The 144,179-nt window shown below is 40.6% G+C and overlaps 3 protein-coding genes across 3 annotated transcripts; 1 reads left to right on the top strand and 2 right to left on the bottom strand.

Moving 5' to 3' along the window:
* Nucleotides 1-38,795: 38,795 nt before the first annotated feature.
* On the top strand, nt 38,796-94,839 carry DNAI7 (dynein axonemal intermediate chain 7). Its single transcript, XM_082480818.1, has 18 exons — nt 38,796-38,871; nt 40,031-40,153; nt 46,411-46,589; nt 49,002-49,161; nt 73,793-73,874; nt 75,408-75,499; nt 76,727-76,828; nt 80,294-80,431; nt 82,339-82,485; nt 83,581-83,684; nt 85,165-85,444; nt 87,220-87,322; nt 89,679-89,845; nt 90,795-90,939; nt 91,749-91,963; nt 92,655-92,822; nt 93,058-93,171; nt 94,088-94,839. Exons 2-18 carry the CDS (start codon nt 40,043-40,045, stop codon nt 94,361-94,363), a joined length of 2,583 nt encoding a protein of 860 aa, XP_082336944.1. The 5' UTR covers nt 38,796-38,871; nt 40,031-40,042; the 3' UTR covers nt 94,364-94,839.
* ETFRF1 (electron transfer flavoprotein regulatory factor 1) lies at nt 67,662-69,064 on the bottom strand. The gene is made up of 3 exons (XM_082480806.1): nt 69,039-69,064; nt 68,499-68,598; nt 67,662-68,399 (listed from the first exon to the last, which is right to left on the bottom strand). The coding sequence occupies exons 2-3, from the start codon at nt 68,541-68,543 to the stop codon at nt 68,184-68,186; spliced, it is 261 nt and encodes an 86-aa protein (XP_082336932.1). The 5' UTR covers nt 68,544-68,598; nt 69,039-69,064; the 3' UTR covers nt 67,662-68,183.
* Nucleotides 94,840-94,842: 3 nt separating the features above from the next.
* On the bottom strand, nt 94,843-134,541 carry IRAG2 (inositol 1,4,5-triphosphate receptor associated 2; the record flags this gene model as incomplete). Its single annotated transcript, XM_082480830.1, has 39 exons — nt 94,843-95,086; nt 96,019-96,123; nt 96,294-96,395; nt 96,895-96,959; nt 97,064-97,141; nt 97,815-97,858; nt 98,780-98,927; nt 99,754-99,888; nt 100,334-100,474; nt 101,017-101,044; nt 101,129-101,183; nt 102,273-102,345; nt 102,497-102,579; nt 104,741-104,857; nt 104,984-105,048; nt 105,131-105,177; nt 108,613-108,694; nt 109,500-109,647; nt 110,799-110,904; nt 111,928-111,993; nt 113,039-113,100; nt 115,555-115,717; nt 116,160-116,274; nt 117,833-117,996; nt 121,484-121,585; nt 121,903-122,034; nt 123,680-123,779; nt 123,871-123,935; nt 124,044-124,103; nt 126,206-126,262; nt 126,835-126,912; nt 128,082-128,132; nt 129,569-129,686; nt 130,859-131,017; nt 132,004-132,082; nt 132,162-132,238; nt 132,459-132,639; nt 133,285-133,395; nt 133,947-134,541. 39 exons carry the CDS (start codon nt 134,539-134,541, stop codon nt 94,843-94,845), a joined length of 4,401 nt encoding a protein of 1,466 aa, XP_082336956.1.
* Between the last annotated feature and the right edge of the window lie 9,638 nt (nt 134,542-144,179).

Here is a 144,179-nt window from a genome sequence, read left to right as displayed (position 1 = left end):
AATCAAGCCGGGCGGCGGCGGCCAATGGAGAGGCGCTCTCCACCGTTGTATTTATAGACCCTATTTAAAGAGCCCCTGGGAGTCTCTGTGCGCGGCGCTGGGTGGCGGCGGCGGTGGGGCGTGAGGGCACGTGCGCCCGGAGGGGTGCGTGGGGGGTGGGGGGGAAACACACCAAGGCGTGGCGGGGCCGCGCCGCGCGGCCCGGCCCGGCCCGGCCCGGCCCGGCCGTTGGCGCGCGAGCCCAACCGCCGCCTCAGGCGGAGGGCCGGCGGAGTCGAGGGGGCGGCCGGGGCCGCGCTGTCTCGGCCGCAGCGCGCCTCCGGTCCTACGGCCGCCGTGCGGCGGGGAAGGAACGGCCTTCGGTTTCAGCCCGGCTTGAGCGCCTGGTGAACGTTGGGCTGTGTCTTCTCTGCACGTACGCAGCTAAAGTTACAATGCAGGGCTCGTCAAAGGTAGTTTTTAGTCAAAAAGGGAGCGATTTTTGTTTCCAAGCGGTTCGGGTGTTCTTGCTTTCAGGTCATCTTCGTTGGCCGAGAAATTGGAATGTGGAAATCCTTTTGGCTGCTCCCCTCCCTACCCCCTTAAAAAAAAAAAAAAGTCTATTTACTGGAGCTTGTTGTGTGGTGAGAGTTAGAAGGGAGACATAACGCTTTAGAGCTGATGGAGGTTTCCCGGCATCTGCAGCTGTGCCGGGCTGTAAGGCGTTAACGGAGCGGCAGCATTTTGTAATCATTCTGCGCTGAAATAAAGCACTAAGGTAAGCGTGCGGCAGTGGTGATCTGAACCCGATCTTGCAAGCTCCCTCTTACACAAGTCATCTCTCAGGAATTGGCACGGGAGGAATTTTCTGTCAAAACTTCGATGTGAAAATAACAGCAGCTTATCTCCATAAGGAATGCTTCCCCTCCGCCCCTTATGCAGCATTTGATACATAGCTTGCAGTCCCACTGAAATCAACAGCATTTTCCCCTTCACTTGGAGACAGCCTTCTTTTTCTAAGTGTATGTGTATTCCTACGAAACCTCACATCCAGCTGATATGTGCGCCCCCCCTCTCCTTCCCATAGTACTGTTGAGCACTGACTCTGTAATAAGACTTGTAAACACCTCTACTCCCATTTTGAAGAAAACCTCCAAGACAGTTTGGTTACTCTGCTGAGAGAAGGATGGGGATGGGGACAGGAAACTGCTCCAGCTCTTATTGTTTGGCCCACCAGAGGTGGACTGATGGGTTTCCCTCTGGCTTTTCTTTTGTTAGGATTTGCCTCAAACAAGGAAAGGAAGAAAAAAATCCAAAAGTTTAAAAAAAACCCACAACAGCCCAAAGCCTACCCCTGTGTTGGGTTTTGACTGACTTCAAGGGCTTCAAATAGGCTCAGATACGTGCTGCTAGTTTCTAGCAAGTGGTTTACTTAGATGGTACTGTAAGTGCACAAATTGACTTGCCCCCTGTTTCATTAGACCATGGCAGTAGTTTCCCGGATAAAACCTAAATGGATCTGGGAAAGGGAGAGACGCTGCAAATAAATCAGTAAAAAGGACAACAGATTACTCATTCTTGTTGTGCATTTAAAACTGTAACCAATGCCAGTTCAATCAGTGCAGAGACTTGGTGGTTGTAGTAAGATTTGCGTCAGGCCCTTGAAGAACCTGTGTGCTTAAACATTGTGATGGGTAAGTGCATTTCACGAGGACTTTTTGAAATGCTTAAGCTGCCCAATTTTCTTTCTTGTTAAAGATCTCATCACTGCTACAGTGGGAGAGAGGAAGAAAAGTATTTCATAGATGGAATGTGCTTCAAGTGAGCTGGTTTTGTTTGGTTAGGGTTTTTCTCTGCTTTTTCTAACTGCACTTTTGTTGCCATATACTTGAAAAACTACTGCAATGTTTACATTCAGTTTTAAAGCTGTAGGTTTTAATACCCTCTGCAGCTTAATCAAGTGAATATAGGGAAATTTACATAGCGAACTGCTTGACCACTTTAGTGTATGAAGTTGACTAGGCCAGTAATTCTGCACCTTCTTCATGCTCTGAAATATATTTCCTAATAAATGAAAGCACAAAACGAACGGATCAAAAAAGAGTGGAGTTAAACTGGTTGTGAAGCATCACAGGCAAATACCATCTGCATAGTCATATTGGTTAGTAATATAAAGGATTCCCAATTCCCCACCCCTCTACTCGGCATGCACAAAGAAATGAGCTGCTTTCAAATTTGAAATGACCAGATATCAGTGGGGAGGAAGGAAGGAGGAAGGCTTTTGCATATCCCAGTTTAAATGTGATGGAGCTGGGCAGCAAGGAACAGACATGCATACCAGTCCCCTGTGGCTGCTGAGCAGAAGGCTTTTGTTCTGCAGGGCAAGATCAGGTGGAGAGGAGGGCCTGTGCTGGCAGAGGGGAGGAAAGCAAGCTCCATCTGTGACAGCGCAGCCTGTGAGGGTAAGCAGCTTTCTGAAAGGCTTGTGCTGAAATTTAACAGCCCATGGTGTGTTCTGGCAGGGACTTGTACTTGTTGGTGAGCCACCTGAATTGGGGAGTGATGCTGAAATCCCTCTGTCCCTCTCTCCCAGGTACCCACCTGTGTGTGTCATTACTTGTTGTTCAACTAAAGACTCGTTCTACTAAAGACTCATTCTGCTCATAAGCTCTGATACAGTTGTGGGTTTATTTAATCACTGCCCCTGAAAAGCCTAGAGGATGCCGTAGGCTGTCAGTGTCTTGTCAGCAGGCATGCAGTTCCACTGGTATAAAGTCCTCAATAGCTTTGGGAACAGCACACACTCGCTTACTGTAATTGTGTCCATACTGAGACTTGTGCCAATAAAGGTCTTATTAAAAGATACTGAATACTAATCAATGTAGTTATACCTATCTATATATAGGTATATATATAGCGGTGTGTGTATATAAATATATATGTATGTGTGCATATATATAAAGGGAAAAAATCTGGGTTTGCTTCTTTGCAAATGTTTCACAAAGGTGTAAGTTTGGGATTCTCTAAATATGGAAGTTGTCTGGTTTGAACTGCGTTGGTAGAATTGAAGCACTATGGGGCCTGTGACAGGGATTGTGCTACACCGGTGTTTCCTATTAATAGTCTCTTAGATTGAAAAAAATAAATGCAACTCTTCGGAGTTTGTAGCTATGTGGTGGGGACTGTGCAGATCTAATGGCCTGTTGGCACCAGAAGGGAGGTGACCCGATCCCACCTGTCCCTATGAGGCTCCAGGGTGGGTGATATTGGTCTGTCCCATACATCCACTGTCTCTGTTGCTTGTCTGCCCCCAGGTAAATCTGGCTCAATTCATTCATGCAGCAGAAGACTACTAGTACTAAGGCTAATGACAGAAAAATGTGATTATTTCTTTGCCAGATTAATGAGCTGAATTATTTCCTATGTGTTTCAATAAGCAATAGAGGCAGTGCAAGGGGCCAGACAGGGCAGCCTGAAGAGGGGAAAAGGCAACGTGCTACCTGTTTTGGAAGCCACAAGCTAGACTCAGGATGAGGCTGGGCAGCACAACAAAGACATTTGTGAACCAAAATTGCCACATTTGCTTTCCCAGTATGGTTATTTCAGGAAGGCTACAGGAGGATGTCATTTTTCACATAAAGCTTTCTGGCTGAAGACTGCTGTTCCCATCGAGCTGCCGGTCTGTGGGAGCACATCCTAATTCTTTTCAGGCAAAAGTCAGGCAGGCAGGCTGGTTTGAATACTTGCAATAGTCATTCTGAGCTCATCTGAAGTGAAAGGAGGAGTGCTAGCTGGAACTGCTCCATAGGCAGTTGGATGAGGCCAACATCCAGCAGAGGGGCTTGGGGTGGTAACAGATTTTACCGGCATAGCCAGATTCAGAAGATGACATAAGTTCACAGCCAAAAAAAAAAATCACCTCTAGATCCAAAATACAGCATAGCCTTACAAAAAGCAGTATTCAAGCCTTTTTTACACTAGCACTCAGACTAATGTATTTTTTGTTGAATTTTTCCGCCTGTAAGTTGCACTAGTCATTGGATCCTTATACCAACTTGAATCATGTCAATCAGTAGTGAGTCTGAGGGCATTTGAGCATGTGAAAAGGAGTCAGGGTACAAAAATTGGACTTTGAGTTGTGGAGTTCAGCTCACCATCTGCCTGACAGTGTCAAGAAAACGCAGTAGTAAGGGCATGCTGAGTAGGATCCTCTGGGAAACATAAACCCAGTGGAGTTGTTGCATTTTTCTGTTATGCTAGAAACCCGAACAGGGTTTTTTTTTTTTAGCTGAAAGACATATACTTCAAAGGAACATTGCGAGAGTGAATTTTGGCCTGCTGGAGAGAGCCCTAAGTGTGGCTCTCAATGCTGTCTTTCTTTTCTCTTCTTTTTTTCTGCCCTTCTGTCTGTCTTGTTAATTATTAATCCTATGTTTTGAGAGCTACATTCTTCTAAGTGACTCCTCCCATGTTTCCAACCTGGGCAACTTGTCTTGCATTATTAGTCTGTGGACTAAAATTGCTCCTTCATAAAATCTTGTACTCTGGAAAGAAACCCAGGTGGCAGAGTGTACAGAAGGTGTGTCATCCAGACCTTGTGGCATGTTACGAGAACTGCCTTGCTTATGCATTATGCTGCTTGCTTAAATGACCTCTGCAGCATTCAGTAAAATGGCCTCAGGTTGTTGTGGACTTTGCGGTCTTTTTAGCACATGCAATTAATCAGGAGGGAAAAATAAATCTAGCATCAGAATGAGTATTTTACTGGAACTGAATTGCAATTTCTGTGCATAATTTAACACTTTGGGGAGTGAACGTTCTCTGCTTGCTTGAAATAATTTAGAGGCGGTTTTGAAATAGAACACATTTGTGTAAACACGTCTGGGGATTAAAGATCTCATATTTAGTTTTCTCCAACATTACGTCTCTGTCTATAGGATGTGCCATGCAGTAATCTCTAAGCTCTGTTCTGCAAACTGTTCCTCTTACGAATAGACTCAAAATAGTCCTCCTGGCATATTTTCATTTTTTTCCCCCAAATAAGGGACTGTAGGATAAAACCCAATTTGGGGTAATTCTGTGCCTGTTTTGCAAAGAGGGGAAAACGGGAGAAGTTTGGCTGAAAGTGGCCTCAAGCTAGTGGTTCTCATTTTTCAGTACTTAGCAAGGAAAGCAGTTGTTTTAACACTTGGGTTTCCCCAAAATTGCAATAGTTACAGATCGCTTTTGAAAGCTGTCCCAAAGTTACCTGATTAATCTGTGGCAGACCCAAGTGTATCGTTCAAAGGCTAAGTATGTAGTTCATTCTGTATCCTCTCCGGCATTAGTAATACAGCCCAACTTATGGGCCCTTAGTGAGAGATCCCACACTGACAAGGTTAATAATACTTTTTGGTATGAAATTTGCATTAAATGTAGTGTGAAATTTGCAAATATGTTCAGGCCCATTGACATGAGCTATTTACCAACAGCTTTGTATTGCCCTTCTTTCTCCTTTCTTCTGAGACTAGGGAGCTTATTTGGGATCAGATGTTGTTAACCTGACCCTTTGAAAAGCTCACCGTTTGTGTTCAAGGGCTAAAGGATCTCTTGGCGTGCATCACCGCAGCAGGATCTGAATCTTGGGCAACAAGCATTCGTGATGGCATTTAGAGAATCGCTTTTTGCTGTGATGATGTTGTGACGTTTACTTAGATAAGAATAGGCTGTTGTAATAAGTTTTCTATATATGCTTTCAATATCAGTAAACAAAAGCTCTCTCAAGTACATGAGCAGCAGTGGTTTTGGTTAATGCATTTTTAAAGCTAGGGCTCATTTATTTTACAGTTAAATAAAACCTGTTGGGTAGGTTAGGGTGTAGGTTGCCACACTTCAAACTACAGTAATTTACACTCTTTTGCCAGCAGCCTCAGCATTTACCTTCATGTGTGTTATCTGTAAGAGAGCAGAAGTTTTGAATTCTCTGTGATGAGGAACCTCCTTGGTCAGTACAAAAATGCATTTTCAGATTTCTGGGTCAAGCATATTTTCTGCAGTGTCAGGTGGCACCCTGGTTGTACCCATTGTATGATGGGAGCAGTGCTGCCTTACCCCGGTGGTCCTTTTGTGTTGGCAACTTGGAGCTTTGCGAAGCGCAGAAAGAAAGAACCGGTGAGTTCATTCACTGGCTGAGACTGAGGGTTATACCTGATAAATGGTTTAGGGGCCAAATTAGTGTTTAAGTGGAACTGAAGGGGCCAATCTAAGACTGTCACCTAGAAGTGCCTTGTTCAGCTGCCACTGAACTGCAGAGCTGTCTGCACTCACGTCCCACTGCCCTGTTTGACTGTGCTGTTTCTGGCACCTGGGGTTCTGCCTTGCGCACTGCCGTGGCTGTCCCAGTCTGAGCCATCCTGCACCTGCCCCTGGCAGGGCATAGCTGAGCGTGATGTCCGCACCAGGCAGCCCTTCGCCTGGCTGGCTCTGGGGCTGCTTGGGAGGCAGCCTCAACTCACGGCCAGCACTTGTTGAGAGGGTCAGGGTGTGTTAGTCACCTCCATCAACTCTGCAAGAGGGGATATAATACGCAGTGATTAGATCACCTGCACAGAGATGAGACATAAGGAGGTGTTATGCCCTCTCAGCCAAAGGAGGTTCAAAACTGTATCTCCCCTTCCCAGGAATGTGCTCTTACCACTATAATATCAGATATTCTGAATAAGGGCCCTCTTCTCCTCCTTTTCTGAAGACCCCGTGAGTTTGACTCTTTTACTCCAACTTTCCTAATGTTCCTTTTGCAGATAGGTAAGCAGCCTAGCTGCCAGGCTTAGCTTGCCAGGCAAAATGGCATCTCTTGTCCCATTCCAGGGAACAGGCCCCTGAAGATAAGGCATGTGAGACTTCTGTTGGATCTAACTCTGTGCATTTTCATTTGATGCCTTGAAGCTGAATCACTGTTGCTCAGTGGAAACCTGCCGCTCTGAAACCTGAACCAGATAGCTTGCTTGTGGGGCTCTGCAGTCAGGTTCCTGGTTCATCAGATGATAAGGCTAACCTTATTTTCCTATTGATCAGCTTAGCAAGAGCTTTCAGTCAGCTGTGTCCAGGGTACAGGATGTTCAGGACTGCAGCAAGGCATGTTGCTGTCTGGGGCAGGACAGTGATTCAGCACTCCCCTGCCTGCCCCCTTGCTCCATGGAGGCTCCCTGCAGGGTCTCCCACTGATCTCCAAATTCATGAGGAGCTGCTGTGTTTTGTTCTTTGTCACATTTTGTGCTTCTGTTGGAGGAACAGCCAGAGCTGGCTTGCTTTCTGCCCTACCCTTGGTACGGCCCTGAATATACTAGTGGCCCATGGTTCCTGGGGAGCCCCAGGATGGAAGCACAGGATTGATTTTGGCTGTAAGGGATCAAACCCGGGACTTTTTTAAACTGGTATCACAACTGCTACTAGTAATAGTTGTTTTAGGGGGGTGATTGCTTGGTTGTAAACCACGTTAGAATTTTGCCAAGAATTAATTTGGCCACGTGTTCTCACTAAACCTCACGACTGACAGAAAAACACCACAAGTACAAACTCTAGTTTAGTCTGGCAAGCTGTTGTTAATAGTCAGGGGAAAGGCACTTCTGCAAAGCAGACAAAAGCTGCATTAAGCTACCTGCATGGAGTGGCACACTGAGAAAGCAGAGCATGTTTTACAAAGAGGGAAGTCAGTAACAGTGGCTAAATTGTGAGATTGAATACCTTGAGCCCTGTTCTGTAGCCTAGCTGGGTTGTGTGCGCACTTGGCGCATGAATTCTTGCACTGTCAGGTCTGTAATTAATTTTCTGCAAATGCTTACTTGTACAACTGAGGAAGTGTACAAGTGAACGTTTTTGTCCAGGCACCTCAGCTGCTTGCAGAAACCTACCACAAACAAGCTGTAAAGACTGACAAAAAGATTAACTGAACAAACTGAATATATGACAATATTTGTATTTTCCCCGCAGCCTCCACTACAGCAATACCTTGTAGCTGGTATTTGCATGAAAAATGCACAGGCAAGGAATACAGAAACAAAACCACAGCAGTTACTGACTGCTTCAGTAAACAGTTCACACATACAAAAAGTTAAGGCTAACAATTTCACATGGACAGCTGCTGTTCTGTAATGTGTTATCCCTCATCAAACTGTGAAGTAATGAGAAAATGATATGCTGACAGTTCCTATCATTATCTCCTAACTCTTGGGCTTTATTGCTGCACTGTTACAGGTTTACTGTGTCATCTTGGGCAAGGGATTTGAGCCCGTGTTTCCCCTGCTGCAAACTGGAGGTGACGCCTACTGCACAGGGGTGATTTGGCTTGGGGAAGCAGCTTGCAAAAGCAACTTGAGTCTTTGTTGAAACAGCCCACCTGTAAGATTGCAAAATGTTATTCCACAGATTGTTTCTAAAAAGATCATAATGAAAAATCAGCCTCGTTTCTTTGAGTCTAGACATGAGCACAAGGTCCTGGCCAATACCCATTCTCTGTAAAATGTACAATGTGGTATGCGAGGTGTTGCTGAAAACCTGTCTGCTGCCACACTTTCTGTACAGCCATGTCCATTAACAGCTAGTTCATTAGCACAAAGGCTGTCACATCTGTAGTATAAAACACAGTGTACTTCTAGTGTGTCTTTTACTTGGTTCACTATGTATCGCAGGATATGTGGAACTGACTTTTCCTTCCTTCTTTTCTTCCTTCCTTCCTCCCTTCCGTCCATCCATCTATCCAATGAATGTAGTTTTGGTGGGGGCAGGGACCTGTTTCTGAGTTCATTGGATACTTTCATTCAACATATGTAAAAAGTGTTGGAAATGTTAAATGTTTCAGTTAATTTTGAAATACTGTTTTTTGGTTTTGGGAATTACCAAAATAAAATAATAGCAAGATTTAGGACTCTGGAAGTGAAAACTGTCCTTTTTGAGATTCTTTTTTAAGGTTTCTTTGATCTAAATTGAAAGTGTTGTTTTTTTTTTTTTCTATATCCATGCAGAAGAATAATGAAAAAATCAAAAAGGCATGCTAATCATTGTGAGGCATTATAAAGTAAAAATGTACTTATGCTGATGGTAAGGGAAAACAGAGTCTGAAAATAAGAGCTAATTCAAACCAGAATCTGAGACTCAAAGACTGAATGCTTTTGAGGACTTTTGAAATCCAAACATTGGTACTGCTGACTTTTAAAAAATAAGGCAGAACCATGTGAAATATCAGAAATTGAGGTTGTTTTTTAACATTTGGCTCTCTGTTCTTCAACCTTTTATCCTTTGTTGTCTTTATTATTTTTCAGTAGCTATAGGGGCCACTTAGGCAGTCTCTTCCTTTCAAAGAGATTCTATGGAAGTTAGAAAAAATGGGGGGCCTATCCTGTCGGTAGAAAATGTCCACTGAGTCTCTCTCACATGGTGATAGTGCTACTTCACTCAGCGATACTGTCTTCTGCTATGTCATGGGTGGTCAGTCTGCTTGGAGTGGGTGTATTGGATGGCAATACGATAGGCTTTGATGTGGCCTGCACTAGGACATGTTACCACCCTGGGTTTGGGAAATGCCTGTGGAAGGAGCTTTTGATTAGTTGCTATTATTTATGCAGTTGTTATTGCAGAGTATCTACCAAAATACTGAAAAAAAAACCCACTGCTTTGACCAAATTGTGAAAAACCTGCTGTATTACTGAGGTTCTGGAGAATTGCAGGGATGATTTCTCTTTTATTAAATGCTCTTTTACTTACCATATTATCTTGTGATTTTATAGATAGCCTAGTCTCTACTTTTATTTATGCCAGACCTTTTCATGTGTTTCAGTTTTAAATGGAGACAGTAGCAAATGGAAGGTATGGCCTATCTTTTTGTTGCTGTCTTTTTAAAAGCATAATTTAGGCATGATAAGAGAGAGAACATCACAGAAAAGTTCTCTCACTGGGACTTCAAAGTCTTTCTAGCACCCTGTGGCATTCTCTTGTGTGGTTTATTTGGGGGTGAACATTGGGAAAATGCCTTTGGAGACTATTACAGTTTTGATTGCTAAAAAGAGAATGGATGTTTGACTCCAGGGTGGAAATGAGGAACAAAGAGACCAGTTCACGCTTCCCCAACACTGTGACCCTTTAATGCCTCTGAAGCTGTTCAAAGGGGACATCACATGGTAGAACTGGTTTTCTTGGGAGTTCCATACTGCAAGAGAAAGTAAAGCAGGCATTGGCTGCCTGTGGTCCTGTCTTGCTCCCAACATGGGTACATGCCAAGCATGGAGAGGGTGAATGGAGCAGAGGTTATATTGAGAGTGTTGGCCTACTACTTTAGATATAGTCCTCCAGCTGTTTTAATTTATGCTGAACACAGGGCTGGTCCTGTGAAAAGCCAAACATTAGAGGCCACCGTGGTGGTCTAGAATACGGGAGGTGCCTTGATGTAGAGTCTGATACAAGCCTGGAACAAATCATATGAAATCCTTTCAGTTCTTTGAGCTTAACATGAAGGTATTAAGGATGAAACTGATGGCATTAAACCCCTTTCTGCTTGCTTAGTTGCAGAGCAGGCTGTTTACAGCAAAGATTATATACCGTGGAAAATTGATTCAGGGAGCACTGACCTTGAATCACACTGCATTACTCCATCAAAATCATTGTAGGAACATTAGAACTGAGTACCGAGTGTGCATGTTTTCAGTGCCTTACAGGACATAAAGAGAATTTGGCTACCCAAAGGGAATTGTCAGGATAGATGCATTATGGAGCTAAATTTCCCAGTTAATGCAGAACCAGATTGTAGTCACACACATATTTTTGACGGCTTATATTATGCAACTTGGAAGCACTAAGATATATCAGATGATGGGCTCTCCTTTGGTGAGGTAGCTGAAAATGGCTTTTCCAGGGAGAGCTGTGCTGGAAAGAAGTGGTTTGTTCCCACATATCCACACAGAAACTCCGGCTCTCCTGTAACTATACTGGCTTCATTTTTAATTGCAGACCAGAACAAAGACTTGGCACTTTCACAATTAGCAGTTGTAAATAGACATGATGTAAGGACTAACTTTTACTCATGTAAAGTTCTATTTTATGCCTAATTTACATGTGTAATTGCCTGTGTAATTGCATGTACGGGCTGAGAAAGTAAATGAGCATATGCTTCTTAAAACCCATTCAATAAATTTTCTTCCCCCTCTTCCTTTGGAATGAGAGTCTGAGCCTCTTCACTGGGACTTCAACAGGATGTGCCTGGGCCTTCAGAGGTTAGCATCAGAGCTGCTAATGTTTCCCAGATAGCCTGATGCAGTTAGAGTGGATGGTTATAAAGCTCAGGGATGCTCTGGTCTGTGTTGACTCTCCTGTCCTAGAAAGGAGTTGCTAAAACTGCAAAGGTTATGCTGTCATGCAGGTGGTGAAGTAGGTGAGCTTTGTAACCTGGACTTTGAGGCAAACTCTTTGCCAATTCTTTGGATGTCAGCAATGTTGGATATGTCTGTTAAATCTAATTGTTTTTTAGTTCTTGCTGCTGCTGTTATTGTTGCTTTATAGAGAGGACATCAGCTGCAGTTCTAGATTCAACTTCCCTGTTTTTTTTTAGTTCAGATTAAAGTGCTTTGTTCATCCATGATGGGTGGAAGAGTAGACAACAAAATGGGACTATGTTTAAACATAGGAGATGAAATACTGGATTCTTTGTCTGTGTGATATTCCATGGTGGGAGAAATACTGTTTTTTGGTATGAAAGATGATACTAATGAAGGTGAGGATGATGCTGCAGGGCAGGAGACTGATGTAGTCTCCAGATATTTGGCAGTACTGTGGAAAGAGAAATACATGCAGGAGGGTACTGTATGAAAGCTAGTAAGGAGGAGTTTCTCTGAGACCGTTAGATGAATGTACAAAACTTAGGAGAGTAAAGAAAAGGAAATGGGAAGAGTCATTCTTGAGGAAGACCTCATTAGGAGATACAAGAAAGCTGCCTTCTGTTCTGCCAAGAGAAAATACAATTTAGGTGGAGCTGCATGACAACTGGAATACATGTGCATGGTGTGAATGTTGCCTCTGTAGCCTTTTTGTTTCCTTGTGAATCTGCCCCTAGCTAGGAGGTGCAGTCTTTGGCTCAGCATAATAAATGGGAACACGTGGCCAAGAAGTGTAGTCAGTGCAAAGTTTCACTGAAGTCACTGATGGCTTGTAGGTGTAAGAGGTTGCTCACCTACTTTTGATTGCAGGATCTGGGCCTTATCTGGCAAAATTCTTCTGAATTGCTACTCCTGGAATCTGTTATTTCTCAGTCTTTCAAACATGCCAGAACTTGGTTGGCAATATACTATTCTTGCTGGACAGGAACATATAAAACTTTAATAGAAACCTCTTTGATCAAACTGATCATTTGATTAGATTGTCTCCCAGGGAACTGATCTGGTGTAATAATCATAGCGAATGGAAGTGGCTCTTGCTTCACTGAAACAGGATCTGCTCGCTGGTGGGACTCTTTGATCAATGTTCAAGGGTTACAGTAATGGAAGTTAGCTAGTCTGTAAGCAGGTGTTGAGTAGATATTACACTCTCAAGTACATTTTTGATGAGGGAATGAAGAAATTAAGATGAAATCTGAGTCTGTATTTTTGCACTTTTCTTTTGAGTAATCATGGTGTTCTCCTGCAACTTTTAGAGAGTCTAATCTCCGAAAATGCTTGCCTTTGAAATATCTGAAGTAATACACCCAGCAGAGATAAACAGGGAGTATGGGAGGCAGTGGGAAGTTAGAGTAGGTGACCTGGGTTCTGTTTGCAGCTCAGATACTCATTTTTTTGTGCATTTAAGAAGTTTACATACAACTTCCTGTGCCTTATATTTCTATACAATAGGGATAATAGTATTTCCTTTATTTAAAAATAGTGATCTGTAATCTGCAGGCAATGTGCTATTGCAGTTAAAAGCACTGTGCATGCACGCTAATCTGTATAGCTCCCTTGTGATAGGACATACACCCTTTACTGTATTTTGGATGGGCTAAGTCATCTGGTACTCCTTCACCAAGGTACAGTCAGACCTCCCCAGTCCAGGCTCCTCTTGGTCTGAAGGGTAAGAAACCAGTCCAACAGGAGTTAATGTCGTGATGACCTTTGCAGCTGGTCTCCAGCTGCTGGTCCCAGCTGCCAGCTGCAAAGAAGGGAAGGGGGTGGAGAGAAGTACTGCTAGTCCAAAGGTAGGAAAGGCTCTGTGTTGCAGAAATTAAAGGTCTCTATGCTTATTTGCCTCCTGAGAAGCCCATTGTACTTCATTTTCCTCCTTGCTCCTTAGGGGAAGAAGAGTTCTTCCTAAACTCAAAGGTATCCCGGAAGAGATAGAGACCATCCTCTGTAATGAGAGCAAACAAAGCACAGACTGTGCAGAAGGAGAGCCTGAGTATGAACTAACTTTCCCATATTGAAGGCTCACCTATGCCTGACATAACCTTGGATCAGCTCTGATTTCAGTCTAAGCTAAAATGGGTGGTCTTCTTCCCAGTTTAACTTCCATTCACTGAAATGGAAGCTTTTACTTGGGAACAACAGAGAGACTTCTTCCATAAATCTGTATTTTTTCAAATATATTTCTGTAGGTGGTGCAGAGAGAAGCTTAATTGATTTGTGTAAAGTCTAGGAGTCATAAACTCTAAAAAGTGTTCCAGAAATAATATCATTACCCATTTTTACTGTCAAGCTTTGTTTCCTTAGAGACCTAGAGGGCTGACAGCCTCTCTTTTATGTGACATTTGGTTTTTACATCTCTACCCAAAGATCTGAAAACAGACTATATGTTCATTGTAATTATGAGTCAGCCTTTACTGATGGTGACTCAAATATGCAACTCTGTCACCTGTTTCATGTCTGTCTGGGTTTCAGGTAGCACTGGTGGTGGCACATAGAGCAAAGGTAAACATGAATGTGTTCCTTCCCAGAAGCTATTTGCTCAATGCATTGGATGATAAAGAACAAAAGCTGCTATAAAAAGGTGCTTACAAAATTGCAGCTGTAATAGTGGGGCATTGTAGGGGGTGTCTCATAACACTTGCTTCATAGAGGGAGTGGCCTTAGGACTGGATTCCAGTGACTCTAACACTTCCTTTGGCATCTTATTTCGCCTGTTCTACGCACATTCAGGGGGAAAGAGGAGGGAGAATTTAGTTAGCTAATTGTATTAACACTAGTGAGGCACCTTGTGGATGAAAAGTGCTATTTAAGTGTTCAATATTATTATTATCAAGGGAAAAAAATTACTCAAGAGAGGAAACTGTTCTGCATCAACTGTTCTGTCATGCAACTGCAAACATGTGAAGGTGTTGAAAATTGAGGCACCACTTTACGCTTGTAAACAAGGAGGTACCAAGTGTTAAATTTAGGTACATAATGCTGGTTTTAATTTACTCTGGCAAATTTATGATGTACACCTGCAAATAACACCCCTAAACCCAGAATTGGTTGCTCAGCTTTCCCATGTATATTAATTACAGTTGTGTGAAATCTTGGTCAGGAGCCAGCACTTCATGAAATAGGCCTGCATAGGTATCTGTCTTAAGTGTGGTTGCCAATGTGCATATTCATGTGAAAAATAAGTTTGACTGTAGGGAAATGCTCCTCACTGAGTATTGCACTTGGTCCTGTCAGGTGAGAAAAGGCATTTTACACCTCCTCAGGGATGGTTGTGACACATCAGGCCTGGCAAAGGGATTAGTATGTCCAAAAAAGGTACAGTTTCAGGAGGTGAGACTTGAAACCAGTTCTTTAAGAAGAGGTCTATAATGATTGGAAGCAGAGCCAAGATGGGAGAAGTGTGAGATATGAATCTGAGCAAGTCCCAAGACAAACCCCAAACAAAGGTAAAACTACAGAGCTGGTGTGGTTCTATCACCTGAAAATATCTTGCGCACACTCCCGAGGGCAAGAGCATGCACAAGGATGAATCCCAACCCTGTGGGTTAAGAGGGGATCTACAGTTTATCAGCTTATGGGGGAAGGGGGAGAGGAGGATGATTTAAGGATTTGATCATGGGATAAATGGTTTTCTTTCTGTCGTCTTTGTCATCTCTGCCTTCATAAATCTTTACAACACGTCATGGGGTTTGGATTTTATACATAAGTGCTCTTATTTGCTTTTAGCTTGCTATGGTTTATGTTAAAGGCAATTGCAAGGTAAGGGTCTACTACCATCAAGATACACCCTGCCTGCATGAGCGGCAATCTTAAAATCATGATACTAGAGTACTGTCACTGCACCCAACAGCTCAAAACCTTTCTGCAGGATATCCAAAAGCTCCCTGGTGTATCTCCAGTGATCCATATGGGCCTGTTTATGTCTCATAATTCAGGAGTCCATGTACAAGTGTCTTCTGGTGGCTGGCATTAATCGTCATAGTCAGAACAATGCCAGAAGCCCAGAGCTATGGAGGGGATTTTATGATTGTGGTAGAATTGCGTAGGACTTGTGTTTCTTTGCCAGTTACACTGAATCACAGTCTAGTCCTGGTAAGTCCAGTGATAGCTGTAGTGTTTCAGTGCCAGAGAGGGAAAATTACAGTAGTTTTGTTTTTCCTGTTTATTTTGGGTGTACGCCTTTGCTAGCAGAAAATACAGTTTCAGTAAGAAGCATTTTTCCATGGAGGTGGGCCACAGTCACAGAGGAAACCTTTGGGAGAGAAAGGTACGCTTCTGCTTATCCTAAGAGGTGCTTGTTTTGTTTTCTTGGGGAACAGAAGATACCAGAACACAAAGAGTACTGTAATTGGGGAGGAATGCCCCCGTGCACCAGTACAGGTTGGGGGCCAACCAGCTGGAAAGTAGCTTTGCAAAAAAAGGACTTGGGGCTGGTGGACAAGTTGACTATTAGTCAGCAATATGTCCTAGGGACAAAGAAGGCAAGAGCCTCCCTGAATGCATTAGGAAAAGCGTTACCAGGAGGTTGAAGAAGATGATCCTTCCTCTCTGTTCAGCACTGGTGAGATACATCTGGAGTGCTTGGTCCAGTTCTGGGATCCCCAGCATAAGCGAGACATGGAAATACTACAGCAAGTCCAGCAAAGGGCCACTAATACGATTAAGGGATTGGAGTATCTGTCATACAAGGAGAAGCTGAGCATGTTGGGCTGAGGAGGCTTGGTGGATTTTATCAATATGTATAGATAACTAACAAGAGGATATAAAGAAAATGGAGCCAGTGGTGGTCAGGGACAGGACAAGAGGCAATGGGCACAAACTGAAATATAGGAAAATCCACCTTAAACATAGGAAAAAGCTTTTTTACTGTAAGAGTGATTAACCACTGGAACAAGTTGCTCAGAGAGGTTGTGGACTGTCTGTCCTTGGAGATATTCAAAACCTAAATGGGCATGGTCCTGAGTAACCTGCTCTAGGTAACCCTGCTTTGAGCAGAGGGTTGGACTAGATGATCTCCAGGGGTGCCTGGAGAAGTGATTAGCTTCCTGTAAGACCAGCTAAAAAAATCATGATGTACCATGTTGGAATATGTGTGGAGTCAATAAACCAGACTCTGAAACATTTAGAAATCTCTTCAGACAGAGAGGCATTGATGGCGTGAGGAAAAGCCATAATGAACTCAGAGTGTTGCTAATTGGATGTGACCATACAGAGGCTGTTGGGTCAGGTTTATAGTTGGTTGGTCAGCCACGATTTGGGATAGACAAAAGCATCTTTAGCTTACCTGTCTGGTTGTGTGGCAAAAGGGACTGAAATCAAAGCAGGCCACATGGGAAGCTTAAGCTATTCTAAGTCAGGTGTGGGAAAAGTAGACACCCACTAGGAAGCCTCAGAAGTGAGGTTTGGGGAGGTGAATAGAACTGCAGGAGCAGGGACAAGGAGCCAGACAGGCCAAGTAGGACACGTTGCAACAGAGGCAAATTAGCATCCAGCATCTCAGGAGCAGCTCACCTGTTGCATCATCTGTCTATAGGGGACTGCATTACCATGAAGACTCCTGTTGGGGTGATACCTTGCATCTTTCAAAAGGCTGTGTCATGGGTCAATATTACCTGCATTAACTCTCACAGTGAGAAGAAGCAAGTTTGGCTGTTTTCAGGCCTCTAAGTCCATAATAAGTATTACTTACACAGAAGCTCCTTTTGCCAAAGTTTTGCATTGTTCCCGGGACAGTTCACCAGAAAATCTAAAGCTTCAAGAAGCAAAAGGATACAAGTATCATGGGAGTATATGTTAAATTTCATATCTATGCTGAGAAATTAGTTAATAACAAGACAGCAGTAAGAAACAATGCATTTTGCCTAAACAGGACAGAAAGGAAATCTAAGGTTATCTACTCTCTTCAAGAACACATCCAGAGAGCAAAAGCCTCTTGCTCTTTCTCCCTTCCCTACATCTAGCTGGCAAGCTGTAGAAACTTCCTAATAAATACATTCAGACATTCAGTCCTAGGGTACATCCTATGTCTTTAGATTGTGTTCAGATAGGAAAATCTCAGTCTGGGAAGATATTTTAGCTTTCATATTTCTCCCTGCATTTATTTATGTACACTACATTTACCTCCAATTTACATTTAAGGCAGGCAACTGGATTGAATTCTTCCATTTATACACGTTCCCTTCCTTCCAAATGTTGATCAGAGAGCAATTTCATCATTTCCCATTGATTAGCCAGGCTCAGTCACCTTCTGGGCTTGATCCCTGATAACCCTTGAAGATTTAAACTGCTCTCTGCCTTTCTCAGCAATGTGCTGACCTCAGTCTGAGGTGTGTCCTCCCTAAATGTATAGATGTGTGAACTGATAGCTATACTTCACTCACATCTGGGATCCACACACTGAGCTCTTGATAAGAAACTACATCCCATGGCAGTCAGCCACTCTCGTTGACAAAGGGTGTGGGGTGAAGAACATTCTATGAGAGAGAGACCTCTACAAATAAACAATTGGTGTTTGTGCCTCATGAGAGGGCTGCTCGGGTGTTCTAAAAGGCTTTCCAGAGCACAGAAGTGTTTCAGAAGCAGTGGTGTGCTTTTCCCAGAAGCAGAAATGACAGGATAGAAAGTTCTTCATGTTGTGGAGACCCCAGTAGCTAATTAACAAGAACGAAGTGCTCCAGATTGTGGCCTTGACCACACCTTCACCCTCTGGGCAAAACCTAGGGAATCCAAGGGGACACAAGGCAGCTCATTGAGCTTGCAGTATACGTACATGGAAAACTGCCACTGAAGTCTAATTTTGGGCTAAAATCTTTTCAACTTACTGAGAGAAATTTAATTCTTCCCCTATACACATCAACAAACAACTTGATCCCACCCACGAATATGCAAACAAATGTTTAAGTTACGCCAAGTATTTCTCCTTCTAACTGCCAAGTAAGAAAGGGAGAGTGTTACTGTGACTTCTATTTTTAAATACTTGGGAGGTGCTCCAATACTGCAGCTAGGGGGACTATATAATACCTAGACTCAAGCTGAAAGAACTCCAACAGCAACTCAAAGGCTCGCTGGAATAGTTGAGCAGTGAGATTCTCCATCTAAATTATGTTAGCAGAACCATACCTTGTGCTTTAAGTGAATGCACTTATCAACCTCCTTGAATGTAGCTACCTTGCTAATTGTGAACAGGCTGCAAATACCCTAACAGCTGTCCCACAGCTTTGATGTGCATGAAACTCAGCCCATTCAAACATAGCCAAAACCTTGCCCAGTTGTCCCCCTCCTTACTCTATTCTATTTTGGGCTGTGGCTAGGTGTATGGACCAAGCTGTTTCATTGGACAGACGCTTGAAGAAAAGGCCTGTTGTTCTGAATGGGAGGTGAGTTATGTGACACACTGTACGAAGGATGTGTGCTTGGAAGGGCTGATGTGCAGAAATCATTAGTAGGGCGTGTACAGCACAGAGGGGGGAACCCAGCCACAGGAGGAAGGAGCCATGGAGGGGAGAGCAAGGGAGGATGAGGGTGGAAAGAGCAGGGGTGGAGGGACAGAGACTGAGACAGTAATTGGACCTACAAAAGTCACTGCTGGATGTAAAACACCTGAACATAAACTCAAAGGCCTCCTTTGGGGTGCCTAAGGGGTGAGAATTGCTCTTAAATGCTGATTTGATCACCTTAGAAGAGCTAGATCTTCAGGTCCAAATGAGCTGAACTGAATGCAGAAGCTGTGGTTAGAGTTAAATCTGTCAAAGTCATCTTTCTGTTCCCTTAAAAGTTTGCAGGGTGGGGACCAATTTGGTTCCAGGGTATTTAATCCCATATCTTCTTTAAAATGGTCTCCTCATATGGGTGGTTTCATTGCAGGGGGTGCCTTAGGTCTGGCCTGGTCAGTGTCCTAAAGAGTTTCCTGGTCTGGGTTGGGAGCAGGTGGCATGAACCATCTTTATACCAAATCTGGATTTCTCTTAATGGCAAGAAAATGTCAGCTACTCTTTTAGGACAGCCTTTAGCCTTGCTGGTATAACACAAAGAGGTTAGCACTAGCAGCCAGAGATTAATTCAGTCCACGATGTTAAAGGGATTCTAAATCACAGAAGGGAGATTGTGCAGCAGAAGCAAACAAGAGGGTGTAAGTTAAAGACCAGAAATGGACCTTCCTGTTTGCTCTGCCTGCTCCACACCTTTTCTGACCCACTGCTTAGCTACACCAGTGGCTTAGCTCCTAGTCTCCCTGGAACCACTAATTCAAATCCTGGCAGGATTGACTCAGCCCCTCTGTAATTTTGAGGTTGAGTGAAACTGTAAAACCAAAGATTTTGTGGCAAAGTGTTTGTCCCAGTATGCTTGACCAAAATTGTCCTAATGCTTTTTCTACGTGGCATGCTGAGCTGATTGGTGTCCTCTCATTGGTTCTTCATTTCTTCTAATGTATTAATTACTTTAATTGCTTTACTGCCTCAGTATTACTAAATTAGTCATGTTTTGGGGGAGGTAGCGTAGTATATGTTTACTATCCACGTCTTCAGCAGGTGTTAGTTGATGTAGTTCTATTGCCATTCCTAGAGTTATGATGACTTGTATGAGCTGAAGATTGACTTATTAAACATAACCATTAAAATTCACAACAGTGCCTTGATTTCAGTTTTTAAGGATTATTAGCTGAGATGGATTATTTACTCTGGAATATGAAACAGGCTTGTGGGCAATTTTAAAAGGATAAATCTGAAATATCTTTTATTGTCTGTCAAGCTGGAAGCAGGTTGGATAGGAATTTTGTTGCTCTTCTCTAAGGGGAAAAAAAACAAACATAGGTGTCAAAATATGACCCAACCCATGCTTTTTAAAACTCTCTCTTTAACTTTCTAAACTTAAAACCAACCTTCTATTTTTTTTTTATAAAATATTGCAAAAATATTCTCCTGACCTGAAAGCTTTGACTGCCAAGATTCAAGTATGCTTTTATAGCCAAGTTACAAATTCATGAAAAATAGATTTATCACCTAAGTAGAAATTAACTTGAACATCTGTAAGCCAAGATCCACACGATTCCTTTATGTTTCAGGATTAAATATCTGTTGTTCTCCCTTTTCCTTCCCAACTCATGTAAAGACTGTCTATAAAAGCTAGGTATAAAGACAAATGCTTTTTAAAAATACATCATAATTCAGATTGTTAAAAGATAAAGCTCTTTTAACATAAAACCAACTCAAAGCAACACATCAGTCAGTTCTCTCTCCAAAGGTCTTCCATGCTCTACACAAAATAATGAAAATTACCTTATGATGTTGCCAAATACGGTGGTAAGTGGACTCCTGAGCAATTGCGGCGGCGGCAGCAGCAGCATTTAACTTGTTGCTCAGGAGTCCATTTAGTTGTGTTTCTGCAAATAAAATTCCAGCCCAGGGGACAAAGATTTCACTCTCTAGGTCTGTGGGACTCCTGGTGAGAACATCTACATCACTCTTTTGATGTTCTCCTTGGGGGAGTCCTGGCTGTGTACCACAGTGTGAAACCCCTTGGATTACAGTGGTTTTCCAGCAAATAAAGCTATCTTTATGGTACTTCATATGCTCTGTGTTACAGTCCCGCTCATGTTCAACTCTGAATTCAAAAGTGAACAAAGTCATTAAGAAGTAGCTTTGTGCATGGATATGTGGCTCACACAGCTTCTGGGGAGGCCCAGCACCTCTGCAACCACTCCCCAGAGCCTGCTGCAGCAAGTCATTTCAAGTCTGTTGCTGAGGTCCTCAAAGTTCAAAAAGGCTCCACCACCACTAAGCACAGAGTTTTGAACAGAGCTACGGTATTTCTAACAGGAAAAATGAGGATGAGGAAGGTAAAGGTTAATGATAGGGTAGTAGCATTAAGTAATCCCAGTCACCCCCATTAGACCCCAGGTGTGACTGGGAATGCCTGGGAAGGAGTACGTCCCAGGCAAATCCAACTTTATCTGAGCCCCGGGCACCCCAGATATCCACCCATTTTGTCTCGGAGCCCTCCCACACTTCCCAGCCAGAGCTCCCGTCCACCAGTACTTCTGTTTTGGTTGCCTAACACTGCCTGCCACAGAGGTCTGCCCCTCCTCTACCACTGCAGAGCTCTTAAGCCCTTCCAGTTCCCCACTTCCCCCTCCTTCCTGCCAGGATTGTCCTTCCTCCCAAGCCCTTTTCCCACCAGTACACTCCACTCCTTCCTAAGCCTAAATCACTTCCTCTGAATATGCCCCAGAAGCTCCAACCTCTTAGTAATAATGCACTGCCGCTGTCATCTTGGCTTCTCCAGCTCTGCCTTCTGAAATGCTGTTGTCTCACACATTGGCTGTCCTTGCCTGCTACCTGCTGCTGTCACACTACTGCCTGTCAGGCTCAGCCATAAATGCCAAAACCACGGACCTGCTCTCGTGGGAACTGCAGAAGACTTGGCTCAGCTTGCACTTCCTACAAGCGTGCCCAGATGGGACGCTGGGAGAAGAAAAGGGCACATCAGAGGAAAAACTGGATCTGTGGTAGCTCTTTTCATGAGCCTTGTTTGTTGGTTTGGAGCAGCTTTTTGGAGTTGTAAAAGCTGTAAGTATTTGTCACTTTCCCCCATCACAATGGCTGCAGATTAAAGCTGTTTATATTTTTTCTATAGCAACATCTCATCAGCATGAATTTTGCTAGAAAGCTGTGTTTTATCTGTGGTATTACAGTAAAGTCTATAAAATATCACTCATTGAAGGCGTTTCAAAATGCCTGTGAAAAGGGGAGATCAGGGATGATCACATTTTATACAGCTGGATAAAGTTGCTGGCAGTTGGTAGCATAAAAGAGATAATAGAGACAAAATAGATTTTGTAAGTAAAACTCCCCAAGATTTAAGTAAGCAATTCCAGAGTGTAATTAGGGTGGGAATAACCATCTCCACATAGGAGGTAGTGAGGAATACAAGCTATTACAAGCTATTTTTTCCATGTGTATGTGTCCATGTGGCTTTAGCATAGGCCACTTTGGAAACGGATCAAATTAAACCACAAAAAAGGCACTTTTAGTACAGAATATGAGTGCCACATGGGCACTTAAACCACAATAACTAAATTCACACCCTGGCAAGTGTCACAATAGCTTCCCCAAACAGTAACGCCTATTTCTTGCAAGCTAACTGCAGCTGAGGACAGAGACTTGAAGGACTCCCATGATGGAGAGGTGGTTAGTGTCAGTTGAAGGTTAAAAGAGCTTGAAGCGACGGAAGAGGAAATGACTCAGGCTAAAAGAGGAAAATCATCCAATGGCACTGTTTATTAAAGGAGGTGGAGGAAAAATATCCATAACATCATCAGGTCTGTGCAAAATATTTTCAAGGTATCAAATTGCTGGTATGAATTACATATCAATAGATCAGAGGATCCTGTGTTTAGAACACAGATAGACAACAGCTGAAATGTTTTTTTCCCCCAGCCTCCCCTTCCTTTTCCTCTTCTCCCACCCACTCTTTTCTTTCTCTGTAAGCTTTGGTGGTTCAGATAAACTGAAACATAGATCTTCCCTCATCTCCCACAAAAGTTTGCAGAAGGAAATATCTGCAAGCAAGATGTTATAAAACCAGTACTTAGCCATGTGCATTCTTCTTCTATAGTGACTCCTCAGTTGTGGATTCAACCTTCACGTTACACATTCTCAGTGCCAGTAGAATATAAAATTTGAAAATGAATGTATAAACAGTTTAATTGTCATTTATTCATACCCCAATTTGTAAATGCACAACAGTGGCATAACTGCTTACGTTAGCCTGAGACAATAAACAACAAAAAGAAATGCCTTTAAATGAACAAAACTAGGTTTATACATCATTTATAGAAATTCCTTTACACGAAGAGATTTCAGAGCCATCAATGTATGCTATGCACTGAGCAATTTTTCACCCACTTTTGTGGCTGTGGCTGAAGTAGAACATATTTTGACAAAGACTCAGTACATTCATGTTGTACAAACTTTGTAAAACACAGCAATATAGAACCTGCAGCATAGTTTTTTTCTAACTGAAACTAATCAGGAAAGCTAGGTAGGCAGATTACATTTGTTTGCTGAAGTTTGGACAGGATTTTGGGACTAACATTACTCTGCTAGGCTAGGAAAGGCTAGGAAGTAGGATTTAGGTAAAAGGTACAGTGATTTTGATGTAGGAGCCAGCCTCCTACATAATGGGTTAAAGGGCAAATAGGCAGTAAGCATTCTCAAATAGAAGCTAAATCTAAGCACAAAATTCTATGTCTGGAAGTTTGCATTGACACAAGCACTTCACACTAGTTTTGGTCAATCTTTGTGTATGGGGTAGGGCACCAAACTTGGTTGAGCCTAAGTTTGAAAATTGCCCTCTATGCATTAGACTTTATAACACTGGCTTCTTTCCTCAAGTTATTGACCTACTTGTTTGCCACAAAACCAGAATGTTTAATTTATCCAAAGTTTTCTCTGTCTTTCATGCTTGTTTTTATCACAAGTTTACCAGTGAAGGAGTACACTTCGAAAAAGCATGTTTTGAAAAGACAATAGCATCTCTTAAGGGCTGAGGAGGGAGTCTTGATGTGACTTCATTAAATGCCACACGAAATATTTCAAAAATTTGTGAGAACTAGTTCTTGAAATGCTGCTAAAGAAAAGATACATTCTTACCCTGCCCCCACATTGCTAACACTCTGCTTTGCTAGGTTTAACCTTTGTAGCTCATGCATTCAGTGTGGGATTTGCGTACCTCAGCTTACACTAAAAAAGAGAAAATTCAAATAGTAAAATTCCTTCTCCTTTTCATAGAACAGCTTGTTTGAATGAAAGTACACGCTTGTTGTTCTCAACAAAATGATCTTATTTCTACAATCTATTCTGCTACTTCTGTTCAAGATAGATCTTCCCTCACTACGTGCTTCTGTCATAGTACAACTGTTAAGACACAAATGCATTTCAGGAGAGTGGCAGCAATTAAACAAAGTAGATATTGATTTCATTGCCAAGTGAAGCCTGGATTCTTTTTTTGGTATGATCACGTACACTGCTGTGCACATATAGTGTCACTCCAAGACTTGCACCTAAGTAAAATATGTGTATCTATCAACATAGATGGAACAAATTTCTGTGCATATGTGTGCGCACGTGTATGCGTATGGACACGTGATCTGAAATCAAGGGAAGTCAATGGAAAGACCAGCACTGACTTTACTATGCTTCACGTTAAGATCTGCTTCTGTTAAAATTGATTCATTCTCCATTTTGCCTTTACTGAGTTGCCAGGCAGGAACTGCGTTTGTCTTTGTACAGTGTCTTGCACAATAGGTCTTTTGAATAAGATTTTGCTATCTGATTACTGTATAATATATGTGATATAAGTTTATTACTCACCTAGCCAGCCTTTCTCTTGTTTCTCCTTGAAACAAAGAAACTGTAGAGCAGAATAGGCTTAAATAAAGTCAGCTGAATTAGATCTCTGTAATGAACTCTAATTGTACTGTTTGATCACATATATACACAACCTTTATTTTTTACTGTACTGTCAGATGATACTAATTCGTTCTCTGACTTCAGTGAGTATTTTACTAATTAACATTTAAAGGAATAGATGGGCATAGCTACAAAGTTCAGGTGCTAATATGAGTTTATATTTACAAAAAGTAATGTTAATTTTAACCTAACCAATTTTTCTTCCAAATTTTGAGAAAAAAAAAATCCCAGAAAAACATTGACTTGAGCATCATAGAAAAATGGAATTCCAGGCTGATTCCTCTCACAAAGCTCAGGGAAACTTAGATTTGAACTTCTTCTAAGGAGCATCTCTCTGTTAAAAGGAAAGCTTTGATAAAAATGTAAGAGTGATGTAAGATGATACTGGTCCATAAAGAGCAGGGGCTGGAGAAATATCTGTGAGACATGTGCAGACGAAAGAAGAAGAAAATCAAAAGGCTTGTGAAAGTAAGTCAGAAATTACTCTTTCATTTAGGACTGTATGTGGCAAGGAGGAATTTTCATCTCAAAGAGAGCTATTGAGAAAAATAGCAAGCTAAGCTCATTCCCTGCTGCCTTCTGTCAGTCTGACTACAGGCTCTCAAAAACTGCTTGAAAGTGTAAGATCTTCTAGCTTTAAGAAGATACAGCAAGAATGAAATGGAAGGGTAGAAGGCAAAAGGGAATGTAGGAAAGTAATCTTGCATAGCATGTGTTAACTCTCAAGAAAGCGTGAGTCAAGTGAACTAACTGGATAGGGGTGAGTTTCATTTGTTCCTATGATAGAAAATCTGAGAGAAAAAGCAAAAAGAGGAGAGAAATTATTTTACTGCCTTGATTATTGCCCACCCTCCAAAAATCTCTTTGTTCTATTTTTCACAACCACAAGCCCTAAATAAACACCAGCATCCTCACTAATTATGAATGTCAAGGTGCTCTGAGAACTGCCTGGAGGCCAAATATATTCCATGGTGTCCTAAATGCTGTGTTCCACAGTCAATCCCGCCCCATAATTATAGGGTGAGGACAGGGGTAAGTCTTCAGGGTCTTATTTTTGGTGAACTACACCATTTGTACAATGACATCTTGCAGTCCTATATCATCTTCATTTCCTGGGTCTTAAACAGATTTATAAGCTTTACCAGCAGTGATGCTTGATAGGAATCTTAGAGGAATTCTTCAAAAGTCAGTAAGTGCCATTATTTGTATATGAAGAATTGTTCACAAAAAGCAGAGCTATGCTTCTGTGTTCCTTTGTCTCGGTAGAAAACATACCTGTCAGTTCATATGCTTCCACTGATCTATTGCTATCCTTGCCTTTCACATCAACAGGCTTTCACTGGGCCTTTCCCTGGGCCCTTGGCCCATCCATGCTCCCTGGTGAAGCAGATTGCTCTCCACTCAGAGTTGTTCCTTGCATTGGCAGCTGTGGTAGCAGGTGAACCCTCCCTGGCAAGCGTGCTCGGGGAAAGAATGTAAGAAATAGGTCTCCTACTGAGATGTATTTGCCTCAGCAGCTTTATCCCTTTATACCACAAAGCTTAAATCAGTCCACGGCATGAAGAAAGATTTAGTAGCACTAGTAGGTGACTCCTTTACAGACGTGTAAAACCTCACAAACAAGCCAGAGCTTGCTGCAGAAATGCCTGGGTGAGCTTTGTTCTGTGTTGCGTGAGGGGTCACACTGGCCACCGTCTGCAAATGCAGAGAGTTCAAACCACGGGCTCATGCCTATCAACAGCTTACAGGATTACTGATTACAGAATGCCACTAACCCACACACAGGACCTACTGGGAACAGAGAGCATAAATGAATCATGATTGTCCCTTTCAGGCTGATCTGTGAATGTGTGTAGCCACTCCCTGCCCACAAAGACTCACAGGTGTAGAGTGCCACAGAAATTATCTTGCCCTGTTAAACAGATGTGGAAATTTTAAAGGAGGCTCTATAAAGTCACAGAGTCCCATGCTGCCAGTGTGCTCAGAAGTACTCATCTTTATGTCCTTTCTCAGCTGTCGTGAACAAGGCTTCCAAATGCTTACACAGTGCCAGCAATACATAGCTCATCCCAGTCAAGAATGAGGTGGTTCCAGTAAGAAAAAGAAAACATTTGAGGCCTTCACTAACTCTTTGGCTATGTCCTCTGTAAAACTGTACAGTCTCTGCTTCTCAAACACCAGTTAACATTTGTAATCAGAGACTGCATCTTCCAGTTGGGCCAAGCAAAAAGAAGGTCACGCAGCAAAGTCCATATCAGAAGCACATATGCTATGTCTACACAGACAGTTTAGCTCAACTCTCAGTTCTCCAGATTGTTTTAACACTGTTTGCGTCTGAATGGAAAAAAGCTCGAGACTGCATGTAAGTGGCATTCCCTAAGCGTGCCTGCGAGCCAGTCTTCTCTCTCCACGTCTGAGACACAGTAGGGCTATGTCCTCCCCTGTGGTCACAGCTGGGACTCAAGTCACCCATCAGCACCACTGATGATGCTGAGTTCCTGCAGGACCAGCAGGGAAGTGCTTTGCTGCTCCCAACTCCTGGTAAGGTCTCAATTCAGCCTTCCTGCAGGGGCAGGGTACAGACTGAAGTAGCTCACTTGATCAGGTATTGTCCCCTGGATGCCACTGCTCCTGTTCCTGGCACATGCTCTTGTCATCACGATTGCCTATACCTCCCTGTGGCTGCTTGGCTATTCCTCCTGATGGCTGCTGTGCTCAGTGGGAGTTGCGTGAGTCAGAAGCCCTGGCCTGTCACTGAAGTTAAGATCTTGCCTCTGTGAGGAGCAGGGATGCCTGCCATCTGGACAGACTTCAGACATGGCCAGAAGTATGGCTTGGCCACAGCTCGGTCATGCTCAATCTCAAGTCGAATGTGAGTGTGAATGCAGCAATTTAAGAGTTGACAGGGCAACAAACCCAGTGAGTCATGTTTCTTCATTAACCACAACACTTTTCTTCCTTCTACCTGTTCAGGGAAGGTCCACTGACAAGGAGCTGTTCTAGATACAGAAGTTCTCTCTGACATGAATTAAGTGAGATGTCAGCTGTTCACAAGGAGTTATTTAGATGTCTTTGGAAAGTGAGAATGTGAATCAACAATTCAAAGGGCAAATTTGTGATAGAGATGGGCCTTATGGCAGGAGGACAATGTAAGGAATTATTAACGATTGACAGGCTGAAGTGTGTGTTTGTAAAGCTGATTCCCTTAGACTAAGTCTTGCAAAAGCTTTAAGTGTGTGTGCATCCTCAGTAAATGTCCTGCAAAACTAAATTGGCTTGCTTATTGCATTTCCTCTAAAATATGTATTGCTATAAATGGCAGGTTTTTCAGGAAAGGCTAATCAAAATCTGACAAGTTATAAAGGAAAAATATGAGAAAAAATTCATTTCCCCCACTCATTCCGGTGTTAATGAAGTTTTACCAATATATTATTACAGTTAGTTCTGATCTCACTTAAGGTAGGGTCATTCCCAAGTGGCTTCATTGACTTCAATATCCTCACTTTAGCTTATGCAACCAGATTCTGATGTAAAATACTGTGTAAAAAATCTAGCATGTTAATCTCTGTCTTCTGTTTCTTGTTTATAATTGCAAAGTTTCTGACTGCACTGAGAGAGCAAAATGCAGTTTAATTGATGTGTATAATACTACAATTAGCAATGCCTTTTCAGTGACTTTTTTCCCCTTCTCTATTCTAAATGTGTATTTATATAATATTTTGGAAGTCACATTTCTCCAGACATCACCTGGTTATGAAGACCTCTTTAGAGATAAGTATTTCAGTGAAGCTCTTTTTAGAATTACTGTCCCAAGCACCATGTCAGTTTAAAAAAATATAGTACAGAACTTTCTTCTGTAGGCATTGAGAAAGGAGGAAGACTGTCTTGTCTGTTCTTCTGATCAGCTGCAACTCTATCCTCATTTTGCTTAACACACTCCCTGGTGGTTTGTCTTGTCTAGTTTTAAATGATTCATAGACTAAGACTAGAGTATCAGATAAAAGAGGAGTAATTTCCTGGGACAAATATTTGGAAATATATATTTCCATATTTAATAGCAATTAGTGAGAATAAATGAGCAATCTATAAACTAATCAATTACTCAATCATATCCTTCTTGCTTTACTTATGAAGCAGTTCTTTCAGGCCTGTTTTTTTTCTCACTGCTACTTGTGTAATTACGGAGCAACTTCTCTAAGTAACTGGAGTCACCCCAGAGTAAAACTGACATATGTGAGAGCTGCACCAAGCGTGATAGAGCTACCTCTCCAAGAAAAGCAAAAAGCAGCTAGGCCTTAGCTAAAATATTTCTGCCCCTTCGCCAAGCAGCAGCAAATTTTGATGCCTTGTAGGTCAGGTTTCCTCTCTAAGAGCAGGATACAGAGGTGCTGACTTGGGTATTTCCTTAGGGTAATGTGTCTATTTAAAGAACATACAGACACTTGCTGATTACCACAAGTGTGGTTATAAACAGCACACAGTCAATTCCCCTTTGCAGAAACACCATGGCCTTGTCCCAAGAAACAGATGCTTTGGTATTCTTTCTTTTCAGGGCGCTCACAAAACCGAGAGACAGCTGTTTAGGCCCATCCAGCACCCCTTTCTCTCCTCCTTCTCTGCCTTTGAATGGGGGAAACCTTTGCCCAAGGCTCTGACCCCGTGGTGTGGAAAAGTGGCTGGATCATTACGCCTGGCTTTTATATCTGTGCTGTTACACAAAGGACGCTCAGAAAGGTCTAAATGCTCAGACAAAGATGAGAGCTTCAACCCACAGAGTATCCTTAACAATTCAGTGTGCGTGGTTACTGCTTGGGATTTTTAACTTTTCAGTGAAGAATTTTACCATGGGTGTGATACATCATGTGCAAACCATTAACTTCATTCACCATAGCCATATATTTTCAAACACAATAGCGCTCTTTATTAAAACACTTAAAAACAGCATTCTAGTGCAAAAGGTTATCCAGTGCCTTTCTACTGTAGAGTATGTCAGTGACTCTTTGACAGTTTGCAGTGCGTGTCAGTGATTTATTTGTGAAATTCCTAGAGAGCAGGGGACGGCTGTGTAAAAGTCTTGATGCATCAAACTCAGTGATGTGTAATAAAAAATGTAACAGCTGAAAATGCAAACATATTGAGGAGGTTGCAAAGAATACACTTTCAGTCTGCAAAGCTGTTGAGAGTTGGAACCTAAGGACAAGCAAATGGGAATCATTGTTGCAAAGCTCAAATTTTATTTTGATGTGGTCAGGGAGGGATTTACCAGGGTGGTGGAAAGAGAGGAAGAGGCTGACGTTATTGACACATAACAAGGGACAGGGGCCACTACCTGGCCGCACAGCTCCGCTGCAGATGAGAGCTGAATCTGGTCTTACAACAAAGCCTTGGTCTTACCCTGATGCAGGAGTCTGGTAATGCTGACTCTCCTTTAGGGCTTCAAATGACCAGGTAATGTAAATCAACGTTGCTGTATTGCTTTCTGTTGATACAGGACATGAGCTGGTTCCAATAATTTTAACCTAGTCTGCAGATTTACACCAGCTGAAAACCTAGCTCCAAGCAGACTGTGAGGGAATTTCCTTGACTTTTCTCCCCCTTCCCTTTAGAAATAAATTACTGCTGCATGTTTTCCATTTTCCTATAAGTTTTCTATCCAATGATCCAAACACTCCAGAATAAACACGTACGTTTCCTTTCTTGGTACTCTATGTCAGGATCTATTTAACTGCCTTTGCAAGAGCAAGCAATACTAAAAATCCTGTCTTTGTGATTATACAGAAGTTTCTTTTCTTTTTAGAACCATCTCTGAGTGTACGTGTTACACCTCAGCAATAATTCCTACCATATTCACATCCTTGCAGTGCTTCTAGGTGCATTTCCAAGGGCTGTACACTGCTATTGGGCTTACTAACCACCATGAGACAAATTTTGCTATAACTTGTTCTAATTCAAGTCTGAAGTAAATGCAGCCATTCCCAAATAATTCTGAGTGTGTAAGCTGATAAACGTACAGTGGAATCTCCTGCAATGAAATGGCATAAAAACTGAATTGCAGTGCAGCAAAGTAGGACGTCTGATCTCAAGTACAGTGACCTTTTCTTAAAATGAAATTCTAGCATTAGACTGTGTGTATGTGCGAGGAAGCAGGTAACCAAACTGCTGCTGCAGATATTTATTACTTCTTCCTGTGTTTATTTATTTATTATTGCTTGTATCATAGTAACAACCAAAGGCCTAAACTGAGATCAAAGAATTGTTTTGTAGGTTGCTATAAAATACGTATATTAACATACATAATTTATTTGGGCTGGCTCTTGATGTAGAGCGAGGACAGCAGACCAGGACAGTAAGGGAAGAGGCAGGAACAGTGTGGCCCCACTGCCTTTTTTGCCCATGCCTGTGACAGCGTGTGGAAGCTGCTGTGCCAAGGCAGAGCTTGGTTATATGGGATAAAGATAACTAATATGGTTTGGGGCTGGCCGTACCCAGCAGTAGCAACCACTGCCCCGTTCCTGCCTGTGCCTTGCCAGCAATGGGAATGAACAGTTCAGCTCGCCAGAGGTTTTGTCCCAGTAACACCTCCGTGTCTCCCACCACAGAAGTGTCAAAGCCCTCTCTGCCTTAGGCCACTGTATCATTTGAGTTGCAAAACTCAGTTTCACCTATAGGCTTGGGAAGCCCACAAATGGCTGCAATGGGGTATACTGCTATTATTACACACACACCGTATTCCTTTATGCTGGTGGAGGGTCTGGTCACAGGGGTTGTCCCAGACCATTTACCATCTAACTTAATGCATTATGTAACCAAGAGGTGTGAGCACAAAATTTGGTATCTTCAAGCTTGGTTTTCGGTTTATGGGATAATCTGCTCAGGATCAGATGTGTTTTAAGCGCCCCATGACTGGGAATGTGGGTGCACACTTGCCCCTCTCCCTGTGTAAAATCCCACCACTTTGATTTAGTGGCCTTGTAAATGCACCCTGCTCGCACAAATTTTGGCACTGGTGTGCACGAATGCAGAAGTCACAGGGCACAGGGAGTCCAGTCCTGCATCATTTGGATGGGCCAAAAATACCATTGAATGGGCCATATTTTAGCCTTTGGGACAGCAGTGAATGAAAATCATTGACAGGTCATGAAGGTACCCCAACAAGATGTGCGTGCTTCTTCATAGAAGGGGCAGCACCACATCTTCCATGGGAGAGGCTATGTAAGACAAGGTCAGCATGCTCTTTGCCATCTGCGTTCGGGGTGTTCCAGCAGGAGTTAATGCAACCCTGTGCTGACCAAGCTTCAGCTGGCAAACAGCTGCATCCAGACTGTGGCCCCGATCAAGAAATGAGGATTTGCCAACCAGAACTTTCTGTGTGAGATTGGGGATTTCAATTTAAACTTCTTGCTTGCCTGTCCTTTGCCTTGCCAGGATCTTGGGCTCCAAACTTGTCAGGCTGTTCCCTGGACTGCAAGCCCAGGTGCCTAAGCTTTTCAAGCTCTTCTCTTGTCTCAGAGGTCTGTGGACCACTGAGATCAGGGGCTTCCAGCCTTCCCTAAATCTGCAAGTGGTCCGGCATCTCCAGTGGCTGGAGTCTCCTAGGCTGGTTCATATCCTCAAAATAGCTGACTCCCAAGCACAGCGGTTTGTGAGGAGGGCTGCCCTGGGATTCTGCTGCCAGTTTCCCAGGGGAGCTGGGGAAATACATCCTGTCCAAGAAAAATGTGAACTGCTACTACTGCTGGAATGGTTTTTACTTATTTGAAAAACGTTAGGTCTTCATGCGTTGTCCTTACAACGGCTTGGCTTAGAGGTCTAGGCAAAATAGGAAAAAGACTGTTGGGGCAAAAAAAGGGACATAGTTTCCAAAGTGCTGACAACATTTTGATTTTTTTTTTTCCTGAAGTAAAAAGTCTGCAGCAAAAGAGTAGCTGTCTTGGAAAGAAAATATTTCATTCTTTTTCACTTTATACACCATTTTAATATTTTTCCATGTGTTTCTGATCATGTCAGGGAGATGTATAATTTTACCAAACTCCAGAGAAATAAAACTCTCAGTGAGCTAGAAGTGAGCTAGATCTCAAAGATTTTAATAATACCAAGGGATATGAGCGGAGGCTAGTGATGCTGAAAGGTTGGCAATACTAACATGTAAACCCAAGCATAAGCAAGTCGCAGAACTTCACTGACAGCAGGATTGAACTCTCAGTCACGCCAAAAGGCAAAGTTAGCCCAGTGTTTTACTTCAGTATTGCTCCCAGCCTGGCTCAGCCGCACACGCAGATTCCTCTCACCCACAAACAGGGTGCTTTTAAGCAGGGTGGACTCAGCTGGAACCAAAGGTTTTGCTCAAGGCCTCTCAGCTTGACACTGAGAGCACAAGCTCTGCTAAGGCACTAGTTCTTCTGCACATTTCTCCCCAGTCAAAGAAAGAGAGACACAAAATTCATTAGGAGAGTGTCAGGGAGCAGCTGACCGTAACACCACGCAAAAAACATGGGATGTAGTTAAGTATGTCACCATGAAGCACTGCCATGTTTCCTCAGCTACCTGATTTCTCCCACCAGCTAGAGCCGAGGGGCAATGCGCAGAGCTGGTCACTGTGCTGTGCCTGACACACTGACTCAGGAGGATGAGGAGAGGAAAACACGCAGGAGACAGGTGGGAACTGCTTGTGAGGAGTGGGTCATGCCGAGGATGCACTTCTCTGTTCACCTTCTGCAAGGTTCTACTTGAGGAGCAGGTGTCTGGTGTGTCTCAGTGGTACGTTTTGCTGCAGCAGACCCAGTCACACTGCAAGTATGTAGTGTGGAGCCCCCCCACTGCTCTTCCATGCCGTCTCAGCTAGGAGAGATCTACTTAAGTCATTCTTCCTAGTGTTTCTTTTTGGCACCCTAAAGGCATGGGTGCAGCGGGATGGTGAACTTCCACTGTGTCTAATGCTGTCTTTTTCTCCCCATGAGGTAGTCTTGAGAGACCCGCTAGATCTGCAGTGTTGCATACCCAGTTGGTTTTGGGTGCTGAGCTGCGGGTGCCAATAATAAAAATTAGGCATCTAATCACTTGGTTTAGAGAGGCAGTTTGGACAACCCACTGATTTTTCCAAACATTTCTGGGCCTAATCGGAATGAAGCCCATTAACTTCAGTGGGTTTTGGATGACTTCCTATATACACAAAACTTGAAAAGTTATGCTTTAAAAGAAATACCAAAGTTAAATTGGGAAATTTTAACAATTCTCTTTGTATTTTAATTTAGTGGCTGTATGCTGACAATATAATTAGAGAGATGCTATGTTAATTAATGCCAGATGACATTAGTAGGATGGCAAAAACATCCAGTTTTCTAAAGAATAGTTCACAGTTGAACTGTTCCTCTCTCCTCACCCCATTTTTAGCACAGAACTATGTTCAAAAAGTCAGAGACAGCTGAATTAAACCAAAAGTCAAACCGTTTACAAATACCGGTAATGTGGTGTATCTTAACATGTTACTTTCAAGCCAAACCTAATGTTATTGCAGAAAAATACATTAACCATGTTTCCTTAGTGCCTACATATAAAGAAGAAGGAAGGTTTGCAGGACCTTGCACTATTCTTGTGTTTAAAGTGAGTAGTGGACTACCTAGCTGCCACAGAAGCCAAAGGAGCAGAACCTAGACTTGTGCTTTATACAGCTGAGCATTTGAAAGTTAATTTTTTATTTTGGGTTTGTGGATTTCTTGGGGTCCATCAGATAATTTGGAAAGGATTTGCAGTGACAAGGCAAAACACGTTCACACTCTGTGTCAGTCCATATATGCTGTGTTCATATACTCTGTGAATTCATCTGTGTTAAACTTCAATCTATACATGTAAAATTACTAGGAGGTCCACACCACCACAGGAAATTTGATAGGGCACAAAAATTAACACCACATGAGAAGCATAGCCTTTATTTTGATATAAACTCACACCTATTTAAAGTTGCATATATAGAGATATTGATCTACAGACATAAACATTTACATATTTAAGTTCACTGTATGATGTCCTATACATAGGATCATAGAATGGTTAAGAGTTGGAAGGGAACTTAAAGATCATCTAGTCCTGTCCCCCCTGCCCTGGGCAGGGACACCTTCCAAAAAGTCTTGGGGAATATAATCGTATCCTGCTGTGTCAGCAGACAAAAATTTGTAAGGGCATTGGTACTGCTCTAGATAGGACTTAAAAAGAAAAATCTTCTGTAGGTGGTCTTAACAACGGTAGGGCAGCATAACAAAGTGGGCAGGACTTCCTTAAAAGTCTTAATTTTCCTGGGAAGAGAAGAGGAAAAGGTAAAAACTAAAGGCCAGTACATCCCAAATGACAGGAGTGTCTCAAACTCTGCTCCTGGCTGACACATGGAATCTTACACCAGAGCAAAATAACGTGCCTGCATAAAACAAAACACACAGCCCATATAACTCACACAGCCAGGTCAAATGTCTTCAGAAACTTTGCAGTGGAAATAGTTCACATGTGCAGCCTGATCAGGTAGTGTCTGCCCTTGCGCAAAGTGCCACAATGGTGGACTAAAAGCATGAAACCGCCATTAACGCCGGTATTGTGGCCTCTGGCTAAACCAACTGAAGTACAACCGCGTGCTTACGCATGGCCGGGACTGAATCAATATTGGTGGTTATCTGACAACGTATGCATCACTACTGGCTGCACGGGCCAGGGCCCCTTGGTCTGTCTATGTGTGACAGAAGAATTCTCTTTACTTATATTCCTCATTCACAGCAGGCAAACTCGAAGTTGCAAAAACCCACTTATCTTCCTGTAGTAACTCTGCATTGGCTTTGCATCTGCTTTGCATAGAGTTCAATGCCAGGAAAAGCCACAGGAAAATTAACTCGTGTCTCATCTTGTCTGACACTCTCTGTCACAGGCAAAGCTCACTATTTATCTTGAGGCTGGAGCTGTATTTTACATTCGTCTCCCCCCCACCTCGCAACTGCTGATGGGTGCTGAAAGCTCATATATTCTCAAAGTTAAAATGTCATTGACTTAATTGTATAATGTTTAGGATTGGGCAAATCTGGGTAGCGTACATATGTAGCTGATGGGATTATACTTGCATTTGGGCCTAGTGCTTGATATCGTAAGGGAAGCATGTTGTCAGAGTAAGGAGCCGTGACCGGTGATTTGCCCTCAAAGATCCATATCCACTGAGGATCCAGAAGATTGGGACTGGAATATTTTAATGCAAATGCAAAGAAGCCTTTGAATTTATGAATAAGCTTTAACTTAACAAAAGTATTTAGCTCTAGCACACTGAAGTGTTTCGGCATTTGAGGACGAGCATCTGCTTTGCTGGTGTTCAGCATTCTCTGGGCAAATCGCACTGAAGAAACAATCACTAAAATGAAGTCGGTAACTCATATAACAGCACTGCTGCAAAATTTAGGAGGTTTTGCATCGCTTGTGCTGACTTTTCACCAGCTTTCATATCAATATCAATGCAGTGTATGGGTTGGCACTTAATATTTTTGATCAGCTCATTTATTTCAGCTTGTTTTCAAACCACTTTACACATAAGCCTGAGAAGATATTTCTAAATTAAATTTAATTAAAGCAAGCAGCAATTTCATAATAGACATTTATAAACAAATCTGTGCACAAAAAAATAAAAATAAAGCTTTGCATTCTGCTTTCTCCAGAATCCCAATGATTCATTTTCACTCCAACTATATGCAAAATGATTGTTTGCACATTTCATTGAGATCGTATGGAGATATGTCGATTCAAGCTGTCATCAGGACCTGAAGTTTTCACAGAGAAGGTTCCACCAAAGGCAGCTGCTCTCCGGATACTCTTCTGATCCCAGCTGGGACTGTGTGTGGGTTTAAAGATGAACAGCTTCTCCTGAAATAAAGCCCTGTAGATGAGAACAAACCATCCAAGCTGTTTGTGGAACACCAGCATTTTGTGGAGAACTGGGTAAGTTTTCCTGTTATGCAGGCATTTTCCCACTGCATTAGGAAGAGCCACAACACACAAATAGCTTTCCTGAGGGGGAGCAAAATACGAAAGTGAGATCCAGCTATCCTAAAATTGCTGATCAGGGCGTTTACCTCAGTTACCGAACATCTGCATTCAAATCCTTTCTTTGCCTCTTTCACACCACAGATGGGAATGTGGGTTTCCCACATCCCAAGCTTGTGGTTTTACTGCCAGGCTACTTGTTCTTTGAAAGCAGGTCTTTTGGTTTTTGCATCTGCTCATGTTGAGGTAGCTACTCAATAAGCAAACTGAACCACTCCATTTTAACTCTCATTTGCGAGATTATTTCATGTTACACCATCATATGTATTTTTGCAAGTCTTGTTTATTGAGGCTGTTGGGAAACAGTCTCATAAGAACATTTAACACAAAAATGCCCATGTTACTAATACCTAAATCACTGGTAGAGGAGAAATGGGGTTTATAGTTTCCCAGTTTCATTTTCCCCAGTTCATGACGATGTATATCCTCCCGCTGCATAGGAGTATCCTTACAGAAGTTCCTGTAGGAGTCCGTAAGACTTCTGTCACTGATTTCAGTGACAAAAAAAAAAGTATTCTTTCAAGAATACAAGAAAAGCTCATCTGACCCTTTGCGGTCTCTGCCTGAAGACAGACCATGTTTCACACAACAGCTCAAAGATGTATTTGTTTTCCACTTAGCACCTTAGCATCAGGGAGTCGAGCTGAATGACACCACGGGGGTCTTTGGCTCATTTCTGCAACTTAATCACAGGAACACACTTTCAAAATTAGCCAGCACAGCCCCAGAGGGTTAATGCCTTGGATGCTCAGCTGGGTCCGGCCCAAAAGCAGAGCCCCTCTGAATGAAAAGAAGCTGGAAGCGGTCGCACGCAGTTGCAGAGAACAAAGCTCCGGCCTCTTCCATTAAAACTCTTGCACGCCAGATGCGTAGACACACCATATTTATTTTTGACCTTCCAATTTCAAGAGGGAAAGCAGAACTGGCCAAATTAATCCCTCGTGTGAGCCAGCTGACATCTCTGGAGTTACCCTCAGGATAAGCTTCGTTAGGAATAAGGTTTGCCACCTTTGCCCGAGAACTGGTGAAGTGTTTCAAAAGAATCTCACTGCTTGGGATGTAATGCAGGCATATAAATGACATTATAGTATATTAACCAAGACATTAGAGCCTTGCAATTACAGGGAATTATGTTTTTGCCCTTTTAATAAGAAAACAGGCTTCACTATGCAATCGTTAACTTGCTCCCCCCCAAAAAAAATCCCACCCTGTGTTAATTAACTTTACATACAGAGCAATCCGGTAGCAAATAACAAAGCCTCACGATTTTATTTTGGAACGCGTGAAAACCGACCAACTTTAACAGGCGCCGAAGTTTCCCAGCAGTTCTGCAAGGCCTCTGCTGACATCTTCCTGAGCAGCTACGGATAAAAGCGCAATTTACGTTTCGCCTTACGCCTGCACCCCGGCCGGCCAACGCGCTCCCCTCAGGTAGAAAGCCCGACGGCGGCCGTTACGCCTCTTTCCCTCAGCCTCCTCCTCCCCCCCTTCACCCCCGCCGGCGATGAGGGGAGGGGGAAATAGCGAGGAAACGCTGGAATTGTACTTAATTTCCCTTCACCGCCCTCGAGCGCGCACTTCCCGGCCAGGCTTTCCCTCACGCAAAACGCCGCCTCCCTCCTCATCCCCATCCTCCCCCTCCCCTCCCGCCGCGCCGCCTCAACCGCCCGCGGCCGCGGGCGGTTGAGGCGGCGCGGCGGGAGGAGGCGTGGGGGAGGACGAGGAGGGAGGGGCCGGGCCTGCCGCAAGGGGGCGGGGGAGCGCAGAGCGCATCGATCGCGCCCGTCCATCCATCTATCCATCCACCCTCTCGGCGCTCGGCTCCCTCGGCAGCCCCAGCCCTCTCCGTCCCCCGCCATTTCAGACCGGGACGGAAAGGGACGCGGAGCGGAGACACCGCCGCGGCGGGGCGGGCAAAGGGAGGCGCCGGCGTGCTCCCGCGGCCCGCTGTCAGCGCCAGGCAGGTACTCGCTCATCCTCTACGTCGCTGAACTGGGAACCGGGACGAGCCGCTGCGCTTGCTTCCCCCCCCCCCTTTACCCTTCGAGGTGGGGCAGGGGGAAGCGGTGCGGCTTCCCGGAGCCGGGCACCTCCCCCAACCCCCCTTTCCCCTTCCCCCGTCGCCCCGCGGAGGGGGAGAAACGCCGGCAACCGAGCGGGGACCGCCCTGCCCCGCTTCCCTTCCGCCGGCATCCCCCGGAGCAGCCTCCTCCGCATGCCCCTCCGCCGTCCTTCCCCGGGGCGCGGGCGGTGGCTCTGTGGCCGCGGGGAGGGGGGGGTGGGCGGCGGCGGGACAGGTGGCCAACGCCCTCCGGGAGCCCGGCACCCGGCGGCTTGTGCCGGCTCAACTCCCCCCCCGCACCCCATTTTTCTTCATATATTTATTCCCCATCGCCCCGAAATCTTTAAAACCCCCGTGCGAGGAGCCGGGCCGGAAAGTTTGGTCCGCCCGGCCCCGTCGCTGGCTCCTGGCTGAGGAGAGGCGGGGCGGGGCGGGCAGCGGCACCCCGGGCCCCGGGGGAGGTGGGGGTGTCCCGCCGCTGGCTTGGCGGCCCCAGCGCGGGGGGCGGTCGGGCTGAGCTCGGGGAAAAAAAACACAACCAAACCTTGGTGGTAGTGGTGGTGGTGGTGGGGGGAGATGTGAAGGCGTCAGGTGAAGCTGTGCTCGTACCCGCCGCCGTCCCGGCTCGGCCCGTGGCAGGAGGCGGGTTTGCCGGGTTTGTGGATCAAGCCGAGGGGCGGCTCGGTTTGGCCCGGCTTTGGTAAAAACCCGGGAGGTTTCCCGCAGTCAGCGGGGCTCCGGGAGAAAACAGCGGAGAGCTACGCCTGTGCCTCGCAAGAAATAGTCTTTGACTTTTTTTTTTTTTTTCTCTTTCAGAATTTAGTGTATCCTTGGGGTTTTTTACCCCTTCGTAAGCGGTGCCTTTCAGCTTAGTGCCCTCGCTATGTGTAATTTTGTTTGAGAAATAGCATTCCCTCGTAGCTTTTTGTCTTGTCTTTCAGGGAGGGAGTTGCTTTCCGGTAATAGTAAAGGAACGTGATACTGAATGAAAACACACCAACAGCATCCTCATTAGTTGGAGCCTGACTCTTTCTGCTTAATGTTGGTTTCTTTGTCATTAGGTCTGCTAAAAAATGACAGAATATAAACTTGTTGTCGTTGGAGCTGGTGGTGTAGGCAAGAGCGCCTTGACAATACAGCTAATTCAGAATCACTTTGTGGATGAATATGACCCTACAATAGAGGTAAACAATTTCATCTTACACTTTTTGTGAAGAGATTATCAGTAATAATGGTAGTTGTTTACTTTTCGACAGTTAACCACAAAAACATAGAATAAGGCTTTATATTAAAAAAGGCTCAAAGGTAATGGTCAGCATTGCACCAGTGCTGGAGAGGAGATTGCTGTGCTTCTCGATTTGGCTATGGAACAACAGATGCAGTAAAAAAAACCCTAGCAATTTTGATCAATTGAAGTATGGTGTCAATTGCCATGTTTTGTTGGACAGTTTGGATGTGTGTTTATGGGATCTTGGTGGTAAAGTATTTGCCAAACTTACTTGAAAATGCTTGGCAAAATTCTTCATGGCTTTGCACGCAACCTCTTAGATGTGACTTTCCTTTTTGATATCAAGAAGGAAAATTTGTAGTTCTGAAACATATGTGTCAAGCTTTCTCAGCTCCTATCATTAGGATCTGTTTCACACAGTGAGAAATATGTTCTGGAATGCTATGGTGAATGCACAAAAATTTGGAGCCTTATTTTTATTTTTTTTTCCTGTTTGTTTTTTTTTTTTTTAAACAGACCAGTGTGTGTTTCTGTATCTAGAAAAAAAAACACTACAAGGTAGCTGCTGTAGTGGAGTCTTTGAAATACATGGCACAGTTCCTCGAAATCTGAAATTGTATTTAAGCTTTAAAAGTTGCGATATTTTAAAGGTTTTTAATGAGCAGGCGGGCTCTGCCTTTTAAATATAAGAAAAATACTAGTGTTGTCTAAAATCTCCTGTGGATCATTGGATTTAATAACCTCAGACTGTGTAAAAGGAGAAATGACACTATAATTTATCCAAGATTTTTATGTTCCCAGCACTGAAGCTCTGTAGCTTATGACTTCATTTATATGTTTATACAATGAGACGCTTCCAAGCTCACTTGAAGGAATTACAAGGGGTTTAAATCTAGGCTTAAAATGGTGACTTGGAAAATGGCTATGTAGTCATTTTTGGGTAGACATAAGTGAAAGGAGCCAGTGGCCTGACATGGTAGGAAGCTGTCTTACTTTAGTGAAGTACAGTTAATGTGCCCCAAAGAGAGATGTGTTGGTTTAAGGTAAACTTAAACTTAATGTGCCTTTTGTGTCGTCTTGTCTCTCTGTTGCATGGCCAAGTAACCTTATGTATGCTTGTAGAAGATCTTGTGAATAGACCTATGGAGAGAGGAAGACCATTTGACTTGCACTAGGAGAGCAGGTCTTTCAATTACTAAGATGTGAAATCTTAAAACACCAACAACCCAAAACACACTTAAGAAACAGAACATGCACAAAACTCATTGAGAGGAACATGCAAAATGGGATTTTACTTTTTCCTGCAAAAGGAGCTTTGGGGGATGTTGGTCTTTGTTACTTTGTCAGTTATTACTTGTTTGTAATCATCTGAGTTTCTCTTAGATTAGAGATGGGCTTATGCATTACAAAAAGTACCGTGGAGGTTCTATGTTACGAGTTGTCCTATGAAGCCAGAACGGTGTAAACAATTTAGGAACACAAAAACTTTAAATGCCAGTATTCCTAAATCACTTCAGACATTTTGCAATCAACAAGCTGAGTATTTTGAGGCATACCAAATACATTTTAATGTAAAACAATAAAATGAAAATACCATTGCTTATAAGAAGAACCTAAAATCCCAGAACTGTGACTTTTATTTGGTACTGTGCAGGGTGCCTGTAAGACTGTGGTGTGGTCCAGAATCAATATGTTCTTACGAAAGACAGACATATTGACTCCAAACTTTAACCTAATGGGTTTTAGCAGCATCAACAACTTGTCGCATTCAACAGTATTAATCTGCAACTCCTGCAAGTTCTTGTCTGAGCACTGATTACCATTTTTGTCTTGTAAATTCTGAGACCTTGAGGATGGAGACTGTATCTTCCTATTATGTAGTAAATCACCCTGTGTGCTCACAGTGCTATACAGCAATCACGTAGGTAAGCTTGTAGGGAAGAAGTAATTCAGTTATAATAAGAGTGGTCACGGGTTCCAAAGAATGGGCTTGTAATTGGGTTTAAATGCTTCCATCCTTGCCTGGGCAGAATCCCGTTCAGTTGAGAAGGGTTGCTTGGTTGTGCTTCCTGTGTAGGTGCCATTGTGGTGGTAGGGGCTGATCAAAGAACAATAGCTGTAGAGTGTGTTTTATGCAGTATGAGGAAATAAGGCTACAGTTGCTTTAACTGGTAAATGATAACAGTGAAGACGGTTCAGTAGTGTCACTGCTATTGTTTCTCAATTATTACTGTTTCTTCTTTGCTATACGGCTGTTGCCAAAATACTGATGTTTTTTTCCCTTGCAGATAAATAATCAAGCCAAATATTTTTGGGGTAGACAGAGGAAAGAGTTCAATGTTTGTTATCTATAGTGCATTCCATAAGTACACAGTTATTGAATAATTTTAAGTCTTCCTGTGATTAACAAAGTGAAACTCAACACTTCCAAATCCTCATGTTGTGAAGACATGATGCAGTTGAAGAGGAGGAAAAAATATACTAGTTACTTAATCACTGATGCATTTACAATGTTAATGTTGTTGCTGTCTTCAGACTTAAATGATTCAACAAATAACTTGTTTGGAAAATGTCAAGTTTCATCTCCTGCTTGAGTATTTTATTTACTTACATCTGAGCATAGCGGATGATGGGGGGTGGAGGGCAGGGGGAGAAATTAAACTGAGTGCATGTTTGGGTGACTACTGTTATTCGATTATACATACTTTATATGTGTTTCACAATTTCATATCTTAATTGAAGTAGATGTCCAAGCACAGATTTATAGCCAAGCAATTTCAAGTGTGTTTTTAACTGTATGTACACTAACCCTAAGTCTGGCCTAATACACAGAACAGTTGGGCTAGTGCCCTCTACTGGTCGAGGTTTGTTAAATCTTTACTTGCAATACCTTGTGGGATAACATAATTTTTAAAATGTTTATTTTATTTTTACTTTTTGTTTAAAGCTTCAGGATGTTTTAGTGTTAAATATATGTAATCTTTTAAATGTCCTAGAGAAAGAGCAGCCTCCCTAGTTGCTTGTCAGAGGTTTTTCAATAGGATTAGCAAAATCCCTTGACCGATTTAGGAATACTGATATTTAAGTCTGTGTTCTTAAATGACCTGTGCACCTGTGACACTTCCACCAATATTTAGTAATAGCTTAGTCTTAGTAGCTGTGATATTTTAATATTAAATCACTGGTATAGTGTATTTTTACAAAGTAATAGTTACTTGCTTAGATGGGATTTATTAAGCAGTGTTTTTTTTCTTTTAGATAAATTCCATATGTAGTGTATAGCTGAGACTTCCTATCATTTTCTTATCAGTGCTTGTGAACAGATGGAATTATTACTCCTTTTGCATAATTCATGTTGATTTTTATGGCATGTGAAAGGCCAGTAAAAGCAAGCTAAGTGATTAATGAAATTAAAAGTTTTGGAAATAGATATGCTGAGTCTGTATGCTGGGGAAAAATTGCAAAGTCATGTTTGGTGTCAGGTACTACTACAAAGTTACATTCTAGTTTGCATTTTGTTTTTACTTAATAACCTTGTACTGGATGTTTCTTCATTGCATTCATTACTGCAAATCTTCTGATGTGCAGTAAAGTTACTGGATTTTTATAAATTATGAAATTTAAAGATTAGAAGGTTGTTTTATTTCATTGCTGAAGAGGAGTTTGTCCATTTGGGTTCTGCAATTGCATTTTGAAGCAGGAGTGCCACAAGTACTATAATGGCATAGTGCTTCTTTTTGGTATAGCCTACATTCTGTTTTGCAGGACTTGATAATTTTTACAGTATGGTAACACTTAAATAAACAACTTTTATCTTGGGTACGTTTACCCTGGTATTCACCATGATGAGGTTGGGGGTCCCAGTAGCCTAAGCTTTTAATGTGGTGCTTGAGTTTTATTTCCTACAGTGACAAATGAGATTTCAGGTTTGATAATTTGGAGGGGGGTGGGGAAGAAAAAGGGGCATAAAAGAAAAGTATTTATGATTTCAGTAGCTTGGAAGGAAATCATAAGCTTGAATTTTCTCTCCCCTGTCTTTCTTTTCCTTTTGCCTCAAATCCCCTTTCCTAGTTAATGACAAAACTTTCTCTCCAGAAGTGGGCAAAACAAACATCATCTCAAAACGTTCCTCCTTCTTGTACCTGTGCTGTGCCTTATGCTGGTGCATCTTTGCTACTACTGCTAAGATGGGAGGTGTGCTAAAGCCAACCGTTCTTGAAAGTGATCTTCTTTTCTTTTAAAAATGATTTTCTTTGATGAAAATTACTTAACGCTTTTGTTTAGAGCTCAGTTGAGGGGAATTTCTTTTCCTTTGAAGTGCTAAGATGTAAAGGAATAATACAGGGTTTTCAAAAACTGTTTTTCATATTTTTAAAGTAGCAGTCAAATTGCAAGAAGAGAAAATTAAAGCTTTGTAAATATGCCTAGTATAATGCTAAAAGTTCTACTAGTACTTGTGATAAAGGTATCATAGGACATGGGGGATCTGCTATTGGATTTAAGTGAATCGGAATAACAATGTGTCCTTTGGGGTGATTTTGGTGTGGTGTTTTTTTCCTTTAAGTAATTAAATAGAATATTAACATTATTTTAAAACACGTTGGAGCTTCTTTATTTGTCTCAGCTGCATCAATATTTAAACATGGCTTATATATTTCTAAAGCAAGTTACTTACTTCTTACTTGTGTGTTGAATTTATACTTCTGTGAAATAAATATTTCCAAAATCATGTTGGAAGTAAACTTTTATCTTTAAGGTAAACATTCAATACTGTTTTACGTGATACTGTTAAATGTCATCCAGGCTCAAGATAAATGTGAGATTACAGATTTTGTTTAGTTTAAGATACTGATTCTATACAATTACCTCCTGCTTGTTTTTTAGCATGAGTAACAGGAAAGACCTTTTGTAAAAATACAAATAGATAGAAAGTGCACAGGAGTAGGTGTACTGTGCCTTAAAATGGGTATGAAGAAAGGTAATTCTGAATTCATCTTGAAGTTGGCTAGAATTGCAACTTTAATTCCCTTCCCAGGAGCTTAGGTTCACTTCTGTATAGTGTTAAAAAGAACAATAGCAATATTGTGTTAATCTCTAGCTAAAGGATCTGAAAGGTAACACCAAGATATTGTGTTTATACCTTTTATTTGTTACAAGCACTGTTTATTGAGAATAATTCATGGTACTGCTCAATGACCTATTTTTAAAGCTTGTTGACACGGTTTTATTTCAAATATATAGATTTTTGTAGAAAACAGAGTTATTGGGCAAGTAATGCTTATGTTCTTATTGCTAAAACTATGTACTCATATAAGCCTAGCACCAAAAAGAGACGTAAATAGGCGTTAATATCTAATTGCTTGGGACTTTGTACAGATTTTAGCCATTTGAATCAGTGACCTGAAAACTTTGAATTGATAGCACTGAAATAATTTGTTCCAACATCTCTGTGAAACCACCAGGGCTCTTATGTGACTCTGTGTTGGTCTGTCATGGCTAAAAAGCTTGAACTTCAAATATATCAACTCGACTTTGATAACTTAATAACAAATATAATTACATGCGTGTGCTTAGGCATACAAAAGAGATTTCCTGTCTCAAACACTGAAGGCTTTTTATACTTCATCTTCTTTTCAGTAGCATGGATTTTTAGAGTTGTCTTGCTTGTGAACACTTTATTTTATTATTTTGTACAGTGTTGTGGCACAGCGTGTTTCTAAATGTCCATTGAATGAAGGTCAAATTTTACTTAAAAAAAAAAAAAACCAAATGGTAAATTTGGGTAGTTTAAAGAAAGTCAAACCTTTTAAAATCAGGATTACAATTTTCTTCAATTCTTCTATTAACAGAGACAAAGGGGAGATGCTTTTGATCTGTATCCAATTTGTAATTTCTGTCTTTTTGAGCAAAATAAGAAGTGTGTCCTTTTACTCTTGTGTGTGTGCACGTGTACTGTTACTCACTGAAGATTCAGAATACAGATGAGAAGGTGTCCTTTCAGTGCTCTTTCCGCTTCTGGATTACTGTGTACATGTAAATAGGTGACACTGTTTTCCTGCTGTCATTTGCCCATATGTAAAGTTAGATTTTAACTCTTCAGTGTTTTCAGTCATGCTTGATTATTAGTAAACAACTTTAATATCTTCTGAGTTATAGGTGTTTTGAAATATTACTTGTTTCTGTTTAACCAAGGTTTATGTGTTTTCCTTCTAGGATTCCTACAGGAAGCAAGTAGTAATCGATGGAGAAACATGTCTCTTGGATATTCTTGATACAGCAGGTCAAGAAGAATACAGTGCAATGAGGGACCAATATATGAGAACAGGAGAAGGGTTCCTGTGTGTATTTGCTATAAACAATACAAAGTCTTTTGAAGATATTCACCATTATAGGTGTGTATATTGAAAGATAATTGACTAACTCTTGTGTTAGGTGGATAAGTTGCTTGCTCTTACACTAGATAATAGAATGATCTCTTCTGCAATAGCATCTAAGGTCAAACTTGAAAATTAGCAATATTGCAATTTACTTGTGCACTTGTAGGTCACTAATTTTGGGTAATCTGAAAATCTGCTGCCTCGTTCGCGAGTTAGGCAAAATGTCTGAAAGCTCTTCTGTTATAAACTAATGTGACTTAGTATTTCTGCCTGTTCATAGTGAAGACTTATCTAAAGGTAAACTCTGCCCATTCCATAAGTAAAATTGTGTGTTAAGATGGAAAAACGTATGCAATTTAAATTTTACAAACAATAATGTCAATTGTTAGCTTTTGTTCTGGGAGTGGAAGGAAATGCCTGTGGAATGTTAGAAGACTAACGTGTGAGATGTGTGAGCCCTGATGCCTAAGGAGGGGAGACATACACAAAATCTGAGCTCTAGGATAACTGCTAAAACCCAGCCTGTTATTAGTTTTCATGTTAATTTTTTTTTTAATAATTAATTAAAAATTGCCACTTGTGCTTTCTTTGTCAGCTACACTAATATAGAAATAGAAGCAGTGTTTGGCAATGACCATACCAGGTGGTTTATAATTTAGCAGCTTACTATTATATTGAATTCTCCTTAGGTATTCTGTCAGAAGGCAATGCAAATCCTACCGAAGATCACGGAGTTTAGCAGCATCAGTCTAAGATTAGTCTCAAACCCGTAATGTTAAGCTATTCATAGTTAGGCATTTATAATGCTGTCAGATCTATGTTGCTGTATGGTGGAGGAGTGTTTTGCTATCAGTATTGCCCACAAACTCAACACCTACTCATAAGCTGAAGTTGCACTTTTTCATTACGAATAGAAGTTGCAGTTCTTCATATAAGGTGGGATACCATGACAGTTCAGGTAATTGAAGTCAGGAGGTGTGACTACCCTGATCACACAGTTTCATTTTCTCCAGTATGCCAGAAAACCAGCTCATTTGATTGCATAGTGTGCTGATGTGAGTAGCTAAACAGGTAGATGCCTACCTACAGAAATAGTTTACTGCTGGCCTGTCTGCCTGGAGCAGTTGCAGAATCAGGGGAGTGCTGTTGCAAATGAGAGGGGCAAAATTGCTGCATACTAATCCAGGGAGAGATCAGTATTGAGAATGTGAACACTTTCTTTCAAGACTGTTTCTTTTTTATATTTAAATTGAGCTAGTGAGCCTTTGCATAAATTTTGTTATATATAAAACATAATTGAATGTATTGGTGCTGGTGACTCCTTAAAAAAAAAAAGTTAAGAGCACAGCAGGGATTACTAATTAAAAAAAACTTATCTATTGCTCTCATAAAAAATGTAAGCTTCTCTTCATTATCTAACCAGATTATTACAAATGGGTTGTCGAGGAAGAAGGGACAAAGGTAAGATAGGTGTTGACATAAGGGTGGAAAAAGGAGCGTAAGGATTTTTTATGTGGAATTTTTCTTTTTTGGAGAAAGAGTTGCAGATTTGCATAAGGTGGCCACCTCACTTTATTTCAAAGAATGTGAGTTGAATGCTGGAGTTTCTACTCTGCATTCGCACACCTGCGGATGACCTTACGGACTGAAGCGGAAGGCTTCTAAAGAAATAACAGAAAACAGTGACTATATTAATTAAGGAATATACAGCTAGATTATTTGGGAAGGCAAAAGTAATGAAAATAATGATTGTTTGAGATTCTCAATAAGTACATCTAACTAGTATTTCAGGATGCTTTCTAACTAGTATTTGAAAGGTCTCCCTTACCAAATAGCTCTTTGTAGAGTACCAGACCAGTGGTCTTCAAAGTTTAAAACTCCCTGTCTAAATGGAGAGTTTGTAATGCTGTCTTTAATCAAAAAACAAAACCAACCAAAAAAAACCCAACCCCAAACCAAACAACAAAACAACAAACCAAGACAACAAGCATAGCGCTTTTGACAGTGTTTTATCTTAACAAATGAATTGAGTTTTATGAGTGCTGAGTATGAGATATATGTAGGAAGATTTATACCGGAGCTTCTCAAGCTTGTCCTGGCATTAGCTGTTAAAAACTAAAAAAACCCCATAAACAAAACCAACCAACCAGCCAAAAAAAAAGACCAGAAAAAAAAATAGTGTAATGACAACAAATGACACCAAAATCTGTAGTAGTTTGCAAAATGTCAACTTTTTTTTTCAAATTAGATGATAAACTTGATGGTGACAGGATTGGTGAATTTAGTTTTTTGATGGCTTCTATATATGCAGTAAATGAACATAAAAAATGATGTTGGAATCTGTTAACTTTGTTTCATAGTTTATATGGTAGATTTTAAAACAATACCTGTTCAATAAAATGTCTCTTTTTTTCTTTTTCTTGTTAGGGAACAAATAAAGAGAGTTAAAGACTCTGAAGATGTCCCCATGGTGCTAGTAGGAAACAAATGTGATTTGCCTTCCAGAACAGTAGATACAAAACAAGCTCAGGATTTAGCAAGAAGTTATGGAATTCCTTTCATTGAAACATCAGCAAAGACAAGACAGGTAAAGCTCAAAACTTCACAGACACAAATAGAGAACTCTCATTTGAATTAACATAATGTTAATTCTAGGTGTTGACAATTGCTTGGTCATATCAATATATCTCTTTCTCCAGAGTAGAAATTCTCGTGGCATTTATTCTTTCTGTCAAGTCACTGACAACTGGTAATTGTTTATTAATGAGTGATTCGCTTCAGTTGCGCAAACTCAAAGAATGAGACCTGGCCTGCTATTATTCTCCACTGTCAGATGTTTGCAGCATTCTTAACATTGTGATAGGTTTTAATAGAATAAAAAGCACTTCTACTTAAAGGTGAAATGCTTTTTTTTCCTCAGCAGGAGGATTAAGTAGATAAATAGCTGATAAGTCTATTCTGTTTTAAGTCTTTGTTAATAACAAAAGGAATTTTTCTTTGAGGCATTGATTCAGTGTTAGTGGGACATGCTTGACGTACTTTTTTATAGCTAAGCAATTGACCATAAGTCTTTTTGAAATTACTGGATTAATTGCTTGTGTAAACTGATACTCTTCTAAGATTTTAGAGCTCGCTGTTGGTTTATTCTACCCCACTGGTATAGGTGAAAGAGGCAACCATTAGGGTCCTGTCAGTACCTCTCAGGGTTTGCTATGACAAAGGTGCACAGACTGGTACATCCACGTATTGAGGAGAAGATAAGCTGTATAGATAAAACTGGTTCTGTACTTCTGGAAGAAAGCATTCTTTTTGAAAAATGCTGATTTATGGCTTTTCATTTGAGAGTAAAGGCTTACTATGAGTACAAATGAGATCAGGCCTGAGTGGCTGAATAACTCGTACTCGCTGCATAATGTTACATGTAAGTTAAGAATCAGGAATTAGGTGTAGTAGAAGGAGGCAAATAAGAGCAGAATACTGCAATTTGAATAACTGCTCAGTGTAACTAGTAAATAGATTCAGCTGCATCCCTTGGCAGAATTTCCTTGTAGGCCGTATGTAAGCTATTTTTGGATAGAAGAAATGAATATTTTATTAGTGCAAATTTGCTACACCCACCCAAGTTTCTGACAAGTTGAAACCTGGACTAATTAGTAAAACTTCACTGAGAAGTCAAAGGAATGCTAACTTTGGGCAATAGAGAAAGTCTCTGTTAGATAGGATTAAAACCCCAGAACTACACAACTTTAACGGCTGATAATAAATTAGCCCACAAGAGTGTTCTGAAGAATGTGGCATATAAGTGGAATGAATAATTACAATGTTCTTGTTTGGAAAGTCCTGTATTAGTGGCTGTCATTGAGTTGTCAGGATAAAAAAAGAACAACTCTGAAATTATGTTTGAAGTAATAGGAGCTCTGTACCAGCATCTAGATTTTAGTTTGTTCAGCCTGTTTTATAGAGCATCACGCTTTGTTGAGGAAACCTTCCTTTTGCATAGCCACTTTTATTAAAAGTATCTTGATGTGATGGTGTTTCTTCAACGATTCCTTCTCCCCACCCTACCTGCAGTTTACTCCTACAAACAGCCCCACTATGCCTAGCCAATACAAAAATGCATGCTCAAAAATCACCACTCCTGTTCAATTTTATAATCTTTGTCTACGCAAAGTACTATCTGCTTTTTTATCTTGTGGACTTTTAAGAGGTCTGCCAGAGGTTTGTACTTGTTACAGAAGACAATAGATCAGTCATATATGAACTGTCATTCTATAATTTGACTGCTTTTATCTGTGACTTTATATTTCTGGAGATGCCAACTAAAACATTATGGAAGGGATCTGACTCTTGGCTTTTGTTTTTTCAAAGCTGAGCTTTACACCCCCTCCAGACAAGGACTCCCTAAAGGTATCTCATAGATTTTAAAACAAAGATGCCAAACAGACTCTGAGAATGGCTTCTAAAAGTTGGAATCGCTAGGTACAGTTGCTGATTCTTTAGCAGTGCTGTTCATAACGTGTGTTATGAAACTGCTTCATAAGATGCTGTGTTAATAAAATATTTTTGAGAAGACATAAGGGATCTAGAGGAAGAACCTGATCTTTAATTACAGCAAGATCATCTAAATATTCATGTATGTGCTTGTGTGTTTATATATGTGTATACATATGCATTTATATACGATTATTCAGTCACGCTGCCATATATAAAAAAAAGTCTGTATATATATGCACGCCCCTTCCAAAGTAACTTTTTTAATTAGGGGATCAAACCATTTTGCGAACTGTGTGTGGCCCAGGGACTATACTTTTATCAGGCAGAATTCAGTCCTTGGTTAAAAATAAATAAATAATCTGGTCCCCTCTGGTTACGTGCAGAACTTCCAAGTATGAACAGATGTAGCTGGTGGTCTGGTAACTTCTGGAGTCTATAGAAAGTCTGACATGAATATTTAGAAGTATGAACCTTATTTTCCTTTCCTGTATGTACTTCCCACCACACTGAAACGTTGGCACTAATGCCCTGGTGAAGGGGCCCTCACCATCTTCTTGCTTTGGCCCTTCCCCATGTCCCACTTCTGCTGGAGCTCAGAGAGAATCAGGAAGGTTTCTGGGGAAGGAAACAGGGGAGATGGAAATGGAAAGGAGTTGTCCGTGTAGTCTGTTTTGATTGCCAAGATACTTTTTTTTTTTAATGATGGCATTGTATAGTCATGCAGATTGATATCTCAGTTCTAATTAAGTCAGTTTTTAAGATTTTCAAAAATTCATAGACCGGTCAAAAATAGGAAAGAGAAGAAACACAGAAATAAAAGGCAGAAATAAGTTGTTCTAAAAGTTAGTGTATTGGGTTTTATTTGGTTCTGACTGTCAATAAAGATGTAAACTTAGTGCAAAAGTTGTGTGTTAAGTCAAATCCCTATGTGAATTTCCATACAAATCATTGAGTTAATCAGTGAAATAGTCACTTAGTGGACCTTACGACTTGGGTATATTTTTTAATTAGACCACTGACTGAAAATAATGTAATGTAATTTATGAAAAATAGTGGTAGTCCTATTTCTAAATGTAAACACGCGTCAATACTGGTGGTTTTGTAAGGCATGTTGCATCACTTATACTCACCCTTTCACAATCCTTATACAGAAGGGTATGAATTTCTTAGGTTTATTTTGGTAGCTGTTTTCACTTTTCTCTGTTTGACATAAGCTTAAATTCGAGTTCTTCCCTGTCCACATGAGCATATAGCTCCCAATATTAACAATAGTATCAATGAGAGATGAGGGGCAAACTTGATTTATTCCCACTAAGGCTGCGTCCTGTATTCTTTACTGGGCTTCTGTTTGCCTGTGAGTTACACAAGGAAAAGCTGCAAAGCTGTGCCCCAAATGTGTTTTGACTGTAGGACTTTGTTTTCCTTGGAACATTTCAACTGTCCTGCTAGTATTGAATTCAAAGGAAAAGCAGATATATATGGGCATTATTGTAAGCATAATAAAAGATTCCCCAAAGCATTAGGTCTCGTTGTTGAGAACATATACTTAAACACGCTTTTGAAGTGTTTAATGAAGAAGTTGACAAGGATGCTCTTGAAAAAGCATTATAGTTATTTCAACTGTCTGATGTACAATAGGTTAGGCCCCAAACTTGTGACAAACATAAGTTGGGAACCTGTGCCTGGTCTGATGAAGTAATTGGTGCGGTATTTACAGAACTTCATTTCTACATCTCAAGATTCATGAATAACTGATAATTTAGACAGTTTAATTGAACCAGCTTGCCATTTCTTTAGGGATTTATCATATCTTTGTAATGATATTGTATGCGTTTCACTCCAAGCCATTTTTAATGTAGTTCATGTGTACAGGTTCCATTTTAAAACTTTGTTTTCACTTCTCACTTTGTCAGATTTCACAGTGTCGGTTGAGTTTTTTCATGTCACTTTTCCAAAAAAGTTTAGTCCATCCCAAGAACGAGGCCCCAAGAAAAAAGAAAAGTTTGGATAATGTTAAAACAAACTCTGGCATACAACTTGTGTGCTGAATGATTTCCAGGATGCTGAGGAAACAGGTTTGTTCTTTACCTAATGTAAAGGTAAATAGGTGCAGCAAAAAGGCATACATGTGCACAATGGATAAAATTCAGGTAGGACAGACAGCTGTATTTCTGGTACTTCTTAACTTTGTAACTTTAATAACTTTGTGCAATATTTAATATGAATTTACTGATGTATGTCTGGTATTTAACCATCATAGGATAACATGATCAGCTTAACACTTTGTCCCTCCCAAAGCTAGTGGAGGTGCTGACTGTGGCTGAGTTGTAGTAACTGTTTCCAAACAGTTCTTTGAAGTATAGCTGTTTTAGACACAGCTAAATGTTACGCGAGCTAGTCAATTTTTGCAGGTTTTTGTATTCTCCAGTATTGGGTAAGATGACTTTACCACTACAAAGTTTTATGTTGGGAATGCTTTTATGCAAGTAAGCAGCATTCTTTTTGCTCGTGTCCTCATTAATAATTTTGATTTTATTTGTCTAACAGTTGGTTTTAGGAGACCAACTCTGATAAAGTGTGTAAAGGTGGACACAGCACTTTTGAGATGTCAAGGCTAATTTTCATTAGTTTCCTTTAAGTGCTATTTACAGAAGCAGAACATGTGAAAATTCCCATTTCTACTCTGGTATGTATTTGAAATAGTACTTCTTTGCACATAGTCGTATTTTAAATTGAATGTTTGGCTGTCTCCTAGGAGTCAAAAGCATCTTGAAAACATTGCCTCAGGGTTGTGGGTTCTTTGGGCTGTTAAAGTAAACATCAGTTTAGATTTTGAAGGTTTTAATATCTGCCAAAGAATACTTTTGCTTCCAGTTTTGACAGCTAACAGAACTGGTTAATCATATTTTAGATATGTGGTCCATGCTCATTTAAGATTCTTCAGTATTTTTTCCTTAAAAGAAATTGGTATTAAAATGACTTAAGTTTATAAGATCGGCACTTGGCTCTTTTAAAGGTCACCTTGTGCTAATGAAATTAGTAAATGCGTCTCTACAGATTTTCTTGCAGAATAATTTCCTTCAACAGGATTCATAAGACTATTCTTGGTGGTGGCAGTAGTAGCAATTTCTCACTCTGTCTGTGTCTCTCCCCCTCTCTGCATTGCTAAAGCAAATTACAGCTCATATTGGTGATGGGAAAGTTTGCAATAAATGTTAACTGAAGAATTGTTATCTAATTATTCATGTGAAAGCTCTATAATCAAATTACATATTTCTACTGCAAAACAGTAGATCTGCAAAAAATGTTGATTCTTGTACAGCCTGTGCTTTGGCACGTAGCAGCTGATCAATGTTTTACTGTTTCCTCTTCAGGAATAAACTTCCATTCCTTCCAGGAAAACATGAAAGTATGAGCTTTACTTGGTTTTTGGTGTTTTTTTTTTAATGGCTTTCTTTACATTTTGCAAACTCTCAGACCAGGAATGCAAGACTTGTCATCTCATCAGTACTTCACTACATCCTAACAGGGCAAGTTATATATATAAATGGAGAAATACAACCCAAGAAATAAGTCTAATTAATTTAATCTTTAAATTCAAGTGGCTCTAGTTCAGGAGAACCCTCAGATAAGCAGCAGTGTCTTAAAAATGAGTCTTCAATGTGATAACCTATGGCACAGTTCAGGCCAAATGACCTAATAACCATGGCAGTAAACGTTACCTATTTTTGTTATTAGGTGCATAATATGAAGATGGTTTGGAGAGATAATTTATGGAAAATCTGCCAAATAAAAGCCAAGATTGGACATTTGGGTAGTAATAAATTTCGGGTCTTAAATGCTGGTACTGTTTTCCATAATCATCAATCTGTTCTGGTTTTATTTTCAAATAAAGAGTTTGTATTAAATTAACAACCCTGTTGATCTGACTAAGGAGGCAAGTAATGAGATTGACAGTAAGGCAGAGAGATTTGCTCTCCCCTTTAAGAGCTGCAGCTAAACATTTTGCATCTTGTTATAACAAGAACATCCTCACAAATTAATATTTTTAAGTTTGTGCATAGATATACTCAGTTTAAAATGACAGATACTATAACTTTAAGCTGGTGCTGTACCTCTTTCTCTTGTATTTGCTTAAGGATACCTTCAGTCCTCGTAATTTCTTGTAAATGCTTATGATGCAATCATATCCAAGTGGCCTAAAGGCAGAGCTGCAGAAAGGTAGGATGTGAGACCAGAGAAGTAAAACAGACAGCTCTTTGTCATCCCTGGAATACTTGAGCTCTGCTCAACCAGAGGAAAATGTGAGCAGCTGAACTTCACAGGATGTTTGCCCTTAGGTAGCCTTAAAAACAATAGTGCTCCAAATTTAGTATTCTTAGATTTTATTTCTTTGTAACCTCTTAGGAAATTACCTGGTCAGACTTTTTCTACACTCCGTTAGTTTATTCCACAGATTTTTGCAAAGAAAGTATACCTTCTTATATAAAGAACAGATCATATATGTACTTACTTTTCTTTGCCTGCCTGAATGGTAACAGGTTCTCACTTTGGCTAGGAAGCGAAAATAGGTGGTTAACTGTGTTTGAGTACCCATCTAATACCAATCTAATCAATTAGATTACCAATCTAATAAGTTTTTGTGCCTGCTAAACACATCCATGCCCGCAAAACTGCGTGAAAAGATTCAGTAACACAAGCAGTGTTATTTTCAGTGTGGTATGCAGTGCAAGTAAACAATTCTTATTCTTTTTTGTCCAGTTGTTACCTTGCACAGAAAAAAAGAAGGGCTGGAAGCATAGAAATTCACAATAATTGGTAATCAATAAATTCTTAGAGCATGCCTATCATGCTTGCATTAAAAAGGATTTATTAGGCAGCAAATGTGCAAGCCCAGCATTTTAAATATATAAATGGAGATCCATATATTTCTCTCAAGTAAAGCTCATAATTTCAGTGGTTGTGTTGTGTTGGTTTTTTTTTTTTTCTCCCCTGCCGTGGGTGTCCCAATATGTCACGATTGTTAATGAAGCAGTTTTTAAGGAGTTGTGTTTTACAATGCAGAGAGTGGAGGATGCTTTTTATACATTGGTGCGAGAGATTCGACAGTACAGAGTGAAAAAAATCAGCAAAGAAGAAAAGACTCCAGGGTGCGTGAAAATTAAAAAATGCCTTGTAATGTAACAGGGTAAGTTTTGTAATGTAACAGGGTAAGTTTTACAAATCACTTGCCAAATAAAAATGATTGACAGTGTCTTACAAATCAGACATTATGGCTAATCGATGACATAATTTAAGATATAAAACCAATCAGATTTCAATATAGTAGTCCTGAATAATATTCCTGGCAAACACTCAAGTACTATGAATTTGCTTAGTTCCATGGGTTTTTTATAAATTATAGAATTATGGAATGGTTTAGGTTGGAAGGGACCTTAAAAGTCATCTAGTTCCACCCCCCCTGCTGTGGGCAGGGACACCTCCCACTAGACCAGGTTGCCCAAGGCCCCATCCAGCCTGGCCTTGAACACCTCCAGGGATGGGGCATCCACGACTTCTCTGGGCAACCTGTTCCAGTGCCTCACCACCCTCATAGTGAAAAATTTCTTCCTAATATCTATTCTAAACCTGCCCTCTTCCAGTTTAAAGCCATGCCTCCTCGTCCTATCGCTACATGCCCTTGTAAAAAGTCCCTCCCCATCTTTCCTGGAGGCCCCTTTTAGGTACTGGAATGCCACTATAAGACCTCCTCGTAGCCTTCTCTTCTCCAGGCTGAACAGCCCCAACTCTCTCAGCCTGTCCTCACAGGAGAGGTGCTCCAGCCCTCTGATCCAGCAGCTGGTATACAGGACTTCTTAACTCTCAAGCCCTTCCTTATGCTGTGCCATTTTCCCCTTGTGTTCCACCAGCTTAAAAAATTCACTGTTCTCATTTTGAAAAATAGGTGTTTTCTTTTTTTGTCAACTATAATGCCATGAGTTATTGAGATTTGGACAAAATGGTAGGGTTTCAGGTTTTTTTGAGGGGTTTTATAAAGGGGGCAGCGAGAAGCAACAGTGAAATAACACTGGAGAGAAAAAAAAAAAAAAAAAAAAAAAAAAAACCAACCAAACACAACAGAACCACCCCCCCAAAAGAAACAAGCAGACAATAGACAAACTGTCACAAAATTGTTGTGGGTTTTTTTGTACACTTTTTTTTTTTTGTAAGAAAAAAAGGGAGGAGAAGAGGGAAGAAGAAACTGCAATATTGAAGAAGTGCTAGGTCTAAACCATTTCCAGTGCTTTTTGAACAAACCATCAGAATAGCTCCTTGCATAGGTTACTGTCCCATTAATTCTTTACCTCTTACTGCACCACTGCAGAGTGGGCCGTTACTCCTTACATACTTATCCAACAGGAGGATGACCAGGAATTTTCCAGTGTGTAGAACAAAAACTGTTTGCTTTCCAAGGTGTTTCTTCATACTTCAGAACATCTTGCAGAGAGGTAGTAGAATTTGAATTGTGTCCTAAAGAGACTGTCACAACTGTAGAAATACTCCCTTCAATAAGGTAGTTCAATTCCTCTTCCAGGGGAGAGAGGAGAAGTCTTATTTCATATCAGGTTTTACTACAGCTGCTCAGGCTAACTATGTTCTCAGCTTTTAAGTGATGAATGATTGCTCTGAGGTAATTCTTTAGATCTTTCCTTAAAGATACAAACGGTATCACAAAGTGTATCAAAGGTTTACTTTGCAGGAAACTGGAAACTTCAGTTAGGAAGCTCCCCAGTCTTGCTTGCAAATATCAATAAAATTGATGCCATCAAAATACCTTGTTTTATTCCTTCCTAGTTATTAAAAAGCTCCAACTAACAGCAGCTTGGCAAGATTACTTTTGATGAGAGCACTATGAATTAAGTTGCTTAAGCAAAATTAAGCCTCGTTCACGTAGCCTTCTGAAAACCAACTTTGCCATTTCTTGCTGTCTTACTAACATACTTCAAAGTAGAATTTCTGTTTGGATACTAGGACTTTAAAGATCCTGAATTCTGTCTGCTTTTCCTCTCTGTGGCCTTCCTTGGGAGAAGGAGAATGGGATGGTGCGAATTGTGGGTTTCTTCCCCCACCCTCCCCCCCGCAGTGGAAGCATCTTTTCAGATTTCAAGATTCTTTTTGATAGCTCAGCAAACATGTGCTTTCTTTCTACCATCTTCCTACTTTCTCTCTGCCTATATTCAAGAGAAGGATAGTTTGGTTTTGTTGTTCGGTGGTGTTTTGTTTTGGTTTGGTTTTTTTTTTCCCCCAGATGGAGGAAATCTCTTTTGCCAACAATGGATATTGTTGGGGTTGTTTTTGTTTGTTTGTTTTTGCCATACTCTATTTAGAAAATAGTCTTTGTAAGACTAGAAAGTCAAGAGTGTCTGCTCAGGGGAGGAAACATTTGTGTTTACACTCAGGTGAATTCTACATAGTATTGAAGGTCACTTCAGCAACTTTGTGTTTAGGAGGTTAAGCTGGACAAAGCGTATTCCAAAATTATTGTAGTACAGCTGTAGTCCAGTAGTGATTCTAGTGGAATAAGAAATCTGGCATTTAAAAGAGTCTGGCTTGTATTACTTTCCACTCAGTAAGAAGATACACATCAGAATGAAATAATACATAGTAGATAAGCTAAGGAGAGCAGCACCTAATGATGTGAGTCTTTCAGCTGGGATTTGAGACTTCAGAAATATTTGTTACAACACAGTTTGCAATGATAGACAGTATTTTCCTTTTTTGTCTGTGGATAATCAAATTCAATGGTTCAGAGTGTTTTGCTACCTCTTGGAAAATTCAGTTTATCTTCCTGCTGTTTATGGGATGCTTTCTTAGTAATATTAATCTTGTACAAGGTAAGTGAAAACTTTGACTGCACAGATTACCTACTGTTAACTGCTGATGCTTTCCAAGAGGTTCATTCCTTTACCTGTTACACAGTAAAGCAGAAAGTACATAACACCTTTTGCTCAGTTAATAATTTCCGACTGGCAAGATGAAATTTCTGAAATGCAGTATAAAATCCCCAAAAGATCCTTCCTGAAAGTGTTGGAGTTTTTACATAAAAAGCATACTATAATGAAAAGTTTCTCTTAGGCATAAATTAGACATCTAGATAAGGCAATTCAGATTAAGCTGGGTTAATATTAAAATGTTTGAGTTACTAAAGTTCGTTAATTTCTAGAATCTGGATTAAAACTGTAGTTTCATGGGCTTTTTTACATAGTACTACTGAGGTATACAAACAATTTCTCCTCATGACTGATATGTGTGTGTGCATGTATGTGTTATATTTATAAAAAATATTAAATATATATTAAAAAGACTCTTATACAAATTAAAACTTGTTTAAAGGTCTACTCGGGCCTGGAATCTTTAGGAATTCCCAACCTTACGAATTTAGGGTTTCTTACTGGTAAGAGTAAGGTTAGTTGCCAACTCTCATACATACTTGTGACCATGTAACCACGTATGCAGCCGTCTATAGGGTCATGTGGTGCTCCAAAGAGAAGTTGTAGCCAGGAGCAGGCTGTATCTGTGGGAACAGTTCTGGTTTTTCTGTTCTGTTTGCATTTTGTACTTGCCCTTTGGAAAATCAGGTGCCAGGAGCAAGCTCTGCCAATGCACCTTTATTAAGGCAGAGTGGTATAGTCCTGAACATGAACAGTGAATTTTGAGTTTTTATTCCTGAGCCTGGATTTAAAGCACTCATTCAATGCATCTTACGCTTTCAGTAAAGCTTGTACACAGTAACCCCATTGTTAGAGGGAGGAAGGTCAGCTGCATGCAGTCCCTTCTTACTAAAAGAAGTAACTAGAAAGGTTTATTGCCTTTGATCTTACAGTATTGATGCCTATAGGGACCTTCTGTAAACAGTATCCACTACTTACATTTAAAATTTAATCCACAGACTGAAAAGTGAAGGACCTTGGTTTATCTTGAATTCTCCAGTTCTAGTGCACAAATACTCTAAACATAGTTTTGTACGTCATGTTATATTCATTACCTGAATTTATGACAAATTGTGGCAGGACCAAACTACTAAATACATAATAAATGTAAAGGCTTGATCTACAAAGGTGTAAATGCAAGGACAAAGCTAAGTCAATTCCATAGTATTTTGCAACATCCGCTGTATTTAAAAGATCATCACTTTATTAGGTAGAACAAAGATTTAAGCCTTAATTTTTAAGTCATGTGTTTAAAGGTCAATAATATGCAATAGTCTCTGGATATTACTGTACAAGTTACTTTCTCTGTATTTACTTTAAAACCAGTTAATTGGGGGGGGGATGCTCGTTTGAAGACTTAAATTGCAATTTTTGTTTAGTGTGTCTCACTTGAAGACACTGCAGAAAGCCAGTGACTGTCCTCGTAATGATTATTTTTCTAACACATTAATGATGAGTGTGAAATACTGAAAGGTAGTTTTGTAAGGAAATGTGAACAGTCTTGTAGAAGAGTATTGTGCGGAGGTTTTTCTTGTATCATTCTTGTGTTCTAAGAATGAAACTATTCTTCTGTCTGTTGTGATTGATTCTTAATGCTTTCCTCCTAGCTGGCTGTCTGGGATGAGAACTGCAGTAGATACACTTTGAGCCACCACTATTTTAGATCATTTTCCTACATGAACATTGCTAAATGTTTACTTTGTGCAGCAATGCTGAAGTTATAAGGAAAATACACTAGCTCTCTGTAAAACAATACTAAGCATTTCTAATTCTCAAAAGATCCATGGGGGACACGACCTTTTCCAGAACCAATGCTACCCTTCCATTAGGCACGCTACATCAGTTTTATATTGATCAAGAATATTTTAAAATTTAGGGTAAGTTATTTGCAAGTTTATTTTCTGTGTTACAAGACCTTGCAAAAGCGTGCAACTAATATTGGGAGATGGGTTGCCAAGGACTTTGATCAAACATCAGTTACTTGTAAATGTTTTATGAACCTGAATGTAAAGGTTTTAAATAAATTTAGGTTATACTGTGAGCATTGCTTTATACACGAAGCTATTTAACACCTCACTTTTGTTTGGGCTTTCCATATTAAGTTTCATCACCGTTTGGAGTTTGACTGAAACAGTAATGAATTAGGTGATTTTCGGCTTCTTGTGGTGTTTTGTTGTGTGTGGGGTTTTTTTGTTTTTTTTTCTTCAGAGTTCACTTTCAATTCTTTTACTGATGTAGGCATACAGGAGTAAGCAGACACTTGTATTTTTTCTGCCAGCTTGAAGGCAAATGCTGTAGCTGACAAGGTAGGAAGATGCCTGCCAGTTGCAGTGCTAAATTTCTACGCCCAGTTTTATAGCGGTGCAGTTGGCTGCTATGATACATTACCATTACACAACTATGTCTGATTTATCTAAAAGACAATATAAGGAGTAAGGCAGTGAAGAATCAAGATAAATTTTTATCATAATGATTTTTATAACTGTCAGTACTCAAGCTGTTAAATGTTAAGGCTGATTGAGAACATGGGTACTTGTTTGGAATTTAGAGCAACCTGAAAGCTAAGCAATTGAATAAACTCTTTCCTGTAAATAGGTTGTTGCAAAGTATACTGTATAACATTGTACATGAGAATGGTTCATATCAGGCTTTTAGATGCGCTGGTCTCTTGACCAGAGTCAATTTTTGTCAGCTATAATTACCCTCCAAATAATGAACAACTACTCAATGTGAAGAAACACTAGCTTTTGTCTGTAGCTTAACTATTGGAGCCATGGAGATTTTAAGTGACTGTACACGATACAGCAGCATAGTTAATGTGTTCCATATGTCTTTATATAATCTGAGTAGAATGATTTATCAAATAATAATTTATCATGGGAAGAGGGGATTGATTTTATTGATTTGCATATGTAAGGATTTATAAAACTATGGTGTGATTACTATATATGTGTGCCTGAGAAATGACCTGAATATGTAGAACAATCATAAGTATCTCTTTGGTATTGAATTCTTGCTACAAATATTTGTATTTACTTTTTAAAGCTATGTATAGCTTATTAAGGCATAAACAAAGCTAACTAATGCTTCAGAACTTTTCTAGTTTGAGGTGGGGCAACATGTGTCCTCTTCGAAATGGAGAAGAGTGTAGTGCACTAAATTACTTTCCTTACCACATTAGTAATGGGATTGGACCTGTGGGGTATCTGTGGTCAACCCCTGAGCAGCACGTCACCTGCAGGCTGCTGTAAGCCCAGTTTGGGGAACAGCTGAGAAAGAGAGCAGGCAGGTGTTAGCTGTTGCTGGTGTCATAGCAGTTCATTCAGGTTGTTGTTTCAGTGCTCCTCAGAACTCAGGAGAGGAGCAGCCTGTAGCCAGGAGTAATGGCAGCCTGTTCCCCAAAGCTGCTCTCCTGCTTGCCCCTCTGCCCCATGCACACTGATGCAGTCAGGCGTGTTCCTCTTATGACAGGAGACAACTGTAGTTCCCCTTCCATCTGAATACGTTTTTCCCAGCACGCCCCTTCCCAAGAAACAGGAATGCTCGAGAGAACTGTTGCCCCTGCAGTTCCTCCAACCCACAGTCTACTCAAGGGGACATTATAAAAACCTGAGAAAGGAGAGGACAGCGTAACCTCTCCTGGCAGGCAGCAAAACAGGCTGCTGATGGAACACACTTCACCTGAGCAAGTCGGATGAAAACAGGCTGTACCTAAGCAGGTGTCTAAGTCTGTTAATGTGACATTAATGCCTGTGTTATGTATCTTTTCAGGGTGTTGATGATGCCTTCTATACGTTAGTTCGAGAAATCAGAAAACACAAAGAGAAGATGAGCAAAGATGGTAAAAAGAAGAAAAAGAAGACAAAGACAAAGTGTATAATTATGTAAATACAGTTTATGCTTATTCTTAAGAAGTACTTAAGTAATTTTTGTACATTACACTAAATTATTAGCATTTGTTTTAGCATTACTTTACTTTCTGCTTCATGATCCTGTTAGCTTTACCTGAATGCTTGTTTTAAATGACAGTGGAAACTTCATTCCTCTTAAAGTGCCAGTATTCTTTGACTGTTGGTTCTTGAACTAGCAATGCCTGTGAAAAAACAACAAAAAAAAAAAAAAAAAACACACACAAAAACCTGAGAACTGTCTTAGGATTCTTTGGTGCATGCACAGTTGCTAACTTCCTATTTTTCTTACTGATTGTGAACTTCTGTGTGCAAACCAAACAATGAAATGATGCGCTACACATTCTAACATCCCCTTTAATTTTCTGCTTTTTAAACTTGGTTGGGAAAAAGGACTAGTTAGCAAAAGAGACTTTCATTTCAGCCTTTCTTTTTATTTTAGACTGACTGCAATATAGAAAGACCAGAAGCCTTTATAGTCTTCCTGTAGATTTTGCTTCTAGGCATCTAGTCTTGTAGCATTTCAGATCAACTTTAATGAATGTAAAGATAAAACTTTCACAAAAAATTTTTCACCGCAATTTGTCACGGTCACTCCTTAAATACTCTATTTTTTCTATAAAAAAAAAAAGAAAAATTAAAAAAAGACAACAATGCACATCTGGCAATGGAAAAAGTAAAAGTTCTAATTAGGTTGATTTGCTACTGTTAACGCATTGCTTAAAGACTTTCACTTTTTGTGTCTGAAGACCAAGGTGAAATCCTAGCTCTCCTGACCCCCAGTGGCAAATCTTTAAGTAGCTTTGTTCAGTAGGTACAGGATTTCACCCTTAGTGTCTCTAGGAAATACTAGAAAGCCTTAACAGATAAGTTGATTCAAATTCTTAGGTTAATTCATACATGGATCCAGAATTTACCATAAGAATTAAATCAGAATTAATCCTAAATTATAAAGTGAAGTTAAACCATTCTTTTTTTCCCCAAGAGTGGCATTAAAATTTTTCAGATGCCCATTTTGTGCAAAATAGGGGAGGAAATTTTAAATTCTAACAACATCAAATGAGTGAATGAATGAGTTGAATTTAGCTGCTTCATGCAAATAATTTGGAAATCTACTATGCCATAGAAATGGTATGGAATTTGCACAAACTGTCAGCATAGAACATGGTTTCCCGAGTCAATGTTGTTTGTGTAATGTTTGTGAAGTACTAGTTTTGTTGCACAGATTAAATGGTTGGTGAGCGGCATTCCAGTGTCTAGACTGTCATGAAGCTAGACAAAGATTTTAATGTTGTCTTTCTCTGTGATTAAGTTCTCCTGTGATATTCCCCTCCCCCCCCCCCCCCCCTTTTTTTTCCGGATTGGAATTAATGCAGAATTCTTGCAGAAGCTTTTCATTTTTTTTTTTTTTTGGTACTGCAGCAGTCTAGTTATTCCGCACTAAAGAGCGAGCCAGTAATTCCGGTGTTGCCAGTTCCTGTTGTCTTACTGTAAACGTTGCGCTGTTTGTTTCATTAGGGCCTGGGTTCCTGAAGGTACACTTCTTCATAGTACCTAACTGAGCTGCAGAGTAAAATTTGAAAATGGGACTCTGATGTACCCGTAAAAATAAAACACAAGACATTGAAGTAGGATAGTTCAGGACACTGGAAGGTTTGGAACAGGGAATAATAGCAGCATTGCCCTAACCTAAGGTATACCTAAATAATTACACGGAAGTTTTACACAGTGCAATTTTCATATACCTGTGTAACTCGGACCATTTATATGATATCAAAGGTGCAACTGCATGAGAAAAGTACTCTTTTGCTTCTACAAAAAAAGTAACCAACCCCACAGTGACTCTTGTAGGTGGAGAGCTGCAAAGCTGGCAGGGGACGTATACTGTCTGGATTGCTGCCTGTTCTTTGATTTCAGTGTGGCTGAGAGAAGGAATGCCTTTCCCTGTCTGTGCCCCCCATTCCCCGCCCTCCACCAAAAGCCAGCTCCCCCTGCCCTCCTTTCAGCTTTGATGTGAAATATACTTTAGATCATGAAATATTTTGAATAACAGTAATAGGAGAACCTAACACTATATGGTAAGGACCAATAAGGAATAAGAACAGATTCTTAACGTCACAAAACATTTTACAGCTTCCAAGGTTAAAACATTTTGGAGACAGTTACTTGCACGTTTTAGGCACTCGTGGTTATATATGAAGAACGCAGCAAAAGTGGATGGTATACCTTGAACAAATGGAAGTAATCTTAAGATTTTTGATAACTGAGTCACACTGCATGTAAAATTAGGGCTGGTCTAAAATTCTTATGTTGATTTAACTAAAAACCGTTAGGAGAAATTTTAGCTGAAATGTTGTAATCATCAAATGTGGATTTATATAGCTCTAGTATAAAGCTATATATAAAAAATAGGTTGGGTGGGTTTTTTTCCAGTAAACAGGATCTGTAGCTACCAATCTAATTCAGTTAGTACAAAAACTGTTTAGATTAGCCCTTATTCTTTTTTTTTTTTTTTTTTTTAAAGAGAAAAGTACACATCCTTGCCACTGTTGTGCAGTTTTGTCTTAATATTTGTTGAGATTTGGTGAAGCATGTTGGATTGCAGCTTGCACAAGTTGATCTCATAATTATTCTGTCTTTCCCTATTTGAAATGCTTTCAAAGAACATACCTGGATGCTATCTGTTCCGATAGCCACTACTAAATGAACATGTGAATCACTTACTGCGTTAATACATTAAATTGCCATGTGTCAGGGAGTAACACCTTCTTACAGTAGCTTTATGTAACTCTGGTAAACAACTTTTATCATTGGTTTTCCCAAAACTGAAGTTTAATTCTTTTGACCAGTCTTGTTGCCCTAAAATTTTTGCTAACTTTAAAAAGTTTCACTGTATAGATTTTTGTTACAGTAACAGGATCTCTGTAATGGGTAGATACTGACACACAATCTTCTGCTCTCGTCTATACTATGAAGCAATACAATTATTACCTTCAAAGACCATCAAACTGTAAAGAAATCATTTTGTCTCAAGTTTACATAAAGCTACATAGATGGTAAATCTTTCCTAACATTTCTTTATTCCACTGTCTTGTGTTTTCATGTTGAAAATACTTCTGCTTTTTCCTCTTGAGTGCCAACTTCTTACTAGAATGACTTCTTAATGTAATATGTTTACCTGGAATGTATTTTAACTATTTTTGTATAGTGTAAACTGAAACATGCACATTTTGTACATTGTGCTTTATTTGATGTGGAACATATGCAGTGTGATCCAGTTTTTCCATCATTTGATTGCGTGACCTAGGAATGTTGGTCATACCAGACATTAAGTTAAAAAAAAGAGGAGAAAAAAAAAAAAAAAAAAAAGACCACTGTTTGTTTTAAAATTTTTAATGTTTTTAGGAGTACGTGCTGTGAGGTGATCTGGAATTTGTCATTTTTTTGTCAAACTGTACTGCTCCTATTTATTGTAATGTAATAAAAAATAGTTATTGTGAATTTCTGTCCTGGTTTGCTTTTTCTCTCCAAGAATTTCAGTGCCTCATCTCTGTAACGGAGTGTCCCATGAATTGCATGTGTTTGGTGGTTGTTCTCAGTTTATTTCTTGTACTTCTCAGTGCGTGTCTTCTCACAGCTGTTGTCTTTGCCCATGGGTCTTCCCTTCCTCTGAGAAGGGGTGCTGCTGCTTGGACACAAAGTGTTACCGTACTGATCCACCTCTGGTCCATTCTGCTCTTGCATTCTGCGCTCTGCAAGGAGCGGAGCCTCTCCTCGGGTGAGGCCCGTGCTCCTCGCTCACGGCTGCATGCTGCTCGGGCTCTCCTACTTCCAGTCATGCCCCAGAGACCTTGTTTTCATCAGTCTTAATGGCAGACTTGATGTGACTTAGTCTACAAGTTTAAAATACTCTGAATAGCTATTCTGTGTTCATTCCCAGGTGCACACTTGTTTTCTTCTATCAAATGCCTTCCATAAACTTAGAGAAAATACAAAAGACTTTTTTTTTTTTTTTTTTTTTTTTAGTATCGAATGTGTCCTATGAGGGGGGGGAAAAACCAGCACGAACCTGCTGCTGTTCTATAAACTTACGCTTTGGCCCTCTGTTACCATGTCTGGATAACCTTTTATCAGTTAATGGCAGGTAGGTTAAGTTTTGTACATAGAGGCATTCATTCAGAAGAGGTTTAACTGCAACATGTTGTAGAGGAGTTAAGCTGAAGTGGAAGGACTGTTTCTCACATCAATGCAGTGCTACCGAAGCACATACATTTCATCACGAGGTAATATACTATCTAATTTGCTACTTTTTTTTTTTAAATTACTCTATTCTGGAATTTACATGTGTGAAGACTTACTATTGCCAACAGTTCTACTGCAGTGATCACTTACCTATATTTCAAAGATTATTTATGTTCTGTCTCCAGTGTCATTTAGTTCTTTGGGGGGAGTGGAGACACCAACCAACTAAGTATTGGTTCTGGCACAGGTTTGTGCTACTCCAGCCAAGGTCTAGAGAGAGCCATGGAGCAAACATCCACGGTCAAACTTCTCTTCCAGGGGAAACGATCAAGTTCTCTATTCCTGCTACAACAGTTACACAATATCAGAAGTCAGTAGTAGCAGGAATTGTCTTCAGGGTTTACCGCGTAAACCACTATTGTTCAAATTCGCCCCTTTTCCTGACCCTGCAGTCCTCTTTCTAACACAGGAAGACGGCGCCTCCGCCAGCCTGCCAAAGTGACTCTTGCATGTAAAGCGGGTGTAGTTAAAACTCTTTAAGAATTTGCTTTACTTCTGAGAAGGTGCTCGTTTAATGGTGGAAATGAATCATTAGATGCAGAAGACTTTCAAAATCAGGTTAATCTTCTAGGTAACAAGGGAAGTGTAGCACCTTGAATCAGCATTCAAACACAAAGCTCTCAGGTAAGAAGTGCTCTCTGTTCAACATGTGTATCCAAGTGAAACACAACAGAATTATATTACCACTATTTCCTGCAAAATTGTTTCATATGTGAAGCTTTAGTTTAAGAGGTCAAAAATAGTGAGAAAAAAAACATTACCGATATAATATGAACCCCAAATTCTTCAAGCAACTACTTCGGGGGAAGCAAAGTCCTGATTTGTACTTTAGATGGGTTGGAAGGATTTACGTTTCATTTCTTCAGAGGTTACAGCTCTTTTATTGTTTTATTTTTATAGATTTGTATCATTACATGCAGAGTCATTAATACCAGTTATTGATTGTCGTCACTGTAGTAGCGCTGTTTCAGAGCTCTGTATTTTCTGAGAAAGTACAAAGCCTCCAACTCTTTTATAACAAATTCTCCCCGTGCAATTAGCTGCTTAATTTTTTCAGGATCTTTCACATCTTTATTTTTTAGAAAAGCTGCTTTCAAACGGCTTCTAAAGTAGTCTGCTCCTTTGGGATACTCCCTTCCAAGGTACAGCAGCTTGAAGGAAAAAAAAAATATTTTTTTTTATAGATCAAGTGTGCAGTAAAAGGGTTTTGTTTGGTTAAGGAAAGTGCTTGTGGTGTTTAAGACACTTACATTTTTGTATAGATTCAACACTTCACCTCTTAAAGAATTGGCCATTCTCACATTTCAGCGAACTCTTTATTCTCCTCTGATTATTATTACTTTTTTTAACCTGAAGAATAATCAGTTTGACACGGGCGTCAGCAAACCTCGGCCTCATCCACCACAGCTCTCCAGCCACACTCCTTTCCCTCCCTGCGGCCCTGCTCCCGCCCTGACTCGGCTGCTTTTAATCTCTGTTTCTGCCTCGTTTCCCTTCTGCGTTACGCGTTGAGCGGGGCAAAACGTAAAAAACAAGCAACGCGTTAGCTAACCAAGTGAAACCCATTTTTATTTTTCCAAATAAAAGCGCCTGGCGCCCGGCCCGGCCTCCCCAGCTGGGGACCATCCCGTCCCCTCCGGCCGCCGCCTTCCCCCGGCTCTGCCCCGGACCCCCGACGCTCGGTCACACAGACACCCTCCCCTCCCGTCCCGTCCCGTCCCGTCCTCGGCCGGGGACCGCGGGGGGGGATTGGGGGGGTGGTGGTGAGAAGGGGAAGGTCAATCTCTCACCTGCTCTCGCCGCGCCGTAATCCGCCGCTGGCGCCGCTTTACGGCAAAGCCGTAACGCGAGGCACCGCTCTTCCGGCGGCGGGAGGAAGAACGCCATTGGCGGCGGGGAGCGCGCGGGAGGAGGAGGCTGGTCGCCTAGGCAACGCGGCGGCGGCGCCATGGTGAGAGCGGGCCGGGACGCCGGTGACGGGAGGCGTTGAGGCTTCTCCCCGTTAGGGCGATTTGTTCCGGGGTCCCGCACCGCGGTGGGTCGGGGCTGCTGCTGCTCGGCCCGGGTGACCGACCTGCCGGCGGTGAGAGCGTGGCCTGTTGGGGACGGCCGCGGAGCTGCACCTGCGCCCGGGTGGGCGGGCGGCAGCGGCCTGTGCGCCCGGGCGGTTTGTTAGTGCCGGTGTAGCCGCAGGGGGCTTTGAGGGAAGAGGCAAGAACGACCGTAATGGGCGCTGTGGGAGGCAGGTGGAGGTGGTGAAGTGGATTGGGGTTGGGCTGAAGCATTTCACTGAAGTACTGGTACGCGGAAAAATAGATTGAAGGCTCAGAAAGATCACCTGAAGGGCACGTTAGAGTTTTTGCATCCACCCCCCCCCCCGCCCGGTGTCAGTTCTTGCGCTACGGTTTGTTACGGTGGCTGCTTAGCGAGAAACCTGGCTTGGAGGTAACTAAAACTCTGCTGTCAGCATTGCTCTGCCGTAACAAACTTCTCTGCGTTCCCTGGCACAGCCTGTCTTATCCTTCCTCCCCCTTCTCCACCCTGCAGGGAAATATTCTCATGGGGGTAATTAATCGCACTGAAGTTGTATAAATTCAGGTGGCAATATTTAGCCATTGCACCGAAAAAGTAATTTTTTGGTAAATCAGGGGGATTCCCTGTTAGATGTTTGGCTTTTTAGAATGTCTTGTAGTCATTTGGAGAAGTCCCCCAATTACATTTTTTCACTTCATGTGCAGTTTCCCCATGAATAAGACAAGACTCTGGTGGTGTTTCTGTGTTCTGCTGGGTCATCACATGATGTAATTTAGTGTTATTAGGAGCACCACACAGAATCAGTTGATCAGAAAACATTTTTTGACTAAATTATATCTCAGAATATATTGCATATTTGTTGTACATTATTTTTTTAACAGTGGGAATAAGTACATATACTTCTATAACCATACGTGTAATCCAGCCTGATAAATTATGATGGTCTGGGGTCATGTGTTAGTGGCTAATTTTCTGCAATATTTAGATTATTGTCAGTGTAATTTTTCAGTAGTTAATCTCATCTAATTTTACAGAATGGTTGTATTTTCTAATTATTCCTTAATATTTGATACCCTCTTCTCTGATGCTCACTTTCCTGTTCTTTATTCTTTTCTCCCCCCGATCTTATAGGGTCCAAAAAAGAAAAAAAAGGTAGGTAGGCAGAAATATGCTCTAGTTCACATACGGCATTTTGACCCTTGTAGTGCTCATTTAGCTAGTGTGCCAGCACAATTCTGTTATTTTAGAATTTAAATAAGTAAAATTACAAAGCAATTCATACTCAAAGTAAGTGTCAGTTACTTCTGGACTTAATTTCTACAAAACATTCTTTTTAAGGAGTTCTGTCATAATAAAGGTGCTGTGACACCATAACTGTGTGCAAATGTGCTTTTAAAAAAGAAAAAAGTGGGGTTGTTTTTGTTTGTTTTTTAATTTGTATTTCTTCTGAGCCATTTGGTCAGGCTCAATCAGATTTGAAAGACGAACAGGTGTCTCCCGGACACTAAGTTTATGTGCCTTTTGCAAGGTGGCTGAGTTGTATTCCTGCAGAATTACTAGAGAGAGAGCAGCTGCTGTGTGTTTTGCTTGGCAGCGGGTGTCCAGGCAGAGAGCCAGTGTCCTGGCTTTGAGCCGCAGGCTGGACACAGAACATGATGGGGTGGGGGAACAACAGACAGAAGTCCACGGGAAATTGGATTGCATAAATTAATGCCTGTGGATTATTCTTAATTCAGTGAAAATAAAATTATCCACCCCTCCCCCCAAAAAGAATACATTCAAATGTATTCCTTGGAGAACTGTGCATCTTGGTTTTGTCAGTACTATGTTAAGTCATAAGAATGTGAAACAAAGTGGACTAAAAAGTGATTATAAGTAATTGAAGCAAGCAGATTTTCCATTTTCACTGGAAGAAAAGTAATCAAATATTTATATTTTTTTTTAACTGGAAGAAACTGATTCTTCCCTGAAATCTTAATGGGCAGAATTGTCATTTTTTATTGACTCTGTTCTAGGAGGATTTTGCAAATAAATGCTTTGGTAACAAATGTGACAAGATTCATGCTAACTTTGGTGGGTGTATATTTGTTGTTGGCACTAAATTTTCACCATTTTTTTTGTTCAAGCTTCATGATAACCTTTGAATACAAAGTTACACTTATTGCCATGCAAAGTAGTGTAAAGTGAATAACTTTCCAAGTCATTATTTATATCTGCAAATACATCAGTCAGAATCAGTATATGAAATAACAGTATTTGTAAAACACTTCTTGTATGATTAACGACAAAGGTTCTCCTTGATTATTTCTAAGTTCCCTGTCAATTGGATTGCTTGTGACAGTATTTACCAAATTATTAGGAATACTCAGGTCGAGTGGGTGGGAAGATTTCATAATACCATCGTGTTCATTTGCAACTGTCAGGACTTAAGTCCTCTTTCAGCTTTGTTGGACCTCTTTCTTTATTGCCTTATTTACACCTCTGCAATATGGGCACTGTGCTGGTTTGGTACCATTCTGTACCCATTTCTCTTTGGAAAAGGAGGATTGGATTCCCAACAGATGCCTTTGATCCTTAGTGTTTCTTTACATGGTGAAACCATCTGATTATATTCTCTTGCTGACACTGTGGATGAAACTCATACTGTTTTAGTCCTTTTACCTTACCTGATTGAATCCTTGTAGGCACTTGTCTCTCACCAGTGATGGTGTGGGGACTTGGGATTCAACTCTGATATGCAACATCCAGGTTAGATGCCTAGGTAGAGGATGTGTCTCCTATTTTTACATTGCCTTGCCCTCGACCAATTTACATTCCATATGTTCTATGATTTTAAAAAGTAAACATTTGATTTAATTTAATGCTCTTTTGTTTGTATGTGTCAGAGTACCGTTGTTCAGCCAGTGCACACATACACCACCAAATGCGAGTACTTTGATTTCCTTGACATCTTGTCTTTTGTCATTCATACTTTTGCTTTTAGCCTTACTTTAGACTGCTGTCCCTCCTTGTTTTCTCCATATGCTGGAGCCTAATGCAGAATATTGTGGTTTATTTTCTCATGTATAAAAAAAAAAAAAAATAGCCTTATCCGTCCCACTCATAAACAATAACATTGGCTGTGAATTTATTTTGCAGTTCAGTACTAAATCAGCCTCCTTGTTTTTACAAGCTCCACAGACTTGTTTTGATTTACTTCCTGGCCCATCTTTCCCTGCCCCCTGTTTTCTTTCTTTCTTTTTTTTTTTTTATCTGTTGTATTCAGGCCTTCTCTTTGCAGCATCCGCCTTCAGGAACAGCGCTCCTACCTGGTATCATTTCATCAACCTCAGATGGAGTCAAGGCACACTGACTGCAAGTTTATTATGTGTGCAATACAATGGCAGTGTTACTTGTGTAAACACTGAGTAAAACCCAATAAAGATAATTTAGTCCTTAGTAACCACGTGCTTGGTGAGGATTGCAGCCTTAGATTGCTTTAGCTACTGCATTAGCAGGAAATCAGTGTTTTCCTCGTGTGCGTGTTTACTTTAAATGCTGTTTTCTAGTGACAGTGCTGATCCTACACGTTTGATTAAACGTCCCTAGACTGTCAACACAAAAAAAAAAAAAAAACACAAAACCCCCACAAAATTATAATAAAAAATAAAAACATATCCAAGAATCTTCCTTTTTGCTAGTGAGGAAAAAATTGAGGAGCCAAATCCAAATCTTCAAATCCAAAGAGAATTATCCCAGCTATTCAAATCTCTTGAAGGAAACTGTCTCAGATGCACAGATCCAGTTATCAAATTTCTATGTGTATCATCAGTGAGGAATCTGTGAATGTTGTGAATTCCAGGACAAAAATAAGTGTTCTATTTTGGTTAATCTGTTACATGGTGGTAGATTTTGCATGTTACTTACCTTGTCTTTTGGGGTTTTTTTAAATGTTTACCCAGACTGCTAAAAATTGATCAGAAAGATAATTTCTGAGAAACCCGAATTTAAAATATAGTTATTATAGGATTAACCTAGAGGTTGAACGGTAAACTGTCTTGAGTCGTAGTTAGGATTTTATGACAGTAAAGACAACTCTTTGTTAGTTGTCATGTGAATTAGATGCTTCTACGTGCCAGACATGCCTGTTTCCCAAAATACATTTCCGAGTATTTCCCAAAACGTTTGAAATTGTAACATCCACTTCCTTAGCAGATCTACCTGTTATTCAATTGCCACATTAAAACAAGAGATTTTAATATTCCCCTGGTGTGGCTGTCTGTGTTCAGGAGAGTCTAGCATAGAGTAATATATTGATTGTAAGAGCATATAATGCATCATGAAAATGAGAAGAAAATTGAGTCCAGGATGTGGATTGCCATTCTGGAGGCTTCACTGACTGTGTAGGGAGTCTAAAATCTTAATTCAGGGATCAGATTAGAAGGGCAAAGTTAGAGAGGGCAAATACCTCACAAAATGTGTTAAAGTAATATTGACATTTGTTTTCTTTTAATTTATTGCAAACATTAAGTCCGGTGGCAAAAAGAAAGTTAACAAAGCTGAACAACTGAGATTACAGAAAGAAGAAGAAGAAAGGAGGCTGAAAGAGGAAGGTACTATGTGCTTTATCTATAGGGAATGCGATGGCACAAATCACTTATTTTAAATAAATGGGCAGAAAGTGATTTCCTAAGTTGTATGTGCATCGATATCTATCTCTATTTTCATAAACACAGGTGTATCCTCCCTCTTTTCTTGCGTAGGCAGAATTCTGTGCTACTTGTTACAGCTTCCCAAATCTCACTTTCCTATTAGAGCCATGCTCTTTTCTCTAGTTATTTCTGCTGCAATTAGGAACTTGGGAAGGAGGATGGCTGGAGGAGTTTTTTCTCTTTTACCGTTACCTTTTGAAATATTCTCAGCAAGTTACAAAACCACAAAACATTGCATTATTGCATTTCTCCCCCCCCCCCCCCCCCCTCCCCCCGCCTAGTTATCAGTAGTCAAGAGAAATTCTCTGAAAATTACTTTTTCCAGAGAAGGCCAACAGAATACTTTTGTTGGCAGGGTGTAGCTGGTGTTCTGAAGGGGTAGCAGTTAAGGTGACTACAAACTAGGATAGATCAAAGCGTAGTTTGCTTGGGCTGCTTCTGTCTCTATCGAGTGACTGATTCTCCACCCGCTTCTTCAAGATCTTTGCATTGTATATCACTGTATCCCTTAAAATGAAATCCCGGTTGCTTGACTTGAGCTGTCCTCCCCGTCTGAACGTGTCTGCTTCTGCAGTTTGGTATCACAACCCAATACCCCTGTCTGAACATCAGATCCATCTCCTCTACTTCCCTTTCTGCCATTAATCCAACCTGGTGGGGGTCTGGGCATGCTATGACTGGTAGTAATAGTAAGTGACTACTAATCCCTAGTAATCTTTGGGGGTGGGAATGGCAGCTCAGGTGAGTACAGGCAGATTTGGAACTGCCGTTGCGCTTGCCTCTGTGCAACACAGTTATACTTGAAGTGATTTACGTGTAGGCGGTGACATTCAAGCCACTGTCCGGGAACATCTGGATTGATGCATAGGCTGTGCTAGGTTTAGATGAAGTCTTAGAGGTTGAAATCAATTTTAGTTTTCACATCCTCTCTAATTTTCTAGTCCCTATGGCAGCAAAGAAAAGCTAAAACGGTGATCAGGAGTAACTGATCCTGAAGAGGATTTCAGTGAACAAATAGCTATAAGACTGAGGTACCCACTGAAGGTTGTAGGAAAGGAGAAGAGTAACTTGGGGCTGAACCACTCAGGCAGGTTTGCCGTAGGCATTGGATTAAGAACCTGGGCCTGTTCAAGCTGTAGGTAAAGGGAGAGGACGCTCCAGCTGCTATTTCTGAAGGGAAGGAGAGGGCTTGGTGATCCTCGTCTCCACTTGTATTGTCACAGGCATGACACAGGGATAGTGCCATAGGTAGTGTGTTTTAGTACTGATTTAAATTAATTTGGCTCCTTTGGAAGATTTCTGGGCAGTGTAAGATACAACTTTATGATGCTCATTGTTATGGTGGTTTTGTCATTACGGCTAACAACAAAATAATTTGTCTGGTTTTATTAAGCAAAATATAATTATGCTCTTGATATATTTCCCAATTTTCAGAGGAAGCTCGATTGCAGGCTCAACGAGAAGAAGCCGCAAGGCTTGAAAAGGAGAGAATTGAACAAGAGCAGATGGAAAACCTTAAGGCAAAAGTAAGTTCATACTCAATAGTCACTGAAAAGCTCTAATCCTATTTCTAAACTGGTGTCAAAGTCTCTAAAGCATTATTAATTTAATGTGAGAATGGAAAGGAATTTCCTTATGTCCCTAGCATTGGGAGCAATGTACAGAAATTTTTCTAGTGTGAAAAATCTAGCCAAGACACTGAAAGGTACTCTTGTATAAGATCCTACAAGTTGAGAAGGTAGTGAGCTGGATTAGTAATTGAGTAAAACACAATGCATGTAAAGTCAAGAGAAATAGTGCTGGGTTTTTTTCTGTAGTGTTCTTTTACTAAGCCAATATTTGGCATTGATTCAGAAAAATTCCCTGAGATGAGATAGTCTTCCCTAGTGTGATACCTTCCATAGTTTTGATACCTAAAGATGCTGTGGTTTAATACACTAACTTTTAGGATATGTGCTACTCCAGTTTGAATGAATGCTTTTTTTTTTTTTTTCCATATCCACTATACTTCCAACTGGATGTATTTTTTCTGTTCCCCATAGTTACATTTGGTACAGTTGTGGCAAGAAAATTTTGTTATAAATTCTAGAATTGGTTATGTGTTAGGGCAGATGGATTGATTTGTGTGTATGCATGTGTCTATATATGTGTGTGTGTGTATTTGAATATGTATGCTTATTTTTCTGAGAAGACTGGAATTCAGAACAAAAAAGATTGGTAATACCTAAATAATTTTGCGTTTCCAAAAAAAATAAAAGGACATTTACTATAATTTTTTTTCATTTTCTCCCCCCGAAAAAGTCACTCTTGCTCGGGCCTCTTGTCCTTCACAGAATATTTTTCCCCTAGGGAGGAGAGGAATTTAAAATAATAGAAACTATAAGGAAAAAAATAAAATAATCTTGCACATGTTTTTCAAACATATGCTTACATTTTTTAGCAGCTCTCATTAGAGCTAGTTCCAGGATGACGATATGGAAACTGTTCAAGTGAGAGGTTAACAATCATATGACACGTTAAGTTTATCATATGGCTCAGCAACTAATGTGATGACAATAACATATTGCAAACGGCTGCAGTCTTCTCAATTAAATGTTTCATAAAAAACCAAGTTATCAGTGTTTGGATTTGTTTAAATGATAAGTCATTCAAATTTCTCAATTTTTTTTTCTTTGATATAAAATAATTTTAAGTAAACCAAATATTTAACTTCTCTACTTGATATATATATATATATATATATATATAAACAGGATCAAGAACGAAGGGAGTCTGAACTAGCGGAACTTCATTCACTGGAACAGAAGTTTTTGTCTGCACAGCAGTGGAAAATGGATTACAGAGCATGTGCAAAGGTAAGCTTTCTTTCCAAAATCTGCCCAGTGTCATAAAGGTTAGAAAATGAAGAGACTTTAGGCTGTGTCACCATTGCAGGATCCAGGAATGCTTCCATTTAATTGAATTTAGGTGTGTGCTGTGACTGTACTTCAAGTTCCATCTCAAGGTAGTAACCAACCGTCCTCACTCTCTTCTATTTTCTATTACTTTTGTGTACACAGAACAGAAATGTGGCCAAAGAGGAGCCTGTGTGGCTGATAAAGTAGTAGGGCCCCACAGCTTACGCCAGTGGTCAAGAGGAATTGTAGTTTCGGATGTTCTGGTTATTTGTCCTTCCTTTTCTATTTATTTAATTCATTCTACTTTTAAACATTCCACAAAAAAAAAAATAAAAAAATCTCTACCAGGGCTTAAAAATATTTTTGTGGAATTTGAGACAATTGACAACATTTGTTCCAGGGGTTCCTGGAAATCTCAGGTCATCATTCAGAGAGAGGTTTGCCAAAACTTTTAAGGCCACAGCGCAAATCTAGGTCAGATGTCAGGGCTCAAAATATGTGAAAATGCAGGTAAGAGTTAATGTCTGCAGTTTAGGGTGACGTACACGGAGGTTGAATTGTCACCCAATTGTACCATATGCCTGTAAAGTTAAATTTTAAATAATAAGGTATGGAAATATACTAGTACAACATTTTGCTCTTGTAAATCCATCAAACATCATTTGGTAACTCTCTGAATGATATTTGGTCAGTTTGGTTCCAAGTAAGGTTAAATGGACTTGTAGACACAAGGATTTTTCTCTTTGTCTTGTGTATTACTTAATCCTTTTTAAAGCCTCACTGGAACAAATTTAGAATCATAGGATAAGTCATATTAGAAGGGACTTCTGAAACTCATATTCTTCAACCCCCTGCGCAAAGCAGGGCAAAGTCTGAAGTCAGATGAAGGCGCTTAGTTGGGTTTGGAAAATTTCTTAGGGTGGGGATACCACAGTATCTCCAGGCAGCCTAGTTGACTGTTTTGCCACTCTCATTGTAACAATTTTCCTTTAAACGCAATTGGCATTTCCCTTTTAACATCTTGTGATCTTTGCCATGACACATCATCCCTGTGCGCCTCTGAGAAAAGTTTGCTTTCTGTCTTCTCTATAGCCCCTCTGTAGGTACTGGTAGATTGCAATTAGCTCCTCTCTTAGCTTTCTTAGTCCTCTCCAGACTAACAAAGCTCGGCTTTACTTCATCTGTTGTTTCCTCCAGTACCCTAACCATCTTAATGTCCCTCCCCTGGTCTCTACCATTCACCACCTTTTCTCTTGTACTGAGAGACCCTAAACTGGATGCAGCACTGCGAATGTGGCCTCAGGAGCCCTGAAGAGGGAACAGTGCTGGGCTTACTGGTTACACTGGTAGCCTGCTGTGCCCTTGGCCCTGCACCCACAAGGATGCAGCATGATAAGTTCACAGTTATGTCACAGAATCACGGAGTTTTCAGAGTTGGAAGGGACCTCTAGAGATCATCTGGTCCTACTCCCCTTCCAAAGCAGGATTGCCCAGAGCACATTACTCAGGACTGCATCCAGGCGGGTCTTGAAAATCTCCAGAGAAGGGGACTCCACAACCTCCCTGGGCAGCCTGTGCCAGTGCTCTGTCACCCTCACCGTAAAGAAGTTTTTCTGTGTATTTGAACAGAACTTCCTGTGTTCCAACTTGTGCCCATTACCCCTCGTCCTGTCACTGGGAACCATTGAAAAGAGCCTGGCTCCATCCTCCTTCAACCCACCCTTTAGATACTTGTACGCCATAATAAGGTCTCCCCTCAGCCTTCTCTTCTCCAGGCTAAAGAGTCCCAGCTCTCTCAGCCTTTCCTCATAAGGCAGATGCTCCAATCCCTTAATCATCTTAGTTGCCCTTCGCTGGACTCGCTCCAGCAGTTCCCTGTCCCTCTTGAACTGGGGAGCCCAAAACTGGACATAGTATTCCAGTTGTGGCCTCGCCAGTGCAGAGTCTTGACACCTTCGGATGATTTTAATTACCTTTTTCAGTTGATGACAAGCTCTGACTTTATTCTCCTTGTGAACAAGAGAATCTGTCAGTCCTTTTGCAAGGGGACAGTTGTTGTTTATGGATGTTTCTGAAGAGTATTTCTCGGAAGGAGAAACATAAGGATTTTTTTGTTTTGAAAGTAGTGGCAAAATAGAACTATTATTTTAAAAATAAATCTTCAACTAAAATACTGGTAGATTATGGGAAATACCGGAGTTTGTATTAGTCTGTTGTTGAGAATATTTAGGGCAGAAGAAATGCATAATACCAAATGCTGAGTTTCCACGTCCATTTCTGAACAATTTCAGTTCAGATTAACAGATACGTTTACAAATTGTCATGAAATTGATCCTTTTTCTCAAAGAACAAGCACTGTTATTTCTAAGGATGTGTTTTCCTGATGATGAAACCGAAGCTCTCTTTTTAAGTGCAAGGACGTAAAAAAAAGAAATCGGGTCTTTTAAAGACTGTAAAGACTGGTCAATCCTTTTTACAGGAGTTTCCAGTGGACTGAGCACTCGCCTATTATTGCTTTTTTTGAAGTCAGTGGAAATGGTTCTGGAAGTGGTTGGGAATGCAATTATACAAGCACGTTTGCTTTAAAAGATCCATTTTACATTGTAATGCAACCTTCAGTGACATTGTGTTATTAATCTTCACAGTAAACAGGTTTCCTTAATATCTTACTATGTGGATGAAAAACATTACATTATTGGTGATAAATTGATCCCATGACCCAATGTTAGGCTCATTTGTAGAGTTAAGTGGGTTTAGCCTGTTGCTGATTTTTCTGTTGTTGTTGTTCCCCAACCTATAAGAATGACCAATAATTGGTTTGAAAATAATTTTTTTTAAAATAATAAAAGATCTAGGGTTTCATATTCCTATCAGAGGTTTCTCTAACAGCTGAATTGGTGCTGGTAAGGAGGAGGAAGTCTCCTTCAGAGGCAGAGAAAGGAGGAATAAACATGTTTGCGTGGAAGGCTCTTAAGCAGCTTTATTGCCGGTGTAGGAATTTTCAGTTTTGTTGGCAGTATCCGGTTTGAGAACCATCTGCCTCTTCCACCTGCACCGGTTCCTCATTTATGTTCTCAGTTGTTTTTTCTTTCAACCCCTCATTTGTGGCAGGTACTGAATTCATTGCTTTTGCAGCCGTGCAAGCTCTACCTAGCAGAACAGAGAGCACTCATAAACGAGTCAGCATAAACAGCAAATGTTAGGTGGGCAGAAGTATCTTAACGCATTAATATCAAAGTAAACCTTTTTTTTTTTTTTTTCTGGCATAGTGATAAGCCAGGTGGTGTTAGCGTCCTGTTTAGATGCAGGTGTGAATGTATCACTGTAATGTATTTGTCTTTTAGAATCCTCCTTTTTCTTGTAATAATGATAGTCCTTTGCACCACATGCCCATATCTGCTTTTCTTTGAATGTTTTCTGTAGTGGGAGCATTACCTCAGTTGTGATGGAAGTCCTGACCCAACTGTACTGCAGGAAATAAATACTTTCATGAGCTTATGGCGTGAAGATCAAAATGAGGACATTCAACTTGTGATGCAGAAGGGAGAACAGGTTCTAAATGTAAGTGTTAAAATGGTATTTTTCAGTTAAACTTACGAGAACATATCCTGAATATCCCCCTCCCCCTTCCTTTCCTTCCTTTTTTTTTTTTTTTTGTGGCCTAGTGACTGAAATTGTCTATAACCTTCAAAACCCAGAAGTTTTTCTTCAGTTTTTACTTTTTTTTAATTACAGGTTTATTGTTAAATCTAAGGAAGATGACTATTGACTTTAAATATGGAGTGCGTTTAAGGGATTTGTGTGTAACATTTCTATACTGACCTCTAGTATTCCAACGTCCATCTTCTCTGCTATATACACTTTAAACAGTTGAGCCAGAACATGTAAGCCCGTGTCATATATAGATGCTTCGGTGGACGGCAGCCTTATTGTGTAGCGCTTACAACCAGTGAAGTGTCATGGAAGAGCAGGAGTTCCCAAAATGCAAGCCACCAACCATTGATGGTTTGTAAGGCAATTTTAAGCGATTTGTGGCTGCTCTGTAAATGTAGGATTTTATTTTCATTTATGCTGACTTTATAGTGTTTTTTCAGAAAGTTAAATGGGGTCTTCCAGAAATTGGGGGTGAAAGTTGCACGTGTAATACAACTTTTATCGGGCTGGTTTGGTTCCGAGTGTTAGTTTCCTATCTTGCAATGCTCACTGGGATCTGCAATTTTCCCCTTCTGCATACTGGCTTTTTCTGAGCCCGTGGGGAATGCGCTGGTCCTTTCCAAGAATTTCAACAGAGAACTCCTCCTTTTCTCTTCTACACTGCAACCCAAGCAAAAAGCCTGGAAACCGCCCACTTCTGTTCCTTCTCTCCACTCTTCTCCTTGCTGCCGTGTCTTTCCCACAAACGCACTTCCTACTCCTGTTGTATGTTTTCCATCCAACACTGAAGCAGTTACAGCTGCGTCAGGTCCTGTAAACATATACTGCCTTGCACTGTATGCTCAATAGAGTATTACGTGATACTGGAAGACAGGCATTTGTGTTTCGCCTCTACTGGACGTGCAAGGTGATGTCAAAAAAGAGCATTTCTTTCCTGTTCCACATGTTTTTAGAGGAAACTATTAAACACACTGATCTGTGAGATCGTGGAGATCAGCGGTTCAGAGTTGACAGGGACCACCTTACTGTCGAGGTAGACCGTGTTAAGGGTGCAATATAACGAAGACAGCAGAAGTTGCAATTCTGCTGCTGCTTTGCCACACCTTTGATGAGCTGTAGCGCTGCGATTCCACAGACTAAAAGGAAGAAGAGTCTGGCAAGTCTGGAAGGGAGACATAATAATAATAATCTGATCCTCCTTTTGTCTCAGTGCTGTAGATCACTTTGGCCACCTAGGAATTTTCTGGTCCTATGGAAGTATTTACATGTTAAGATATTAGCATGCAGTGGAAGACAAAAATGCTATGACAGAATTCCAAACTTCACGCTAAGAATTGTTCTGAGAATTAAAATGTAATTGCTGTATATCTTTCTATTTTTATTTTTATTTTTTTAGGATGTCATAGTTGAGATTATTACTATAGAAAACGTGGTTCCAGAATAAAGCTGTAAGCTTTTCATTAAAACTAATTTTTGGACAAAACATTTCTTCGTATGGCCAGTCCGATTCAAAAAAGGAACTATTTCATAAGCTAAGATTTCACAGCCCACAGGTCAAGGAATGCAGGAATTGGACGAGAGGAATGAAGGCAGGCAGACTCGGCCTGGAATTTCCAGCACTTTGCTTGATTGACTGGCTATCTGATAGTGCTGGCTTAGCACAATTTCTAGAGATACAACAAAAAAAGATTGTTTCAGCAACCAAGATATTTTTAGGTAGCAAGGAAGCAAGTTTGCCTTGGTGTTTTATGACTTAACACGCAGTATATTAAGGGTGGTGTCAAAATACTTTTCCCATATATCATGTCTTCTAGTTAATTGAGAAGTTGCAGTTTCTTTTATTGGACACAACACCAAATGAGATTACAGAAAAAGAAACAGTCCAGTACCAGGAATCTATTCTGGAATTGCAGAATCTGCTTCATCAGAAGTACAATGGAGCCACAGAGCACCTGCTTAAAGTAAGTAAGATTTACAACTTTGACGTAATATGTGCAGTGCACATAAGGTTAGCTACAAGCATCTCATGGTGGTGGTCAGTTCTGTTTGTTCTTAAACTGTCATAGAGATCAGTATGTGAGTTTCCAAATTTAGCATTTGAGTTTCCAAATCATGTGTATAGGAGATAACAGGCTTGTAAGTCTTCAAAACCCCTGAAAACCTTACCTTCATAGTGGAAATTCCCATCATTAAGATATTGAAGATTAAATTGTGAAATTTTGTGAAAGCTGCAGATGTTGAAAACAAGAGGCACTGTATGAAATTTGTTTCCCATTGTTTCTCACTGATTTAAATTAAAGGTAGTTGACTGTACAAAAAATTGCATATGTGAAAAGCTTGTACATGTTCATATGACTAAAATATTTTTTAAACTAAGATCTTGGGAAGAGTATTTAAGGCAGAAAATGAAAATGCGCTTGGGAATCAGTTTTCTGGGCTGTATGTATAGGTAGTGATCTTGATTGCTTTTTAAAGTATATTAATCATATATGTAAGTATGTTTAGCAAAAGAATATTGCTAGAGGAAAAGGATTAAAGGAAATATGTTCACAGTCAAAACACTGCAAATTAAGAAATTAAATTCTTGATTGTTTTTACTGAGTTTAGGATTAAACTTCTAATGTAATTATCATTTCACAAGTTTTATATTGATAAAATTATAAAATAATCTGTGCAGTGACTGTAGGATAAGAGTGCCTTATTGCTCAGTAAGTCCTTTTTTTCTTTTTTTAAACTTCTCCTGAGAAGTACTTTTGAGGGCATGTGATTAAGGCGGAGATACACAGTACCATTGAAGGGGATAATGTAAGATCCCATATTTGGCAGTATTTGACTGACAGAATTGATGAAGTCAGAGGAAGAAAAAGAATGTAGTTCAAATTTTAACAAGGAGATTTCAGTTTATAACTGTCATGTTTTAGTACATAAATACAACATACCTGAGCTTGGTCTGGTGTATTTTTATTCCATCATGTCTTTTTGTATTTATTCAAGTGTAAATGTAAGTAAATCAAAGTGAGATAAATAAGAAGAAAACATTATTTTTTTCTTTGTAGACAGCTAATATGTATGAAGATTCTGAAACTGGGAATATGCAGGCAGTCATAAAGGATAAAAATGTTACTTTCTGTATTTGGGCCAATCTGAAGAAGAAAGTAAGGTACGGCAAACTGAAATTCTTAATTTGAAATGAGGCCTGGCATTGTCTATCCCAGTCGAGTAAACACCAAGAACCAGTTTCTCATAATCTTTTTCATGTTGAATAGCATTCATTCTACAGACTCCCAACTGATGGATTTCATACCGACCTGTTGCTAAGGAAGGTACTGGTTACATCAGAGTTTTATTAAAGAAACAGGCGTGTTTTATGTATGTGTATACATATATATATATATATGTATAATTTCTTTCTTAAAATGATACAGCAGAACCCTGTTACTGCCAGAACATTTTTTAAAGGAAAACAATAAAACTAATGCAGAGAATTGAAATTCCTCTGGAAGTAATGTTTTTTGCTGATGCATTAAATAGTTTCTAAGCTGTTACGGTTGCTTGCAAAGTGGTGGATGATGCTTTGTGCTCAGTTCTCTGTTAGATAAAAGATTCTAGTATGGGATGCAAATATCCTCCATAGTGGGTTCTGAATCGAAGATATTTTTTTCTTTTTTTGTAATTAGATTACCTTTTAACTGATATGTTTTTCACAACAAGATTTTTGAGCAGACTTCCTACTCCCACTTTTCAAATATGGGGAATAAATTGGTAAAAGGACTTTGCCTTGACTAAGGACCTGTTACTGTAAGCTTTGCTGAGACACCTAGAAGGCTGCGCTGGGTGCTGGGCAATGTCAGACTGACCTGCCAGGAAGAGCCCAGCTGGGTGAATGTTAAAGCCTTTTGTTCAGCTTAGAGATGCACTTAAAATCTTCAACCAAGAATTAAAATATAAATGTTGCTTTACTAGGAGATTTTTAGAACTTGTGACCAGCTGATTTTAGCCAAAAATAAATATTATTTGAATTGTTCTGGCTTTGGTCGGGCAGGAATTGCAATGAGCGAGAAACTTCCATATCTGATGAAAGAAGCCAAGTTCACAAGTTACATACTTGATTTGTTGCGAGTTGGGATCCTATGATGCTCCTAGCCTGTTTCCTACACTGTCTCAAGGATTGGTGACTCTGTAATACTGTTGATTGTCAAAATTGCCTTTATGTCTGTGTATCTCTTCGGGTTTTATGTGGAAGATGCTGAGACTGGTGTAACGCAGACAGTTGGTAACTTCACCTAAGATTTGCCCATTAAATTAGTCAGTTTTACCAAGAACGAACTGTGTAGAAGAGCTGCTGCCTGATTCTGCCTCGTTTTCATTCTGTCAGAACCATTATTTTTGCAGCTCCTGATCCCCGTAATGCAGTTAGAGTTTTTCTGAAGGGACTTACAGGCAGCTGTCAATACAAGAGAAGCAGCGTATCGTGACATCGCACCCTAGTACTTAGACTGTGCCATGTGTCAAAAGAGAATTTAGCTGACTTCTAGTGTAGAACATCAATTTGAATACTTAGGAAGAAATATAAAAGTAAGTGCTGCCAGTCTTACTAGGGAATGTTTTGTTGTTTTTTTTTTTTTAACTGTTCTTTACAGGTTCAAAAATCATGTGTTTTGTGATGCACAGCATGGATTTGATCTTCCGAAGTCACTGGCTGTGAGCAGTGTTGCTGTTCGCATATTGCATACTCATTATGATCATGTATCTCCGCTTTGGCTGCAGTGTCAGAGTGTGCCAAAATTGGAAGTCTTAGAGAGCAAAGAGTTGATTCAGCATTCAAAAGACAGCGTAGAAGAACCAGAAGAAGAGGCAAAGAACGCCAGAGAAGAGCCCACCATGCCCGCTGCAGAAGAAATGTGTTCTGATGGGAGAAAGGTAGGTAAAAAAATCTCACCAAAGGTTATTCTCCCTTTCTGTTGTTGCTCGAAGCCCAGTCGCAGTGTAACAGCTTGTTAATGTGTCCTGTGCCTGAGAGAGCCAGGTTCTTAAACGTTTTATAGAAAAAGGCAAGTTGTGTTAATAGAGTGCCATAGACCTTCTCCAGAGAGAGGAAAGATGAATGACCAAAGATTGTCGTACAGGAGGTAGAAGGGGATGTTTGGACAGGGGGTGGTAGTTGCCGTGAGGTTGGCATGCATGAGTTGGCATTTGGTTGGCAGTTTAGGAGTAGGATCAAGCCCTGAGGAATGTTAGGTGCCATTGTAAGATATTTCTGTAAATCTGTGACATATTTGCTGCTTCTGAGAAACTGTCAGCCTCATAAAATCACTGCAGGAATCCAATATTAGGAAAATTTGCAGAACAGGATTCAGTTCAGCAGGTCTTGGTTGTGCGGTTACTTGGTTGCTGGGTGTCTCTACGCTGAAGCTTTTGCCACTAGAGGGCTTTCCCAATGCTGTTTGTGTTTGCTGCATTCCCTTCATCAACACTCCTCAGTGGAGTGTGTTGGGTTTGGGGGTTGTGGGGGTTGCTTGGTTCTGTATTCTTGTTACTGGGTGTGGGTTTTTCACTTCCGGTATCATCTGTGACCTGCAGATAAATGAATCGGGTTCTCTATCTAAAATTTCTGCACAAATAACTGTAAGCCGTCATGTTTTATGCCTTCTTAATACACTTGGAGCAACGATCTTTGCTTTTTTCCTTTTCAGTCCCTGACACCTTGTAGCGAATCAGTGCTTAAAATCCTGTTTTTCTTGGTTCCTTTTTTCTTTTTTTTGCATGACAAATCAGGTCTTTTGGCAGTTTTTACCTACGTTTTTCAGACTTCCTTCAACTCCTCTTTTCATTCCTTCTCTTTTCCTTTTCCAGGTCTTACCTTCTTTCTGTCAGTCCAGTTTTGTGAATTTTCCCGTTCCCTCTGAAGACTCCACTTTTCTCCGCTACTGCAGTCCCTCCTCCTGTTTGGCTCTGCCTTGAGTTTCCCCCACATTTATGTGCATAAACACGTTTCCCCCCACCTTCTCTCCTGTCCCAGGAGACGTGTGTTCCTCCCACGCGCTGGCAGGCACAGCACAGGGCACGGGGAGGTGCCTGTGCCTCCAAAGGGGTGGCCCGCACGCTGAACCACCATTTGTCTACTGCTGTGCTTCCAGAGGAGACAGGGATGAATTCATATCTGGGTTGAAAATTTGGCTGGGAATCTAGGGTAGTGTTTTGAAAACAGAAAACGGTGTGAGAAAGGGAATAAATACCACGGGCAGGACACAGGCTAAGACTGCAAGTGGGGCTTCTGGCAGAGTTTCAGTATGGCTTTGGATTCAGCGTTGGCTTAAGTTTTCTTTGTGTCACTCCTGTAGCTGTCACGTCAGCATAAACAAATTTTTGAGTGCACACACTGCTAAAAAGGTAAAGTGCTTGTATGGTACTTGGGGAGCTCGAGGTGGAACTTGCTGTGGAAATGAAGCAATTATTTTATGTTTATCTCTATTTATATATCTGGTTACAAAGTTGGAGAGTACCTTTAATCAAAACTATTTTTGCTAGTTAGGTAGAAATGATTTCTCCTAAAACCTTCACCCTGTAGCAAGATCAGTGCAAATGTTACTGGAGGAGTGGGACTACTCTTTCTCCTTAAGCTTCCTTGAAGGAGGTGGTACCCTCTTCTTTATTGTGTCTGACTACTGAAAAAGTGTCTTTTGCTTTTTATATAGAGTGCTAGCTCATTCAAAGAAAACAGCAATAACGTAGCTGAAGTAAATGAGACAGAGGAGGAGACTGAGAAGAAATCAGAAATCTTGGACATACTGTCACAAGGTATTTGGTTAGTTTACGTGCAGCACAGAAAAATTACTTATTCTAAATATTTTATTTTATATATGGAAACGTTGGGATCTAGATATCTATGTAAATGGAGCAAAGTTTGCAAATATATTGATGTTTTGATAACGCTGGATTTTTGTTGACATTTCTATTAATGATTGTTAAATGCAGGGAGAAAATAGGGCAGATAGATAGATAGGAAAATGGATTTTGTCCCCACACTTATTTTGAATAATTTATTTATTATTTATGTTTATGTGCATGGACATATTTATTGTATTTATGTACATTTGTGTATTATTATGCATACATTTATGTATGTTTATAGGTGAGACAGACAATCTTTATGAATCTGCCAGGCTGTCTGGTGAGATTGACTTCCTCAGAAAAAAAAATATTTAAATGCATATAATGGAAGGCACTCAGATGGTGTAGGTATTGCTGAGTATTACTTAATTGTATGCTTAAACCGACATACACGCTGATATACTTTGCTAAAAGAGGGCCTGGTTCTACCAGTCCCATGTAAGTTAATTTACAAATTTCTTCAGTGTTTTGGTGTCCTTTGGTTTAATAAGAGTCCGTTTTCCTGTAATACTGCCTTAAATAAAACAACTGCAAACTGTTCAGCATAGTTTAGCTGAACTGTACAGCCTTTTCCGTGTTGTAAAAAAAAAAAAAAAAAAAAAAAACCAAAAACAAAACAACCCACCCCAATACACAAAAACCAAAACCAACCACCACTTTCTGCTGAGCACGGTCCAAGCAACCAGTTGTGAGACTGGACCCTAAAGACCACCCAAACGAGGTGGTTTTCAAGAGATTATAAAGAACTTTATTAAAGGGCTTAATTTGGAGGAATTTGTGATTTTACTTTAGTGAGGCTTTGAAAATCCCTACCATAGTATTAGGTGAAATGTGTGTGCACAGGAGTGTACTCATTATACCTGAATGTCTTCAAGCTCATTTATCTGCTTTAATAAGGAGAGGGGGCTTATGAAAATATGCTTTTGCTGGCATGCTAATGAGTTGCAAACCTATTCAACCACTTTTGAGAACAGAATTTGAAAGGATACTCAGTTACCACAAATTCAGTGAAAACAGGCAGCCTGGCAGAAGAGAGGAAAAAAACCAGGAATGCAGCAACAGGGAAACCAGCGACAACTACAGCTGGTTCTTCTCTGGATTTGACTTCATTGTTTGACTACCAGTGTTAAGAAGTTAACTTATCTTGGGAGAATGAAGAGTTTTGTTTAGAAGACTCTTAAATATTTTTGTATTAGTATTTTAAAAAGCAAGTTAAAGTGCAAGCTACCTCTGTGGCTGGTAGTAAAATGGTTTTTACTGCCTGTAACTTTTTTTTCTCAGAATAACTGCAAAAGGACATTCTGTTGTTGCGTGAATACAATCTCTGCATACTGCAACTAAATATGACATTATAAATAAACACCATTTTCACTTGTTTTTTAAAAAGCCTGAAGACAGCTTATATAGATATTTGTCATTTTTTTTTGAGATTATCTCACTCTTTAAAAGCAAATTTCATAACACTTACAGTAGCTTTTTACAATGTTGAACACTTTTTCTTGATCCCTGTCAATGGTAACTTCTGTCCTCCTTCTGTAACATCCTGTGCAATGTTTTATGTGGGCTTGTTTGGTTTTGTTTTTAAATATTTCTAGTCACTTTTGTCCATGGCATAGATGCCTTCTAATAACATTTTCCAATTAATTAAAACTTAAATTGATACATATTTGTAGTATATACATAATTATGCATAGAAAAAATATGAATTACCTTTATCTGAAAATTTTGTTTCATGTTAAATCCTTCTTGCTGTTCATGAATATCACCTGTCTTTCACCTTCAGTACATGACCTGTAGGTGCCTTATATCTTTTTACTTGCCTCATTTCTTTGCCTCATTTCTTTTCATACCAATACAATCTTACTAACCTTGTCCAGTATCTACTGTAGTGTATACTTGTGAGAAAGTCTTCTGTGATTAATGATGTGACTTATTGCTATATAAAACTTTTTGTCTTGACTACAAATTCGGAGCAGAGATTAATCTGTTAAAAAGCTCAGTACCAAAACAAGAAGTGCTTTTTATTGTCCATCTTGTCTGTCTTTCCCCACATTTCAATTAACTGTTAAAAGATTTGGGGAACACCAGTAGATGGTGCTGAAATGCTGCAGCGTGTAAAGCACGTCAAGCACATGGTTTTTTTGTGCAAAAGGGAAAAAATAGTAAAAGTCAGAAATTTCAGTGTCTTAGTTTAAGAACCAGGTTAATTCATGTAGTTTGGTTATTTGGTTTTTTTTTTTTGTTTGTTTGTTTTTTTTTTAAGTTCAGGAGCCACTGATGCAGGAAAAGACAAATGAAAAAGAAGAGGTGAGAACTGATGAAAACATTGTTGATTTGCAACAGTTTGTACCAGTGGGCGGTGTGTACCATATTGATGCACTGCAGCTTCCGCCTCAGGTCAAGCAAATCAAGGACTGGAGTATGGTGGAGGTAAGTGAGGAAAGACATTACATCCCGTGCAGTCCTCTTCCCTGTCATCTCTGAAGCTTTATTCTGAGGCATGTCACCATGCATACGCAGTGTACAGGACCAAGTTTTCGAATAATTTTTCAATTACACTAGGCCAATTTTTGGAGCAGTTGCGGGGAACAAATCAGCCTGCACTGGCAGAGGTGTGTGCTCAGTCAGTGCTCATCAGCATTTTCTAGCACAGATCACTGTGCTGGAAGATGCTGTTGGCCAAAGTAAAATCAAAGAGAGAAGTTCTTAGTTTTTCATATGTGAAAGATACACTTAAAGAAGGATGGTAACAAATTACTGCTAACTCAGTTCCAGGCTCTGTAAGATATTTGAAGACTATAGCCAACGTGTTCTAGTTTTCCCACTCATGGAGCCTGATGCAGCATTAACCTACATCACAACTTTTAGTGAAGCTGAAAACCTTTAATAAATTGAATTCCCACACAAACTAAGAAAGCATCGCTATGGGCAGATGGAGAGGCATGGGATCTTCGTTCCTGGCTGAGCACACAGACCTGCATTACCAAGTGCATGTCACCTCTCTCATTCCCTTTGACAGTGTGTGAACAATGTGGAATTATAGCTGCTTTAGCCTCTCGGGTACTCTTGAGGTTTTTTTGGAGACTGTGGATCTGTTAAAAAATGACTATGCCTACTCTGAGGCACTGCCTTAAGGGTGCCACCAACAGCAGGTGAAGCGTTCAAAGGCCTGTTCGTAGTCACCCTTCTCCTGTCTTCAGTGTCATAGTTGGAAACGTGCAATTGTTGGAAACATGCAATATGAGCAAACCACTAATACTAATAAATTTTAAATGGTGTGTTAGGAAACAACAGAGGTGATTAAACGGACTTAGGAAAAAAGTAGGCTACTGCCTTTTATAATAAAAATGTTATCTATCCTTTTCCGCTCTTGCCGAAGTTACTTGCTGTTGGATTGGAGGCGTACCCATATCCCCCGGAAGACGCTGAAGATACCACACATCCACCAATACAGATAACCCTCAGGCTTTCTGACAGTGTGATATATTTTGAGGATCCTGTGATAGCCCGATGGGATCCTGCAGGTACCAGCTTAGGGTATAAATTTATTTTAAGTTTGAATAATGGAATTTATACATGAGTTTGAGTATTTCCAGAATCCAGCTGTCAAGAGCTAATTCAGAGCCCAGAAATAATTTGGGGGCTCCAGCATTAATTGGTCTGGTGCTTGGTTGTTGGGGTTTTTTTGTTCTATTTTGCTTCTGCATCATATCTAATAATAGACTGCTTGTTTAGGCTTTTTACTGTAGCTTTTTAATATGAATGGAAAAAAATGCCATTTAACAGGCAGTAGTACAACAGTACACAAATCAAGTTTTGGTACAGTGAAGCCATGTAAAGTCCGTTTTGAGCCATATTAGCTCCTAACTACATGTATTAGTATTAAGTTAAAATAGAATAATTAAATGTTAAAAACCAAACATGATATTCTACTTACTAGAAAAGTACAAAGTACCTCTGAATATACATTCATGAAAAAGAGAGTAGAACCTATTAAAACGGTTTGAAGTTACTGTTGAAAATAAGCTTGGGGACCCCCATGTAGCAAGTAAAAGCAAGTAAAAAATGACAGTTAGGTTAGTATTTGTATTTCTTTCCAGAATAAAAAAAGAAGCTTTCCTGTCAAAAATAGCCCAATCTTGTACTTAAAGACAATTAAAATAAGGGGAGTTTTTTGTCTTAAGTGAATTCTCCTTATTTTGTGCCTAACATTTTATCTTCACTCTGAATGTTAGTAAAGACATCCTAGATTAACTAACTAATTCTTCCCCAGCACCCATCACGAGCAGAAGCTTTACATAGGCATCTTTATTTTTGCATCCCTTTTGTAAAGGCCAACAGTGGAGAACTGATGGCATCAGCAACATAACGTATGAAACACAAGAAAAGACTGTCACCTTTCAGATGGATGCTTTTTACACAATAGCACTTCTCCAGGCTGCTCATTGCAATATGCCATATCGGGCATGGGAACTGCGACCTACTGGTGTGGACGAAGCACTGCTTATAGTTACTACGGTCTTTGCCACAATTCAGATACAAATTAAGGTACTGTAAATAATGTTTTATGAAAAACATTTGCAGATTTTTAAAAAAAAAAATAATCAAATTACTGCAGTGTCCTTTATAAAGAACTTGGGATGCTTCCACAAGAACAGTTTGAATCTCACGCTGCCTGTGTTGAAAGTGAGGGAGGATCTCATCTTTTCTGAGCACTGTAAGGAAAAGAACTGGTGATTTAATTTCTGTTATTTTCTGTGAACTGCTCAGAAGAAAGCGTGATTGAGTGTTCTGCAAGTAAGTGCTTTGATATTATCTTGCTGAACTCAAGACTGTTTTACCCACTAAAGACTTAAAAATTGTTCCTTTCTCCTCCTAACTAAACCAAGAGAAATAAAAGCATTTCAAGCAACCTACTACTAATGCTACTTGTTCCTTCTAACGGTTCAAGTTACACATGATTTTCCATATGCTCATTGCCATATAAGTCAGTTCACTAACAGACATGATTTTAAGAGAGTCAGTATGAGCATAATCATGGGCCAGTAGAACCAGTGTCATTGTCGAAATCCTACAGAAAAGTGGCTTTCTTCAGGATAAGTGGATGGAAGTTTACAGCCCAGAATAGTAGATGATGTATGCAATATCCAGAACAGCACAGATACTATTAATATTTGATGCCTGAAATAGATAACAGCCTTCATGACAAGTAAGTTGCTTTCCCTGATTTCTACAACAGGATAATCAGTGTATGCTGTTTTCAGTAGTGGTGGAAGAGAAGGATGTGCTTTCTCACTTGACAGGAAAATGGACAAGTCCGCTTGACCTAAGAGCAGTTTTGAAAAAGGCTGGTGTGAATATTTTCCCAGGAGAGCATTCGCACAAGTATGTCTCTGTGACTAAGAAGGTGAGTGCAGGAGGGGTTGGTTTTCCAGTAGTTTTTTCAACCTATTTTTCACGTAGGTAACACTTTCTTTTATGAAGGCCTGTTGTGCAGAATCAGGCAGCAAGTATACAAGAGTTTGGGCAGCTTAGCCAGTGAATTCTGGTTAAAGCAAGCTTTTTCTTACATTTGTGTAACACAGAGAATTAGACTGAATAGTATATATATATATTTTCTAACTTGTACTTTTGTGTTACAGGCTCCCCTAGCAGAAGTTAAGGCATACCAACAGATGGCACTGGTTACATCTGCTTTTGCTTTTGCCTGGAGCAAGTGGAACCTAGAAGCAGGTCAAGAGCAAGTAGTGTTCAAGGTTTGTGGATTTAGACTAAACTAAAAGAAAAACAGCACATAACTTTATTGCAGTTAAAGAGATAGAAACAATTAAGTTCTACAAGTTATGGTCATCTTAAACATTGTCTTCAACCCCTGCCTACACTCTTAGCGCAGCAGTTCTAAGATTTAAGGGTGACTACTTAACAGTGTTCAGTAAAATTTCAGAGCCTCCTCCAGAGCTCAGGTGGTTGTGAGATTTCTAACAGGACACACACCTCCGTAACAAAGGCACACAGTAATGTGCCAGGCTGTATTATAACTGTTAGGTGGCTATCGAGGCTTTAGCCAAGGCAGGATGTTATAGCTGGATGCTGATTCTCATGAGTAAGCAGCTTACTATAGCTGAAGAGCAATCTGATGTGCAAGTTTATTAATAATACCTGGACATTTCTTCTTGTCCATACGGGTTTTCAGTTGTTCCCTACTGTAATGGAGGGAATAAGCAACTTAACCACGTGTGTTAGTTCTCAGACAGAAACAAATCAATGCTTAAGACTTGTCCCAAACAGACAGAAAAATACTCCCGGTTGTGGTTGTAGATACAGAACATACCATACAGTTGCAATCTTGAGAAGCTCGCCCACTCTCTTGAGTTAAATGCATGTGACATACAAATACTTACTACAGAAGTCAGGAGAGGCAAGAAAGCCAGTGTGGCCAAACCTTGTATTGTACAGAGGCAAACTAGGTGGAAGATTTTGGTGTTGATGCATTCCCTGGTACACAGTCTCTGAGGCACAGAGAGCTAATATTGTTTTAGGAGGTCAAAGCAGGACCTTGGTTTTCTTTCTGTATTACACTCACGAGTATACTAGAATTGAAAGTAAATTCTAGTATGAAATTCTATCAGTGTCATGGGCTCTGTCTTACAGTGCCTTTTTTTCCTGCAATAGGTAAATGAGCATCTTCAAGCAGATTCTGTCAAAGACGAAGACTGGTCTCTTTACATGTTTAATGGTGAGAAAGCACAGAAGCTCAAGATCACTGAAACCAGTGAAGCTTTTTCAGAAGAGCTCGAAGAAGATTCTGAATTTCACTCCACGCTCTACCATATGCTTAAAGACTTTGCCAGCAAAGCAGCAATTGCTAGAGTGGAAGCAGCTAGCTTCCTGTTTATTGATGTTGTATACCAACTGCTCCTTGCCACAAGAGTTTTAACATACTCTTAAGGAAAGCATGCAGCATTTAAGAACTTTATTATCAAAAGCTTTCAATAATGTTACATTTCAAGTCTTGAACTCTTTTCTATTCAAATCATTGGAACAGCTTCAATGACTAAAATGCAAACATTCCATTTTTGTTACAGCAAAATAAGTTCTTTATTCTCTTGTGGCTAGACCACTTAGTCATAGTTATTGTTAGCTACATTCAAAATTATTAACAATTTCGTTGTAAACCTGAATGGAACTAAGATACTTTAAGGTACCTGTAAAGATGACTTTTGTCAGAAAGGAGGGGGGGGAAGTATTTTTCAATTTCAAGTCATGCTTAAAAAAAAAACAAACAAACAAAAAAAAAAATCAACAAAATCATCTCCCAAAACACACCCACAACCCTACCCCAAATATGTAACCCTAAGTATACTATCTCAGCTTCTCAGACTGTCATCCAGAACTTGGAAGTGTAACTACAAGAGTCAGAACCTTTGTTATATGGGGGGTGGTCCATTGTGTTGAAGTCCTGTATATGGCCATAACAGTTGCTGTAGTGAAGTCCAGGAGTCTCCAGTTCCGACAGGTGCTGCCTCTGCTGGTCTTTGAAGAGACAGCCCAGTGAGAAAGCTTGTAAGAGCAGCAAGCAGTACCAGGATGGAAACAGAAACCCAGAGAGTTTTGTTAGCGTTGGAAAAGGAATCCTTGAAGTGGGATACCCACGATGACATTAGATTACACCTGCACGTAAAAATAAGAGTGGTTCAGTTTTTCTTCAAAACTTGGAAGCCCTCTTCCCATCCCACTCCCCGACACCAAAACCAAACCAAACCCACAAACGTACAGATCCTTAAAAGCAACAAGGTTGTTACTGTATTGGGGGCTATCTACAGTAGTAGCTTATGTTCTGGGTTTAAAATACTGCCTTGCGGGTCATCACGAAATCTTGCTTGGAGAAAGCACTGAAAGTACTGCCCTTACGTTTTATTCTTTTCTAGGGCTCTGGTACCTTCCTTGAGGTTAGGGAGAAGTCTTGCCCTCCCTGGCTATCCAAATCTTAGACCTCTCATGACATTGGGTACCTCCATTCTTTATCAAATAGTGGAAAAAAATTATTATGTTTGTTCTTCTCAGTTTTTCCTCACTAACATAACATAGCATAGGATGTTCATATGGAAAAAAACAATTTCTCTGCATAAACAGCAAACCTCCTTTCCCACAAAGCAGGGGCTTCCAAGGAATACTTGTTTAGGACAGCACTCTTCCCTGACTTGAGATATTCCAAGACATTAGCTGGAATAGTCTGGAGTTAGTCTTGATAACGTCTCGTGTCTCAGTGTGTGCCAAAGCTGCCTGTTGAGTTTTGCCCAGGCCTCAAACCCTTGATCATTTCTAGAAGAGTATGTGTTAGCATGACCTAGCAGCCCAGCTGTAACAGCTGGCAGTGTAACCAAAAAGAGGTGGGATCATAGTGTGAGGCTCCTCTTTTGCTCCACCAGGGATTCATTACTAATCCTAAATGGTGAGGTAGTCTCTGGTACCTGACATTACTCATTCCGGGTTGGTTTAAGAAGTTGGCATTAACAACCAAACCAAAGCTATGGCTTTGCTTCCTCTTCCCACGTCCACCACCCAAACACTGCTTTACCTCATGATGATGTGACAAAACTTACGCTGACTCTAGGTTCCATTTTGATGAAAGTTTTCCTTTTTCAGAGACGCTTTCTTTCCTTGACGGTTCTTCTTGTACTTCAGCAGGTGATTCTGGCTGCTCATTTCTGTAAGTCATCAACAGTTCCAAAGCTTTTCCGTCAAGCATTCAATTTGACAGAGCTCACAATAGCTCGACTTCATAGCCCTGATCAGGTGGTGGGCAGTTAAGAGTTCACAAACAACAACCCAACCAACCCCGCAGACACACCTCAGAGGAGGTTGCTGTTGAACTTACTTTGTGTCAGGATGTTCATCTTCATACTCTGCCCAGGTATACGTGCTAATGAACCGCTGTAGTGAAGGACGCTTCTCATTTTGCTTTGCTCCCAGTCGTCCCCTGTCGTATTGTAAAAGACATTTGCCTTAATTTCCCCATCAGATATATAGCAGGAAATTAGAAATTCAGCAGCAGCCTACTCATTTGGGTAGGCCTTAGACAAAGTTCAAAACTGGTTGCCAGAAACTAGGATTTTTTTCAAAAAAAAAAAAAAAAAAAGCCCAAACAAACAAATAGCCCCACCCAAAAACCCCCACAAAACTAAACACCCAGATCCATTGATGCCAGCTGCCTAGATTTCATATTTTAGTTCTAAGGCAATAAAGTCGAGATAATTCTTTTAATGCACTGAACCCTTAATTAAAAAAAAATAAAAAAGGGAAGAACTAACATTTAGTCATGAAGGCTCATTTGCATATTGGAGCATTTAAAGCTAATGTCGAGAGGTGTAGGCTAAACATCATTATACCTCAAGATGCTCCATAAGCTGCTTAATACAGGCGCAGTTAGAGTTGAAAAATTTTTAACCCTATTCAAAGAGAAGGCCAAGTAACTTTACCAGCTGCTTGCTCTCCGGTTGAATTTATCGCTCCGCTCATCTCCATCGGGTTCATGGGCTTGGGCCTGGAGAAGAAGTTTGACACGCTTTCCGCACTGGCATTTTTGCGCTTCAGCCCCGCCAGTTTTGAGAAGGTAAAGCACCTCACTGTCTGGGAACCCTTACTTACCAGCGGCAACCCAATACCTGCATTTCCAGCACTCCTAGGCAATGTTGCAATGCTAACTCTTCGCAGGGATGATGATGGCTATACAAATAAGAGGCATTACTGACTATCAAGGAATGACTGGATTACTCACTGGTCACATAAAACGCCATCTGTTTTTTATACAAACTGTATAGAAAAACAGATGTCCATACTTAGCTTGACGTGACACACAAAGAGGAATGAAGTCACAAGCACAGCCCAAACCACATTCTTTAAAGCAGTATCTTTCTACATTAACTGCTTTTCCTCCCCTAAGCATCCGAAGTGAGGCAGGCTACACAGCTTCCAGCAAAGTACCAAAACTGAAGGTGTCTAAATTCCTCTAATTGTGCTCACAGGAATTCCTACAGTCAATTTGACTTGCTCCCATCTATCTTTTTTCACCTCTCTGCGCTAACCCCTTCCTCTGTAGCCCCGATGAGAGAACCATACGTGAACGATATTCCTTAACCCTTGCATGACAGCACAGCCATTCCAGCTTCTGTGAACACTTCATCTTCTAAGCAGGACCACATGCAGTTCCCCTGGGTTGGTGGGGGGAGGCAGGGGCAATTGAAAACACCATCCTCGTGTTTGATGACATCAGCCCATACTTGAGACAGACGACCACCAAGTCAAGCACATAACAGAGCACCAGCACACGACAAAGCAAAGGAAAAAGCACATTAACACACACACTTAAAATTTCATGTTAGGCTGTAAGAGCCTTTACCTTAAAGTTAAAAGAATTTGGTAGCTTTTTATTCGTAGAGTCATCTGTGAAGAGATCAAACATCAGAAAGGCTTACAGGAATGCAGTGAGCTTTTTTTACAACCAAAGGTCTGACTTTTTGCAATGTCTGTTTAAGTGAAGAGCATATCAGAGTACTCTCAGAAAGCAGAAATGAGGTTTCAGAAAAAGGCTTTCTATTTCATTAGATAAGTTAATAATATTCACACATTATACATCCTCTACAAGCATCGATTTCTGTGGCTATCATTGAATGTATTTATCTTATGATGGAGGCAGTGTCCTCTTACAGGACAATCTTTTCCAGCCAGGAAGGAACAGCCTGTGATTCAGAAGGCTCCTGCAAGGATTTTACCAGTGTGTAAGTCTGCCCTTTCAGATTTTAAAATACATGCTGTTTTTCAGAGCATGAGAGAATTTAATACTTCTCCTGGCAAAGGCACAAGTGCACAGTGCCATCTGAAAACCTGACCACCGTACCACCTGCTTAAGGCTGGTGGTGGGGAAATTCGGAGCACCTGCACTTAAGGAGTCTGTAATTTGTGTTTAGAGAAGAGCAGGAAGCGTCCTTAAAGAGCAGTCAGAGCTCAGCTACCTAGAAACACCTATTGGGAATACTCTCATGTGAGCACCCAAATTTACTGCTCACAAGGATTAAGATTATCATCACCACCACATACAACATACTTTTCCAAGAGCCAGAACACTACTGCATACTTGCAATGTTCCCCCCCCCCCCCCAAGATTCACGACAGTTTACATACACATCTAATTTCAGAGAGTTGTTTCCAATACTGTTAGTAAATTGGTAATTTTTCCTCCTTTTTTAGGAAAGGAGATGCAACAGTCACACAACCCCTCAACCAAAGAGGTTAAGCTACCATTAGACAAAGATCTATCTGGCAGAGGGTAGAAGGAGGAAAGATGAAGCAGCTTTTCTTAGTTACCTCGATCTCCAAGAGAACTAAAGGATCTCTCATTCTGGAGCAGGACCTGCTTCAGCTCCTCAAGTTCTGCATGTTCTTTGGCATACATGCGCTTCAGGTTTTCCACGTGTTGAATCATCACTTCCACAGCCTTGCTGACACGGCTTTCCTAACACAGGGAGTGCAACAGCAGTAAAGAAAAAGAAGTGGCTCTCTGAGGAACTGCATCACATTTTGATTTTAACTTTTTTTTTTTTAACCCCCTTAACCATCTGCTCTTATCTTGCACCACTGTGATTTAACATAATTTTTGCCCGTCCTTTCAAAGTTTCACTACAACCTATCTCTCAACATGTGCCCAGTTTACACAGGTCTCACTTCTCCAGTGATTACATTTATCCTTACATAAATTAGTCTTCATTTTCTGAGCCCTTACAACTCCTCCTCATCTCTTTCTCTGATCTACAGTCTCATCTGCCACCACGCACTCGCTAGTATTGCCAAGTCATATTTTCATGCTGTTCTTTGGCATTATACACAATTACACATAACATTTGAGCAGGTCTTTGTAAATTTCTGTAGATTTAGCTTAATTAGCTGTCCTTTCTGTAAGGCACAGAATTACCATCAGAGCCTCAAGACTATTGTTAGCACATTACATTCTTGTGATCTGTACCATATACATCCATATGATGCAAAGGTCTTTTTTGGATTTTTCCATGTAGTTTTTTTGTTTGTTTGTTTTAAACCTGTTGTGTGTTTTTACACAGTGCTAGGGCAATGTGGCTGCTCTCACAGCACCTGGGGTTCCTTATGACAACACAGTGACCCGAGAAGAGAAAGCTGGGACTAAGCTGTGTATGTAATGCAGACTGACCAGTACGAGATTCCCAAGTCTAAATTTGGAATCAGAAGCCTAGCAAACAGATACTGGTATCCCTTTACATCTAGAAGCTTTAACTTTGTACAAAACGCATTTACATAGAAACAGTTACCTGATTAATAGCTCCCAACATCTCTGCTCTACTGGCGACTCGGGCTGCATACTGGCTAAGGAACTGCAAGCTTTTCTGCAGCTTCTTAATGATCTCCTGTGCTTGGTTATCTTCTTCACACAAAGGAACTAAAGCCTGAGAGGCATATTGTTAAGAAAAACAGTACGAGCTATTAGTAGAGAAAGAAGGTTGACCCCAACTGATGACACTGAGGGGTTGTGTTCAGGCCCACGCAGTCATAAGATCAGCATCTAACATCCTTGATCAGCGTAACTGAGTATAGACCTTCAGTGGGCAGAGACTTCAGCCTACCTGGCATAAAAATCAGCTGAAGACGAAGGTTCTTGCCTGACACCTGTGCAACAGAAAAACTACCCACTGCCTGAACACACGGTACACTCAGATGAAGACTACCCCTCAAATGCTCTCTTGTATTTCAAATGCATCGCTTCAGAACTTTGTTCAGATTTGCTCATAACGTGCTACACATACACACACAAATCCTAAAAAAAGCCATATTATGAGACACTTTTTCCAACCATTCATCCCATCCACCCTACCAGCTTCGGCCAACACTAACCTCTAACATCTTTAGAGCATTTGTGATCTCCTTTTTCAAATTTTCTTCAGCTAAGTCTCGGGACCTTTCTTCAAGCTTCACTCTCTTGTCCAAGGTAAACAAGTCACATTTGAAACCTAAAGACAACCTCAGAAATTCAGCCTGTTGTGGGAAAGGAAAAGGTTTCAGAATAATCCAAGTTATGCAGAAGCTTTTTAAGTAGATTTGGATACTGACAGGAAATTTGGGACCATACCCCACTGACAAAATTGTAGGAGAGATGCAGAAGAGAAAGCAAGCACAGCCCACTTCTGCAAAGCTAGTCTTCCCATCTGTAGCCAGAATAGGTGACGTCTTGGCAGCATGCAGTGTGCCATCTGTGTCTTTTGACAAAACTGTCTTAAATCAGCACATGCTGCTTGAGAGGAGGTCACAGCTATGCTCCTTCAAGCTTGCAAACAAGTGTTTTAGTAGTAACAAACTGTTTGGTCGGTTTTACAGATTGCCACCTTTTCCCATCCCATCCCTTCCAAAGTTTCCACTGGGATTGGAAAGACAGATCTCGGAAGACAACTTGTAGAAATATATCCAGTTTAAACTACTCGGCATCATTCTTTTACATAGGACTAGATGTCAATCAGGACTCATCTACAAGATCGTCCTGTCGTCTGAGACACTTAAGGACACACGCAGTCAAGACTTACCTCCACTTCTTTCTCATTAGGAGAGTCACTGTAAGATAAGAAAAAACAATCATGCAACAGACTGCAGCTTTAAATCCATACCTGCAGGTGATCGTTGAAAATCAACACTTACGGCTCATTTTGCTTAGATTTATCTCCTTTAATGCCACCTGCAGTGGGTGAACTCCCTGAGAAGAGAGAAAAGGGTTCTCAAACAAAAATGAAAAACCAACCTCCCCAAACCAGCTTGTGAAAGTCTTCTAAGCTCTAACAGAAGCCACTGTTAAAGATTTCCAGTGTTAAGCTCTTGCCAATAAAAACAATTTGTGTACCTCAGAGTGCATTAGAATTAGCGTCAGTAAGACGGCACAGCACTTTCACTTCTACATAGTGCTTTGGTGCTTTGTACTTCTTTAGTTGGCTTCAACTGGCATTTAATCAGAATAAGGAATGGTTAATTGTAAGTTTTGGTTTAAGTCTCCAGCTCAGGGGTTCAGGATGTTGCGTGACTTACTACATCACTAACTCCTAGTAAACTCTAAAGGCAAAAGGCGAGGTGATTAAAAGAGTAGAGATGTTTAAGCACACAGTTCAGCAGAAACATCAGCCATTTTATATATATATATCTATACCATATTACCCCAAACTCTAGCTAGCTTAAAGGATGCTGCTTTGCAAATCTTTGGGCAGGGCAGGCATGCCAGAACTGCTTTAAATATCCCAACTCCTTTGCAAGTCCTAAGAAATTTTCTCTCCCGTTTAGAGGAAGATGGAGCTGATTAGATCAATATCTGTAGAAGTCAGAGAAATAGGTTTTGCATGATAACATCTTCCCTCTCTCCACTGCTAATCCACTTTGGTCTCTAACTGCAGCTACTATTCCTTAGAACAAGAGGTAACGGGCACAAACTTGAACACAGGAAGGTCTGTCTTAACACGAGGAGGAACTTCTTTACTGTGAGGGTGGCAGAGCACTGGCACAGGCTGCCCAGAGAGGTGGTGGAGTCTCCCACTCTGGAGACATTCAAAACCCGCCTGGACGCCGTCCTGTGCAACCTGCTGTAGGTGACCCTGCTCTGGCAGTGGGGTTGGACTAGATGATCTCCAGAGGTCCCTTCCAACCCTGACCATTCTGTGATTCTGTAAAACGAAACCCCTTCATAGTAAGTGGTGTGGGGCAGGCAGGTCCCTGCACCTCTTTACACAGCTCTTGACACAGGTCACCAAGGCATACACTCCAGTGAGTTACACAAATGTGTTCAGCAAAAACCTCTTACCTTTCCTACTGGGAGCCACAGCTGGTGCTTCCTCACTCTGCTCTTTATTATTTTTCTTTTCCTGGTCCACCTCCTAAAGGCGTATCAGAGAGGAGTTACACCAAGGAAACAGCCACAACACCACTGGAGGGTCCTGTCCTCTCCTGCAGTGTTTTTCTTTGTGCTTTTTTCTTTTTCTGCCCAGAAAAACCAGTTCTATGTTTCACTGTCACCAGGACACTTACCGGGTCTTGCTTTAAAACGTTTTCAAATGTGGTTTTGTGTTCTTCCGTCACATGGCAGAATTCCTTCTCGGTCACATCTGCTCCTGGGGAGAAACATTCCCAAACCCAAATGTAACAAAGAAACAAACCAAGCCTCCAACACCCAGTGTACCAGCCATGGACCAACAACGATAAAAGAAACTGCAGCAAGTGCCAGGAGAGGGCATTAAGAAGGTGAGGCAGCAGCAAAGAACACTATTAAGACATCAAGGAACAAGTGTGATAATAATTATGTTTTGCTTGGAAAAAAAAAAAAATCCCAATAAGCAGCATTACATATCAACGAGAGAGAATATTATTCCTGGTTGTAGTTGTTCCTGTTGAAGTTGCAAGAGTTACAGTAATATTCCCCTGGATAAATTAATTTCATTATTTTGCTACCAACGTGGGGGTTTTTTATTTGCTATTTAAGGAGACAGTTTATAATTAATTTTTGTTTGAAATTCTGTAAGCACAGGAATATGTAAAAAAAAAATTAATCCCATGCACAAACTAACAGAAGAAGCGATGAGTATTTGTTATTCTCTTCTTTTATGCAAGGGAATACCAGATGAAGTCAAGAAATAGATGCTACTTCAGCTGCTGTTACAGAGGAGCTGGAGCATAACCAGGTCATGAAATGCACACTCTCGTGGTATTTCATGTGTCTGTAAACTTCAAACATAATCTGACACTTGGACAGTCCTTAGTACCCGAAAACTGAACTAGCAGCATGCTGATAGAGCCAAGGAAAGAACTAAGAAGAGTGGTAATGAACTGGTAAGTTCAGGAACTGGTGATGCCAGTTCAAATGCACCACAGACTTTCAAGGGCCATGATTTAGAGAAGCTTTAAGGCAGGCAAAAATAACCTCCAGAGAGACAGCTATTAAAAAGATTCAAAAAGGAAAATATTTAAAAAACTGAAGAAAGTTTGCGAATCATACTAATTTCTTGTATAGCAGTAACTCTGCTAGCTATTTATACCTTTTAGAACATCTAATTTTTTTTTTCCCTTTTGCTCTTTATGTAGTCACACACACACCCCCACACAGATGCAAGCCGAAGAAATGGCACAAGAAAAAACCCAACCAAATATTCAGGTTTGAAGTGCTTTATCTTTTCAGCCTTCACGTGAGTAACATCCTCTGCTTAGTTCTCTCTTCTGTCCCTGCCGATTTCTGCAGTATTTGACCCAATGTATTTGACTTGGCTCCCAAGCACCTCTAGAAGACATTGTGTGGTACTAGCAGATAAACCACAAGTGGAGATTCATCAGCGTCTCTGTTCTAACACTAGAAACACTTTCTATTCAGAGATGTACAACAAGCAGCAGGATCTCAGACTTTAAAGCTATTTGGACTCTTTCTGATCTGTTTTGCATATTTGTTTCCTCCTTGCCAAAGGCACCCAGACCACATATGAAAATTAACTGCAGAGGCCAATGGGTAGAAAGAAAATATGATTAAGCGAGGGGACTGAATTAGATGTCAGGAAGATAGTACTAAATAAAGAAACAAAACCAAACAAGAAATGATGACAAAAAAAGTCTTATATTTAGGCAAAGGTTAAAAAATGGTTACAAAAAAGCATGCACACGTATCCTGTGCTGCTTATTCAGATCAGCTTTTTTAAAAATAGCTTAAAGATGGTGTGTACATGTACTCCGGTTTTGTTTTGCTTTTAGTTTTTAAGTGAAAGAAGCACCATTGGATCTCATAAGATTAATTCTTCTGGGTGTTTATGGCTATAGCAAAAGACAGAACCATACACCAGGCCTCCATCCTCATCTCTCCTCTTGACCCATCCCAGCTTCTTCTGCACTGAGCATCATTTTTGAAAGAGCATAAAGAATTAGTTAGGGGTGTGTCACCAAATTTTTTAAAACTATGAAAACATTCTCTATCCTCCCAGAATTGCCTAGAGTTTAGTACCTCCACAATGTTCTGCCAGCTAGGCAAGCATCAAGATTTCACTAACTTATTTCACGTTTACTTCTTGCAGTGCTGCAGGCCACCAGCTGCCTGTTCGTAGGTAAAGCCTTACTCCTACTCAGAGTTTCAGGAAGAGTTGAGCGCACTCGCGGGCTCAAATATTTGCAAACCCAGAAAGTCACAAGTTGTCATTACGTTACTTTTCTTACTCAACTTCCTCACTTCAAAGATGTGCTGGAAGCAAGGCATTGCCTCACTGCGCGAGTGCCCGTGTGCTGCGGCAGTTACCGTACCTGATACGGGACCAGCCGGATCCTTATTATTGTTTTTCTCCATTGCTACGGAAGTCGCCACATCTTCCTCTTTTTCACGTGAGCACTTGGGTGATTTTTCCTCCATAACAAGGCAGCCTGCAATATCAGGCAACAGAAGACAGGGCTCTTACTGTTTGTTAAGTGTGAAGACTTCAGCATATCTATTTCCGTGACTTTCAGTGCAAAGAGTTCACGCATCTGCCCCCCAAATTAAGGGCTTACCCGTTGCTGGTGCAGTGCTTTCCAAAGAGGATGTAAGAACTTCTGGGGGTGAAGTTAAGCGATCACTGCCAAAACAAAATTCTTTCAGACACTCATCCATATTTTACAATCTGATAAAGGCTTTTAAAAGCTTGCCCAAAATCTAACCTGGGTGGGATCAGACTTGCTGCTAGCGTTGGCTCTGCACAGTCAATCTTAACAGAAAGAGAGAAGAGTTAGTATCGAGGAAAGGTTTGCAATGCGAGTAGGAAATTTGTACCTCAAAGTTTTAATAATTCCCCCAGCTGTGCCTAAATTGTTTCAGCAGTGAAGAACTAGATGGTAAGTGCAGAGTCATCTGCCAGTCTGAAGCCACCCATACATACGGTATGCAGCTTAGCATATTACCATCATTAGGAGTAGTAACTATGTTTCTGCAGAAATCTTGTCTCAGGAATATCATACCGAGAGATGCATTTTGGTTCCTGACTTCACATTTTGCTTCTAATGCACATTTTTAAATGACCGACATACACATTACTGCACCACTGTTCTATCTTAATGCTGTGCATCAAGATATATCCCTTTTCAAGGTCTTGACCTCAAACCCCATAAGTGAGGTGTACAGAGCCTCACCCAGCTATTGATGTCAGACTTCTTTCAGTGTAAAAAAAAAAAAAAAAAAAGCATTAATAGTAACAGCTGGACCGAGCGGATGATTCAGAACACAGGAAACTTGCATGTTGTGCTGAATATTTTCCCACATGTCTTCGAATGATGCTAGTTTTCAATATTATGTATAACAATCGCCTAACCAGTTCAGAAGGCTTCAGGCCGCCTCCTTTGTATGCAAACAGCAGAGAGGAATTCAGCAGTTAAAGGCTGGTACGCAGTTTTGCTCATGTTCCTTAGCTGCTACAGAGTGGTTCTGGAGCAAAGTCTTATCACATCACAGACAAACCCAACATCCTCTTAAGTTTTTTTTTCCTTTTTTTTTTTAAAAAAAAAAAAAAAACAGCAAGGGAGATATCAAATGGGAAATATACCTCTTCCTCATCTCACCCTGGATAACTCCAGCTTGCTTATTCAATTGATAGGTTGGTCTCTACGGGTGAAAATACAGGGTAAAACAGAGGTTTGAACTCCACCCACTGCTGAAGAGGAATGCTGAATAGAGAAATAAACAACCCCAAACCGATCTCCAAGCACAGAAGGTATGAGATGAGCCAGCTTTGGGTAGCTTCCCTGCATATCAAGCATCCAAGAGCACTATTGAAATAGTGGGGGTGGGACACAAGCAAAAAACCATTTCAGCGACTGATCATCTATGTTCTGGTATCTTCCTCCCCAAACTTCCTCAGAGGACCCAGGAAACAGTTTAAAAGCAGGTGACTGAAGTCCTCCCGCCACTTCCAAGACCAACCGGCTACTCCCAGCATCAGTAAGTGCCTTCTCTCTCTCCTCTCCACTTCGCTCATCAGGGCTTGACCGCACTCAGAGCCTTGCCCCAGCCAGTCAGCTGTTTCCTCTAATGCAAATCCAGGCTATTTTTATACTTATTTGAATTTTCTATGAAGCTTAAGGAAGTACAGCATTCATTTGCCTTGTTCAGGTTATTAGATCTACAAGAGTATTGCAGAAGGAGAAGGTGAAAATGAACAGCATGTTGGAATGAAAACAAAAGAAATCTAAAGGGCTTTTAAAACAAACACACACAGCACCCAAACAAACACCCCTTGCATCACCTGGGACTGACTAAAGCAATACATTGTTCTACATGCCCTCTCCCTCCCCAGGTAACCACACAGTCAATGGTTTCTCTCTGCAATGAAGGAAAACCCTCAATTCAGTTTTTAAAACCCCGTACTGACTATTAGGATTATGAGCTCCCATGGATTGCACAGGGTACACTTAAAGAGACACAATAACCACCACATCCCCCACATTCCAGATTTCCTAATAAAATCTGTTTGCACAGAGTGTTAGAGAATGGTTCTTCTTCCCAATAATGGATTGTGTCAAAGATCCTGCAGTACAATCCTAATCACTTTTTCACCCTCCATCCCTTTGATTAGCATAATAATCCAAGGATCCTCTGTCACAGCAGACAAGACAGGGGCCAGAATTTGCCTAACTTCTCCCAAACAAACATTAACATTTGGAAGGTCTATCATCTGTTTTTTAGACTGTGATACAACTTTCACATTTATAAATCATAACAAGTACAAAAAGCTGAAGCTTCTTCTGGCTCTCGCAAGAGCTCCTGTAATAAATAGCCCCTAAACTCCTACGGTCATAACGCTTCGACAAAATAATTTGAGTTACTTACACACTGAAGGGCTCGACCTGCTCAAACACATCTGCAACCAGTGTAATAAAGTAAAAAAAAAAAAGGGGAGACTTTTCCTATTAAACAAGGATATTCAAATTTTGCTGCACATCACAGATTTTAGAACAGATACTGGACACAGCCCATTTGCCTTTTCTCTGGGGCAAGCTTTAATGTTTTCATTTCCCCCCCTCTAGAATAGTCACGTGGAAAGTTTATATTTAAAAAAAAAAAAGGCAAAAATGGAAAGTGACATTTCTGAGCCCAGCTAGAGTTACAGAAAGCTCCACAGCAATAAAGCACAGGCATTTCAAACAACTCTGCAAGGCTGCGACTTTCCAGAAGGACTGGATAAAGCCAGAGCCCTTGAGATTATCCTCTTTAAGGTGGCTTAAGTAGTAGCAGCACTAGCTAGGAGTTCCTCACCTGCTTTACCCCAACCGAGGAGCATGCTGAAACCACAGGCAGTCCCCATCACTCTCACTTTTTACCCTCACTGCACTTTCTGCCTCGATTCACTGCTACAACTGGACCACTGCTGCACTTGCAAGTACCGCACACCAGCCGGGGTAGGTCTGAGGTCACGAGCTCATTAGTCTCGCAAAGATTATTTCCAGGTTCACAGAAACGGCTGATCAATACTCTTCCATCATCACCACCAACACTGGAGTTTGTAAAGCTAATTAGAAGCCCTGTGTGGCAGGGCTGAGGTCTAGATTTCGATAGCGAGCGTCGTGGCACTGAGCACAACCGGGTGTGCTGAGCTGCAGCTCGTCTTGCTTCTGCCATGAGAAAGCCAACTGGCAGCTCAAGCTGTAGATGCAGGATTCAGTACAGCAGTGAAGGTATATCTAGGTGCACCAGCTGAAGGAACATTTTCATACAGCAAAGATGTCATTTTTCAGCTGTTACATGGCAGCCGTGGGAGAAAGCGCAGAGAAAGGCAGCGTTCACAACTAAAACATCCTGTGGCTTCTCGCAGGTGGATACAGAGAGCGAAATCACTCAGACTTCCCTGGCAGAACCGAGAACTGCAGAAACAGCAGCCTCAAGCCTTGAAACCACATTTAAAAGACTCCCCAGCTAAAAGCATGACCCAGATACACGTGAGCACGCAGACATCGGAATCTATAACCACAGCACTCCAGAAGACAGGACTACCCCACACAGAACAAGCCGTCACAGCACCCTGCTGACTGCTGCCAGCTCCGTTCATCTTGGAGCAGTGCTGATCTATAGCTGCTTAATTTGGATCTGAGTAAGGCACTAAATGCTCGAACCCCTTCAAAACTGCATATCGGGCACCAGAGACAGCACTCACCTCAGTAAGTGAAGAGTCCATCATTGTAATGGAAACAGGAAGGTCTGCATCAGTATAGTTACCAGCAGAGCATATTTTCCACCTGGCAATACACATGTTATTTGCATATTGCCCAAACAACAGTGAGATATATTGCCCTTTTTCCTTAAGCACATAACAACTGAAGTAACCACTATCTGTATAGTCAGACAGCTGGTCTCTCGGAGAAGGACAAATTCATCACTAACATCAATCCCTCCTCCCCCAAACAGCAAGAACCGCCACCAGTCCTTCTCCCAACCTCCTCCACACTGCACAATTCTATAGAAAACCAGTGGCAAAAGCCTCAAGAGCTGCCGAGTCTTTTGCTGCAGACTGCCTGCCTCTGCATTTCCAGGAACATCCCTATCTTTTAAAATATTCACTGACAATAGTTAGCTAGCTTTCATAATCTTAAGCAGTTCAATCTCAATTTTAAAGGCAGCTTGATAAGCAGAGACCTCAGAACTTCTGCTCCAGACTCTGCAAAAATTAAAAAGCGACTCCTCAAAGCCAATAGGATTTTGGCTCCTAAATGGGAGTGTCAGCAGCAAGTTGAATACTGAAAATAGTCACAAGAACACCTACGTCATGCCTCAGTTTTCCAACATGAAATGGAAATGCCATCACTGTATTTGGCTGGTGGTCATACCAAATGTCAGTAAAAAGTTTTAATGTTACTTTCATGAATAGAAGCAAAATGTTACGGAGTAACATCATTAGCTGACCACCGAGTGTCCAGTACTTCCTATGAGATGTCCCTGCTCTTGAACTCAGCCTGTGCTGGGGATACAGCCTTCGCTTGGAACCTGCTAGATCCCATGGACCCTTCCACCCTTCACCCCCAAAGAGTTTATTTATTATCTTACTTGCACCCCACTGAGGTCACATCTGAAGTGGATGAGTGTCCGAGACTGTAGCTTTCAAATGTGTAGATGCCAGAGCTCTGTCTACAAGGTTGATCCCAGCTGTACACAGAAGAGTTATTTGGGCACGAGGTTTCCAAGGTCAGAGCATCTGTTAAGAGAGACAAGCGTGAAGAGTGACAGTCATTGATTGGCAAAGTTCAATTTAGTCACATATCAATTTTTGACTAAGCCTAAAATAATCAAACAACGGACCAACCAAATACAGATTTATAATAAGACAGCTTCCACCTTGGTATGAAAGGGTTAGGTTATGTGGCCTTAACGTATTTTGTAGATGGAGAATCTGCAGCACCTGGGGATGGGGATTTTCCATCAGTCAGGTTATAGAAACTTCCACATAGGACAGCTTTATTGTAGGGAATTATTTTGTGTGGCATAGATCTTTTTTGTATCCACGTCTGACTGGTGCAAGCCAAGAGTACCTGCCTTATTTGCTGCTGGATCATGATATTACAACAAGTTGCAAGAACAAACCGAGTTGGCCCACTGAAACAGCCCTTTCAGAGAATCAGAACGCTCTTATAAGGAGCATGTGTGGTTGAGTAAGATCATCTTTTTCCCAGTATGGCGTAGAATTACAATTGAGCATTTTCTAGTTTGTGCAAGAACAGCCGCCGTGTTGTACCAGCTTACTGTGGAAGAAACACTTCGTTTATAAAATCCCAAATGCACTCTGCAGATCTGTGGCCCCGCAATGCATATCTCTCATGGTTGCTTTTAATATTCGTAAGGCTTGAGAGGTGCAGGGAAGTACGAACAGCTTATGAATGCAGGAGAAGTCGACAAATACAATTCTTTGATTCTCAGCAGCTATGTTACCTGTTCAAGTTTTTAAACCAGGACTGACATCAGCTCAGTAGCAAAGTGGCAGGACATCACTTGCTAACTCAGCCTCTGCCACTCAACGGGGTCAGTGGGAAGAATGTAACTCAAGCCCTCTCGATCCAGACTGGCAAGGGTCTTGTCTGGACTATACTTGGATGTATGATTTATACCATTCCTTAAGCTTTTAGGGACTCCTGTTAGGTTGACAGGCAACCACCTTTTCAGGCCTTTAATTGCAAGCATTCTAAACATGGTTCCGCCTTCTGGATTACATGCAGGAATAGGCTAAAGCCGACAATAGATTTTCGATGCTCTACTAGCACGTTTAAAACCAGTGATACTGTTCTATACTACCCGTCAACTCTTTTATATTTTAGGAGAGACAGAAAAATGGCCAACACCATCAGGTCTTACCTAGCAGAGGCGTACACCAGTATGAAATATTTGAGGGCTGTGTCCTGGGAAGTTCAGTGCACAAGGTGGATCCTTCTCTCCCCAGTCTTTCAGAGCAATGGAGCTGCTAATTGAAAAATAGAAAGTGATGCTGTTGTTAATCACACTGAATACATTAATGCCACCAACTCACCCCCCCCCACATGCAGTAGCACCTGCATAATATAATATTAACAGTTATCCAAATACATCATCTGTTGCTTATTTTTGTCTAGAAAAGCTCATATTCTTAATGGACAGAACAGATACAGGAAGAGGTAGAATAATTCAACTTTACATTTGCAACAGACGTTGGTTCAAGCTAGGTCTGAAACTAGATGCTATGAAAGCAGACAAGATGAGCAGGACAGAAGACCCAGAAGGGGAGCGCAGAGAAACAAAAAGAGAAACAACAAAAACCCACCGCCCAATAAACAACCAACCCACTCCCATGAAAAACAAACTAAAATAAAGCCCTGAACAGCCTCCCCCTTTCAGGCATGCCAAGCCAACCAGACAGACTAAGAAGTGGAACACTTGTCCAGTGTCCAACACTTGCTACACAGGTCAGGTTTCCCTCAGCAGAAGCACGAGAGCAGCTCCATGTCAGCTTCATGGAGACAAAGCACTGCCCCCACCATCCCCGGCCCCTGAATGCACACCATTTGTTTGCTGTTTACTTCTCAAGGAGTCATCTGAAGATGTCTAGAGGAAATTTCTGAAAGAACACTTGGGCAGCTGCACTGGACCTACTGGTGCTTAAGTGATAAAAAAGTAGAAAAGAAACTGGAAGATGTAGCCCCATCTTCAGCCTCTGATCCTTCTCAAAATGCCATTTATCGAGCGCCTGTATTTTGTCACAGTGACGGTTCTGAAGCAATAGGAAATTGGTTTTACAGTAGGGTTTTGTATATAGCTTTGTATGCGTGTATACACGCGCATGCATATATACATAAATAGGCATCTCAAATTATTTTTATTGAATGCTTAACTTGGCAAAGTTTCTCACAGGGAAAGTTATTTATTTCCTTCTGGTCATTAAAAAAAGGAACAAACAAAACTAGTGTCACATTTTAACATGCTTAGCAATGATTATAGCGAACAGGCTTACCTTCCGTTTTACTGGCTCAGCTGATGTGGGCAGCAGACTGGAGTCAGATTCTAATTCTGCACAGCACTGTTGTAATAGAGAAATAGTTTAAGGCAGGCAGATATAGAAGAAAAAAAAGGTAAAAAGAAGAAAAGGAACACTACGATATTCTGTGCAACCTGCTGTAGGTGACCCTGCTCTGGCGAGGGGGTTGGACTAGATGGTCTCCAGAGGTCCCTTCCAACCCTGACTATTCTCCGGTTCTGTGACATTTGCTCTATTATGAGCAAAATGGAATTTTAACTTTCTAATTAAATTTTTTTTTTCAGCTATTAGGAAAACTATGCAGTTGTTTCCCCTTGCTACTTTCAGCCTTTAATGCTGCAGAACTTTAATCACAAATACAGGTTTTATTCACATGGAGCTAGTCCACGCTTTTGATTCTGCTCCTCTGATGCCCCTTTTACAGCCTCAGATACATTGTAGGATCTTCTCTTTGGCTCTACAAATACCTTGTTGTTCTATGCTAAATCCAGACCATTCAGACTCTGTGCTATAGTGTTCCTTACTAGAGCTAGTTGGGAATAAAGTCGTCCTACAATGTGTCCCCCTCCACCGCTTTCCAAACTTGAAAATATTTTTATTCAAAGTACTCCAGAGTCATACAGTTCCCAACATATTTCCACAGAGGGGCACAAAGGCAACAACTGTTTCACTGTCTATTCCAATGCCTGGATACTGAGAAATATGTTATTAAAAATATTTTAAAGATTTGTTTTCAAGACCATGTGTAGAAGAGAGGTCTGATTGCGTGTGGCAAATCACACCAATGCATCAGGGAAAGTTTTCCTCAGCCCCATTTGATACGATCACCAACAGTTGTTTACAGTGAAGACCAACACCACACCTGTAAGTTCTAGCCCATTTTTTTCTAGAAGACTGAAGAAGGGGAAAAAATAGTGTGCAGATCAGTACATACAGTTTACTGCCTCCACAGTTATGTACATGTTAGAAAAGAAGAAAACAGATGCTGCCAAATTACTTGCAGTTCATCCCAGCTGTAGATGCCCTTCCACCAAAGCACCTCCTGTGCAAGCCTACCTTCTCTTCTTCCACCAGGGAAGCATCGTACCTGACACACCAATTCACAGAGTCGCCTTTGAAGCAGTTCCCATCTTAGTGCATTAAGAGTTGCTATGAAGAGACATTTACAAGTCTTACAGGGTGCCTTATAACTGGATAACAAGTAGTAAGATGTTTGGTGCCTTTAAACCCGACTTCTACCTATCATAAACCCATTACATTTTGCTTTAGTCTAGTTATACCTACAACAGTTTTTCACAGGATAGAGTTTTAGAAGTGCACTTTGTTTTGCGAGTCCCAGAAAACACTGGGCACTTTTTCTTCCCTGTGGCTACGTTTCTGCTTACTGTACAGGGAGTTAATGTTTGCCCACATCATCAGCCTTAAGGTGCCGCAGTTCCCTGTAGAAACGGATGACTCCATTACAACCTATTGGAAGAGAAACATTTGTCCTTCCAATTTGACATCCTGTACAGAAGTTTTAAAAACCGATGGGCTTTACATTATACTGAGAAACATTCTTCATTCAAGTTTGATAATGCCAGAGCCTGCCTCTGGTGTCTTCTACCTTGATGTAAGTCTATTGTAACTTTTATACCATAGCTAATAATGATGGGGGAAGGAGATTTCATTAGCACCGTCACCTCAGTGCCCAAGCAAAAGTTGAAGGCAGCTCGCAGTAGCTTGTTCAGCTTTTTCACTGGACGAGGGCTGCAGCGATATGTGGCAAGGCATGATAAGATGTTTGAAACATAGAAGGCTGACTAAAGTTGAAGTAGCTTCCTCGGCAAATAGGTTCTCTCATTTCTCATCTCTTATCATGTGGGTGGGAGGGAGTAGGGGAATAGAGCAGGTAGGTGGGTGGGAAGGAGACTACTACCCAGCCCATCGGTCAGAAGGGGCACTAGACCTGTCTGACTTTCTGCAGGAGCCAATATAAAGCATTGTCCTCCCGTGGTCCCATCCACGTTTGTCAGCCCTGTTCTTCATAATACCTTGCAATTTCTCTACACATCTACCAGATTGTTTCTATTTATCTATGGAAGGAGATTTCTGCAAACTATCTGGAGTCATTTAAAGCCAAAGTCTCAGCTATTTTCAGGGTGGTGGTGTTTTCTGCAGGTTTGTTCAAAGTTTTTTGGTTTTGTTTTGAGTCACAGTGGCACCCATCTCTTTCACATGTCTGGGGTTCTCTTTCTTTTCATTTGCTCTAGCTCACTTTGCAGAAGAGCTTTGTCTGTTCAGACCTGGAAAATGATACACTGTTTCCACTGTTATGCCTCTTGCTAAAAAACAAACAAACAAAACCAAAAAACACACAACCAAAAAACACACAACCAAAAAACACACAACCAAAAAACACACAACCAAAAAACACACAACCAAAAAACACACAACCAAAAAACACACAACCAAAAAACACACAACCAAAAAACACACAACCAAAAAACACACAACCAAAAAACACACAACCAAAAAACACACAACCAAAAAACACACAACCAAAAAACACACAACCAAAAAACACACAACCAAAAAACACACAACCAAAAAACACACAACCAAAAAACCAAGCCACCCCACAGTTTGAAGGAAGCAGTAAACGTGGAAGCTACATGAGAGCACACACGTGAACAATGCCAAAAAAATTGGTCAGAAGTCAGCAAGCACAGTCTGGAGCTTTTTTTGCCACATCAGAGCTCTAAGGCACAACTGTTAAGCAAAGACATAGGGTCCCATTGTAATTTTTCCTACAAGACAAACTGTAGTTTCATATGAAGCTGCTTACAACACACATATTAAGCATCAGTCATACTGCCCTGGGAAATGCATGCCTGAGGCCAAAAGTTCAGTTGGCTTAAGTCAGTCAAATTTTATTCCTATAAATATGTGATAAACACTCTAGAATTTGGAAAGAAAAAGCCAGAATCAAATTGGATCTAATCGCCCAAGCTTTTGAGGTGTTGATGTTAGCAAGTGAGCAAGAGGTAGTATGAAGTTTTTGTGGTTCTATAGCAAAAGTTGCACGTGTACAGCGCAACACCACAATCGCTTTCTACTGAAGACAACAGCCTAATCCCATGCAGTTATTAAAAAAACCCCAAAAACAAAAACCAAAGCAAATACCAGCAGCAAGCAGAACAAAAATCAGATCTATTTGGTACAGGAAGCTTCAGAAAGAGGGATGACTTTGTAGGAATAAGGTGGGCTATTCCGGTGTGGGAACAGCACCTTCAGAAAGAGTGCTAGTGCCACCCCACAGTTACTAACCCTTCCTCCTAGGACTGGAGATTTTGTTAGGAGGTTCTGCAGTTTTGGTCCAGCCCAACACCCACTCATCAGGATCCCACCTGATTCTCAGCCCAGCTGCTGTGGTTGCAGATCTCTTTAAAGGAGAAGGAAAAATAGGAAGGGGAGAAAAAAAGAAAAAGAAAAGAAAAAGACTCCACAGAACATTTTACCAGATCACCTACAGATCAGTCCTATTCCCCCTTGCCATAACTAAAGCATAAAGGATTTGCCCATGCAAGAGTGAATGCTGGCACACTGACAGTGGTTACTCACTTTTCTGGTCTTCCACCTTTTCTTGAAGCAACTGAAAAGTGCTTGTTAAAGCTGCATTCACATCCTTGAGTTTTTGCTGCTCAGAAATGGCTTCCTCCAACTTGCATTTCAAGGATGCGGCTTCCTCACAAGCAGAGTGAAAGGCTTCAACTTGATCCTCTGCCTAAGCACAAAACAATATTTAAGAAAAAAGAAGGGGAGGAGAAAAAAAAAGCAGCCCAGCTAACACGAGGAGCCTCTACAGTTCATGTAAATGAAACCAAACTGCATCTGTTCTTTCTCAGGAAGTGATAAAGCTCCCTCTGAACTTCTGCATTTTTACATTGGGGTGGACTGTGTATGGAAGCTATTTTTGGTTGGGTTTTTTTTCCTCTCTTTTTTTTTTTTTTTTAAAGCCACCACAAATATGCAATGCTGCCTCTTTCATCAGCAAACTGTTGTCACCACCCCCTCAAATTTTACTTCCTCTGCTGGTTCCACTTTTGCAATAAGGCACTCCATTCCGAATATGCGATTTCCTTTCCCAAGACCAGCGATGCATTGTACGTAGCCTTTTGCATCCGCTTGCTTGTTTTCTGTATAGAAGGAACCAGGCTGTCCCTTACCTGTTTGCCAGCATCCTCAAGCTGCTTTGTCACTTTTTGCAGCTCTAAACCAAGGGCTTCTACCTGGCCAGCAGTTTCTTCTTGTAACTGTTTGACAGTTTCTATCTCACACTGCCTGTAGGGTGAGAGAGCACAAACCACAATCCGTTACTGACGTTTTAGAGCAGGCATGCCCAGGAGATGACACACGCTGGTTGTTGAGACATGCATCAAGAACAACATTCATCTGTTATATATTGCAGCTTCCCAGGACCCAGCACCAGGGACTTTGTCCTTGCTAAACACCATTCAACCCAGTAGGCAGACAAGGCTTTTCTATAGCAGCTCCAGAATTAGGAAGGGGAGGGAGGTTTTCCCTGTTTTCTCCCCAGCTGTGCTTGCCCCAGCCAGCTGGGTACCATAGTGGAAGCTTGCAGAATATCCAGAGAACTCTCAAAGAGCAAGAGCTTAGTGGGGCAAACTTTTGCAATTTGGTCAAAAGAATGTATTGTTTCGTGGTTTGGGAGAAATAGTAATTGCATATGCAGTCAATCATTCTAGAAATGATACCCCGGAGCTATTACTGCAGATACATAGCTTCATCAGATTAATTTCCCAGCGTTTCAGAGGGTATTTCACTTGACAGGAAGCAGGTGACATCAGAACCAATGCTAAAGATGATGGCTCACAAGGAACCTCTTCTTTTCCACTGCAGAAACCCTTTTCCTATTTCTTCTCTAACTCACCTTCTTTTTTTTCTTGTTGCTACCACCACAAACAAGTTTGATACAGAGAGACAGCTTTAAGAAACCAAGCCATCAGTATTTTTATCATCTCTTTTCTGAGTGAAGGGAGAGCACGTGGGAGGTCTACATTAACAATGCTAAGTAGAAGATAAGTCAGGCAAAAGCGCAGTATGAATGCTCTGCATTAGCTCTCAGGGATGCAAAGCCCTAGGAAGCTGCTTACACCCCAAACCCAGGTAAAGGCACACGTGCAAAAATTCACATTTAGAGTAGGATAGCAGAAGGCTCACACTATGAGTAAGCCTGGGTTCCACACAGACAACAAATTCAGATTAGTTGTTCTGGCCAGAAAAAACCTTGACTAGCTGCTTTCCTGAATGTCTGAGGAAGAGAGGAGGGAGAGCAGGCAGAGGTTTTTTGCTGCCATATCCGTAAACATCAAAACTCATAGCACGAACCATGGGCCAATATACTAAAATTTAAAGTTACACTTTCATATTTAATGAGATAACTCACTGAAGCTATACCCTTGAGAGACTGAGACATCATATCACCTGGGGCCAGCAATTACCTCCCAAAGCAATAATACCTGCTGGAACACATTTTTACAGGTCTTCTGCTTCACACAAACCCAGCAGTTCATTTAATGGTTGCACCGGCTAGATAGGCAGTGCCCTCTTGCTTTAACTGCTCAGTCTGTGGTCTCCCTGGTGCTTTCAAAGACATCTCCAAGACTGTATGTTACTTCATATACAGACCTTAAGTCCCACATGGTGTTTACGTTATGCTAGAACCAGATCCACTCTCCAAAAGAGCAGATAATTTCCTCTATGAAAAGTCTTCATAATTCAGCAAACTTTGTTCCACAAGACAAAAAAATCCCACCCACTAAACAGCTAAGCAACAAACAAAAAGCAAACAAAACAAGAGATGCACACAGACACACACCTGGCAGAGAGCTCTTTCCTTAGGTGAAGTTGCTCTGTCTTGGTTCTCCTCAGGTTGCCTGCCATTCGAATAAAATCCTTATCCAGGGAGTCTTTGTATTTTTCCAAGAGATGAAGTTTCTGGATCCAAAGGTGTCTTTTTTCTCCTAGTTCTTGCTTGAGACCCTGTGGAATTTTGAAAATGAGTTGCCACGCGCTTAGATGAGGAGCAGAGGTGGAGAGTAAACTAAAGCCCCAGTTTTCACGATGGGAATTGATTTCCACCATTTAGTACCATCATCTACATCCAACACCATCAGCAATAAAGATGGTGAATGATTGACAATATTTTGTAATCTACTCACACAGCGTCTGGTTGCAGCGGGAGGAGAGGGGGGAGAAATGAGGAAAAATACAGTTTAATAAGGAAGATATTATAAAGGGGAAATGGGTGTGTGTTTTGTACAAAACAGTGTTTTGTGCAGTCTAATAGGTTAAGAAAGCTATCTAAACTTCAAACCTGTGCCTTCTTACTCCTGAATCTGATGGGATGTGGGAACAGACAGGCTGGACTCCTACCAAGTGTTAGTACTTTACAACTGTTTGAAGGTGGAGCAATGCATAAGTTTGCACAAGAAAACATAAACCTTCTGTATGCTAGTTCAATTTGACAAAGGGCTCCCACTTTTTTTAAAAGGTTACTTTTAAGTCAAAAGCCACTTTTAGCCTTCCTTTCTGTTCAAGTCTGGGGCACAGAGATAGCCCTTTTCTTCTTTATCCCTCGTAAAACAAATACCATAAATACTTGCTAACTGTAAGCGTGGCAGAAGACTACATGACACATGAGGGAGTCTTTACAGCTTACCCCAGGAAACCTCCATCACAAGATGTCCAGATACAGCAACAAAAAACATATTTCATAAGGGGAAGTTTTTAATAATGACCATCTTGCAGGAAGACCTAAAATTTATCATTTAGATTTCTGTGATGCTTTCCTCAAAGTACAATTAAGTCCATTGGCACCAATTTGAGTTCGTATTACACAAAATGAAAACTTAAAAATTCCCACCAAACCCCATAAATTCATACTTCAGTTTGTCATACGTGCCTAGCAGATGAAATCTGTCCAAGAGATGAGGCCTGTGACAGAGGCTTTTGGTTTTACATCCGACTTGTAGGAAGAAAAAGAGGCAAATGGTAAAAATGAAGTGTTAAGTAACATTGCATCCTCTGTGTTTCTCCAACAGTGACCTGCAGGATGAAGTCCTCTTCCTCAGACCTTGTTCAACTGAACATACAAAATAGAGCCCTCAGCTTTTAAAGAATACTTAAGGGGAGTCAAGCAGAGATCAGGTAAGAACGAGGTTCATATTTCTGGGATTTTACATTAGTTCAGAAGGGAAAACGTCAATCCTACAAATATGGGCCACGCTACCTACTTGCCAGTTAGAGTCTAATGTTGTTGATGAACTTCAAGACGAAAGAATGCAGCCTATCAAGTATCATGCTACAAAACAAAAACAAAAAAAAAAAAAAAAGAGAGAGCCTGAGCAATGTTGCTCGATAGGTTTACTAGGATGACATGGGATGTGATCATGTGCAAACACCCACATCCTGAACATCAGTTTCTCAGCCCAGGCAGGCAGCACTTGCTCTTAGAAATGAGATGGTTTTGACATAAGTGGTATAGGCTTATCAGGGCACAAGTGCCACAGTCTTATCTTCCAGCAGGAGAAGGGTGAAAGTTTTTACTGTCACCATCTACATACGCTTAAATATATGTGTATATGCACAAAACCACAGGCACACTTACATTTTACTTTCTACATAATACACTTCAAAACATACTTAAAAAAAATACTAAAACCCAGCAAAACAAAACATGTCCATAAAACATTTTGCAGAAAATGGTGGGGAAGTGTTTAAGCTTCAAGTGATAGTGCATGGCCCAAGATTTAAATCAATTTTTAAGATTTAAATCAATTTTTTTATTTATTTTTTTTTTTTTAACAGAAGATTTCTCCAAGGCTGGAAGCAGCTTTTTTTTTTTTTTTTTTTTTTTTTTTTTTTTTAGATCTACTGTTGTTCAGCTCCATTTACCATATTTCCCCACATACCTGGCTTATCCTAGCTAGGTGAAGACAATATAATTGACATGAAGTCACTTGCTATCTCCTATCCCCACAGATCCCAGAACAAGATCTGGTCTTTTTAAAGAATCTTGTTCTTCCTCGATCCTCTGTTAGCTTAGTTTCCAAATGCATCGCTCTCTAGGAGACAGAATAGGATTCACATGCCGTGAAAACTCCAAAACCCATATCAAAAGTTTTTGGCTTTACATATTTAACAGGAATATGATCCCAACGTGAATGGTAAGTTAACAAGCATTTTTCAGCTGTGACAACTTTAAAGAAGGAAGTTTTTAGTCAAGATCAAAAATTACTGCAATGCACGAGCCAGCCGTTTCCTAAAGTCTACCCAAAGTCACACCAGGGTGAAGTGACCGAGATGCTTGCACCTTCTCCAAGGAGAAGCTTTCAGGATTTACATAAAAAAGAAGAAAATAAAGTTGGCTGGAGGACTGGATGGCTCCAATGATTGCTCCTGCCTGCCCAGGAAAGATGAAGAGGGCCAGCTACAACGTTTTGCAGCACCAGAGGAAAATAAGGGTGGCTTTCTGCTTAGAGCCAACAGCTTAAAGTAGTACATACTGTGGTGCCACCTGCTATGGCCCAAGTGGGATGAATCGAGGTTTTTGCATCTATTAAGGAGTCAAAAGATAGCATTAATAATTAATACAGTTTGGTGGAGTTTTCTGTAGCAGTGTTCCTAACAACAGATTAGTAAGAAGGAGCAGGTTAGGAAAAAACATCCAGCAAGACGAAAATTTCAGAAACGGTGCTGTTACATGGGAGGGGAAGAGGCAACAAGAGCAAGAAAGTTGAGCTGTGTCCACAGATTGCTGCTACCACAAGAGGAAGTTATTTTTGCCAGTTACCTTGAGCAAAAGTCTTTACTTTCAAGCCTCACAAGAGGTATGAGGAATAGTAAAAATACATCATGCAAGATTAAGTTGTAAAATACATTTTTGTGGAAGCTTTTCCTGCGGAGTGTGTCCAGCAAAAGCAGAACTCTGTCTTTCAAAAGAAAGCAAGCCCTATGAAAGTTTTGATTTGGAAATCTGGTTATAAAACCACCTGTCTCCTCATCTTGATGGTCAATGATCCACCACAGTAGTCAGATTCAGAACACGGGAAAACAGGTGCTCCTTGAGCACAGAAACATGCAGTGGGCAGAAAAGCTTCACAGCTCACACAATATAGTGTTGCCATCTAAGCTCATTTCCCCCTTCAAATCGACTTGCTTCATCTACCCTTTCCTTCAAGCATAGTTTAACAAAGGGAGCTCTTGCACAAGACAAGTCAGAAAAAGCACAGCATTTAAACGAAAAGCAGTTATCCCTTTCCTCCTCAAAGAAAAAAAAAAAAAAAAACCACAAAAAAAGGTTACAAAAGATATTTCTCTCCATAAATCCATCCATCTCTGACTCTCAAACGGACTGCTAGCACCTCAAGTAATTAATTTACATAGCATGCTGCAGTAGAGTAATCACCTTAAGTGTTTGCACAGTTCCACTATTTCATAAAATAGCTTCAGAGAAACAGCTACTTACCACAAGTTTTCTTTCCCAAACTTGTTGCATGGTCACATCAGGATCTTTTACCCATTGTAAAGAAGTCATGACAAGCTCCTCTGCTTCAGAGGCTTCCTCTTGCTGAAAGACAAAGTAAAAATAAACACACGCACAAAAAACAACCCTAAAATCCCCCCAAAACCACCAAAAAACCCCAACTCCAAAGCCCCAAACCTTGGCATTCTAGTAGTAGTCTGACACAATGTTGCCCAGAATTACACAGGTTATAAGTTACAGTGTTAGTACAGGTGCCAAGTGATATTAGAGTAAGTATGCCCCCCACCATCCAGCCCCCAAGCAGCTTTTTTTTTTTTTTTAAAGGACTAAATATGATCTGATTATCAATGCTCGGAGAAATTCTAATTAAAAGTCTGTTAGAAGAACATGTCCTTATTCACATAAGCTCTGCCACTGACCAGGTTTTGCATGATAGTCTTAAATTTTTCTCCAGCACATTCAGGTCCCTGAAGTAAGAAGAATACTTCACGGTCCAGCGTTTCATCCAGGGACGTCCATTCAGTCTTGGAAATCTTTGAAGAGATGGAATAGCCAGCTAGCTTATTTTGACATCTCCTTATTACTAACCAGAATCAGTGACATTTAAACTTCTCTGAAGCATCCCTGCATTGTATTTACCAGAAGGTCAGAGCTACCGAAACTTGAAGCTTGTAAAAGCTTTTCAAAACCATCATGTCATGGGGATTTTAAAAAAAAAAAAAAAAAAAAAAAAAAAAGCAAGCCAGCCAAGCTGCTGAGTGATCCAATGTAAATTTTCATGTCAGGAGTAGGCAAGAGGAAGTCAATAGTTAGTTATCTTTATTCAGAAGATGCTTTACCAAGTGGTGAATAAGCAGAGTTCTTACTCGCTTTACAGGTGATTTGGTGGGATCGTGCCTCAAGACAGCATTTGGGAGGCAAACAGTGACTCACTGTGACTCTGGGGAGCTGCAATATGGGACAATATGTTGCTTTTGAAACAGATCTGCCTAGCCAAGTATACCTTGTATTTCTGCGCCTATAGTTTTAGTCCGTTAGTAGATTTATTTTTTTTTCTGCTGCAAATGAGAACTCTTTGCAAATGCACCACATACAAAACCAAGTAGCAGCACAGTGAAGTATTACAAGAAAAATTACTGCAATAGCATATATTTGTTATTAGCTCTGCTGCACAGCTTGCATTTGAAGGGAAGACAGCACTGTAAGGAAGGGTGGGACTCCATGGAATATCTTTAGGGAAATGGGCACAGTGTAGCTCAGCTAAAAATCCGAACCAAAACCATAACATACATGTAATTTCCGCCCCCCCCCCCCCCCCCCAGTATTTTTCTATTTGAGTGCTGGAAAGCTATGAGAACAGTTAATTAGAGACCAAAACTTCCAGTGTTTGTGAAGTGTGTCTGATCAAAACTGTAGTTCCCAAAAGTCACCAAAACCATCTGCCGGGTGTTCTGCAGAGGGTTTGAAGTTGTGTCCCTCATGCCAGACTCAACTGCAGTACTAGGGTTTTGTCAGCCTGTGCCAGACTCATCAGAAGGATGCATCTCTGAGTCACTGTCCAAAGACCTCGGGGTGGGGAGGGGGTGGGAAGGGAAAAGCACTGGACAGAACTTCTAAAGATCAATCTCTGTTGTACCTGCTGAGGGGGAAGGGAGGGATACCTACAGACAAACGCTTATCAGAATTTCTAAAAATAAGTTCGATGAAGACTCTACAACCTTGTCAAGATGTTTACTCTAATGCTTAATTTTCTTTTTACTATATTAGACTTCAGGGAAAGAGTCTCCCCTCCTGCAATTGAAAAATCATTTTTTGTGGCTGGCATAGGCAGTACAAGAAGAAACAGACAGTTACTTTCCTCAGTATAAAAGCCTTTATATATTTGAAAACTTCTGTCTTCTGTCAGTCTGTTCTGCTGCTAGCTAAATGCATGACCCTAGGTCTTCCAAATTTACTTTGTAGGTCTCATTTTTTAGACCCGAGTGTTTCGTTTGCTTTTCTTTGGACTTTCTCCAAGCACTTGGGACAACATTGTAACCTTCACATTCTACGCTTATGTCCTAGGATTAATGGCTTCCAATTCCAGGGTTATCTAGTGATCTACAGGGAGTGAGCTTTGTTCTTCCTTTACTCATGCAAGGCAACTGGGATGAAATTCAATGAAGATTTGATTCATACCTCAAAAGACTGGGCAAGTTCCAGTTCACAGTGCAGTGAATTCATCCCTCCAGGAGTATTACTGTTGTGTAAATTTAACAATGGGAAACTCAACCCATTTCTAAAAGAAGCAGAAAAAAAAAAAAAGCGTGTATCAGCCCTTTTTGAGTTTTGATGAACCACATTTCCTGGCACTTGTTCACAATACTTACGAGATCAGCTCTTGCTGCATATGTTGCATGTTCTCCAGTAGCTCATTTTTTTCTGCCCGCAAAGTCTAAAACATACATTAGACCTGGTTACGGTGTTAGTTTTTCATGCAGAATAAGCATAGGATATACATGCTTTCCCCTCACACAGTCAAAAAATAAACTCTGTCCCGTACCTCTATTATTGAGGAACACTCCACAATGGTTAACTTCAGTTCTTTGATGTCTTGCTCCTTCTGCAGAGATTGTGAAGAAAACAACCTTTAAAGTACACAACCTGACAACTAGCACATTGAAGTGCATTTGTAATACTTACAGCTATGATGCTTTGTAACCAAAATAACATTATACTTAATCTGACATCACAGCAGTAAACTGTGTGATTCAGGTTTGAGCAGCAATCGAATTACATAATGCAAATTTAAGAAGAATACAGTCAATTCCCTTGCATACTGGCTAACAGAAAGCGCTCAGAAGACCTTTTTGTACGTAAGTCCTGAAATTAGGGAGACAGAATAACTCTTTCCAGGTGCTATGTTTTAATTTATTGCTTATCTGGTTTCTTTACCAGCAATAGCAGATTAAACTAGACAGAAGCCCTCTAGTTTTAGCTGAAAACCTGGACTATATTATGTCTGGCATGAGTTTTAAACCCAACTGACCCTTAAAACAAGTTGCAACATTCAAACCAGGACACGAGTTTACTCTCATTAGTTTTCATGATTAAAGGCATAGAGTGTATCGCTCTGTGGATTAAACACCATGAAATGGAAGGGCTGACAGAGAATTTATCAACCCTCATGGTAAGACCGAGAGGTTAGTAGAAGTAGCTTTCTTAGCATCACAAACAAGCAATGGGCTTCAGTCATGTTATGCCATTACAATAGAAGACATTGCACAGGCAAGCGGAGCCTGTCTTAGAGAAAACAGGAACTTTGAGTAGGAGCTCTGGTCCTCTCACCCCTTTTATGACTTCTTCCTACTCTTCCTCTTTAAAAATAGCTGAGGTTTTTGAAAGAGATGAAATGTACAGAAAGCTAAGCAGGAAAAGTGAGGTTATAGAACCAAGTTTCCGGCCTTGGAAGAGAAAATTGATGTATGGTGCTGAAGGTTTAAAAAAAAAGTTTTCAATCTTCGTATACCTTCTGCAGGCCTAGAAAAGAAAAGTTGCCATAATAATTTTCAGTGGCCGTCAATCCTATCCAATCTGCCTTTGGATAGAGAGCCATAAGAGGGTTTTATTTTAGCTTACAGGTAAACCTAATCCTGACGCCAACAAGCCAAGTCACCTTTATCTACAAAAACATGCAATCTGGCAGTCTGCTTTCAAAATTCCTATTTAGTCAGTAGACTAAAAAATCCTTTTTAAAATAAAAGGATACTACAGAGACCATAAAAGCTTTGAATCATTCAAGGAGGAGAAAGTGAAAGCTATTTTAAAGAAAAAAAAAAAAAAAAAAAAAAAAAAGGAAAAAGTGAATTCATTTGTGCCCTTAACCTAGTTCTGGCAAAAAAACCCCTGAAACCAACAAACAACCAACCAAAACCAAAACAACCAACACCAACAAAACCCAAGCTACTAAATAAAAACCACACTCAAAGTTGTCAGCCGGATTACATTGAAGTTAGTTTCTCCTGTTACTATTTGAATTCAGCTGCACTCGTTTTTTTGCAGACAGCAAAAAAAGTCAAATATTTCATCAGCTGATTTAGAACATGTTCTGCTAAACAGAAACTCCATTAGCCTAGAAGACTATTTGCATAACTCATGAATCCAGAGTGCCAACACTCTTATGTAGTTTTATGTCTTTGTTTTCTAATACAAAATACAAGTTTAAAAACAACATCAGAAATGTTCGTTCTTCAGCAAAGCCTAGATAATTACACCTCAGCAATGAGAGCGGATAAATTTGCTTTTCCATTGGGTTCTGTATCATCATTTCTAGTTGGACACGAAAATTAAGCAGTTTAAGTAAATGACACGAAGGGAAGGATCTTCTACAGCTACATTCTTTTACCAGCTGTTGAAGGAAGTAGCCTTTAGAAGTTTCTGTACATTTTTCTGAAGTTTGCAAGTTTGTTTTGTTTTAATAGGTTGTGTTTTTCTTTTTTTTTTTTTAAATAAAAGCAAAATCCTGAAACCTTTAATTATGCTGACTCATAACCAGGTCCTAAAGCACATCTCGCCTACTTTGAAGCCATTTATAGGATCAGGTTCTGCAGTGTGAGAACAGAAGAAATAAAAGTGCCACAGTGAAGGCTCTTGCCTTGCCTTTTTACAAATCATCCCAGAGTCAGTATTTTCAGTCAAGGCAGTAGAGAAGTAAAAGCAACTAACCTGGATCAAGCTTGCCTCTTTATTCCCCACAGTGCTCTCGTATATATGGGCTTGGATCTGAATGATGAAGAGATCAAAAATCATTCCAGTCATCACTATCCACTACAATACAAGTCCTGTTCCTACCTCCTACTTGGAAGGGGAAAAGGGGAAAATTCCTTGCTTAGAAAAATCAAAATCTTCTCCAAATACCTTGCATAGTGTGTTTCAAAGTCCAAATCTTGTGCCCAGTTAAAAGTGCAAGCGTTCTTAGCTTTCATGGTCACCTTTGCTTTCTTTTGTCTGTCCTGGCTAATAGTTTCAGCAACATCAATATATTAGAAAGTTATGCTTTGGTTTTCTCAAATAGCAGGGAAAAATTTCCTAAAACTTTAACTTGGAAGAAAGAATGAAACTGTGGATTTTATTTTTTTTATTTTTTTTTTTTTTTAATATTAGCCCAGTTTTTAACCTCCAGCCAGCAACTGTCTTGGTCAAAGCTGTCACACTGTCCGAGCTATGATTGCATTGCAGTTCTTTAATACAGACAGGTTCCGGGCTGTCTACTTTCCAGAGGCAGAAATTCCCCTTACTAGACCCAAGTAAACTATAGGCTGTCGTTTTGTTCCTCCTAGAGTTGAAATGCTTACTTGAAGCTCTGCTACATTTTTAGACAGCTCCAAAATCTTCTTTTGAAGTCCGTCAGTGTCCATGTTATTCCTAATATTCTGAACAAGATACAGAGCATTTAGGCACAGCTGAACAGATCGACAGCTTCTCCTTGAAGAAACTATGCAAAATGACACTTCCACCCCCAAGCTACTGCCTACTCTAAAGCACTACCAGCATTTATGCATATACATTGTATATGCTTGCCCCACTGAAACTGTTTCTGCTACTTTTTCCTCCCATTTCTCCAAAGCACTGTTAAAAAAAAAAAAAACAGACCTCAAAACACGATTTATAAGCACTACCAGACATAGAAATCTAAACAAAAGCTTTCAGGTCTGCAGCACAGGAATTATTTTTGCAAAAATGCATTTAATAGCTATTTGGACTTGTGAGATTTTTGGAAAAACTAATCTTGATTGTGGTAAACATGCAAAGAACAATGACTACTATGTTGTTGTAATAGATAATAGATTCCTGAATCCATGAGGTGCTTCTTTTCATTACTATGATTTATATATGATTTAACCTGTTTCTCTATTTCATCCTAAGTAGTCTAAAATACAGGCTGTAACTAAGTTTTTAAACATTTTATCACCTGATAAATCTGGTTTATAAAATATTTACTTTAATGAAATAAATAAAGTAACAATGAATAGCTCTCCTCTGACCAACAAAAAAAAAAAAAATAAATGGGAAAAGAGAGCTTAGAGATATGCTGCTAATGGAGCTACATTCCCTACAAGCCCACTGTAGATCCTTGGCCAGCGTCAACAGGTCCATCTGTGAGCAGAGCCCCCAGCCACTGCATTTTGTTACGGGATTTACAGCTCTATACAGGGCTCCTACTTTGGATGTTAAAGGAGAGAAACAGAAGTGAACATGAAAAGAAAATATGTTGGAGATTGTTTCAATATAGAGTTAGTATATTTATAGCTGCATTAACTAGAGATATTTGGAATTTGTCTATAAAGCTTTGAAAGAGAAGGAGAAAAAAACCATTTGTTCCTGTCCCACATATCCTTACTTACCCACCAAATGGAAAGTCTGAGTAACAATGCATCTTCAAGATAAAAAGTTTTATGATAATTCATCCTTGTAAAATGTAAGATATTTTGATAACCTAATTAGCATAACAGCCTTCAAAGTCTGACACACATTTCATTCCATAATGGTGAGCTTTTAGCTAGACAGGAACACATACTTGCAAAGTCATGATTTATTTTACCTCTTCCTGGAGAGAAGTAATTTTGATGACAAGAGACTGATTTTCTTTTTCCTGATCAGGTTTATAAAAAAAAAAAAAAAAAAAAGAGAGAAAAAGAGAAAAAGAAAATAGTTCTTTTTCAGCATGTCAAGTTCAACATTCAAAGCAAGTCAAAAAGCAACAGACCACAAACACATCCAGAGCCCAATATGAAGCTGTGGTGTTGCACTCCTTTGGTTCAGAAAGCACAGCTAAAAAGGGAGTGCTGAGACTGGCCCAGCTGATGAACCCTCACCGAAGGGTTTGTCACAGGCATTTCCAATGAGAGACCACTCAGACCACTAGATTATAGGAAGGAAGTATTCAAGGCCAGAGTGAGCAAGTCTGGTCGTCCTCATGCTTGAGTCAAGGCAAACCTGGAAAGCCTATGAGCCACTCTACACTTTTTTCATAACAGACATGAAGAAAGGTAGTAGTATCCCACTCGGTGCCTTCACTGCACAGGGAACAGTGACTAAGGGACTTACAAGCACAACTACAAAACTTCTGATAGTGTTCCTCTCTCCCACCCCATGTCATTTTCATAAGGTGAATTATGCATGTAATCTCAAATTAAAGCAAAACAAAAATATACACACACTGAGCCACACCAAAAAAAAAAATAATATCTTGTATTCTTGCTAGGCATGGAACACTTTTTTTGGTTTCTAGATACCCACCATGAGCAGTGTACAGAGCTACGGAACACCAATTTGCAGCTATGCCCAGGCAGCAAGACACAGAGATGCCACTGTAGTGTGGACAATGTGCATGGCAGTAACACAAACGTGTTCTCTGAAGCACCAAAGCTCTGGTTTCTGGCAACACTTGCTAAAGCTGCAGCCACATCAACCTTGTTATCAGGCCACTTTACACCTCTTACAGTCACACAGGCTTTGCTACTCAGACACCTGGGGTGCAATTCAGATGCTCTCATGTAGGCAGCTGGAGCCCTTCGAAACATGCCAAGGCGTGCTGCCTGGATTCCAGCTGTCAGTCCAGAACGGACAGGTTTCTGATAGCCCTTGTCATATCTGCCAGCCTGTATGGACATTAACGATAACCTCGGGATGTTTTGGAAAATTGCTCTTTTGTGTGGACATCTGAACAGAGTCTCCTGGCTCTAGAAAATTACATGAATTTCTGGCAGAACATCACCAACTTAAGAACAGACAGGGCTCAATGATGGCAGCACGAGACCTGTTGTCTTTAAGCATAATTATATGTAAGAGCAGCCCTTTTAATTGTTTGCTTCATTGTAACTGACAATAATTTAAAGAAACTTCCATGCAAAAACTTCACAGTGTTTTTGTAACACTAATAAATCACATTTCAAACATCCTCAAAAAGCCTCAGTACCTACTTTAGGTAGGTCATATTGCTGATTTTTACATATTGAGTGCTCATGCCATTGCTACAGCAAGGTATGAGATGCTGCACAAAGTAAGCTAAGAAATAAGAGCGCCTACTAGCTGTTTATTCTGGCAGAGAATCTTCTGTCTTTTCTCTTCTGACAGGTCCAGGTTGTTTTTTGCTTCTTCTAGTTCTTCTTCTAGTGATTTGGCTTTCAGCACAGAATACTGGATGCTGCTTGGGGGGAAGTAAATCCAGAGAAATGTTAGGAAGTTACTATTGGTCATTAGATAGGCTTGAAATAGGAAGAACAGTATTTTTAGAAGCCACCAGGGACTTATTCTTTGGCACAGGTACTGAACAGAAGAGCAACAATCAAGTTTAAGCCCATCTTTTTTGACCACTAAGTAAAGGCTCATGGACTTACCCTCTATTTATCACCCCCTTCCGCTCTCGCAGTAAGGGATGAAACTCCAGGGAAACATAGCATCCAAGATAGCATGCATTTGTTTGCATCCACCTAAAAATCTAGCTTGTAACAGTCAGGTTACCTGAGCACATAAACTCATCTTTACAATACTTCACTGCTAGCAGTTACGGAAGCCACTTCAGTTCAGTTTTCAAGGATCAGTTCCACATCATTTTCTTATCCTGATCCAATACCCCAAACGACGTATATTTAATCAATGAGGTAAGGCCCTTTTCCCAGCTAGCACTAGGCTGCAGAGCACCCCAGAGCACATGGTCCAACATAAGGACACATGTCCCTTGCCAGCTATGCTGCAGGATTCTTGCTTTAATCTCCCAGGAGATACTGGGAATGGTTTGGCTGTTAACATAACTGTACCAATTAATTGGATCAGATAAGCATTATGAATTCACTGTAACAATAGGCTCATACTCATGGCATTAATGGGTCCCCAGGCTGCAGCAATACTAAGCTAGTGAGACAACTCACTTCAGTTCCTCAAGGGACTAGCAAAATAGCTCTCACGCTGCCAAACAGAGGGGAAATGGGCACAAGTGCGTGGTCTAGGATTGGAAACTTTCCGGTGGTTGGCTGTTCTCTTGGTAATATTAAGCGTTTTTTTGTTTTTTTTTTTTTTATGTGCTTTGTTTTTTTGATTTTGCTTTACCCTAATATTTCACCTGTGTGTGCCTGCAGCACCTCATGCTGCAGAACCAGGTTATAAGGTGAATGACTGATTTTATAAGAACCAGGAGGTACAGAGAAGAACAATCAGGCAAGAGAGTTAAACTCAACAGATATTACATTAAGTCAAGAAAGTTGCTGTTGTGAAGCACCGGTGAGGCTAAAAGCATAAAACAAAGCTGGGCCACTTGGAAGAAGATAGGTCTGCCCACGGCCATTATATTGTAGACCTGGTGCCATCAGGGTCTCCCACCTTTTTATTTGTTGACGCAGATCCTCATTATCAGCCAATAGCTTATTGTTGGTCTCATCCACAGTTTCCAGTATGAGCTTCAGCTTGTTGTTCTCTTCCTGAAGCTTCTGGTTGTTGTACTGCAGGTCCGCAACACAGGTTATCAAGTCAGAAGTCTCCCTATTCAAGTAACAAAAGCAGGAAAGATTGAGAAAGGTGATTTGATTTAATTTAGACTTTTTAAAAATCCTGAAGCCCTGCTACGCTGATTAAAGAAGCGAGAGGAGAGCCCACAGAGAACTTGTAATGCTTCAGTGTATAGTCGTTCACTCTGCACGGAGATATCAGATCATCTTCAGATCAGTTCTGTAATTCTAAGGAAACCAGGAACTGTTTTGTTTTTAAGCACTTTTTTTTTTTTTTAAATGCTCCCTGAAATGGAAGTATGCCACCAGACAAGTGCCACATCTGGATGTCGGCATGATAGTATCTTAAGCCTTTGCTAATCACCTCTTAGGCCACCATGAATACTTTTGGGTATTATCTCCAAAATTTCTGGATACTTTCTTTTCACCTAAACTATCCCCCACTTATGCTTTCAACTGAAACTTGAACAAGGATCACCCTTTTGAGATCCTGAGAAACAATATCAAAGCATCAGAAAGCAGATTTTAAGATTTTTTGATTATGCATAAAATGCAAAAGTTATCTTTGGAACTTCTGGTGTTTGATAAGTGCTTTGATATTAACAGAATCCAAATCAGAGTCATGACTATAAAAAAAACCAAAACAAAACACAAAACCAAGGACCAGATATTCAGGAGATTGTGTCTTCTGTTGTCATACACTTTAGAACTTGGGGGAGGGAAGGAACCAGTTGAAAAAGGAAAAGAAACACGTGGCAAAACTCTGACCACATGGAATTAAAGAGACAAATGGACACAGGAGAACCAAGATATTGGTATGAAAAATTACTACCGTGTTTTTAAGCCTGAGCAGAAGCTGTCAGGAAGAAAGTGATAGCATCAAGAGCTAGTGCAGACTGAGGCCAGCATTAGAAACTCTACCAAGATAGTTTTCTGAAGCAGTGGTTCTAGGAATTGCTCTCCAGTAATTCAGAGCTAGGAGTACTGAATTCTGAGAAAGAATTGCTTAAATGGACTTACATGTCTTCTTTAGACACATCACCCCCAAAGGCCTCCAAGCTTCCTGATGTAACATTCATCGGGACATGCGTCTTTTTTGCTGAAAAAAGTGGTGGGTTTGGTTATAGAGTAAGAAAGTGGAGCTTTCCCGAATAAAACCAGAATCAAGTGGTCTGTACCTTCAGAAATGTTTTTATGCACTTTAAGTTCCAGGTCTTCCATGCTTACTGTTGGTTCCTTGGTGGCACCATCTTCCCTGAAACAAGGAAGCATCAGGCATCACAAAATCAGCATGACACTAGATGGCTGAAACCTTTTAAATGTTACAAAGTTGGTAAGCAAAAACCCACACTGTGGTCACAGTGTCCCGATACCATCTTTGTTCCAGAGTACGGAAAGCGCAAACCACAAAAGAACTTTCTACTCTCCTGTTTTCACAGAAGCTTTTAAGAGACAGATTGTCAAAAAGCTATTACCATTTTCTCTTGCAGTCTTCAATCCACTCTTTCATGATGGCATGATATGTTTCCAGGTCCACAGAGACATCTTTCTGATCTGGGTCAAGCATGTTGCACAGCTCTTCAAGACCACTATCTTCCAATCCCCGACTAGTTGTACGTCTCAAATAATCAACTATCTTGGAAACTGCTACTTTTCCTAAAATAGATACAGATGTCCACGTGCCGGATTCTGAAGTCTAGTAGGTCATTATAAAAAGCTGTTAAAGGACATGCTACTGATCTGCACTAGTGTGTATTCAATTGCCCTTAAGAGCTGTAGCCAAGCAACTGATCCCTGCAGTTCTAGTGTGACCTGGAAAGGAACAGTTTAGAGCTTTTTTTGTTTTGTGGGGGCTTTTTGGTTTGTTTGTTTGTTTTTAAAACACAGAAGTGCGAAAGTCCAGTTTACCAGTTTGGTGGACTTGAGTTTAAGAAGAACAAACTTGACAGTTGCTACACTACTACTTTCATGTCTCTCAAACTGGGCAAACCCTGTGACTGACATTGTCTTACGCTGCTAGATGACTCCTTTCTCTACCACTTTTAGTGATGTTTGAGGTGAATTATCTCTAGCTCTGAAGTGGGGGAAGGGGAGGGAAAGAAGAGGGAAGAGACAGGCACTGTGCAAAAGAGGCACAGATATTTATTCTGCATCTGCCACTCCTACAGCCACCTGGGTAAGGGAGCTAGTCAGGCTACGCATATCACAGGTTGGCATGTCTCCGGAATCATAAGAAAATTTCAAGGCTGAGATTGTATTAAGAGGAGAATAAAATGGAGCAATGAAAAACCACTGGCAAACCTGTGTGCTCTACGTCACACGCACAGAAGACAGGCGTCAGTAGGTCTTCTTCACAGATCAAGCTCACATCATGCACGTTGTCAGCTTCATACCCCAGTGACTGCCTCCATCCTATGAAGAATAAGTTTGTTGTCATATGTCTTTATTTGTTCATAGCAACTTTCACGCACCACAGCTTTACGTTTGTGATAGCAAGAGCACACATAGCATACCACAGTTTGAATAACACTTGAAAAAATATATATTTAAGGATAATTAAAAAATCAGCCAACCAGCTGCATCCCCCCTACCCATAAAAACAGAGCTTTTACTGTCAAATAACACCAGGAACAGTTCATAGCTGAAGCCTCTGTGTTCGCAACTGGTTTACGTACCTATGTCTACACATGCATTTTTGGCAACTCTGGCTATTCTTTTGCATGAAGTAAACACATAAAACTAACTACTAACTCACTTCCTCCATTCACATTAATATTTTTGAAAGAAAAATTAAGACTTTACTCAGCTCTTTTTGCAGTCTTATTGGTTTTGAGTGATTTAAAACCATATTTTTACTAGCTTAAGTAGTAAACAAATGTCATCCATGTAGGCCGAATGTTCAGATATCTAGGATTTTGGATTGGGAGGGGTTTTCCTTCCCCCACTGCCCCCTGGATTTTTACCTCTTTCACTCAAAGATAATCTCTTTGGCACAGGAGATTGGATCACAGCACTTTCTGACTTTTTATCAGATGTGAAGAAATACAAATTCCGACTTGACGCAAGATATTTCTGTTCACGAGGCACATCTTTAGATTTAATATTTGATAAAGAACACAGTTGGTTCCCAGTATTAGCCTCTCTGGATCTGAAGTAGGATGGAGAACAGTTCTCCATGGGGCATACTGGCATCCATGAGTTGCTGGATCTCTCTTCACTTTTAAGGACTGAATATGTAGCATTTGAAGAACAGGAGTCAGAGATACGCCTGACACAGGGCGACAGCAACTGCAAGTCTGCAGAGAAAACACCGTCACCGCTGGGACTGATTAAGTGTGGACCAGTACTATCACGACTTCTAAAAGTGCTTTTCTTCAGTATTTCTTCTAGATTTTTTTTAATATTGCATTGTGGACTGTCAAAGTTCTGGGACTGAAATTTTGGTATCTGCAAAGCAGGGTTAGAGACTTGGTCCATCATTTGGATAGATTTGATCTTTCTGCATATGCTGTCCACTGGATTATGATGCCGTTTGTTAGCTCCATGTTCTGAAGACATTATTGATTCACTTCTATTGCAAAGCACCTGGAAAGAATAGGGACGAGATATAAGACTCGGGGTGATCAACATACACATAGTCTTCATGCTAATTTTTCCTTTCAGCAGACAAGTTGGAGTTTCAGTATCAAGTGACTTGAAAATCCTTGATGCACATACCAGCCGTGACATAAACCTTCAGCTATGATGTTTACATCTCCAGGGAACTAGAGGTGATGTGGATTTGGAAAAGGTGGGGAAGAAAGAAGGGAAGAAAGAAAGAAAGAAATACTTCCTGAAATCTCATTGCTTATTCTTAAATACAGTAACCACGTCAGAGGGTGGGAAGAAAAAATAAGAACTGAAGAACTCCCTGCAACCTAGCAGTTGACTACCTTTTTAGATTAAAGGAAGCACTATGCAATAGTACTTAGACCAATTCACCCCAAATTGGGTATTTCTTTTTTATATAAGTGTGAGATTTTTATTTCTTCTAATGAACACAAGTTTTGCGACTATTACTTCTGACCACGTTTGTAGCACGTACTTCCTCTCCTAGTTTCATAGCTTTTCGCTCGGGTCTAACAACAATTGTCCAGCTACTTACTGAAGTTATCTCCTACAGCTACAGGCATTACCAGTTTCTGATCTCTTTTAACGGCCTCCCAGTCAAACCCTGCAACCACAGCTACACAAGTCAAAGTATTCTGAGCCTGCAGCTTTCTTCATACTGTCTCATGACAGGTTTCAAAAACCAAGATTTAAGTGAAGTTTACTTTCAGGAAAATATGAGGGTGTGCTCTTTGTAGGTATTGGCTTGGGGGGTGTGGGGAGGTGGGAAAAACGAATGCAACAAGAGTTTCGGCATTTCAGTGAGCCTACAAGAACAAGGAAATGAAACCTAGTTGTTTCTTATATTAATTAGCCACAAATACAGCTGTCATGCTGCCACACAGGGAATTACCCAAGAAACATACCCAACAGAGGCACTTCAGTTCTATTTGTATTTTTATTATATTTCTAAATATTGTCTGGGAGAACAGATATTTCCAATAACATAAGCACGTGTGTGCAATCAACGCATGGAAGGTGCATTTTGCAGGCATAAAGCCACCTTGCAAGCAAGATATCTGTCTCTGCCTTGCCATTTACAACCTTCTCCTCTGAACTGAGTAGTTGGGAGCTTTCATCTGACACTGCCCCGCTGTAGGCTTCACTCCTAGTTCCTCACCCCAAAAAAGAGCATCTGCTGAAACATCAGCACTGAGAAACACCATCCACCAGCCAGTGCAACCCAATGAACGTGATCAGACTTGAACAGAGCTCTGTGACAACCATCAGCAGTTTGACTGAATCTTTGTCATTGGAAAGAAAGAAGAGGGAAACAGGCAATGCTGTTGAAAGTTAGCTATGACATTTAGATGACTATAAGAGATATATTATTTTAAAAAAGAATATGAACCAGATAAAGGTAGCTGAAACTCTCAAAATTCAGATCTTTTAAGTGATATGTTGCACCCAATATTGCAGCTATATACCTACCTTCCACCATCCTGGCACTTTCAACTCCTCAGCTCTAAAAATACACTGTATTGCTTCTCTCCAGAAAATTATACACAAAGTTAAAAACCAAAAAACACACCAAACCCAACACTTGCTTTGAAGCAAGAAGCAGAATCACAGAATAGTCAGGGTTGGAAGGGACCTCTGGAGATCATCTAGTCCAACCCCCAAACAGGGAAGCAAAGAGTCCAGTGTATGTTAACTACATAACCTACACAACCAGCAACAACAGTACGCGGACTCTCCAAGAGCGGGTTTTACTCATAGCCAGCCTATAAGAACAGTACCATTACAGACCAGACTTCTGTTAGGAGTAGAGGGAGAGGAAAATTAAACACCACCTTTATAACCAGAACTCACGAGGTGGTGTGTGCATGTGAGAGGGACTGACGTGGTCGCCCGCAGGGGCGGAACATCAGGCTCTCTGACCCCGAAGGGATTTCCCCCCTGCATAGTACAAATACCAACTTGCCCGCAGAAGGATATAGACTTCACTGAACTGTGTCTTTTCACTCAAACTGTGCATCAAGAAACAAAATGAAGCAACCCCCCTCTTCCCAAGCACTTAGCTCCCTGTTTTCCTTTTAGGTAGAAAAAAAACCCACCAAACTTCTTTTCTCAAAGACAGCAACATGCCTCACTAGCATTTAACACAAGAGTTGCCACTTGTTTAATCTTGTGAAGCAAGGAGGAAAATCATAGGTAAGTATTTATTAATCGAGATTGCAACAAACATAAATACTCAATGTTTTACTTAAATTGGGTTATTGCAAGCTTTCTGTGTGCCAGCAGCTTGGTTTTATATATGCAGAGTCAAGATCTCCAAGTGTATTGTTCTGCTATTGTTTCTGTAAGTAGTAAGATTTACCTTAATGAACGTGTTCTTATACACAGGACTACTTAAAAATAAAAATCACAATAGTCAGAATCTCAGAATAACTTGAGAGAGGAGACTAGGTTTTTTACTATTATGGATGATTTAAAAGATTTACTCCTTAAGAATAAACACCAGGAAGTTGAAGCAGTCTCCTGTATTAGAGACACAGAATGTCTTTGAAAAGAAAAACTTTGAAACATGACAGTTAGATTTAAGTATGTTCTCTCAGTGCACAAGAGCCTTCAAATGCACAAGAGCCTTCAAGCGTACAAGTAACCCTCCATTAAGGAATATTAGCCTTTTTAACTACAATGTGCTTCTAAACATTGCTTGTAATTCCCCATAAAAAACCCACCCACGCACACACAAAACCCCAAGAAACAAACAAAAAACCCTGAAACAAAACAGTCCAAGACCTTATACTTACAATAGTACATGAGAAAATACCTTCTATTCCTCTCTGGTAGAGCTAGCACAGGATGGCAAAAGCTATTTTATCTGTTCCTCTGAGGAGGACTACCTGGGTGAAGTTTGGTACTCAAATTAGCAGAGGGCTCATTTGCTGGAAAATCAGCTTTCCGAGGTACACCTGTTGCTGGCTGCCACTCAGCTCTCAGGCTGAGAGGGACAATGAGCTGCAATGAGGTGCAAATCAACCATCAGTCTCCAGCTTTCAGCCCTCCTACTTGTTCTCTCACATCTCTCCTGCAGCTGTTTAACAAATTGCCTGGAATTTCAAGGCATCTTGAAGTCTCCCTGCTATTCTACTCTTATTTTTAAAACAGTGAGGAAAGCGATCCAGCTCACTGCTGTGTCTGAACCCAGGTACCTGGGATGTTTCTCACTTCTATTAGCATTTCTTACTTTTGTCACCTACTGCAAACTTGCAGGCAGGAGCAGATTTCTCCTAGTTTCTCCTGTGACAGTTTGAGCAGACGATCGGAAAATATGTATAAGTTTCATAGCTCTTACCGCTTTTTAAAGGAAGGCAAAAGTTGAACTATCTTGGGCTGAGAGTGTATTAAGTAGTCTCTGTGCTACTGTGTGCTCTGCACTTAGTTCTGTGAGCAAAAAGAAAGAGTTTTGTCATTCTGCCTGTTAACCAAGTCCTCTTTTTAGTATTAACTTCTCAAACAAGGTTTGCATTCAAAGACCGTGGCTCTTTAGGTGTATGCTGTACAAATAACCAGAAATAGAATGATGTTGGGAAGGGAACGCTACCATCTGCGCGGTACCTGCTAACTGCACAGCCCATCAGACTTCTCCGAACACTTGGAGAAATGACACCTCCCAATCTACCACAGGCTAGTTCAGCACTCCTGGGAAAAAAAAAGTAAGAAGAGCTCTCACAGATGCTTTGTGATTAAAACCCAAAATGTGGAAGTGAGCTGACATTGCTGTTGCCTGTTTTGTGGCAATTAAAGTGAAAATTTGGCACTGTCATCCAGCAGCATTACCAAAGGCAGTGGAGCTGATGCAATTGGTTTTGGTTTGATTAGCAGATGGGTGGTTTTGATTAGACACTCTTTCTTCCAGCAGTAAGGCTGATAATAATATAGAGGTAATATTTCTGAGATCAAACTAATCCAGGTGAGGATCTCTTATCTTTTCTCTTGTCCTTGAGAGGTCTATGTGTATGGGGAGATTTTTAACCTAGCGGTTTGAAGGGAAAACCTCCCACATTCAAACAGCACCCCTATTTTTTCATACCTTGGCAGGAACAAGTGACCTCTACTCAGGGAGGCTCCTCCAGGTGACAGTTATTTGTGCTGCTGTACAGCTACCAGAGTTGGCACTGAGCAGGTGCAGGAGCAAACGACACTTGCCTATAGACCTTGCAGTTTAAACTGAGGGAGATGGAAAGAAAAGTAGGAGCCCAGGAAGCAGGGCTTCATTCACAGGGTCTGAGATATAAACTAGATGCCTAAAAGTCCTAAAAGTCTCAGTGACATAGTCTGCCTCCTCCTCACATTGCTTCAGATGACAAATGCCACAGGACTTTTTAAAGAGTTAACTCTAAGTGCGTAACAGCTAAGCTGTTAATTACTCTGCTTGAGTACAAACTCTGGTAATACAAAGTTCACAATAAAGTTTCTAATTTAAAAAGAAAAAAGCAGGTCCTTTCCTTTGTAATCCTTCAGGACAGGTAGAATCACAGGCTCATGTAAAAGCTCCATCAGCTTGTGGGTTTTCTGCTCTTTTATTCAGCTCTTCAAAAAGAAACACTTGTAACTTGCTGTGAGACCGTGATTCAGTGATGTGGGGGATCCACCGGCAGGAAATTCCCACCGTCCCCCATTTGCCTGGTGTGCAGTTCAAGTGCTTGTGGTTCACACCCCATCTTTGATGCGCTACACTGGGTACTGCTCAGAGCTTCACTGTGGGCTGAGACAGGTAAGCACTGACGGAACTGGTTGAAGTGGTTTCCTACTGGAAATGTTGGGAATATCTGAAATGTCTGTCAGTTCTGATGGCCCGGTGCATCAGGTAGAGCTATTTATTCTCCCCTAAATTGGACTTCTACCTCTAGAATCAAGCTTTGTTTCAAACAACAATGATGTTTGTTGTTACAACAGTGTAACACAAAGAAATACTCTTATTTTAGTAGGATTCCTGTTCTTTGCATGGTGAGATTAAAATACATGCTATTCAAGAGTAAAGTGTATCTCATGTCCAGTATGCACGGGCAAATATTGACAAACGTTTTTGAAGTTTAACAAATGTTAATGCAGCAGAGTTCCTAAGTTACTTGATTTGTCTTGAAAACACTTCCCACGGTTCAGCCTTTAACAACATTTTCCTCTACATAAGTTATGTAGTATAGCAACATCCCAGTAATCAAAAAGGGGGCCTACAGGAAAGATGGGGAGGGACTCTTTATCAGGGAGTGTAGTGATAGGATGGGGGCTAATGGTTTGAAACTGGAAGAGGGTAGACTTAGATTAGATATTAGGAAGAAATTCTTTATTCTCAGTGTGGTGAGACACTGGAACAGGTTGCCCAGGGAAGTTATGGATACCTCATCCCTCAAGGTTTTCAAGGCCAGGCTGGATGGGGGTTTGAGCAACCTGGTCTAGTGGAAGGTGTCCCTGCCCACGGCAGGGGGTTGGAACTAGATGATCTTTAAGGTCTCTTCCAACTCTAACCATTCTATGATTCTATTTTGCAAGTAAATATGTGTACTTCTATATAAATATATCAACCTCTCCCCATGCCTTGTGGTATGCATGGGTAAGGAAAACCAGCCCAAGAGGCCGCACATATCATGAACTATGCTTGCAGGGGTTGGTCGTTTTATCTGTCAAGAACATGGAGCAGGCTGTTTCAGTCTCTGACACCTGAATGTCTGTTTGTCCTCCAGTCTCTCAGTGTAACTTGCTTTTTCCATTCTCCCAATTCTGCCCACCATTTACAATGAAATGTTGGCATCCAGCTGCTCAGCAGCAGCATTTATTTCTTGTCCAGCTCCATGGGTGAGACTGTGTGACAAACATACTGCTCAGCCAAGAGGAGATGACTACATGCATAATGATCAACATAGTTTGTAGCCCACAAGGCAGCTTCTTGACAAAGACAGAAATCCTCTTTGCCAAGTTCATGGGGGTGGAAGAAAAGGTCAGATGACTCCTCGGCCTTTGGTGTTTCTGTCATTACAGAAAGGTATCTTCTGTGTGATACGTTCAGCAGTATCTGCACGTCTGAAGAGCTGTACAGCTTCTGCTAACGTACTTTGTAAATGCCTATACTTAGATGGTCAAGCCTCTTTTCCAGCTTGCAAACTGGAGAAAACTGTATTTCAGCTGGGCTTTTTTTCCTGGTGTTTGCCCCAGACTTGTCCATTACTGAAAAAAATTTTGTACCATCCTATGGTTCACTGAACTTTAGGCGCAATACCTCTTTCTGTGATGTTTACACCTTTCAATATTTGTGGATTTCTACCCTTTCCTGATGCTTTCAAACATCCCTCTCCCCACATAACATATTTAACTTTTATTTATAATTATCCATTCAAGTTTCTTCCTTTTCATCAATACACTTCTGAGAACAGTAGTGCCTGGACCTGAAGATCAACCTGACCAGTTGGTCACACTGTAGCCCTCAACAAAGTCTCTGTTGCCTCTGTTGTGCGAGACATTTACACAATCCCTATCAGACCGGCTTTTCTACAGCTTGTTCTGTACCTCTAGTGTTTTTTTAGCACAGTTCTCATACAGTCTAGAGAAAAGAAGAAAAGCAACTCTAGTAGAGTAACACTGGAATCAGACCTGCAGACATTATGGTGCTGAATGTGCAACAGTTAGATCAATTTTGGTCCAGCAAATAAAGGCCTCTGTTCTCATGCACCTGGTTTACATCAGAGAGTATATCTCTTCCCTTCAGAGCTGCACCATAAATATACAACTTCCCAGAGAAGTTGAAGGTGTCCCTGCTCATTGTGGGGGGTTTGGACTAGATGATCTTTAAAGGTTCCTTCCAATCCAAACTATTCAATGATTCTATGATTCTAGAAGTTAGGGCCTATTCTGAAAAAGAGTACTGAAAAACATGTTCATGTGACAGAAAATGGCTGACATAAAATGTACTGATGGACTGCAGATAAGGTTTGCTCAGTCAACAGGCTTTACGAGGTGAATATGGAACTTGGACACAAAGTTCCCCCTAGTCTGAGCGGGATGCATGGGGTTGAAGTCCAGAGTCAGCTTTGAAAGATCACAGAAACATGAAAAACAGGCCCAAAAGAAGATGTTAAGACATCATATGGTTCATCACCATGTTTCTGGGCAGGATCAGTTTAGCAATGAGTCCTAAGAAGGGGCGGGCTAACCTATTCTCTGAGTTTCTCAGTGAAAAGAGACTCGCAGGCTTCCAAGGCAATCTGTTTATATTTCACTGTGCTACTGGTAGAAAACTTGCCTTATTGTCTAACTTAAATCCCCTTACTGCAAACTAAACACAAAATTCTTTGTTTGCAATTTCCTACTTTGCAGACTCTGCCATGATAGTTCACAGCCTTTTAAGATGCTATGTACGAGCCAGAACTACACTGTGCTAGGTGCTATTCAGACACCAGAGAGAAGTGAGATGTATTTCCCAAAGAGTTAACAAACAAGCAAGAAAGCACAAAGGAAATGAGAATAAGCACAAGAGACAAAGCTCATAAATCTCAGGAGATTTATACCCTGACACCATCAGAATACCACATTTGCTGACGTAGCTACTGGCCACCTACACACAACAGCTAGCCCTTTTACTCAAGAGCAAGCAACGAATCACTGGTGTCCTTACCAGCAGTTTAAAAATAGATGGGCACAATGACTTTTGCCTATATTTTTAGGGAAAGATTTGGGAAAGTACATGGTCATGACGCAAGTCAGTGACGTATGTTTGACCCCACTAGGTAAAACTCCACCACACGAGAACCTTTTCGCCCACCTCAGCGCTGAACTTTGATCCCAGGAATTGGCTTTTTATCATTTACAGTGTCAGGATAAGCAGTCTCTGCCCTTTAGATCATCTTTAAGAACAAGAATAGGTTATGTTCTTTCTAATAAGGGGTCCTGCTGCTACAGCAAGCTGCACTCTACTTCCCTCACTTAGGGTATTGATTACATGCCAGAGCCACTTCCTCATTTATGTGTATCAGCTGATAAATGGCAGGATTGACAATGAGAGTTTCATGTACAGCTCATCATCCTGAAGTGCTGTAGTTTTTTAGTGTGTTATGATCCATAACCCAATTATAGGCTACATCATTTTTCAAGAGTACAAGCTTACATACGCCCGTACGCATGCACAGCTTTTTTTTGTGAATGCAAGCACTCTCAGTACGTGCGTTTCCGTCCCAACATATTGCCTCCTGTTGCTGTTTGCAAATAAATGATGTCCCATAGTGCCATGTTAGAAGCGGTTAGATTTCAGGGAAGAGTGAGATGACCACCTTCTCATAGGCTCATGATAAGAAAGAGCTATGACGGGAGAAGAAGTATCTTTTAAATTTCAATCACTAAAGTAGAATTGACAAACCTGGAGTTCTTTGTTCTGCATGCAGATTTCTTACAGATTTTCAGGGAGGTGGTTTTGAATTTTTTTTTGTTTTGAAACACCAAAGAGACTAAGAATCGCTTGTCATAGTAAAAATAAATGGATTTAAGGCCCTAAGTCACAAAGGCACGGAGAATTTAAGGGAAAAATAAAAACCTTTTGAAAAAGACCAAACATCATGGAAATTCAATTTAGGATTGGGTTCATTTCACCTAATGTTGTCTGTGTAAAATGCTGTCTGAAGCCAATGAAGAGACACAGACATCTCCAGAAGGGAATTCAGTCCTTATCTCTTAATGCTCTACACTCTGTGACCAGAGGGTGCTCTTCGAAGTCCTGTTTCCCTCCACTCTCTAGAAATTATTCAGTTCATAGTCAAAAGCAACTAGTGACATTTTAGGTGCCCTAAGGATCCTGCCTGCCCATCAGCTGCTTCTCCACAAGTCTTGGGTCTCTTGCAGGCCCTGTGTCACAGCTGGCAGTCCCATGTGTGTCCTCCAGATAGTGTTTGGGCAAGGTAGCCTGTCTCTTGCTACTGGTCGAAACTAAACTCTTCATTTTTAGACACCTTACTGCCATTGAAGCATAGGGGTGGTACAACATTAAAACCATCTAATTTAAGAGGATGCTGTCAAGGCCCTGCATTTGCCCTTGAGCTAATGGTCACCTGACCCTGCAATAAGCCAGTTCAGATTTTGACCTGTCCAGTTCAGCTCCCTGCTGCCCTGCAGGCAGCCTCAAACAAGCCCTGGTCTCTACAAGGAGGCAAGCGGGACTCTGGCAGTACAGCCAGGTTTGGAAGAGAGACTGAGAATCCAGCAACACTAACTCAGAGCAGCTCAGGCTTTGCAAAGTGGTCAAAAGATAAGAAAATCTGAAGTTGTCTTTCTACAGTGTGGTAACAACATAAATCTTTCTCCATGCCTATTCTCTTTCTGTTCTCCCCAGTTCCAACAGAAGGGGCTGAGCTGGTTGTCTTCACATTTTATTTTGTCCTAAATTGTCCCATTTTGGTGGCAGGAGAACCAGGGCTTATTTTCAGTGCCAAACACATTCTTTATTTTCTACCACAAGGAGAACCATTGTGAAGAGAATATACTTTACATTGACCAATACCAAAGGTAGGGGGTTAATTTTCACAGACTCGGTTGTGTGTTTTGATTCTGGCCCTGTGGTC

The sequence above is a fragment of the Vanellus vanellus genome, assembly GCF_965231255.1.
Source record: "Vanellus vanellus genome assembly, chromosome: 1".
Lineage (NCBI taxonomy): Eukaryota > Metazoa > Chordata > Aves > Charadriiformes > Charadriidae > Vanellus > Vanellus vanellus.
The sequence above is the reverse complement of the archived record's forward strand: the minus strand, read 5'-3'. Positions and strand labels throughout refer to the sequence as shown.

What these genes read in the sequence shown, in the direction of transcription:
- DNAI7 (XM_082480818.1), top strand. Translation starts at nt 40,043, where the DNA reads ATGACAGAATATAAACTTGTTGTCGTTGGAGCTGGTGGTGTAGGCAAG. An exon ending in TGTGTTCTGATGGGAGAAAG is followed by an intron (nt 85,445 to 87,219) that starts GTAGGTAAAAAA and finishes CTTTTTATATAG; the next exon opens with AGTGCTAGCTCATTCAAAGA. An exon ending in CAATTCAGATACAAATTAAG is followed by an intron (nt 91,964 to 92,654) that starts GTACTGTAAATA and finishes TTTCTACAACAG; the next exon opens with GATAATCAGTGTATGCTGTT.
- ETFRF1 (XM_082480806.1), bottom strand. Translation starts at nt 68,543, where the DNA reads ATGGCCAATTCTTTAAGAGGTGAAGTGTTGAATCTATACAAAAAT. An exon ending in TGTTGAATCTATACAAAAAT is followed by an intron (nt 68,400 to 68,498) that starts GTAAGTGTCTTA and finishes TTTTCCTTCAAG; the next exon opens with CTGCTGTACCTTGGAAGGGA.